Source organism: Coregonus clupeaformis, chromosome 23, assembly GCF_020615455.1.
Source record: "Coregonus clupeaformis isolate EN_2021a chromosome 23, ASM2061545v1, whole genome shotgun sequence".
NCBI classification, from domain to species: Eukaryota; Metazoa; Chordata; class Actinopteri; order Salmoniformes; family Salmonidae; genus Coregonus; species Coregonus clupeaformis.
The window spans coordinates 40920885-41065063 of record NC_059214.1 but is presented as its reverse complement, the minus strand read 5'-3'; the positions used below and the strand labels follow the sequence as shown (position 1 = coordinate 41065063).

General features: G+C 44.0%; 5 protein-coding genes across 9 annotated transcripts; 4 read left to right on the top strand and 1 right to left on the bottom strand.

The window, feature by feature from the left end:
• Positions 1–872: 872 nt before the first annotated feature.
• On the top strand, positions 873–4227 carry LOC121536309 (ankyrin repeat domain-containing protein SOWAHC-like). Its single transcript, XM_041843580.2, has 3 exons — positions 873–1869; positions 2032–2418; positions 2531–4227. Exons 1-3 carry the CDS (start codon positions 1072–1074, stop codon positions 3062–3064), a joined length of 1719 nt encoding a protein of 572 aa, XP_041699514.2. The 5' UTR covers positions 873–1071; the 3' UTR covers positions 3065–4227.
• A 1853-nt stretch (positions 4228–6080) lies between these two features.
• On the top strand, positions 6081–16982 carry LOC121536144 (A-kinase anchor protein 17A). Its single transcript, XM_041843429.1, has 10 exons — positions 6081–6210; positions 6767–6875; positions 7009–7118; positions 7711–7840; positions 8014–8217; positions 8346–8570; positions 9616–9764; positions 13743–13983; positions 14088–15084; positions 16945–16982. Exons 2-10 carry the CDS (start codon positions 6786–6788, stop codon positions 16980–16982), a joined length of 2184 nt encoding a protein of 727 aa, XP_041699363.1. The 5' UTR covers positions 6081–6210; positions 6767–6785.
• Positions 16704–22829, top strand: LOC121536310 (acetylserotonin O-methyltransferase). Of its 2 annotated transcripts, XM_041843581.2 has the most exons (8): positions 16704–17152; positions 17236–17410; positions 17517–17646; positions 17756–17824; positions 19651–19769; positions 20493–20633; positions 20783–20905; positions 22447–22829. In XM_041843581.2, exons 1-8 carry the CDS (start codon positions 17027–17029, stop codon positions 22656–22658), a joined length of 1095 nt encoding a protein of 364 aa, XP_041699515.1. In that variant the 5' UTR covers positions 16704–17026; the 3' UTR covers positions 22659–22829. The 2 variants fall into 2 exon arrangements, with proteins under 2 accessions (XP_041699515.1, XP_041699516.1); XM_041843582.2 differs by lacking the exon at positions 17756–17824.
• A 22505-nt stretch (positions 22830–45334) lies between these two features.
• Positions 45335–101160, bottom strand: LOC121536940 (dehydrogenase/reductase SDR family member on chromosome X). Of its 4 annotated transcripts, none has more exons than XM_041844605.1 (7): positions 100875–101160; positions 62124–62231; positions 61596–61664; positions 49897–49998; positions 49570–49777; positions 47877–48084; positions 45335–46102 (listed from the first exon to the last, which is right to left on the bottom strand). In XM_041844605.1, the coding sequence occupies exons 2-7, from the start codon at positions 62152–62154 to the stop codon at positions 45893–45895; spliced, it is 828 nt and encodes a 275-aa protein (XP_041700539.1). In that variant the 5' UTR covers positions 62155–62231; positions 100875–101160; the 3' UTR covers positions 45335–45892. The 4 variants fall into 4 exon arrangements, with proteins under 4 accessions (XP_041700539.1, XP_045062377.1, XP_041700538.1 ...); XM_045206442.1 differs by lacking the exon at positions 100875–101160 and adding an exon at positions 63142–63331; XM_041844604.1 differs by lacking the exon at positions 100875–101160 and adding an exon at positions 63142–63331 and having other exon boundaries at positions 45335–46084.
• A 3090-nt stretch (positions 101161–104250) lies between these two features.
• On the top strand, positions 104251–133076 carry LOC121536941 (cytochrome c1). Its single transcript, XM_041844606.2, has 10 exons — positions 104251–104483; positions 109550–109924; positions 113312–113344; positions 113907–113957; positions 114120–114206; positions 114776–114796; positions 114889–114906; positions 127545–127661; positions 130618–130671; positions 130768–133076. The coding sequence occupies exons 1-10, from the start codon at positions 104423–104425 to the stop codon at positions 130797–130799; spliced, it is 849 nt and encodes a 282-aa protein (XP_041700540.1). The 5' UTR covers positions 104251–104422; the 3' UTR covers positions 130800–133076.
• The last annotated feature ends 11103 nt before the right edge of the window (positions 133077–144179 follow it).

Genomic DNA, 144179 nt, shown 5'->3' with positions numbered 1-144179 from the left:
TGGGATCTTCATTGAAGAGTCCTATAAGGTTTTAGAGAAACCATTACAATTAACTGTAGATGATATATGTGATTGGCATAACATTATGCGGCAAACCAATACCAATTGTATATACCTTTGTGTGCCTCCTCCACCTGTAGACATAGACACACAAATAAGGGAGCAGTTTAGTCATCTGCGCCCAATGCAGCTATAGCGTTGAACATATTCTTACTTATACCATGCATTGTTGAATACTCCTTTCAGATTGACTTGAAAGGCATTCTAGAGCGTGCATTATTTCCCTATAACGCACGGTATATTTGCATGGAAGAATTCATTTGACATGTTTTGTTTGAGCTTTCGATTTGAAAACAGTATTGGTATTGTTAAATTTGATTTCCATAATAGCAAGCTAGGACTGTTCTTGGAAGAACCTTTTGAGGGCATTTTTCGGTGCCAAGAACCCTAAGGTTCTTCAAGGAACTTTGAGGATCTTAGAAGAACCCTTGTTGAACCCCTACTTTTTAGAGTGTGGGTGACTTATACATTTTACTATGCAATTCACAAAAATAAAATGCCATTTTAGACTAAATTTCGGAATTTTTCACTCTAGTAGACTTATTGTATTTATTTCTTAGTGAACAGCAGCAGTTTTCTTTGCATGTAGATAAGGTTGTGCTTACAGAAATGATTGGTATCCCCCTTCTTTAAGCACATTGGTATCACCCAAATGAAAACCTGCCACTGCTACCATGGTGGCTCTGTTAGGGATGGAACCCCTGTTAATTTCAAATAGAATTTTGGATCCAAAATGGCCATACAAGTATGCCAGTTTCACTGATCTCTAATTACGTTGCTAGGGGAGGGGATGATGTTTTGATGCTACTGCGACCCCTATCTGTCACACACGGTGTGTCTCTAGGAGGAGAGAATCGGAGGGCAGGGATGAGGATGATGATGATAATGAATATGCTGTCATCGGCGTACTTCAGAGACTTGTCAGTGATGCATGGATGAAATGATGCAACGTCGGAAAGAAACATTTTAAATCGTTATTATTGTGTTGGCTATTTCCACTATCTATTCTAAATGGCGACCGATTGCACAGAACAAGCCGTCCTGGAGTTCCTAATGGAGAAAGGAGGGGTGGTCAAACATATGGACCTGCTTGATCATTTTGAATCAGTGTGGAAAAGTGATTCGTCAAAGAAAACACTGTTCAATGAACGGTTGAACCGTCACGTTGACAGCGTTGCTTTCATAAAACTGGAGGATGGAGTGAAATTCGTGTGTTTGAAGGAAAACAGCACAAGCTCTGTGATGCGCACAGACCCTGGCAACGATGGAGAGTGTAACGGCAATGGGGTGTGTGGTAGGGACAGCCCACTATCTGAATCTGGAGAACGGGGTGGGAGCAACAATGTCAGCCGAGATGGGAACAGAAATTCTAGTGATAAATGTGATTCACCTGAAAAAGACTCAAATGCACCCGACGTCCTATCTTGGCTTGATAATGACATGGAATCGAACGGTAATCTTCATCATCCATGCTGCCTAGAGGAAGGTAAAGTTAGTGATGTTACTTCAGGTGGAGTCAGAGAGGTGAAGCTTAGAGAAGTTAGTGATGATTCCTTCTCAGGTGGAGAGGTGAGGCTAAGAGACAGGAGGAGGAGAGAGTCAGCTCCAGCACTGGGGACAGACTCAGGTGTGTTGGCTGGCCAGGTGCAGGTGAGGGGAAGTAGGAGGACCTCCCGGGGCTCCCAGAGGGCTCTGCTGACCAGCGCTCTGTCAGAAGATGGCGGGTGGGAGGGACTGGACGGAGACTGGAACAACCCCAAGAGCAGCCGCAGGAACTTCATAGAGCTGATGATGAGCAGCTCCCCACAGGTAGGCTACACACACATACACTGACTCACACACACACCGTTTTATTTTATTCTATTGTATTTAAAAGATTTTCCACACTGGTATCTGGTCTAAGGTTGTTTAGGCTGCCATTGCTGAGATGTAGCCTACTAATTGTTACTTTCTGTCTTTGCCTGTCTCCAGGTACGTCGGTCTCTGATCAACCGCGGCTCTCGTCTCAGAGACTCTGTCAGGAGCGACAGTGACTCCACCTCTCTGCTGTCGTCTGCAGACGGGGACTGTGTCTCAGTGGCCCTGGACCCCCTGGAGCACGAATGGATGCTGTGTGCCTCGGACGGCCAGTGGGACAGTCTATATCCGCTGCTAATCCTGGACACCAGCCTGCTGACCAAGAGGGACTTTGTGACGGGCTTCTCCTGCCTCCACTGGGCTGCCAAGCAGGGCAACGAGGAGCTGTTGACACAGCTACTGGAGCACGCCAAGCAGAACAATGTTCCTGTGGATGTTAATGTACGCTCTAGTGCTGGGTACACTCCCCTTCACCTGGCCGCTATGCATGGACACACACAGGTAGGTGCTGTCCTCCTGCCCTGCCCTCCACCCTGCCCTGTTCACTGATATTGTTTTCTGTGGCATGCTTGTTAGGTGGTTTAAATAAAGTTGTATATGCTGTGATTGTCAGGTTGTACGTGTGCTGGTAGACCAGTGGTCTGTAGACTCAGAGGCCAGAGACTACAGTGGGAGGAGAGCTGTCCAGTACCTCCCCCCTGGAGTCTCCACTACTGCAGCCCTGGAGCCAGGGAGCGGGACCAGCCCTATAGGAGGAGGAGAATCAGACACAGAAAACACAGACAGCGGGGCACAAGGGGGGCGGTGGAGATTACCCAGAGTTCTCCAGTCCAACCTGAACCAACTGAGGCTGCTGAACGGATCGGGAGAGGGGGGAGGGAGGGGGAGGGGGGTCAGGAAGGAGCAAGGCTGTTCAGAGGAAGTCGTCTCTGAGTCGGATCAACGCACGGCTCCACCGAGGACGCCACAAGACCCAGATCATCCACAGCACCTCCTTCAGAGGGACGGGGGAGGGAGTGGAGGAGGGGGATACGGGGGAGACCAGCCCAACCAGCCCCCTCAAAGGCAGACCAATGTCCAATCTGTTTGGATAAGTCACTGCACTGTTAGAATCGCACGTACAGTAACAGTTCAAAGGCGGCCCTAATATGGCCAGCCTACTGATTCTGATACCATTATGACATGGGAGCTAGTACTAAGGGCCCAGTTTCCCACCAAACACAGATTACATTTAGTCCTGGACTAAAAAACATGGAGATTCCCTTTTGAGCATGCTTTTCCGTCCAGGAGTAGGCTTAACCTGGGTCTGGGAACTGTAGGCCTACGTTAAACTTTAGATTTGGCACTGTTTACTAGTCACTGGGAAATTAATCACAGTTAACCCAGAACTAAAATATTGCATAATTTGGTCAGATGCTCGTACCATTTATGTTTACGTAGTCTGTCCACGAGAGATTACAGGGAAATAGATCTGGGATCATTTTGCTGTAAGAAAAATGTTCACTCACTAGATCTGAATCCTGTGGGGATTTAAGGTGCTGCTTACAGTAATTACCTCTACATAATTATTTAATATATTTAACATAATTATTTAACTTCTAATATTGTTATAAAGACAAGTCAAACTAACCACTGAACTCCTTCAACACGAATCTCGATGTAACTGCACTTGTCACTTTGAAGGTATAACTACAATGAAATAGGTGAGTCTATAACCTACTTATGATCTTAGATGTTCTCCAATGGGTTGTGTAGATGTTTTACCTGCAGTAAAGTTACATTCGCTAGACTGTGTTTAGACCTGAAATGGTCAGGAATAGAAAAAGAAAGGGTCAGAACTCCTAGAATTGAGATGGGAAAAAGAGTTCCCATGTAAAAAATTAAATAAAAAGTAATCACTTGGTTTTCTTTACTTTGTTTATGAATTTACCATAGAATAAATACATGTTTTCATTCTGTGGAACAAATGTCCCTTAATATGTTTACCTATATTTGCTCACAATAAATGACTGTTAATATTTCAAATGTTTTTGGACACACCCTCAAATTCTCCAGCATGATCATCATAGTGTTGGGCTGAAGCTCCTCACTCATATGTTGCAGTTTAGATGTCGTCATTTCCCTTGCATACTATAGATAAATACTACATATTGTACAGACCAGCCTGTTGCTAGACTCTAGCAGTCTGACTGCTGGGCACCTGATGTCACTTTTCCTAATGTTGGATGAATGCAAAGATGCTGTGCACTGCCTGTCTGTCTGTCTGTGTCTGTCTGTGTTTTCTCTCTCTCTCTCTCTCTCTCTCTCTCTCTCTCTCTCTCTCTCTCTCTCTCTCTCTCTCTCTCTCTCTCTCTCTCTCTCTCTCTCCTCTCTCTCTCTCTCTCTCTCTCTCTCTCTCTCTCTCTCTCTCTCTCTCTCTCTCTCTCTCAATTCAATTCAATTCAATTCAATTCAATTCAATGTAAGGGCTTTATTGGCATGGGAAACGTATGTTAACATTGCCAAAGCAAGTGAAGTAGATAGTAAACAAAAGTGAAATAAACAATAAATATTAAAAGTTAATATTACACTCAGAAGTTCCAAAAGAATAAAGACATTTCAAATGTCATATTATGTATTCTCTCTCTCTCTCTCTCTGTCTGTCTGTCTGTCTGTCTGTCTGTCTGTCTCGCTGTCTGTCTGTCTGTCTGTCTGTCTGTCTGTCTCGCTGTCTGTCTGTCTGTCTCTGATACCACTCCAGTTCTGAGCCACTGTATATGTATTATACACTTGAATGTTTCTCCTCTCGTCCCAGATTCCTTTCATAGTGCCCCTTCTTTTCACTTTGAAACTTATTGGGGAAATAAAGCAATAACTGTTTTAATACATCTGACATCTGTGTGTTTTTGTAGTCAAAGCAGAACTATACAATTACTTTACACAGAGGTATTGTTATAGATATTGAATGTCTATATGAGACTAATGCTGAAACGTAGTGATAGGTCCTCTGTGGTGTGGTTGAATTATTGATGCTCTCTGATTGGCTATAGACAGTTGAGGTTAATCTAGTATTCATTACTCTGCAGGTGTACAGGCTGTTGGATGGAACTGCTATGCACCTGTTACTGTTCACAGTCAACTCCCAGTCGGCACCTGTTATGTTCATGATGTGTGTCTCTATTCTCTTTCCTCTCCTCCCTCTTCTCTCTTCTCCGCCCTCGCATCCCTAATCAGTGCTTGACTTGGACTGAAATAGGTTCCGGTACTCATTTTGTGTGCCGGTACTGTTTATATTTAGGTGCAAGAGCTCCACAATACTTTTGAGCTAATATTCTATAAGAGGAACAGGAGCTCAAGCAGTAGAACATTTGAGGTGCCGGTACTCAGCTCCGGTGAGCTCCTGTCCAAGTCAAGCACTGTCCCTAATCTGTACTGAAGGGAGTTTAGTACTGATTTGCCCCCGCAAAGAAGTTTACCAATTTCTCTTCTTGTAAAGAAATGACTGATGTTCAGTTTATCTGTGATGATGACAGGGCAGGGTGCACAGCAGAGCAGAGCAGGGTGAGTGCTGCCAGGGCCTCATGGCTGCCTGCCTGACCTACATACACACTGAGGGGAATAATGCCTATTATGTAAATTCCTCCACATCTTTTCAGGGAAACTGTGCCAACATTACTGCCCGGGGCTCTAGCTCTCTATAGCACCGCTGAATCAATGAGAGGGATGAGAGAGGAAACAGAGAGCTGGGGGCTGCGCACTGTACTTCACTCTATTGGGGTGCTCACTCTACTCACCCTACTCTCATGCCTACTCAAGCTGTAGGTTTCCATTTGCAGAAATCTTAGAAAGACTACAGGAAAAGTGTATTTGCCAATATTATATTTTGTCAAAATGTAATCATGACGGTGGCAAATGTTGACAGTTGCTGCTTTCTAGTGGATACTTTTGATACCATTTTTTGTTGTTGACAATTTGCAATTTATCCGTGCACGATTATGTATTTTTTTTTAATGAAGAAATGTAATATGTTACATATTCAATCAAAATATTTCTTAATTTCGTTAGTAAATCATTAAGGTATGCGCAAATGCGCTTCAGGAATCGTTGCAAGGTGGCGCTAAATGTTTTATTCTACAGGAAAAAGGACCTTCGGATGTCTATGGTAAGTTCAAAGTTCACTCAACTCGAAAGTTTCCGCCTGGAGCTACATTTGTTGTGCAGAACACTGCAGTTAACTGACGTCTTGTGAACATATTCTAGTTTTGACACATGCAAACAACATAAAGTACATATATTTAGCAGCTGGTGAAACAGGTTGGTGTATTTACGTCACTAACTGTAAACTATTTCAGTGTTTGTTTTGAGGATAAAAGTGCTGGGCCGCATTGGTTACCGTTAGCCAGCTACTGTAGCTGCTATGCTAACTATCTGAAACCACTCAGTCGTAACGTTAGCAGCTAGTCGGCTAGCTATCTTTTGGTTTTTAGTTTCAGTGCTTAGCTAGCTACATATCGGAGATTTAGCTAGTTTGCTATCAAATGTGTCACAGTGATGTCTGCTTTCTAGCGACTCGATTAAAGATGCCAATATCATGGCTAATGTTTAAAAATAAATAATATTAACTAACGTTACAGTAGCTAGCAAGATAAATCCATTCATTGGCAGTTTATGCATGAATTATAGTTATTTGGCTGGCCAGCCAGGTATCCAGTGATAGTAGGCTACTAGTATATGAAAGACACAGCACATCTACACATTTACCACACTGATCTCATTGACTATCTCACTATTCCCCCCCCACCCCACTCATACTCCCCACCCTACTCATACTCCCCCCTCTCTCTCACTCCCCTCTCTCTTCATCCCTCAGCTCTCTGTAGTCAGGTGTCATGATGACCACCATCGTCCATGACACCACTGAGGCGGTGTGTCTGTGTCAGGAGTACAACCTGTTCCTGAAACCCATCGCCAAGATGACTGTGAGTGATACACACACACACTGTCACATACACTTGGACCTGAAGTAGTTAAATGAGCATCTCCAACTTAACGTATTTGACTTCCAGGTGAGCATGTAATACAGTGCTATGTATTGTATGATTTCTCTTTCAGGTGAGTGTGGCACTGCCCCAGCTGAAGCTGCCTGGGAAGAGCATCTCTAACTGGGAGGTGATGGAGAGGGTGAAGGCCATGGTAGCTCCTGAACAGTTTTCTGCCCTCAGGTAGGCATGGGCCCTATGGGCAATTCCACAATAAGTGATGCTGAGACTCAAACATAAACCAATGATTGCAAAACAAACCATACAACTCTATGCACAAGGACGTCTTTTAACAATTTCCAATGAAAATGTTACAAAAACACATTTACTTGAAGAACAGTTCAGATGTAACAGAATGACAGTTTGTGCAGTTTGTGCCGTCATTCTGTTACCAAACTTTGCATCTGCACTGTTCTTCAAGGAAACTGTTAAAATTATTAATTGGTCATGGAGTTGTATGGTTTGTTTAACTTTGCAACCATTGGTTTTTATTTGAAATACATTTTAAAGTGAAACATTTTAGTCTCAGCATCACCCTGTTACCATGGAATTGCCCCTATCCATACAAACACATTCATACTGTTATAGTCATAGGTCACATATTTTTTATGTGTGTCGTTATAGCAATAGCCAAGCTAATAACTCTACAATAACCAACAGTAAAACCATGACAATACTGATAATACGGCCAATGGGTTGCCTGGTATCAATATTTTCTGGTACTGATATATGAATTGTATGGAGAGGTAAACGTCCCACCTCTGTCTCTCCCCAGGATCTCTAAGAGCACCATGGACTTCATTCGCTTTGAGGGCGAGGTGGAGAACAGAGGGGTTGTGAAGATCCTGCTGGCCAAACTGGACGGGAAGAGCATCAAACTCAGCGGCTTCACTGACATACTCAAGGTAGCTGAGCTAATGTTATGTAGGCCTGAAAATGTAAGGGGGAAATGTAAAGTGTAACAATCTGTATTTTTTGTGACAGACTGCCTTCCCCAGGTTCTTGCAAAACAGAACTCTCTTTCTCCCAATCAACTGATAATAATGAATAATTTCTCCCTGGTCTGTGGGGTGTCCAGGTGCGTGCGGTAGAGAATAAGATGGACTTCCCAACACGTTACGACTGGGACTCGTTCTTCCGTGACGCCAAGGACATGAACGATACTGTTCCAGGGGAGAGGCCAGACACCATCCACCTGGAGGGCCTGCCCTGCCGCTGGTTTATCCTGCCTGACGGACCCCCCGACCGGCCCTCCGAGACCGCCCTGCAGGCCATCTTCCAGGTAGGGAGGGACGCACCATATACCTAGCAATCAATCACTCAATCCACCATCGATTGGTCAATCAATCACCCTAACACACCCCCACTAACCCTAACACGCACACCCCCTAACCGTACATCTCCTCCCAGGGTTTTGGTCCGGTGCGTCACGTGGACATCCCAATGCTGGACCCGTACAGAGAGGAGACACTGGATAAGAACTTCAACACCTTCACCTTCGGTGGCCATCTTAACTTTGAGGCTTACGTCCAGTACCAGGAGTACGATGGCTTTGCCAAGGCCATGGACACACTGAGAGGCATGAAGCTCATGTACAAAGGAGAGGACGGCAAAGCTGTAGCCTGCAACATCAAGGTATTGAACTACACTCACTATCCACACTACAGGCACACACATACACTGTGTGTACAAAACATTAAGAAGACCTTACTAATATTGCATTGCATCCCCCCTTTTGCCCTCAGAACAGCCTCAATTCTTCAGGGCATGGACTCATGGTGTCGAAAGCATTCTTGATACACACAAACTTTTGAGCGTAAAAAACCCAGCAGCTTTGTAGTTCTTGACACAAACCGGTGTGCCTGGCACCTACTACCATACCTAGTTCAAAGGCACTTAAATAATTTATATTGCCCATTCACCCTCTGAATGGCACACATACAGAGTCCATGTCTCAATTGTCTCAAGGCTTAAAAATCATTATTTAACCTGTCTCCTCCCCTTCATCTACACTGATTGAAGTGGATTTAACAGGTGACATCAATAAGGGATCATAGCTTTCACCTGGTCAGTCTATATCGTGTAAAGAGCAGGTGTTCTTAATGTTTTGTACACTCAGTGTATATAAACACACTAAGAGGGATGAAACCCCAATAGAAGAGAGAGGAGGGTAAGGCTGTGTTAGATTTGGGTTAGGGTTGAGGGGATTGTCCTGTTGTGTGTTAGTTAATGAGAAGGGCTGTTTAGAGAGAGGGTTAGAGTCAGTACAGAAAGGCTTGTGTAGGGCAACAGGTTTAAGGCCTTTTAGTGAAATGAAAGTCAGGGCTGTATTATCATTCCAAGGATCACTGGGCTAAACCAGAGACCTGGTCCCTAATCCAGAACTAAGCCATACTGCCTTAATGAAGAGGGAGAAGAGGATGGAGAGAAAGAGGGAGGGGTGTAGGTAGAAATGAGGAGAGAGAGCTGAGTGTCTAATCCATGGGGGTCAAAGCCTCTCAACCCAAATGAAGAGAATGAAGGGAGGGGATGAGGAGAGAGGGGGTGGAAGGAGGAGAGTAGCATGTCTGTCTGTCTTTTTGTCAGGTGACCAGAGTGTCACTAGTGCACTCTGCAGTCCTACCCCAACTCTAATCAGGTGACCCACTCAGCTAACTGTCTGTCTTTGTCTGTCTGTCAGGTGACCTTTGACACCAGTAAGCACCTGAGTGACGTGGCTCTGAAGAGACGCCAGCAGGAACGACTGAGAATACAGGAGCTGGAGAGACAGAGGGAGGAGCAGAAACGCAGAGAGAAGGAGGAGGAGGAGAAACGCAAGGAGGAGGAAAGGTATGCTGAGAAAAAGAGAAGAAGCAATGTGCTTTGTCTGAAAACAGTGTCCCCTGTCTATCTAATCCTTTCTTCATTACTGGCCCTACCGTTTTCCTAGTCCTTGTTTCTTAAGTGTCTCTACCGTGATCTTCGTCATGGTGATGGGTCCTAGGCCGGGATTCAGTCCGAACCTCGCAATAGCACAGGTCAATATACAGACGACAAAGCGGCTTTCAAAGGCATTTGCCCGACGTTTGCAGGGATTACTTTCATGGTAAACACTGTGTCAGCTCAACCGTAAATTACTTAGTCTTCAAGTGTGTAGAGGGGAGCTTCCACCATATTGCGGTCACCCATCCAGTCCTTCAGATCTACAAACAGAAAGTAGTAGGAACCAGTGGCGGCAGTGACGTTTAAGATGAGGGAGGACGATTCTTTTTTTAACGCGCATTGCCTTATTTCTAGTACAGCATATTGGATTACTGTCATTCATATTCCATTCACGCAGCTCAATGTAACATCGATAGGTTTAGGTTACTACATGATTCTAAAATTTTCCCTATACCCATCATGAGGTTGGTACAACCTAGCCTGTGAATTAAAGTTTACAGCGTAGGTGCACAGGTCGATAGAAATTTGACTAATCAAGGTGACAGACATTGACACATTCAATATCGCCTTGCACAATCTTGCCTGCATCTTGCTGATCTAGGGTGTAATCATTGGTCCAACAGTTACAAACAAGAGTTTCTATTGGACAAATTCAGGTATGTTTATCCCCGTTTCGTTCCATTTGCTTCAGTTTAAGAAAAGTCTTTCAACACAATCGGCGGAATGAATACACCCCTGATCACACGCAAACACAGTTCACTTTCATAGCAGCCACATACAAACAGCATGATCCCTTTGATCATTGGATAATTCCTTCTTGCATCTACACGCTCTCCTCTCACCTTTTCCCTTCGCTTATGGACTTACGTTTACGTCATTTAGCAGACGCTCTTATCCAGAGCGACTTACAAATTGGTGCATTCACCTTATAGCCAGTGGGATAACCACTTTACAATATGTTTTCACCGCCTTGATGTTAGCGGAGAACGACAGGGTGTTGTCCAGGGTCACGCCAAGGCTCTTTGCACTCTGGGAGGAGGACACAACAGAGTTGTCAATCGTGATGGCGAGATCATGGAACAGGCAGTCCTTCCCCGGGAGGAAGAGCAGCTCCGTCTTACCGAGGTTCAGCTTGAGGTGGTGATCCATCATCCACACTGATATGTCTGCCAGACATGCAGAGATGCGATTCGCCACCTGGTTATCAGAAGGGGGAAAGGAGAAGATTAGTTGTGTGTCGTCTGCGTAGCAATGATAGGAGAGGCCATGTGAGGATATGACAGAGCCAAGTGACTTGTACACAACACATCAGCTGTCTGTGATCAGGCGAAAAAAAACTTTCCAAGCCAAACCTTCATATCATAACCGCTAACCACTACACACAGCCTACATCGTTCTCACCATATTAGCTAACGTCAAGTTAACATAGCTACTAGAACTAACGTGTTAGTAAACCCGCTACAATCATGCAGTACAGTTAGCAAGCAGTTTAGCAGTTACACCGGCAGGCCCCGGTGGCAATAAATTAATAAAACCAAAAGGTTACCTTGACTTGGAAGAGTTCCAGTGTTGGATAGCCAGCTAGGTAAGATAGCATCCCTCACTGTTTGAGCCGGGTGTTTGAATAGGCTAAATTAGTTAGCTGCATTCGCTAGCTACAGTGGGGGAAAAAAGTATTTAGTCAGCCACCAATTGTGCAAGTTCTCCCACTTAAAAAGATGAGAGAGGCCTGTAATTTTCATCATAGGTACACATCAACTATGACAGACAAAATGAGGGAAAAAAATCCAGAAAATCACATTGTAGGATTTTTTATGAATTTATTTGCAAATTATGGTGGAAAATAAGTATTTGGTCACCTACAAACAAGCAAGATTTCTGGCTCTCACAGACCTGTAACTTCTTCTTTAAGAGGCTCCTCTGTCCTCCACTCGTTACCTGTATTAATGGCACCTGTTTGAACTTGTTATCAGTATAAAAGACACCTGTCCACAACCTCAAACAGTCACACTATGGCCAAGACCAAAGAGCTGTCAAAGGACACCAGAAACAAAATTGTAGACCTGCACCAGGCTGGGAAGACTGAATCTGCAATAGGTAAGCAGCTTGGTTTGAAGAAATCAACTGTGGGAGCAATTATTAGGAAATGGAAGACATACAAGACCACTGATAATCTCCCTCGATCTGGGGCTCCACGCAAGATCTCACCCCGTGGGGTCAAAATGATCACAAGAACGGTGAGCAAAAATCCCAGAACCACACGGGGGGACCTAGTGAATGACCTGCAGAGAGCTGGGACCAAAGTAACAAAGCCTACCATCAATAACACACTACGCCGCCAGGGACTCAAATACTGCAGTGACAGACGTGTCCCCCTGCTTAAGCCAGTACATGTCCAGGCCCGTCTGAAGTTTGCTAGAGTGCATTTGGATGTTCCAGAAGAGGATTGGGAGAATGTCAGATGAAACCAAAATAGAACTTTTTGGTAAAAACTCAACTCGTCGTGTTTGAAGGACAAAGAATGCTGAGTTGCATCCAAAGAACACCATACCTACTGTGAAGCATGGGGGTGAAAACATCATGCTTTGGGGCTGTTTTTCTGCAAAGGGACCAGGACGACTGATCCGTGTAAAGGAAAGAATGAATGGGGCCATGTATCGTGAGATTTTGAGTGAAAACCTCCTTCCATCAGCAAGGGCATTGAAGATGAAATGTGGCTGGGTCTTTCAGCATGACAATGATCCCAAACACACCGCCCGGGCAACGAAGGAGTGGCTTCGTAAGAAGCATTTCAAGGTCCTGGAGTGGCCTAGCCAGTCTCCAGATCTCAACCCCATAGAAAATCTTTGGAGGGAGTTGAAAGTCCGTGTTGCCCAGCGACAGCCCCAAAACATCACTGCTCTAGGGGAGATCTGCATGGAGGAATGGGCCAAAATACCAGCAACAGTGTGTGAAAACCTTGTGAAGACTTACAGAAAACGTTTGACCTGTGTCATTGCCAACAAAGGGTATATAACAAAGTATTGAGAAACTTTTGTTATTGACCAAATACTTATTTTCCACCATAATTTGCAAATCAATTCATTAAAAATCCTACAATGTGATTTTCTGGATTTTTTTTTCTCATTTTGTCTGTCATAGTTGACGTGTACCTATGATGAAAATTACAGGCCTCTCTCATCTTTTTAAGTGGGAGAACTTGCACAATTGGTGGCTGACTAAATACTTTTTTTCCCCACTGTAAGTGAAAAAAATATGAAATATAGCTCGCTCTCGCTCTCTTGCTTCTTAATTTTTGAAGAAATGAATTTGTTCAAAACTGTTCAACTATTGTCTTTCTCTCTCTTTCAGTAAACTACTCACCACATTTTTTGCACTGCAGTGCTAGCTATCTGTAGCTTATGCTTTCAGTACTAGATTCATTTTCTGATCCTTTGATTGGGTGGACAACATGTCAGTTCATGCTGCTGCAAGAGCTGTGATCGGTTGGATGACGTATAATTACTGTGTAAGTCTATGGAAGGGGGTGAGAGCCACGAGCCTCCTAAGTTTTGTATTGAAGTCATTGCACCTAGAGGAGGACAGTAACTAGTTGTCCTGCGGCTACACCATGGTGCTACCCTACAGAGTGCTGTTGAGGCTACTGTAGACCTTCATTGCAAAACAGTGTGTTTTAATCAATTATTTGGTGCTCTGACTATATTTATAGTTTTATCCAAAAAGGATACCTTTTTAAATGTTTCACTATTTTTATTTGTATGAAATTGGTCCTCCTCTGAAATGCCTCCACTGGTAGGAACTAGGCTACTGGGGCCTGTATTGGTTGACAGTAGCATAACTATGTATTAGACTAGATGATGAACCATGCTTCTGCTGTGGTTGTAGGAAACAGAAGGAGGTGGAGGAGGAGGAAAAGGTGCGGAGAAAAGAGGAGAGGATACGGAAACGAGAGCAGAAGCTGAGAGAGAAGGAGGAGAAGAGGAACATAAAGAAGGTGAAGAGGAGGCAGGAGGCGGAGCAGAAGAAGTTGCAGATGAAGATCGCGGCGGAGGAGAGAAGGCTGTTGTTAGCTCAGAGGAACCTGGAGTCTATACGCCTTATCGCTGAACTACTGAGCAGGGCCAAGGTACACACACGACTACAGACACTTGATACATGGCGCCATTGAACATTCAATACGGAAACATGCTGATAGGAACCACTTAATAATTTCTCTCTCCCTTCCCTCAGGCTCTGAAACAGCAGCAGCAGGAGAAAGAGAGAGCGGAGAGAGAGGAGCGAGAGAAGGAGGAGTTAGCCAGGCAGAAGGAGGAGTTTGCCAGGCAAAAGGAAGAGTTAGCTCGGCAGAAGCAGCTGAAGGCCTGCAGGCGGGAGCAGGAGGCGGAGCTGAGACGTGTGGAGTTAGAGAAGGGGCGTGCCTTGGATCTGCAGCGCAGAGAGAGAGAGCTGAGGGAGAGACTGGTTGGTAATCTGCTGAAGAAGGCTGGAGGAGAGGGAGAGAACCAGACCACCACCCAGCCGTCAGCCCTGACCATGCCCAGGGGAGACAGCTCCGACCTGGGGAAGACGGCCAGGGCCCTGGGTGTGAACGGGGTTAGACCAAGGGGAGAGGAGAGACCCAGAGCTACCGTACGATCACACGTCCACGAGAAACAGATGGGAGAGAGGGGGGAGAGGCGAGGAGAATGGGAGGAGAGGAGAGGAGAATGGGAGGAGAGGAGAGGGGGCAGAAAGGACAGGAAAGGAGGCATGGAGGAGAGGAGCGGTTATGGGTTGAGAAGCAGAGCGGTGAGGGAGAGGAGTCGGTCCCACAGCCGGGGCAGGAGGAGGTACAGCCACAGCTGGAGACGCAGTGGTAGCAGGAGAAGAAGAAGCTCTAGTAGAAAGAGGAGTGATAGTCGGAGGAGGAGAAGCGATAGCAGACGGAGGAGAAGGCGTAATTCTAAGAGGAGAAGCTATAGCAGGAGGAGGAGTGGTAGTCGTATGCACAGGAGACGCAGTCACCATGGACGGGGCCGCAGCAGCAGGAGCACCAGCCGTGATTGGAGCAGAAGCTCTAGTGGGAGGAGCCACAGCAGAGGGAGGAGGAGCCATATACATAGTCGACATAGAGACAGCAGATCTAGTAGCAGCAGCTCTAGGAGTAGAGAGAGGAGCTGGGAGAAAGACAGGAGCAGGGAGAAAGAGAGGAGCAGGGAGAAAGATAGGAGCAGGGAGAAAGAGAGGAGCAGGGAGAAAGACAGGAGCAGGGAGAAAGACAGGAGCAGGGAGAAAGACAGGAGCAGGGAGAAAGAGAGGAGCAGGGAGAAAGAGAGGAGCAGGGAGAAAGACAGGAGCAGGGAGAAAGACAGGAGCAGGGAGAAAGAGAGGAGCAGGGAGAAAGAGAGGAGCAGGGAGAAAGAGAGGAGCAGGGAGAAAGAGAGGAGTAGAGACGGGAGCAGCGATCAAGACAGGGACTCCAGGAAGCGTAGTAGTAGTCGTTCTCATTCCAGACGACACTAAACTGTAAACACAGCCAGAGGAGACAGAAGAGGACCCTATGCCTGGGCCTAGTTCTAGTAATGCACAGTCAGGAGATCTAGTTATGTATGCTGGTATCTGCTGCCCACTGTCTTTGGACCATATCAGCTTCTTACAGTCTACACACACACACCTCTCTTTGTCCCTCCCTCCCCCAATGCTCTTCGTTCATCTGTAGTCTCAGTTTATTATTGACTTCAAGGTTACAGAATGCTATACTGCTATTATGTTCTGTTTGACACATGTAGTGTAGATGCCATATGTACTGTAGATTGATCACGCTGTTAGTATGTGTCTCCTGTGAGCAAAGACACACAGAAGAAGGCCACAGAAAAAATACTTCAACTTTTTAGGGTCACAGTGAATGGCCTGTTTTGTGTTTCAGAAGAACAGTGTTACTGGGTTTCTGGGAACTGTAGTTCAGTATTAGAGCACTTCAGCAGGATGCAGGGATCTGTAGTCCTATGGGCAGACACCACATAGTCTAGTGCAGTAGATAGACAGCTGTAGTCTAAGTCAAGTGTTTTACCCCAGGAAAAAGAGAACAGACTATCAGACTAAAAACAGCTTGACCAGACACACGTTTTCCAGTTCCACGTCTGACCACCAGACTAGACAGTAGTTTAAGTTCTAACTTGATGTCACTATAACATAAAGTGGTTCTGTAAGATTTAAAGATGAGTGTGCAGTGTTCTGGTGAGAGAGAATTTTAGGTGACTCAGTGTTTTAAAGCACCCACCCCAGACAGAAGCCTAGTTTCACCATGTTCATTATTTTAATGGTGCCCCTGCTAGATCAAGCCAGGAGCCTGCCTGTCTGTGTACATGTTTAATTTGCCTTATTGATGAGTGTGTGAACAGAGCAGAGTGAGTGGGTAACGTTGTATATAGGTTGTATAAAGGTTCAGGGTGTCATCAATCTTCTGTATATGCTCATGTTTCTCTGCTCTGCTGGGTGGCTGCATGTCCTCAACACACTGTCATTTTATTTGTTGAATTAAAGAAACAACTGAAAAGATGTGATTTATTTTGGATTAATATTCTGACTGAATGGATGGATAACCTACTAGCCTACTAGAGCATTCCTTCTAAACATATAATTTAATCATTCTAGCTAATCTGTGGTTCTATTACAAACTGAGATTTGTTTTTTTGTGTGTAGTTTTAGTAGTGGTGAGTGTTAAAGCAGGCCCCAGTGTAATGACAGTAGGAAACAGAATGACGTGTGTGTAGTGTTAAACAAGGTCCCAGTGTATTGAGGTCTGAGCCGCTGACTGTAATCTGGGTAATTTGACTAATCTGATTATTCTGCTCTGACTGGGGCTGCACTCTAACACACACACACACACGACCTATGGGCTATCCGATTAAACCTGAGACTGAGGCAGCAGTGGTCATTAACATTACTCCCTCAGTCGGTTGCACTGCTACACATTTACAAGAGCTATCAGCTGTTTCACAACAACACACACGAGGACTAGCAGCAGGAGCAGAACCAGGATTGACTTGGGACCAACTCATTCAGGACACACTCCTAAAGGACTCCTACGGCTCTCCTTTGACAACAGGAGGCCTCGCAGGAACACTCAATCTCATACAGCGATAGACACAAACCTAGGCTGGTCAAGCAGTGGTGTCTAGTGAGAGGCTATGGCTGAGGGACCAAGGAAGAGTTTTCTAATGGAGCCGACTGGTACTACTACTGTTACTACTACTTCTGCTGCTGCCTACCCCCGGAAGATTCTGGACTATATGGAAGGCTTCCTGGTCTCCAAGGTAAAACACACAGACATAGGGTTCAAGTCCCATTCTCAGCCACTGTTTGATGTGTGTGTTTGAGCCTGCCCTCTCTCCCCTAGACCCTGTTCACAGCCTGTGAGCTGGGTGTGTTTGACCTGCTGGCCTCGTCACAGCGCCCCCTGTCTCTAGAGGAGGTAGCGCAGGGCATTAGGGCCAGCCTGGACGGGACTGAGAGGCTACTGGCAGCCTGCACCGGGCTGGACCTACTCAATACACACACACTGGACGGACAGGGTAATGCACACACACACACACTGGACGGATAGGGTAACACTCTCTCTCTCTCTCTCTCTCTCTCTCTCTCTTTCACTCTCTCATATACCCCTCTCTGTGTCTCTAGTGATATACAGTAACACAGAGCAGTCCAGTGTGTATCTGACCCAGTCCAGTCCAGTGTCCCTGACCCAGTCCATCCACTACAGCTCCAAGACCATCTACCTCTGCTGGCACTACCTGACCGACGCTGTGAGGTGAGTCCTCTCACCAGAGTTGTGTTCACCAAGGAGAACATGTTTAGATATGAATTGAAACATGAACCTGAACTTGTCCAGTAAGATTATAAAAAGTTTGTCCCCCCAGGGAGGGCAGTAACCAGTATGAGAAGGCGTTCGGTGTCAAATCTGAAGATCTGTTTGAAGCCCTGTACAGGTGACACACATACACTACCGTTCAAAAGTTTGGGGTCACTTAGAAATGTCCTTGTTTTCGAACGAAAAAAAAATTGTCTATTAAAATAACATCAAATTGATCAGAAATACAGTGTAGACATTGTTAATGTTGTAAATGGCTATTGTAGCTGGAAACGGCTGATTTTTTATGGAATATCTACATAGGCGTACAGATGCCCATTATCAGCAACCAACAGTCCTGTGTTCCAATGGCACGTTGTGTTTTCTAATCCAAGTTTATCATTTTAAAAGGCTAATTTATTATTAGAAAACCCTTTTGCAATTATGTTAGCACAGCTTAAAACTGTTGTGCTCATTAAAGAAGCAATAAAACTGGCTGAGACTAGTTGAGTATCTGGAGCACCAGCAATTGTGGGTTCGATTACAGGATCAAAATGGGCAGAAACAAATAACTTTCTTCTGAAACGTGTTAGTCTATTCTTGTTCTGAGAAATGAAGGCTGTTCCATGCGAGAAATTGCCAAGAAACTGAAGATCTCGTACAACGCGGTGTACTAATCCCTTTACAGAACAGCGCAAACGGGCTCTAACCAGAATAGAAAGAGGAGTGGGAGGCCCCGGTGCACAACTGAGCAAGAGGACAAATACATTATGTCTAGTTTGAGAAACAGACGCCTCACAGGTCCTCAACTGGCAGCTTCATTAAATAGTACCCGCAAAACACCATTCTCAACGTCAACAGTGAAGAGGCGACTCCGGGATGCTGACCTAGGCAGAGTTGCAAAGAATGATCAATTAGCCTTTTAAAATGATAAACTTGGATTTGCAAACACAACGTGCCATTGGAACACAGGACTGATGGTTGCTGATAATGGGTCTCTGTATGCCTATGTAGATATTCCATTACAAATCAGCCGTTTCCAGCTACAATAGCCATTTACAACATTAACATTGTCTACACTGTATTTCTGATCAATTTGATGTTATTTTAATGGACAAAAAAATGAATTTTCTTTTCAAAAACAAGGACATTTCTAAGTGACCCCAAACTTTTGAACGGTAGTGTACGTACACACATGGCTCTTCATCTCTACTCTATCTTTACTCTCTCCCCTCTCTCTCCATATTCTCCTTCTCCTCCACACATTCTCTCCCTCCCTCTGCTTTCCTGCCTGGAGAAAAAGTGTCAGTGAAGTGAGAAAAGTTGTGGAATGGCCTTGAGCTTCACAGTCAATCTAATGAGAATAGTTCCGTTTTATGGTTCAGTGATTTTCTAGTCTGAACTTTTCAAGGATCACATTTATTTCAGAACAAAACACTCTCTTCCTTACTCTCTCTCTCTCTGTCTCTCTCACTCTCTATCTGACTCTATCTGTCAGTCGTTGTTGGCTGTGCGAGAGGCGGGGAAGGAGGAAGAGTAGGGAGATGAGGGAGGAGGAAAAGGAGGAAGAGTAGGGAGATGAGGGAGGAGGAAAAGGAGGAAGAGTAGGGAGATGAGGGAGGAGGAAAAGGAGGAAGAGTAGGGAGATGAGGAAAAGGAGGAAGAGTAGGGAGATGAGGGAGGAGGAAAAGGAGGAAGAGTAGGGAGATGAGGAAAAGGAGGAAGAGTAGGGAGATGAGGGAGGAGGAAAAGGAGGAAGAGTAGGGAGATGAGGGAGGAGGAAAAGGTGGAAGAATATGGAGATGAGGGAGGAGGAAAATGAGGAAGAGGAGGGAAAGGAGGAGAAGGAATCAGAGTTGTGAATCATTCAGAGAGCAGTTTATATTTGCTAGGCACAGTTGTCTGATACTGTATGTGTGAAAAGAGGTTTGTGTGTTGGTCTGTGTGTGTCGTGTACATGTGTAGGTCTGAGGAGGAGATGGTAAAGTTTATGCAGCTGATGAACTCCATCTGGAACATCTGTGGTCGAGACGTCGTGACGGCCTTCAACCTCTCACCTTTCACAACCATCTACGACCTCGGGGGTAAGGAGTTGTGTCTGTGTGTGTGTGCCTGCTAAAGGGGCCATCTTGACATAAGGAGAGAAGGTCACTGTGTAGAGTAGTGCTGTGTGTAATAACTCCAAAGACCACAGGGGGTAGCTGTGCAGCCACAAGCTGAGGCTGAGAGGAGTTGAGCTCTGGCACACACGTTGTTGAAAACGAAAGAGGGAGAGGGAAAGAAAAAGTTCTGTGCGTTTTGTTTCCCTTTCATTCTATTTTGTTATTTTCGCTTCTTTGATTCCTTCTCTCCCCTGTCCTGTACTATTGAACTGTTTGTGCGTGTGTGTCTGTGATATGAGAGTGAGTGTGTTCAGAATGCAGATTCCACTAAACAAAGTACTGATCAAGTACACCCAACCTCAGGGCTAAACAGTCTCCCAGACAGGCCAGGTTTCTATAAGTCTCTCTGTAGACACTGTCTGGGTGTAAACCCACATAGAGATGACACATCACATCACAAACACACACCAGGGCTGGGCGGGCTCTCCTGGGGCTCAGCACCTCATTGGTCAGTTAAGGATTATTGATCTGCCAATTAGTCCTGCCCCCAGGTCTAATGTCCGTCAGTCAGTAATCAGTTTATAGGTTACCATTACAACATGATCACCTGGTTTACCCTCTCTGGAAGTCAAGCTGTTTATTCCTGTGATTATAAATACTATATTACTCATCACTGCATCTCTCTCTCCCTCTCTCTTTCTCTAGGTTGTAGTGGAGCGCTAGCCAAGCAGTGTGTGTTGACGTACCCAGAATGCACTGTGACGATCTTTGACCTCCCTAAGGTGGTGAAGACATCCAGAGAACACTTTGTTACCGACGACAACCAGAGGGTCAGCTTCCATGAAGGTAGACAACGCCTACACCGAGAGACAGCCAATCAATGACCTCAAAAAGAGCGATGGGAGGAGCAGGAACATGTTCTCTCCTAAGTTATCGTTGTCTTTGACTGACAGCATTGTGTATTTGTATTTGTGTGTGTGTGTGTGTGTGTGTAGGAGACTTTTTTAAAGATGCACTGCCAGATGCTGACCTCTATATTCTGGCGAGAATCCTTCATGACTGGACGGACGAGCGCAGCATAGAACTACTGACCAAAGTCTACAGGGCTTGCAGACCAGGTACACACACACACACACACACATCCCCCTCTCCTTTAGTAATTTTCTCTGGTGAGAAAGATCAGATGCATCTTGGCTGTGTCTCTGTGTGTGTGTGTGTGTGTGTGTGTGTGTGTGTCTGTGTGTGTGTTTTCAACGCCCATCCATGTCTGAGGACTTCCTGAGATGACGTGGAAACTGCCCACTAGGGGCAGCAGTGAGCACTCTGATTCCAAAGGTTGCAACTTCCAATCCAGCGATAGAAAGATATTTTAGTTTTAAGCCTATCCCAAACCTTAACCCTTATCTTAACCATTCGGAGTTAATGCCTAACCTCAACCATTCGGAGTTAATGCCAAACCTTACAAATTCGGAGTTAACCCCCTAGAGTCGATGTCCAAACCCCCGCGGAAATCGAAATAGCGTAATAAAATAATAGTCCTAAAAATCTGTCAGTTTAAGGTAAAGATATCTGTTTTTTTGCATTGGATGTGTCTCAATCCACCGCATCGCCTGTGGTGAAAGGTGACAGAGCTAGAGCAGTGTTTGTCAGACCATGAGACATCTCGAAAATCGTCTTCTCACAAAATCGTCTGTAGCGTACGAACGATTGTCTTGGGGCTCGTCTGAAGTCGGTACAGCCAATCTGCCAACTTCTGTCTGTTGCGTTCGGTACCAGTTGAAAAAATGAATGGAAGTACTGTATATTGAGACTGTTTACTGCCCAAAATAAGGGGTTAAACACAAGTAAAGAAATAATATTAATGTTTCCTGATCTTTCTTAGATCTCTCAGATATAGGACACACACTTCAGAACAAACTTCCTTCCTTTTTTTTTTTTATATACTTCAACGGGTCTTAAAATTCAAAATCAAATAGCTAAATGATCCTTGGTATGACCTTCTTAAAACAATTCCATATAGCTTAGTAGAACCCCCCTGGCTTAGACAGGGCTTAGACTGTAATGGGTTAATGCCTGAACTTAACCTTAAACACTTAGAAATTTGACGTTTGGAACAACTTCGAAAATTGACGTTTGAGAAACATGAATTAACGTCTAATTCTGACGTGAGACTGTGAGAGCTGGTGTGTGTGTGTGTGTGTGTGTGTGTGTGTGTCGTTGTCTGTTTGTGTGTGTATGTCCCATAGCTGCACTGTCACAAATACCACCCCTCTCCTTACTCTTCCGCACCCCCCTCGCCTCGGGTGACTGTGTCAACAACAGCATCCTGTCAGACAAGCCCACAAGCAGCCACACACACACGCTCTGGTCTTGGAGAGCTCCGCTGTAGCCAGAGGCTTTTTACATAACACAAACACACTCACACACACTGGCAAGAACATAACACACACACACATTCCGCAGAGCTGCAAATGAGGATATTGTTTTAACCTTCAGCTCAACCTTCTGATAGAAACTAACAGAGTAAGCAGCAGTCTGGGTAGGACAACTGAGGAAGAACACATTGACTAACATCACAGCCAGGCCATCCTAGCCCAGAGCCAAAGAACGCACTCATTATTCATTTGCTGTGTGTATGTGTGTGTGTGTGTGTGTGTAGGAGGAGGTGTGTTGGTGGTAGAGGCGTTGCTGTGTGAAGACGGGTCAGGGCCTCTGACAGCCCAGCTGTACTCTCTGAACATGCTGGTGCAGACGGAGGGGAAAGAGCGGACGGCAGCAGAGTACACTGCCCTGCTGACAGCCTCAGGGTTTCAAAACATACAGGTGGAGAGGACAGGCAAGATCTATGATACTGTCCTGGGACGCAAGTAGAGAAGTCTCTATATCTACTGTTGATGTTTCTGATATACAGATTTGCTATCTTAATTTGATCACTCTGTTGTAGCAGAGAATTTTCAAAATACATTTTGTAGTGTATTCAAGGTTTGAAAAGGCTTCTAAAGTTTGTAATTTCCACTATAAAATGTCAGACTTGATTAACAAAAAATTAATCAACCCCTACAAAATGTAGATTAATTATAATCCACATAATAATTCACATTTCCTGTTGCTGGAGGATTTTTATTAAGCAGGGTCAAATTAAGTAGAAGACTGTTATTATCTCTGTAGACCTGTCCATCTCTGTAGACCTGTCTATCTCTGTCGCCTGGGTAGTAAACCTATCGTCTTTGTAATCTTTATTTGTGTGATAAAACCTTTGTTCTCCTGATATGATATAATATTTACCCATTAAAACTGTGATGGAAGTCAATGTTCTACAGCTTCTCTGTTTCTGATTGGTTCTCTGATTGGTTCTATGGGGAGGTAAAGGGAGGGAGGATGGAAGTAAAGGAGGGGAGGGGAGGGGGTTTCAGACATTCAAGGACGTTCATCCTCCTCTTCTCTTCTCTTCTCTTCCCCTCCTCCTCTTCACTAGACTAATCTGTCCTCAGGCTGGTTCACTTCACACCACACAAACACTCTGTGATGATGTCACTGTTCTTTATCCAGAGGCCTTTGCATAACGCTCCTGTAAGACAACAGCTCCAGGGCATACTGGGGATACACTCACAGCCACTGACCATGTGTGTGCGTGTTTATGTGAGTCTTGGTTATTCTTTATTTTATTTTATTATTATATTTTTTTGGGGGGGGGGGGTTAGATCAGCTTAATATTGCAGATAGATTGTAACTTCCATCAATGTAATTGTCTGCATCACTTCCAATCCCCCATGTTTTTTATATATATATACTCCCCTTTATTACTTTTCAACCCCACCATCCTTTCCCTACTTGGAGTAAATTAGTGAACAACAATGCCCAGGCCTCTACTTCCAGCCTATACTTACTATCTACACCTTATGGACACAGTCAATTTTACAATAATTCTGTTTTATTAGTTTTTTTTGTTTTTGCTCCTGAACTTCTTCTACTCTCAACCTCTCCAATCATTTTTATGATGTCCATCCGGTTTGCTTCTATATGCCATATCTTTCTAACTGTGCTCTTTCCCAAAAGCTCCCAACATACAACCTATATATTTATTATGGACACAGTATGCTTACATTATTAGTTATCTTGTTATTATTTGTTGTTATTTGTTATTAGTCCCATCCTTCAACTCCATTCAATACCTCCCATCTATCTCTTAACACCATTCATATAGGATTTCTATTTGCCATATATATTTCAACCGTACTGTGATGTTTTACAAAAGTTCTGAACCTTTCTATTCTCATTGCTTCTAAAGATTGTGAATTAAAAATAAAAAGTTCTGCTAAAAGTATTATTATATTATTGATCGATTGACTATGACTTTTCAGAGTCTTGGTTATTCTTGGCAAAAATTAACTTTTCTGTAGAGGCTATAGCAAGATTTTTGCTACTGTATATATTGCCATGAAAACCAGATTTTGCTGTAGGCATATTCATTCAAGATTGAACAAGTCCCTCATAGATCTGTATGGTCGGCCCTGGTCAAACAAGGCCTTGTTTGATTAAAAGTATTTAGGTGATAGTGGCCTTGTGGTTGGAGTGTCCTCCCTGAAATTGGAAGGTTGTGAGTTCAATCCCTGGCTGAGTCATACCAAAGACTGTAAGAATGGGACCTGATGCATCTCTACTTGGCACACAGCATTAAGGAGATAGATTGGGGGTAAGGCCCTATGATAGACTAGCATCCTGTCCAGGGGGCATACTTATACATCAACCTGCCTCACGCTACAGAAACAGGAGATAGGCTCCTACCCTATGAGCCGTTCTGGCTCATGCAAGGTTACTTACTTATGTGATACTGCTCCTTGTAGGTGAAAGCAGAGAGAGTTGAGATTTGAGGAGAGAGAGTAGATGAATGGGGAACATGAGAGGAGGAAAGGGTAGATAGGAGGAGGAGATGAGGCACATTTCAGAGGATTTTTCGTTGCAACTGCTTTTTTCCTGCACACACACAGACATACAGTGCATTCTGTGTTTACATGTTGTGTTTATATTTTTGTTCAGTTATTTTAGCAGTCTTGTAGCTTGCAGGTAATATTAATAATTAGGGGGGTGCTTACATTTGTCAGATTTCATACATGTACTATACAGTGCATTTGACTCTTTCCACATTTTGTTATGTTACAGCCTTATTCTAAAATTGATTAAATTGCATTTTTCCCTCATTAATCTGCACACAATACCCCATAATGACAATTTGAATTTGAATACTTATGTAAAATTTGGGAAATTTTTGCAAATGTATTAAAAATAGAAAACTGATATTACATTTACATAAGTATTCAGAGCCTTTACTCAGTACTTTGTTGAAGCACCTTTGGCAGCGATTACAGCCTAGAGTCTCTGGCTGGGCCACTCAAGGACATTCAGAGACTTGTCTCGAAGCCACTTCTGCAATGTCTTGGCAGTGTGCTTAGGGTCATTGTCCTGTTGGAAGGTGAACCTTCACCCCAGTCTGAGGTCCTGAGAGCTCTGGAGCAGGTTTTCATCAAGGATCTCTCTGTACTTTGCTCCGTTCATCTTTCCCTCGATCCTGACTAGTCTCCCAGTCCCTGCCGCTGAAAAACATCCCCACAGCATGATGCTGCCACCACCATGCTTCACCGTAGGGATGGTGCCAGGTTTCTTCCAGACGTGACGCTTGGTATTCAGGCCAAAGAGTTCAATCTTGGTTTCATCAGACCAGAGAATCTTGTTTCTCATGGACTGAGAGTCCTTTAGGTAACTTTTGGCAAACTCCAAGCGGGCTGTCATGTACCTTTTTACTGAGGAGTGGCTTCTGTCTGGCCACTTTATCATAAAGGCCTGATTGGTGGAGTGCTGTAACTTCTTCCATTTAAGAATGATGGAGGCCACTGTGTTCTTGGGGACCTTCAATGCTGCAGAAATGTTTTGGTACCCTTACCCAGATCTGTACCTCGACACAATCCTGTCTCGGAGCTCTACGGACAGTTCCTTCAACCTCATGGTTTGGTTTTTAGCTCAGTTGGTAGAGCATGGCGTTTGCAACGCCAGGGTTGTGGGTTCGATTCCCACGGGGGGCCAGTATAAAAAAATAAAATAATGTATGCACTCACTAATTGTAAGTCGCTCTGGATAAGAGCGTCTGCTAAATGACTGTAATGTAATAATGTAATGTAATGTTTTTTCTCTGACATGCACTGTCAACTGTGGGACTTTATATAGACAGGTGTGTGCCTTTCCAAATCATGTCCAATCAATTGAATTTACCACAGGTGGACTCCAATCATGTTGTAGAAACATCTCAAGGATGAATTTCGAGTCTCATAGCAAAGGGGCTGAATACTTATGTAAATAAGGTAAATCTGTTTTGTAAATTGTTATACATTTGCTAAGAATTCTAAAAACCTGTTTTCGGTTTGTCATTATGGGGTATTGTGTGTAGATTGATGAGGAAAAACATTTATTTAATACATTTTAGAATAAGGCTGTAACGTAACAAAATGTGGAAAAAGGGAAGGGGTCTGAATACTTTCCGAATGCACTGTACACACACTTCTCACATTTCAATAAAAAACAGTCTCTTCTCCTGCTTTTCTCCATATCAACATTCAGTAATTCATGCTGAATCTCGGTGACAGCAGTATTGAGCTGAGGACAAAGCCTGTCTTCCCTGTAGGCTACACACACACACACACATACATTCATTACCAGACACCTGTGGCCAGCAGACATTAACTGCTCTCTGAATGATTGCACAACTCTGATTCCTTCTCCTCCTTTTCCTCCTCCCTCCACTTCCTCCTCACTCATCTCCCTCCTCTTCCTCCTTACTCTTCCTCCTGCCTGTAGTAGACTGGTGGGGGATGGGTTAGGGCTGTGGGGTTGAAGGTTAAAACTGTGTAATGATGCTACTGTGAATCTCAAATGTATTATATCTGTGTTTCTAAGGGCTTCACTTACTAAGTACTAATTCAGGGGTGGGTCTCAGCACGGTGTGTGTCTGTCCATGTGTGTGTAGCTGTCTGTCTCTGAAGACCATCTATCTCAACCCTGATAATCACTTATCCCTCTCCCTCTCTCTCTGAGCCGTACCCTTCATGAGCAGTGAAGTTTATAATAATGAATGTAAAACTAGACAGAGAGACAGGTACTGAGGGGTGAGACAGTGTGCAGTGAGACAGTGATGTTTATAATGTAACAAGACAGTGAGAAAGGAATTGAGCAGTGAGACGGTGATGTTTATAATGCTTAAGGTTAAATGGATGCGGTGGGTGACTGCTGCCAGGGGAAGCTGGCCTTTAAAAACATCCAACCACAGTTCAAATCATTAGCATATTCCCGATAATTGTTTTCATTACAGTAAAAATACAACGGTCCTAGGTCTGTCTCTCACAGCATCAGGCCAGACACACGCACTCAAGCATGCACACATGCACACACACACACACACACACACACACACACACACATACACAAAACAGAACGATTGATCAGTTATGCCACTGTTGATTAAGATCAAGTCTGGCTAAAGTCAGCTGTGTGCAGTCATGTCTGTCAGTGGAGAAAGCTTGGTACTCATTAGATTATGTGGATAATTAGCCAGCTCCACTCTCATTAACTGTACATGGCAATATAATGAGCTGCAGCAAGGATGGCAAACATTACTATTGTCTGTCTGACTGGCTATCTCTGTATGTGACATTACTACTGTCTGTCTGACTGGCTATCTCTGCGTATTACATTACTACTGTCTGTCTGACTGGCTATCTCTGCGTATTACATTACTACTGTCTGTCTGACTGGCTATCTTTGCGTATTACATTACTACTGTCTGTCTGACTGGCTATCTTTGCGTATTACATTACTACTGTCTGTCTGACTGGCTATCTCTGTATGTGACATTACTACTGTCTGTCTGACTGGCTATCTTTGCGTATTACATTTCTACTGTCTGTCTGATTGGCTATCTCTGTATGTGACATTACTACTGTCAGTCTGTCTGTCTGTTCGTCCGTCTCTCAGTGACATTACTACAAACCTCTGAATATCCAAGCATTGCTGTACGTTACTCTACATAAGTATACTGTCATTATAAATGCATAGAGACATTTTATAAATAGATCTTCCTCACATTTTAGGAACCAACTGCAGGCTACATTAAATGTATAAAAATTCAGAAATGCAGGAGCGACTGCAAATGAGAGGAGCAGAGAGAGAGAGTTCAAACAGCTACTAGATTCTCTTCCTCCAAGCTGTCACTGACTCATCCTAACAAGTTTCAAAGTTTAGATTATTTAAATGTATAAAGTTTGGGTTTCGATAATATGAATGTCTAATAGCTATTCATCTCTCCTGTCACCATCAGCCTCTCTGAAGGCGGCAGTTATCACACACTGCCTTTCTCTCTGTAATCACACACACAAATACACATGCGTGCGCGCACACAGACTCACACACACGAAACACTGCCTTTCTGTCTCCATAATCTGCGGCAAATTACCAATACTATCCTTATGCCTTCCACATACAACTATGACGGGTTTTCAGCAACAGAGGCACACACACATATACACACACACCTCCAGTGTCAGAGTAAGATATGAGCAGCTTATTCCCATGCGGCAGCGGCAGGGAAGCCAATCTGATAGGTGTCTGATGCAATACCATAATGATTGGTTCTCTCTGCTACACACAGGAAACAGCTGCTGGAACACACATAATACTACCAGGACTCTCTGGACTGTATTACTGATTTAAAGACTAGGCATTAGCTCAGGGAGCCTTCATGTCTCAGGCAAGGTTCCTTCTCATCCAACCCAAACCATCTCTGTTCTCATGGTCTGAGAGTCTTTAGGTGCCTTTTGGCAAACTCCAAGCGGGTTGTTATGTGCCTTTTACAGAGGAGTGCCTTCCGTCTGGCCACTACCATAAAGGCCTGATTGGTGGAGTGCTGCAGAGATGGTTGTCCTTCTGGAAGGTTCTCCCATCTCCACAGAGGAACTCTAGAGCTCTGTCAGAGTGACCATCGGGTTCTTGGTCACCTCCCTGACCAAGGCCCTTCTCCCCCAATTACTCAGTTTGGCCGGGCGGCCAGCTCTAGGAAGAGTCTTGGTGGTTCCAAACGTTTTCCATTTAAGAATGATGGAGGCCACTGTGTTCTTGGAGACCTTCAATGCTGCAGAAATGTTTGGTACCCTTCCCAAGATCTGTGCCTCGACACAATCCTGTCTCAGAGCTCTACGGACAATTCCTTCGACCTCATGGCTTAGTTTTTGCTCTGACATGCACTGTCGACTGTGGGACCTTATATGGGGCATTGTGTGTAGATTGCTGAGGATGTTTTATTTATTCAATCAATTTTAGAATAAGTCTGTAACGTAACATAATGTGGAAAAAGTCAAGGGGTCTGAATACTTTCTGAAGGCACTGTATAATTGTGAGTGACCGAGTGTGTGTGGCGCAGTGGTCTAAGGCGCCGCATCGCAGTGCAAACTGTGCCACTAGAGATCCTGGTTCGAATCCAGGCTCTGTCGCAGCCGGCCGCGACCGGGAGACCCATTGGGGCGGCGCACAATTGGCCCAGCGTCGTCCAGGGTATGGGGGAGGGAATGGCCGGCAGGGATGTAGGTCAGTTGATAGAGCATGGCGTTTGCAACGCCAGGGTTGTGGGTTTCGATTCCCACGGGGGGCAAGTATAAAAAATAAATATATGTATTCACTAACTGTAAGTCGCTCTGGATAAGAGCGTCTGCTAAATGACTCAAATGTAAATGTAAATGTATTATGCACTGTATGTATTAGGTAAATAACAGAAGCTGAGATCAGCTGAATCCCCACAGCAGCAAGGGGCGGAGAAAGTTAGCAAAAATAGATAAGATCTTACTACCATGGAAAGGAAAATACCTGTCAATTTGTGGAAAAATCACCCTGATTAACTCTTTAGTATTATCCCAGTTTACCTATTTGCTTATGGTCTTGCCTACGCCTAGCAAACAGTTTTTTAAATTATATGAGAAAAAAATATTCAATTTTATTTGGAACGGCAAGCCAGACAAAATTAAAAGAGCATATTTATATAATGAATATGAATTCGGAGGACAGAAATTATTAAATATTAAAGCATTAGACCTATCACTAAAATCTTCAGTCATCCAAAAGTTATACTTAAATCCGAACTGGTTCTCAAGCAAATTAGTAAGATTGTCTCACCCACTGTTCAAGAAAGGCCTTTTTCCCTTTATTCAGATTACAACCTCTCACTTTCAGTTATTTGAAAAGGAAATAATCTCCCAAATGTCACTATTTCTAAAACAAGCCATAGAAAGTTGGTTGCAATTTCAATTTAATCCTCCAGAAACGACAGAACAAATAATGCAACAAATATTGTGGTTAAATTCAAATATACTAATTGACAAAAACCTTTATTTTTTGACAGAATGTTTAAAAAAAGGTATAATCTTCGTAAATGATATCATCGGTAGGACTGGTGGAGTTATGTCGCACATGCAGCTAACAAAAACATATGGAAATGTCTGCTCTACCCAAAATTACAACCAAATAATTGCAGCCTTACACTGCAAAAGTGGAAGAGGAAAGTTGAAGGGGGAGAAAGTAAGGAACTTGTCTGTCGGCCTTGCATTAAAGAACATAATTGGTTAAGGAAAACTGTGATAAATAAAAAAGTATATCAGTTTCACTTAAGGACCAAAGGATTGACAGCCGTCCCATATAGATTGCAAAATAGTTGGGAAGAGATCTTTGACGTACCGATCCCATGGCATAGTGTTTATGAACTGACACGCAAAACGACACCGGATTCAAAAATTAGAATCTTTCAATTTAAATTATTATATAAAATTCTTGCTACCAATAGAATGTTATTTATATGGGGGATACAATCTTCCCAGCTCTGCAGATTTTGCTGTGAAGAGATAGAATCATTAGATCATTTGTTTTGGTTCTGTCCATTTGTAGCTTGTTTTTGGACACAGGTCCAGGAATGGCTAAAGGATTGCAATATTTACCTGGAACTAACCTTGCAGATAGCATTACTGGGTGATCTGAAAAGTCATAGTCAATCAATCAATAATATTATAATACTTTTAGCAAAAATGTTTATTTTTAATTCACAATCTGTAGAAGCAATGAGAATAGAAAGGTTCAGAACTTTTGTAAAACATCACAGTACGGTTGAAATATATATGGCAAATAGAAATCCTATATGGATGGTGTTAAGAGATAGATGGGAGGTATTGAATAGAGTTGAAGGATGGGACTAATAACAAATAACAACAAATAATAACAAAGATAGCTAATAATGTAAGCGTACTGTGTCCATAATAAGTATATAGGTTGTATGTTGGGAGCTTTTGGGAAAGAGCACAGTTAGAAAGATATGGCATTTAGAAGCAAACCGGATGGACATCATGAAAATGATCGGAGAGGTTGAGAGTAGAAGAAGTTCAGGAGCAAAAATAAATAAATAAATATATATATATATATATATATATATATATATATATATATATATATATATATATATATATATAGATATAGAATTATTGTAAAATTAACTCTGTCCATAAGGTGTAGATAGTAAGTATAGACCGGAAGTAGAGGCCTGGGCGTTGTTGTTCACTAATTTACTCCAAGTAGGGAAAGGATGGTGGGGTTGAAAAGTAATAAAGGGGAATATATATATAAAAAATAAAAAAAACATGGGGGATTGGAAGTGATGCAGACAATTACATTGATAGAAGATACAATCTATCTGCAATATTAAGCTGATCCATCCCCCAAAAAAAAAAAAAAAAAAAAGGGGCGGAGATCACAGGACGGAAGACAGCTGCACACCTGAAAGAGAGTTAGAAAAAGACTGGACCCCTGGGTTCACGAGAAACTGACTGAGTGCCCAGAGCTAGTAACTTGGGGCCTGACAGTGCCAGTGACTTGGGGCCTGACTGGGCTACAGACTGTGAGCTAGGGGATGTTAGGCCTATTTGGACAAAAAGTGCTAGGCTTACTGGGATAGGAAACTGGGGACCTTGCATAGCAGGAGACTGTAAAGGCACTAGATGATCAGTGAACTGAGGGCTAAGATGCTCTGGACCTACTGGGGCTATAGGGGCTATGGACTGAGGACCTAATAGTGCAGAGGGCGAGGTTCTCGAGACTGGAGCTAGCAGGGTACTAGCAGGAGTGGCCAGCAGGGACTGACGGGGCCGGGCCAGGCTGAGCACATTGAGTCCATGTGGGGGCAGGAAGAAACCATTGGACGGCGACAGGTTGGACTTGGACGATAGGATGAGGTAAACCCCACCAGACAGGGTCCGACTGACATTCTGATACGTTGGCTGGAGCAGGGTGCTCTCTCAGGTTGAGCTCTGGCACCACTGTGAGGGATTCCACTGCAGGGGTCGGATCTGAGACTGGGGCTGATGGCGACTCTGATGCTGATTGTGAGGGCATCGTCGAGGGCTCATGCTGATGGAGGCGCTGATGATCAGCGACTGGTCAGCCTCCACTTGGTCAGGATGGGCATACCTTTTGGTGACCAATTGTGGTGATCTTCTCCTCGTCGTAGATACTGAGCTGTCCCTTCCCTGCGTCTTCTCACTGGCCGTCCGTGGTGTGCTGGTATGAGCCTGTGACACTGGAGGTTCAGCTGCTTGTGGGCGTGGTTCGGCTAGTGCAGCCATGCTCCATCTGTTTGAGCTCCTGCTTGGCCTCGAGTACCATCAGGACTGAAATGAGAGCTGTGCTGCGGTGGAGGACCTCGGACCACTCCCTGACAGCACCGCGACCAGTGGGACCATTAAGGACCATGAAAAATACTAAGGGGCTGATCCGGGAGGACCATGTAGAACGGGCACTAGTAGAGCGCTATAGGTGCCAGTGGATAAGGTTCAGCCACCAAAGTATCCAGTCCTGAGACCATCGTCAGGCTCTGCAGCTGCGGCCCTGATGTCTCCAGTCCCTGTGTTCTCAGCTGACACCGTGCTGGGGGTCAAGATGACTCCTGCTCCTCCACTGGGGGCCTTACCTGCCCTCACTGCTGAGCTTCTCCCGTTGCCTGTTCCTGGGCAGAGGTGGCGGCCGCCACCGAATCCACCATTGCATCCTGTTTACTCCCCTCTTCCAAAACTGCCACATCACTCACCCTGTTTTGGTGACGCACACCTTCCTGACGGGGTGGCCAGATGCACCAAATAACAAATTCTGCTTGTCCAGATTCCTATGCTCTACGTTTCTCACAACTGGACTTTTCCTTGTCTGGCTCCTTCACAGCTCTGCTTCCCTGTCCAGGTGGATGAACACACACTAGTAAATGTGGGGGTGGCTGTTAAAAGGGCCAGCTCTTATTTAGCAGTTACATCACCCCTAATCTAGTAGTTAGTTGTACTTGCCCAACACCCCTTATTTTCACCATAGTGGTACCTCCAAGTCACCCCACTTGTTCCAGCCAACGATAGTTCACTATTCCCTGTGCACCTCACTGAACCCTGCTCCTGCTGTCAGTGAGATCACAGTCAGAAGAGAATGGACTCGCTGGACTATTCCTCATGTTTATTGTATTTTGGTATTTGACCCGTGTTTAGTGCGTGGATCTAATTGTAAGTACTGTCCGAAATTATTGGGGTTTTAGTTGGGTGTTGCTAAGGCAGTAGAGTCCTTATGATGTTTATAAGGTTTATATAGTTATTCGTTTTCCATGTGCATCATGCTACTTCTAGCCTGCTAGCCAAGATGTTAGCCAGTCATGCTAGCTTGTAATGATGTGTACCACATGCCTCGTTTAGGATAGCCTATATATATATTATGTTCATATTGTCTGTGTATGCATATTGTTATGTTTATGGATATTTACAACCTTTGTGTAGCCTCATGCTACCGTGTACTGTATTTAGCCTTGTGTAGCGTTTGCCTCATTTAGCCTGCCTTCCTCGTGGAGCAGTTACTATCCCAGACCCTGGCTCCAGTACGGTCACGTTTCAGTTGCTAGTCCAAATACCTTTTGAGTCATTCCATTTGTGTAGATCTGGCCTATGCTTATCAGTGTTCATTCTCTGTTGTGTGCATTATTCATATGTATGCTTCATTGTATCTAGTCCTACAAATGTGGTTATACTTTCTGGTCATTAGTGCATGGCAATGTTTAGATATTATGTTATTACTGTATCCTGTATACACTATTTCTAGCATTCATATGTCAGTGTGCAGTATTTGTATATTATATCTAGCCTAGATTGCTATTCCAGAGATGCCTTATTGTTATTTATTCTAGTCTGCCATATAACCACTTTTACTGTGAGCCATCATTACAGAGGAGTGTGGTGTGTTGAACAACTAGCTCTCACAGTGTCACGTCAGAATTAGACGTTCATCCATGTTTCTCAAACGTAACATTTCGAAGTTGTTGCAAACGTCAGATTTCTACGTGTTTAAGGTTAGGTTTAGGCATTAACTCCCAATTTTAAGGTTAGGGTTAAGTTTAGGCTTTAACTCCGGAATATTAAGGTTAGGCATTAACTCTGAATCGTTAAGGTAAGGGTTAAGGTTTGGGATATGCTTAAAACAAAAATCTCAAAAACAACTTTCTATCGCTGGAGTTGAACTTGCAACCTTTGGAATTAGAGGCAGATTCTTACGCCCATCTGCCATCCCCGTCCAAAACCTAATTGAAGGTAACAGCGCTCACTGTTGCCCCTTGTGGCCAGTTTACACGTCATCTCCCGACATCCTCAGACATGGATGGACGTCGAATACTGACTTGTATCACGGGTGACCTGACTGGTGTTGAACCCAATATCTGCAATAAACCTGTTCTATTGACATCTGACTTGTTCTTGCCGTACAGACCTGTGGTGGCTGAACCTTATCCACTGGCACCAATAACTCTCTACTAGTGCCCATTATACATGGTCCTCCCAGATCAGCCCCTTAGTATTTATCACTGTGAGTAGTCAGTCTGCATTTGACACATGCACGCACACACACACACATGCATGTACGCATGCACGCACAAGCACACGCACACACAAACACACACACACACAAATTGAAGGTGTGAATAGCCTGCTGTACTGTATGATGTTTCAGCTCTGTGTTGCCTGCAGGCCAACACTCTCCCTCTTATATCTGACAGGCCTTTTATTCCAACAGTTTGTCTTTGAGAGCCCAAAGTCCACAGATCACTGACAAACAAGCATACAGATTCACGCATTTACATGTGCACATATGCATGCACGTACACACACACTCTCCTCTCTTCTTCCTCTCTTCTTCTCTTCTTGATCCTCGCCTCTCATTCTGCCGTTGTTAATACAGCTCGTTAAGTCACTCATTCTCATTCTCAACAGATGAGTCATTCCAGCCTCCAGTCCAGCCAGAGTCCTAGTAAACACACCTTTATTTCCAGCCTGAAACACAAATACACACACACACACACACACACACACACACACACACACACGGTCCTACCTTTCCTTCTCTGAAGCCTCTGTTAAACCGTTCCTTCCCCAGGGTGCGTCCGTCCGTCCATCCGTCTGTCTGTCTGCTGGATCTGACTCATTACTGCACTACAGGGGGCTGGACACACACACACACACACACACAGCTCTCACATCCATCAGGGTGGCAGCTCTCACATCCATCAGGGTGGCAGCTCATGGCCAGCAGGCTAAAAAGAGCTGAGGCCCGTGGCATAAACAGCCTATGTTTTATCCTGTGCGTATGTGTGTGTGTGTGTGTATGTGTGTATGTGTGTGTATCTGTGTCAGACAGCAGCAGATCCACTGATCAACAGTGACAACAGAGGGACAGTAGAGCCAGCTATAACACGGACTGTCATGATGACACATAGATGCTATCTGTTTAAGCCATCTATAGCTCTATAGAATGACATTCATACATGCGTGTGTGATACATTCCTCTGTCTTGACAGGGTGCAGTCTAGAGAGATACAGTGGGGAGAAGAAGTATTTGATACACTGACGATTTTGCAGGTTTTCCTACTTACAAAGCATGTAGAGGTCTGTAATTTTTATCATAGGTACACTTCAAAAAAAATCCAGAAAATCACATTGTATGATTTTTAAGTAATTAATTTGCATTTTATTGCATGACATAAGTATTTGATCACCTACCAACCAGTAAGAATTCCAGCTCTCACAGACCTGTTAGTTTCTCTTTAAGAAGCCCTCCTGTTCTCCAGTCATTACCTGTATTAACTGCACCTGTTTGAACTCGTTACCTGTATAAAAGACACCTGTCCACACACTCAATCAATCAGACTCCAACCTCTCCACAATGGCCAAGACCAGAGAGCTGTGTAAGGACATCAGGGATAAAATTGTAGACCTGCACAAGGCTGGGGTGGGCTACAGGACAATAGGCAAGCAGCTTGGTGAGAAGGCAACAACTGTTGGCGCAATTATTAGAAAATGGAAGAAGTTCAAGATGACGGTCAATCACCCTCGGTCTGGGGCTCCATGCAAGATCTCACCTCGTGGGGCATCAATGATCATGAGGAAGGTGAGGGATCAGCCCAGAACTACATGGCAGGACCTGGTCAATGACCTGAAGAGAGCTGGGACCACAGTCTCAAATAAAACCATTAGTAACACACTACACCGTCATGGATTAAAATCCTGCAGCGCACGCAAGGTCCCCCTGCTCAAGTCAGCGCATGTCCAGGCCCGTCTGAAGTTTGCCAATGACCATCTGGATGATCCAGAGGAGGAATGGGAGAAGGTCATGTGGTCTGATGAGACAAAAATATAGCTTTTTGGTCTAAACTCCACTCGCCATGTTTGGAGGAAGAAGAAGGATGAGTACAACCCCAAGAACACCATCCCAACCGTGAAGCATGGAGGTGGAAACATCATTCTTTGGGGATGCTTTTCTGCAAAGGGGACAGGACGACTGCACCGTATTGAGGGGAGGATGAATGGGGCCATGTATCGCGAAATCTTGGCCAACAACCTCCTTCCCTCAGTAAGAGCATTGAAGATGGGTCGTGGCTGGGTCTTCCAGCATGACAACGACCTGAAACACACAGCCAGAGCAACTAAGGAGTGGCTCCGTAAGAAGCATCTCAAGGTCCTGGAGTGGCCTAGCCAGTCTCCAGACCTGAACCCAATAGAAAATCTTTGGAGGGAGCTGAAAGTCCGTATTGCCCAGCGACAGCCCCGAAACCTGAAGGATCTGGAGAAGGTCTGTATGGAGGAGTGGGCCAAAATCCCTGCTGCAGTGTGTGCAAACCTGGTCAAGACCTACAGGAAACGTATGATCTCTGTAATTGCAAACAAAGGTTTCTGTACCAAATATTAAGTTCTGCTTTTCTGATGTATCAAATACTTATGTCATGCAATAAAATGCAAATTAATTACTTAAAAATCATACAATGTGATTTTCTGGATTTTAGATTCTGTCTCTCACAGTTGAAGTGTACCTATGATAAAAATTACAGACCTCTACATGCTTTGTAAGTAGGAAAACCTGCAAAATCGGCAGTGTATCAAATACTTGTTCTCCCCACTGTATATGCCTATTGAGTGAGAAAGAGATGATTCCCTCAGTATTACAGGAGAATTAGCAGACATGTAAAGTGATTTACCAGGAAGACTATGGAGTAATGGCGGCCTCAATATTTCTCCCTTTTACTGCTTTCACTGAGATTTACACTAGTGAGAAATAACAGCAGGAATCTGTAACCCAAGCTGTGATAGCAATATGTGTATTGAAACATGATATTGAAAGGATTTTTTTTTAAAGATAAAAACAAAATGTCACTGGAAGCCATCTTGGAAAGGCGTTAAAGTAAAGAAACTAGCAACTATCAACTGCAATCTGAGATTCAGCACCACGGACAGCGGTATCAGAATCCTGTGATCTGACATTTCAGAACCAGAGGACCGTGGACAGCGACCATCGGGTGCAGCCATCCCTGAATCCCTGAAATAGGCTACAGGAAAGCCTAGTAAGCAGCGAGAAGCTTGAAGGGCAAGACTCCCCACAGACTCTGTTTTCATAGACTGTTCACAAACAAAGCAATTTTCCAAGATAGAAACGTTTGATGAATCTTGTGTGGGTGTATATATTGGCCTTCAGCAGTGGGGCTGATAGTGGAAAGTGGTGTATGTGTGTGTGCGCGCACATACATGTGTGTTAATGGAGGACCCCCATCTCCCCTCATCCCCGCACTCCACTACAGCGAACCCATTACATACTGTATCTCTGACCACCCCCCCCCCCCTTTCCCTCTCTCCTCCCCTGTCTCTCAGGAGGACTGTCTCTCCATTCGATCTGAAATGATCTTGATGCTGTCATGGGTGAAACGAAGGAGGCAGGGGCGGTGTGTGTGCATGTGTGTATTTCTGCCTGTGTAGGGAGGATGGTTTTGCTCACTGATGTGTTTTAGAGGCTGTGCCGGTATTTCTCTCTCCCAGCAGTATGAACATAGATAGATGAAGAAGTCTTAACTCTGTAGAAGTGAAGAAGTGGGGAGACTTTCTTCTAGTCTTAACAGTGATCATAACAGAACTGGAGATTGACAGCCTTTAGATCTCTGCCATCTCAGCTAAGCCACTTCTCTAGTGCTTTTCCCATGGTTAGACCATTGCCGCAGGAAGTAGTTTGTTTAAATTTTTTGGGTATTTATGCCAATTTTACAGGGGGTGCTGCAGCACCCTCAGAACCCCTACTTCCTGCAGCTATGGGTAAGACTGTTAAACAGGCAGGTGTGTGTGTGTGCGTGCCTGCATGTCATTGAGAAATATTATTATTAAGAGCTCAGATCAGAAAGAGTCGTTTCAGCGGGTCTTAAAGACGTGCTAAAGCCCAGTTGATGCCTGGCGCACGCACGCACGCACGCACGCACGCACACACACACGAGAGGATGGAGAGAATATAGCGATGTGCGAGTGACAGAGGGTGGAAGGAATGTAGGTTGGAGAAGGTGGAGGAGAAGATGGGGGAATGTAGAGAGGAGTGGTTTACAGAGAGGATGGCAGGAATGAGTGGGCAGAGGGAACCATATGCCCCAGGGGCTGTCGTGTCTGCTTCTGAGAGCGAGAGAGGGGGAGGGAGGGAAAGAGGGGGAGGGAGAGCGAGAGAGAGAGGGAGAGGGAGAGAGAGAGAGAGAGAGAGAGAGAGAGAGAGAGAGAGAGAGAGGGAGAGAGGGATGGAGAGAGAGAGTGATAGAGAGAGGGAGAGAGAGAGTCTGTGTGTGTGTGTGTGAGGCTCTTAAGTAACACAAATTATCTGTCTCCCATTGCCAAGGCGGAATAGCGATGTCTGATATCGTCCCTCCACGCACACGGATATTCTGCTGTAAACCTGAAATTACCTTTTGAAATGTAATCTGTGTTTTGTCTGTCAGTATTGTTAGTGTTTCTAGGAGAGGATCTGGCCTATCCAATATGTTGGAGGCTTTACACCACTGGCTCTGCTGGGACATATACATTAGGATGAATCCGCGAATGAAACGATAAATTACTGAATGAATAATTAGAAATGTGACTTCCTGCTGTTCCTCCACACTGAGTTGTTTCTTTTTCTTGTTTTCTTATTCTCTTCTTCTGTTTTATTCTGTCATTCTTTTAGAACATATTTGTTGTCTAATTGGAGCATTTGGAGGAGGCAGCTTATATGGGAGAGAGATGACTCATAGCAGGAGGGAATGGGATTGTAAGTGTGGCTGCTCTACTACTTTCAGCTTCTTCCCTCTGCTGCCAACACACACCAGCAGTCTGTGTCATTGAGATGGAGCGGCTCTAGTGATTTTGAATGAGGCATTGGGTATTGTTGACGGCAGAGGGGAGATGGTCGTTAATTAGAGGGGAAAGGTAATGACTGTGCATGTGTCTGAGGGCAGGGTAATGACTGCTGCCAATACTCTGGTATGAGAGCCACTCAGGAGACTAACTATGATGAATAGCTAACTAACAGCTCTCAATATGCTAACATCGGTAAGAGATCTCACTATAGTTACCCATTTTAAACCCATTAACCCTCTACACTCATGAAAATTGGGTTATATGGAAAGGGTAAATTATCAAAAATGCATGAACATGGTAGCAATTGAAAAATAACACTTTGGAGATTATGGGAAAAGTATCAAACCAAAGGTGAGGACACAACAGTTCACCTGACACAAGACTGAATCCAAACATTACACTGTTGATTTGTCAATAATTAAATCTGAAAATACTCTGGATACATTCAGTAACATAATACAACTTTTCATGAAAATGTTGGGGTAGGTGTAACATAAGAAAAAACTATTACAAGGGTTTGAGTGAGAGGTCTAACTGGTGTCTCCAAGTGGCTAGGAGTGGGCGATATACCGGTTTGATAGTAAAAACCGGTATTGTGCCGCGCCATGATATGGATTTAGCAATATCATGGATACCGCGATTTATTCAGAATTCATAAATTCGAATTTTGCATCAATATTTTTTTGTTCCAAATTTCAACTGAGTGATAGTACTAAGTAGCTACATCTTTTTTTTATTTTTTTTATCCAACCTTTCTTGGTTCTTACGAATAAAAGAATGTATGTTAATATGTTGACCTATTTTTATGAGCGCACGTCGCATGCACTTGTTGCACGCATGTAGTGCTAGCAACAAAGAAGTGTGCAGGCAGCTGCAGTTAGGAGGCAGGTTAACTATTGGGGGAAAAACTTTACAATCCAGGATGAGCGAAAACACAGAAATTGATGTTGCTCAAGAGCAGGAGGATAAATTGGTTAAGAAGAAAGGGGGCACCTCTGTTGTTTGGAACTGGTTTGGCTTTAAAATCTCCGACCCCGACCAAAACACTACCCTATGCAAGTTGTGTCGTCGTGTTGTCTTAGCAAAAGGTGGAAACACGACCAACCTGTTCAATCACTTAAAAAACATACATGTCCGTGAGTATGAACAATGCACCAGAATGCGTGAGACAGTAAACCCAGGAGCTCGCCCGAAGACAAGCCAGACTCGCACTCAACAATCAATTATATCATCATTTGCTGCCGGTACTTGCTATGAGAAGACGAGCAAAAAATGGATAGACATCACAGCTGCGATTACAAATCACATAGCGAAGGACATGGTACCGATTCAAACTGTGGAGAAAGAGGGGTTCAGAAAGTTGATTCAAACTCTGGACCCAAGATATGAGATCCCGAGCCGCAAATATTTTAGCCAAAAATGCCTGCCACAGCTTTACACAGAATGCTGGGACAGAGTTTACAGTGAGATAAATAACATTCCATTCTTCTCCACTACTGCCGATCTATGGTCAAGTCGTACCACAGAACCTTATATAAGCCTCACAATCCATTACATAGACGGTGACTGGAAACTGAAAAGTAAGTGCCTACAGACGTCTTATTTCCCAGACGACCACACCGGGGAAATAATTGCAGGTGGGCTGAGGGACATACTGTCGTCCTGGGGATTAAAAGAGTCGCGTCAAGTTTGTATGACGACCGACAGCGGATCGAACATGATCAAGGCATTGCAGCTGAACAAGTGGGCAAACCTTGGATGTTTCGGACACAGGCTGCACAATGCTATTGGTAAGTTTCAGGACTGTAGCCTAGGCCTACCCTGTATGATGCTTATTATTAAGAAAAATACAGCTCACATCAGCCATGTACCGTAGGCTAAATCTAAGCACATCAGATTTGTAAAATGTGTAACAGTTGAATGTAAATGCCGTAAATCCTCAAACAAAGATTAAAAGTTATATTGTATTGTGATTTCTATATAAAAATGCATTATTATTAATTATTATTGTATTGTGATTCGATTATTTTTCACCCTATTATTTTGATTTCTTATTCCCAATTTCCAGAGAGGAGTGTCCAAAACGCTCCCGGGCCACAGGGGTGTGCGATTTCCCGGGCCACAGGGGTTTGCAAAAAGGTGGTTAGCACGTTCTCATACAGCTGGAAAAAGCAGAAGGCCCTGATGACAGCACAGAATGAACTAAGCCTGCCCCTGCACAAGCTCATCACAGAATCTCCGACAAGGTGGGGATCTCGTCTGAAAATGATGGAAAGAGTCCTGGAGCAGGAAAAGGCCATTACACAGGTCCTGGCAGGGGACAAAAGACACGGCACCTTGTACCTACCTGGCAAGACATCCAGGTCTTGGAATCAGTCACAGCAGCACTGAAGCCACTCCAGGACTTTACAGATGCCCTGTCAGGAGAAGCGTATGTGAGCGTGTCCTATTTGAAGCCTGTCATCAATCTGTTAAATGCAGAGGTTCTAAATCTGAGCAAGGACGATACAGAACTGACCAAAGAGATCAAGATCAAGGTTCTTGATTACTTGAATAACAAGTACACTGACCCTGCAACAGATGAGCTGCTCTCCATGGCTACCTTTCTAGATCCAAGGTTCAAGACCAGGTACATGTCCGCTGAGAAACTGGAGGACATTAAGGTATTTATTCATTTGTTCTTGTTTTATTGCTTCAAATGTAAAGCACTTTGGGCTGCATTTTATGTATGAAAGGTGCTATACAAATAAAGTTTAATTATTTTCATTTTTTAAGGTGAGAGCTGCCTCAGAGACCGAAGCCCTCCTGGTGGAGAACACAGCCCTGGGAAAATCGTCTCTTGCAGAGGATCACACTGACAGGGAGAAAGAAGCTTCCACTGCTCATCAATCAGGCAAGAAGCCCAAGAAGAGCCTTGGGAGCTTCTTTAAGCAGACCAGCAGTGCACCTGCCTCATGTTCAGAGAGGCAGATCATTGAGCAAGAGCTGAATAGCTACATTCTGGCAACGGCAGCAGACAGCGAGTCTGATCCTTTGGAGTGGTGGCGATTTCACGGATCTAATTTTCCACGTGTGAGTTGTCTGGCAAAGAAATACTTATGCATCCCTGCCACAAGTGCCCCTCTGAGAGGGCATTCAGCACTGGGGGCAATGTGGTGACATGTCACAGGGCAGCACTAAAGCCAGAAACAGTCAACATGCTGGTATTCCTGGCACGGAACTTGTGAAGAAAGTTCTAGTGAAGATTTGTTGATATTGTTGATAATTGATGGTTGAGGCTTGAAAGGTTTAGTTTCAAACGGTTAGTTTTTTACATATCTACGGACCGTAGCCAAAACAAACACACGTATTTGAATTTGTAATTACCTTATTTTCTTTATCTCCTGTTATTTTTTATTTAATTTTACTTAATATCTAATTTATATATATATATATATATATAGGCCTACCTACCTCATGTTTACGGAATGCATGTTTGCACAATACAAATAAAAACTTTTCAGGTCCATACGGTCCAATGCCTCACTCTTTCTGGTTATATAAGGTTCAAATACATATTTTTCCTTAACTAATATAATTTAACCAAGAAGGGATATTAAAATGTGATTCATATTTTTTTACGTCATATATCGTGATATCATATCGATATCGTCTGGACAGTGGAAAATATCGTGATATGAATTTTAGCTCATATCGCCCACCCCTACAAGTGGCCACACAGTAATAATGTTTATTGAGGCTTTGGGTAGTAGAAAAGGAGGTGGAGAACATCACAACCACATAAACACACTGTTCATATTAACACACTGCCCTCCATATTGAAACTAACCACAGTCTCCATATGACAGTCTTCATAGTGAACAGAAGTCTTTCTCCTCCAGAGGTATAAGCGCTAAATGTCTTCATATTGCTCAAACAGCTGACAATGGTTTTTACAGAAACATGACAAGACAAGACAGTTCACAGTTTAACTATAGTTCAACTCTACATGGAAATTCACAGTCAAATTTTACATCTGAGGGAGTTCGGGCACAGCAAAGCAAGAGATGGATTTTCAACCAAAATATATTTAGCACATCGCAAATCAATATTATCTGTATCTTGTCTGTTCTCCTGTAGTCGTCTCTGGATGTCGACATGCTGGAATTCAGTCAAACCCGTCATGGTGATGTTTATATAGTGTCTTTGTTAACTAACTACTTCAGAAACACACACTTTCTATTCTGAAAACGGGATGTGTCTGTGAGGGGAGTCTCACAGACAGCAGTAAAGGTATGTTTTTAGAAACCAAAACCCTACCCATAATAATCAATCCAAACAGCATCCAGTCTGACAGCTACAGTAACACACTCACACACCTCATGTCTGGAAGACATGAACCTTGTGCTCAGTAGCAGAATGGGAGGGTAAACTAAAGGAAGGTTACACACAGAGTCTGTAGTTATACCCCGCCCTGATTTACTAGTCTCTGTGGGAGTATGTGTGTTATATAAATTAAGTTAGTTTGATATAAGCCTGAAAATCTGAGCACTGGTGGTAGATAGATCACAGTGGGTATGGTTTGGCCATACAACCTGGACTCAGGGGTAGACGTAACATAGTAAACAAAGATCCAGGACAATCAAATTAATATGATATATTACGTTTGGTATGGTATGTATTCATTTGTGGATGTCAATCATCCATTTTGTATGATATGCTACGAATTACAATTCTTATAATATGTTATGAATTACAATTCGTATGATATGTTACACATTGCAATTCGTATAATATGTTCAGAATTCCAATTTGTTGTGGCTAATGTTAGCTAGGTGGTTAAAGTTAGCTAGGCTAGGGGTTAGGGGTTAAGGTTAGGAGTTAGGTTAAAGGGTTAAGCTAACTTAGGTTTTTTGCTCAAAATGATAATTATCTGGCTAATAATGGGAGCCTCAAGGAAAAAAATGGGCCGATGTGTGGGCCTCAAGGAAAAAAATGGGCCAGTGTGTTAGAAATACCAGGGCCCATTTTTGGTCACAGTCCGCCTCTGTGTGTGTGCGTGCATGTGACTGTTTGCCTTTGTCTTAATTTCACAGAATTTCACTGAGAAATCTCTCTCCCACAATGAATGTACTGGGAGCAAGGCCAAACCAGGTAGCAGCAGAGAAAGAATATGAAACACCACAGAGGAAAGTCTTTCTCTCCCTCTCCCACTGCCACAAACATCAGTACTGCTTTCAGTTGTGCTGCCTTTTTATGGATGCATACAAACCAATGACTGGAAGAAACACACAAACAGAGCACACATAAAGACACACACACATACTGTGCACAGATACACACACAACGACTGGACTTGGACTTGAGAGAGGTGATATGTGCATATTGATAAACCATCGCTCACCTCGGCTCTAACAGTAAAAGAGACTGACAAACACCATGAAACAGGTGTGTGTGTGACTCAAAGCCCAGGAGGTGGGACACAATCTAAAGTCCTTCTCTCAGATGATTTCTGCTCCCTGGGGAGGAAACCAGCAGCGTTGGGGAGAATTCCAGAAAATACCATTTCCTTTCACAATAACTGAAAATATGAGTTTCAGGCTGTGATTTACTGATGTTACCATGCTGGCTTGTTCCTTGGTCCTGGACCCTCCACTCATGCAGGGGTCAGCATATGTTTCACAGATGGATCAGAACACCGGATGCTCCTGGATGCGTCTACATTTGACATTTTAGTCATTTAGCAGACGCTCTTATCCAGAGCGACTTACAGTTATTGAGTGCATACATTTTTTCATACTGGCCCCCCATGGGAATCGAACCCACAACCCTGGCGTTGCAAGCGCCATGCTCTACCAACTGAGCTACGCATCATAATACGTACACATACACGTGCGCACACACACACACTGACGACAAGTACACACAGACACATACACACACACTGATGACACTTGCTTATGACAAAACAAAGTTCTCCCATGGAGGGAAGGTGCTTTCTGTTCTGGAAGATCTGATCTGTGTACCAACAGTCATAAGGTCACTATTAACACTCATAGTGGTGCTACAGACACTCATAGCAGCACTATGAACACTCTTAACACAGTGTGTGTGTATGTTCACGGTGCCAGAGGGAGAAGGTTGCTTCATTCACATTAGCACATTCATCTGAACAGCATGGGAAGGGACTTAACTCTTCACTAACCAATCACAGTCTGGTGGTGAGGAGATTGTCAAAACAAAGATAACGCCAGTCAGACAGATGAAGTGTTGGGTCTCAGCCATCCAGTCTTAGTCCCATGTTGGGGGTCAGGGTCATGGCGTTAGAGCTCAGGGGTTGAATGTCAGGGGTCATGGTTGGTGCTGCTCCTGCAGGCCAACTAGTCTGCAGCTGGAGTCCCAGAGGCCGAGCTGGAGCTGGGGGTCGTAGGTGTTTGGTGATGTCATCTCTGTGCGCCCGTTGCTCCAGTAGCCTCCTCCCTCCCCCTCCAGAGACGGAGACAGAGCAGTGTAGAGGACCGTGGATGCTCCCTGGGTCGGGCTCTGGGGACACAACACAAACTGTCAGAATGTTATACACACGCATGCACCCAGCCACGCACACACATGGACACACACACACCCAAAGAGGCTGTTATATAAACACACACAACCAGCAGTGCTTCACAGGCATTAAGATACAGCTAGATCTACAGCCTCACAACAAAAGCCTACAGTATTTCTACAACAACATGACTTTTCAACCTATTTCTACATGAGACTATGGTAAACAGTGTGTGTGTGTGTATTAATGTGATAGCGCTGAGGAGCCTGTGATTAATGGTGCATTTGTAGCTGCACGGCAGAGGCTCCCTAAAGGTCATTTACTGAGGCAACTGCCTGTAGTGATTACACTCTCTCTCACACAAACAGCACACACAGGGCTGTCTCCTTCCATCCCAACCTCCAGACATTAACAGTGCCTCCAGGCCAAGGCTTTAAGATATGCAACACATTCTAAAATAACCCCACTGAAATAAACAAGCACTATTTAGTTAGCAAGCAGCAAATGTTTTAACATTTCATTTTCAGATGGAACGTACGTGTGTGTGTGTGTCTGTGTGTGTGTGTTGGTAGAGCGTGGAACTTGCAATGCCAGGGTTGTGGCTTCCATTCCCACGGTGGAGCAGTACCAAAAACTACCAAAATGTATGCACTCACAACTGTAAGTCGCTCTGGATAAGAGCGTCTGCTAAATGACTCAACTGTAAATGTAAATGACTGAGAGTCATGGGAGATTGATTCATGCATATCTTATGGAGATTCTGAACATTCTTATCTTTCTTAAGCCTGGCAAGTTTTCCCACTTCATCTCTCTTTCTCTTCATCTCTGTCTCTTTCTCTCTCTCTGCCTAAATATAGAGTCTGAAGTCAGTATGGTACTGAAATGCCACATGACACATTTTAAGATACTTATTCTGTAATTCACTTCTTGAATAAATCGTTCCGATTTCTTCTGAAAACTTTCACAGTCGTCAGATTCGGGAAATTCAACGGTAACAGAATAATGCTGAGATTTTTCACTTTATAAATTAATGCCAAACAAAAACCAAGTATTGCAAAGTTAAACAAACCATACAACTCTATGCACAAGGATGACTTTTAACAATTCCACAGAACATTTTACAAAAACACATTTCCTTGAAGAACAGTGCAGATGCAAAGTTTGGTAACAGAATGATGGCACCAACAACACAAACCGTCATTCTGTTACCAAACTTTGCATCTGCACTGTTCAGTAAATGTGCATTTGCACAGTAAATGTGTTTATATAAAATGTTCAGTGGAAATTGTTAAAAGTAGTCCTTGTGCATGGAGTTGTATGGTTTGTTTAACTTTACATTTACATTTACATTTACGTCATTTAGCAGACGCTCTTATCCAGAGCGACTTACAGTTAGTGCATACATTATTCTTTTCTTTTTTTTCATACTGGCCCCCCGTGGGAATCGAACCCACAACCCTGGCGTTGCAAACGCCATGCTCTACCAACTGAGCTACCTCCCTGCCGGCCATTCCCTCCCCTACCCTGGACGACGCTGGGCCAATTGTGCGCTGCCCCATTGGTCTCCCGGTTGCGGCCGGCTACAGCAGAGCCTGGATTCGAACCAGGATCTCTAGTGGCACAGCTAGCACTGCGATGCAGTGCCTTAGACCACTGCGCCACTCGGGAGATCCTGGTTTTTGTTTGACATACATTTTAAAGTGAAACATCTGAGTCTCAGCATCATTCTGTTACTGTGGAATTGCCAATACTCGATTAGTACTGTGTGTGTGTGTGTGTGTTTGTGTGTACCCTAAAGAGCAGGCGTGCAATGGCTGTCTGTGCGAGGCGGGCGGGGGGGAAGAGGTGGCGGTAGAGTGACGTGTCGACCATCCCAGGGTCCACTGCACATGAGCTCACTGAAAACCCTCCTCTATCCAGCCTCTGTTGCAGGTGGGACGAAAATAATAGTAGTGCCAGCTTACTCTGGCAGTACGCAGCATGGGCTGAATAACACTGCCTAAAGAGAGGGAAGAGAAAGATGTTGAAAAAGTGTGAGGAAGTTAGGAGAGGAGGGTGTGTGTGTACATGTAGGTTGAGGAGAGGAGGGTGTGTGTGTTAGTGATGCGCGGGTTGACTCATAACCCGTAGTCCCCACGGTTATATCCGCGAGGCGGGCGGGTTTAGGGTCATGAAATATTGTGTGGATGAAGGGCGGGTGGGTTGAATAAAGAGAAAACAATACCTTAAAAAACCCATAAATGTATAATTCTTGTGCAATTTATATCTATAGCCTACATTAAGTTTTTTCTTTCATAATTTTAGGCAATTTGGCATTAATGTGTAAGCCTAAGCTTTAGGGCCTAACTGTACACGCGCCAAATAGTCTACACGCCAATCGCCAAATGCATTTGGGAACGGGCATAAACAGTTAACGTAGGCAAAAAGGACAATGTCAGAGTTTAATTCAATAAGAGAAAAGCTGTGAAATGGAGAGTGGAAAATAAAGAGAAGGGAGGGCCAGAAAAGTCATGTTTGGGAAAGATTTGGTGAAGTGGTAAAAGAGGATGATTGTGAGGCGCTATACAAATTCAACAGTCATAAGACGGGACTTCAAATAGGCCTATGGCACGTCAAGGGAACTGTAGCCTACTGTTCAGATGGGTTAAATGGAAACTGAAATCTGGACACTGACTGTAGGTCTATAACCTCTCACAAAGCCTTAATATTAACTCCTGCAGAATTAAACATTTCTTGCACTAAAATGAAATTTTGACTCGGGGAACAGGAGTGGAGAAATATGATTTATTTATTTCAGCATCTTGAGAGAATGAGAATGTGCAGTTAGATACCGTCTGTAGAGGTGCTATCTTTATCAGCATCATAAAAGCTGATAGTATTTCAACCAAATAAAATATGAATCCAAGCCAAACTGAAATCCTATCAGAAACATGTTGGGTCATTTTCACACCTTTCTATTTCCTTACAACAGGTCAAATCGTTCCCGTTTTTGTTTAGTTATTGCATTTTCTCCCCGGTCCCTAAACGTCTTTGCTCTGCGAAAGAAGCAGAGATGACAGAGAAAACTTTAGCGATGTCAACTAGATTGAAGCATTCATTCTATTAATTTTAATATGCCATTATTCTGGTGGGTTTATTCAGTCTTCTAGGGCAACATAATGACAGAAGAGAAGCTGCATGTAGGTCTATCTAATTATAGACAAGTTTACTGACAAATAGCCTACCAAAACGTCTGAAATTGTAAGCAGAAACATATCTAAAATCAGGCAAAAGGATTGTGAAAAAAAATCATTACGCCTTCTCTGACTGTAGCCTGCAGCGCATTTTCTATATTAGCGGGTTAGGGTCGGGTGCGTGCCTCAGATTTTCACTTTATCACATATAGTCGGGTGATTGCGGATGGGTTATTAGCAATTACGAGTGGGTGCGGGTGAACAAACAGCTGACCCGCGCCCCACTAGTGTGTGTGTGTGTGTGTGTGTACCTGTTTAGCAGGTTGTCTAGTTGTATCTCTCCAGCACCGTGAGCTGACGAGGAGAGGGTGACAACACGTGAGCAGGAACCGCGTTTCCCAGAATGCTTTAACGTGTCTAACAGCAGCAGGGTCAACAGGAAGTGACCTAGGTAGTTGACCCCGAAGTGACGCTCAAAGCCCTCCTCTGTACGACCCTCAGGGACCAACATGACCGCCGCTGCACGTGTGCGCAAACACACACACACACAAATAGTTAGACACAGTTAATTGAATAATTTAAGTCTTATATCAAGTGGTTAAGTCGGCAGGCTGATTGGTTGATTGTGTGTCACTCACCATTGTTGACTAAGATGTGCAGCGGTAGGCACCGTCTCTTGAAGGTCTGGACGAATTGCCTGACCGACTGCAAAGACGCCAGATCCAACTGCTCAAACTCCACTGAAAACACAAAACACACACACACCAGTCATTTAAATACGATACACAGTACAGATGTAGGATCTTAATTTGATTACCCTGTTGCAGGAGAACTTTCCTGCAATACAGAACATTTTAAACGTGTAGTGTATTTGAGGTTTAAAAAGGCTTCTGAAGTTTGTAATTTCCACTTAGAAATTTCAGACTTGGTTTTCCCTTACGAAAATCCACTTAATAATTAACATTTCCCGTTGCTGCAGGATTAATTTCCTGCTGTAGCAAACTGGCTCAAATTCAGATCCTACATCTGTAAATACACACATACGGGTAGAACGTCCTATAGGCAGATAATTTGAGCGCACACAAACAAACAAACACACACACACACAATTATTTCTGCTAGCTGTGTCTGTAGTGGAACATCAAAGCAGCATGAATGTATTAATCTCCTACAGTCGGCTCTGGTCTAATAGAGAACACAAACTGCTGCATGCTTCATACACATTATACTACATGATACCAATACCTCCTCCTAACATCTCATACATTAAGTATTCTGCAGCAGCAGCACTTGGCAGGACCTTGCTGTAGGACCTCAGCTCTGTGTGTGTGTGTCTGTGTGTGTGACTTTCAGAGTCAAAAATAGCTTTTCACACTGGATGTTTTTTAGCCCAGGGCTAAACTTATCCTGGGTTAAAAGTAGCCCAGGGCTACCTTACCCTCATTTCACACTACCATTAGTTTAGCCAGGGTGAAACCAAAATGTACAGCTTGAAAAGCCCTAGAGTCCTCTGGCTGTGTGCGTGTGAGGACTATATGTGTTTGTGTGTGTGTGTGTGTGTGTGTGTGTGTGTGTGTGTGTGTGTGTGTGTGTGTGTGTGTGTGTGTGTTTCATACACAGGCTAAGTCAGGGTTTGATACTGATATGAGAATAATTTAACTAATGCCAAATTCCAGCCCTAACCCTGTGTGTTTATAGCTAGCTTTGCCCCTGTCTGAATGCCTGTCTGCCTGTCTGTCTGTCCTCTCTGTCCCTCTGTCCCCATCCTTTCATCCTGTCTGTCTGAGAATGTGCAGATTTTGCTGTAAACGGGCGGTGCCAGTTCTATATTTTGAACAAGGTGAATCTGTACCGTGTTTTGATTGGCTCTGGCAGAACATAAGAAGCGTTTGGTGTGCATGTGCTCTGCTATTTTCCTCTCAACAATGGGGTATTTAGGGCACACTCCACTCCTTTCCACCCCTCTTATTCATCCCTCCCTTCCACTCCACCTGTTCTACCTATGATATTTACAACGAGGATCTGGGATCCATGCCAGAGAGATAAGCACATTTTACACCTACAAGCTTTTCATTCTGTTAATGTACCCAGCGCTACTCCACTCTGAGCCAATACACTACTGCACCACCGCTACAGTCTATATCAAATGTTAATACACTACTGTCTATCAAATGTAGCCTAGCTACTGCAGTAACACATTTAATATAGTGTCCAGTCATGACTCACAAAAGTAGGTGGGTAAACTCTGAGCACCTATCAAGATGATGAGAAGCAAATAACTCAACTTTTATGCAAAAAATGCTAATAGGTGGATAAACACTTTTCACTATTCAGTGCTGTGTTTACTTACGTTTATCCTCCATTACATCACTGGTTAACACACTGTTCCCTTTCAGTCGGTGACTCTGTATAAAATACTATGGGGAGTTAACGACCCATCAACGGCCCAGTGGATGCCGAGTCCGCCCTCAGAAGCATCCATTTCCTATTTCCTAAATTCTTTGCTTTTCAGCTCGCCTGAAGGAAGAACGTGTCACGCAATTTACGAACTTTTCAAGCACACGAAGACTACGAGATTCGGCACTGACTAAGGTGTCTGTTAGTGGGGAGAGAGTACTCGCCCCCCTAGATGTTGCGAGTTTTGGGTCTTGGTATACGTTTTTGTGTTTGCTAAAAGCTAACTACTTTCTTCTCTGCTTGTGTAGCCAGTGCTTCCTTGCTTGAGTAAGATGGCCAGTGGTAAGAGTAAGTTAAAAAAAGGCTAACCATCTGAGTTTGAACCTCCGACCGTGCCCTAGGGCATGTGGTTTCACAATGAAAACGAAAGATACTCACGAGTGCTGTCCCATTTGCCTGGGGTGGAAACACGTTCAGGAGGCTTTGGCTCGGACCAGTTCTTGTGATCATTGTCTCCGGCTGATCTCAACTTCCATTAGGCATCGGGCTGAATTTGTGAGAAAGATTGGGGCTGCTGGTGAAGGGTCTTCCGGTGAAGCGACCTCGATAATGGGGTTGTCTGAGGCCGGGAGAGAGCGGCAGCGGTAGTCGGAGTTGATAGGGGTGTCATCCCAGCCGAGTGAGGCTCATTCCGGTTTCTATAGGCAGCGTTCAGAGTCCGGATTCCGGGGATGATATACTATCCCTGGTTGGCTCTGGAGGGTTTTCAGAGTGTCAATCGGATGACATCAGTCCGGGGCAGCCTACAGCCCCGGCTTTGGATTTGGTGGGGCAGAGTGAACCATTAGTGGTTAATGCACCTGGTTAAGATCTTATCTGTCGGAAAGATATATTTTCTTCTCTGTGGATGGTTTGTCCTCTGACAAATCAATTGTATGTTTCGATGTTCCTCAAGGTTCCGTTTTAGGACCACAATTGTTTTCACTATATATTTGACTTCTTGGTGATGTCATTCGGAAACACAATGTTAACTTTCATTGACAAACAGCTGTGCATTTCAATGAAACATGGTGAAGCCCCAAAACTGCCTACCCTGGAAGCCTGTGTTTCAGACATAAGGAAGTGGATGGCGGCAACTATTTTACTTTTAAACTCGGACAAAACAGAGATGCTAGTTCTAGGTCCCAAGAAACAGAGATCTTCTCTTGGATCTGACAATTAATCTTGATGGTTGTACAGTCGTCTAATAAAAAAAAACTGAAGGACCTCGGCGTTACTCTGGACCCTGATCTCTCTTTTGACGAACATATCAGCTTTTTTCCATCTTCGTAACATTGCAGAAATCAGAAACTTTTTGTCCAAAAATTATGCAGAAAAGTTAATCCATGCTTTTGTCACTTATAGATTATACTACTGCAATGCTCTACTCTCCGGCTACCCGGATAAAGCACTAAATAAACTTCAGTTAGTGCTAAACACGGCTGCTAGAATCTTGACTAGAACCAAAGGTTGATCATATTACTCCAGTGCTAGCCTCTGGCTTCCTGTTAAGGCTAGGGCTGATTTCAAGATTTTACTGCTAACCTACAACGCATTCCATGGGTTTGCTCCTACCTACAGTGGGGAAAAAAAGTATTTAGTCAGCCACCAATTGTGCAAGTTCTCCCACTTAAAAAGATGAGAGAGGCCTGTAATTTTCATCATAGGTACACATCAACTATGACAGACAAATTGAGAATTTTGTTCTCCAGAAAATCACATTGTAGGATTTTTTATGAATTTATTTGCAAATTATGGTGGAAAATAAGTATTTGGTCACCTACAAACAAGCAAGATTTCTGGCTCTCACAGACCTGTAACTTCTTCTTTAAGAGGCTCCTCTGTCCTCCACTCGTTACCTGTATTAATGGCACCTGTTTGAACTTGTTATCAGTATAAAAGACACCTGTCCACAACCTCAAACAGTCACACTCCAAACTCCACTATGGCCAAGACCAAAGAGCTGTCAAAGGACACCAGAAACAAAATTGTAGACCTGCACCAGGCTGGGAAGACTGAATCTGCAATAGGTAAGCAGCTTGGTTTGAAGAAATCAACTGTGGGAGCAATTATTAGGAAATGGAAGACATACAAGACCACTGATAATCTCCCTCGATCTGGGGCTCCACGCAAGATCTCACCCCGTGGGGTCAAAATGATCACAAGAACGGTGAGCAAAAATCCCAGAACCACACGGGGGGACCTAGTGAATGACCTGCAGAGAGCTGGGACCAAAGTAACAAAGCCTACCATCAGTAACACACTACGCCGCCAGGGACTCAAATCCTGCAGTGCCAAACGTCTCCCCCTGCTTAAGCCAGTACATGTCCAGGCCCGTCTGAAGTTTGCTAGAGTGCATTTGGTCCAGAAGAGGATTGGGAGAATGTCATTTGGTCAGATGAAACCAAAATAGAACTATTTGGTCAAAATTCAACTTGTCGTGTTTGGAGGACAAAGAATGCTGAGTTGCATCCAAAGAACACCATACCTACTGTGAAGCATGGGGGTGGAAACATCATGCTTTGGGGCTGTTTTTCTGCAAAGGGACCAGGACGACTGATCCGTGTAAAGGAAAGAATGAATGGGGCCATGTATCGTGAGATTTTGAGTGAAAACCTCCTTCCATCAGCAAGGGCATTGAAGATGAAACGTGGCTGAGTCTTTCAGCATGACAATGATCCCAAACACACCGCCCGGGCAACGAAGGAGTGGCTTCGTAAGAAGCATTTCAAGGTCCTGGAGTGGCCTAGCCAGTCTCCAGATCTCAACCCCATAGAAAATCTTTGGAGGGAGTTGAAAGTCCGTGTTGCCCAGCGACAGCCCCAAAACATCACTGCTCTAGAGGAGATCTGCATGGAGGAATGGGCCAAAATACCAGCAACAGTGTGTGAAAACCTTGTGAAGACTTACAGAAAACATTTGACCTGTGTCATTGCCAACAAAGGGTATATAACAAAGTATTGAGAAACTTTTGTTATTGACCAAATACTTATTTTCCACCATAATTTGCAAATCAATTCATTAGAAATCCTACAATGTGATTTTCTGGATTTCTTTTCTCATTTTGTCTGTCATAGTTGACGTGTACCTATGATGAAAATTACAGACCTCTCTCATCTTTTTAAGTGGGAGAACTTGCACAATTGGTGGCTGACTAAATACTTTTTTCCCCACTGTATCTCTCCAATTTGGTCCTGCCGTACATACCTACACGTACGCTACGGTCACAAGACACAGGCCTCCTTATCGTCCCTAGAATTTCTAAGCAAACAGCTGGAGGCAGGGCTTTCTCCTATAGAGCTCAATTTTTATGGAATGGTCTGCCTATCCATGTGAGAGACGCAGACTCGGTCTCGACCTTTAACCTCTACGGGATCGGTGTCCCGTATACGGGACGGTTGAGCTAACGTGCGCTAATGTGATTAGCATGACTGTTGTAAGTAACAGCAAACTTTCCAGGACATAGACATGTCTTATATGGGCAGAAAGCTTAAATTCTTGTTAATCTAACTGCAGTGTCCAGTTTACAGTAGCTATTACAGTGAAGAAATACCATGCTATTGTTTGAGGAGAGTGCACAACAACAAAAAACATATCACGGCAACTGGTTTGATACATTCACCTCTGAAGGTAAATAATGTACTTACATTCAGTAATCTTGCTCTGATTTGTCATACTAAGAGTCCCTCAGAGATAAAATGTAGCATAGTTTTGTTTGATAAAATCCATTTTTATATTCAAATTTAGGAAATGGGTTCTACAGTTTGAACCCCTGCTGTCTCTGGCTCCACACCCACCCCGCCCTGCCATCTAGATGCGTGAAAGTTAGTGTATAAGATAATGATCCATCATGTATCAAATGTATGCACACATGACTGTAAGTCGCTTTGGATAAAAGCGTCTGCTAAATGGCATATTATTTATTATTATTATTATGTATGACATTCCTAGGAATGTGTGTAAACTTACATTTTGTATTACCATATTATTTTTGTATGTTCTCTATAGTTATGTACTTGAAAATGTATCAATTGACCAATTCGGCACATTTGGGCAGACTTGATACAAAACAGTCCAATGCTTCACTGGATCAATCTGAAACTTTGCACACACACTGCTGCCATCTAGTGGCCAAAATCTAAATTGCGCATAAACTGCAATCGAGCTCTACAGGAAAAAGCCCTGCCTCCAGCTGTTTGCTTAGAAATTCTAGGGACAATAAGGAGGCCTGCGTCTTGTGACCGTAGCGTACGTGTAGGTATGTATTGTGGCCTTTCGCTTGCAATTCAAAGATGAAAAAATAAAATAAAAAATTAACGCATGTCTTTTTGTTTGTATTATCTTTGACCAGATCTAATGTGTTATATTCTCCTACATTAATTTCAAATTTCCACAAACTTCAAAGTGTTTCCTTTCAAATGGTATCAAGAAGAGTCAATACAGGACTAAGATTGAACCGTACTACACCGGCTCTGACGCTCGTCGGATGTGGCAGGGCTTGAAAACTATTACAGACTACAAAGGGAAGCACAGCCGCGAGCTGCCCAGTGACACAAGACTTCCAGACGAGCTAAACCACTTCTATGCTCGCTTCGAGGCAAGCAACACTGAAGCATGCATGAGAGCACCAGCTGTTCCGGATGACTATGTGATCACGCTCTCCGTAGCCGATGTGAGTAAGACTTTTAAGCAGGTCAACATTCACAAGGCCGCAGGGCCAGACGGATTACCAGGACGTGTACTCCGAGCATGTGCTGACCAACTGGCAAGTGTCTTCACTGACATTTTCAACATGTCCCTGACTGAGTCTGTAATACCAACATGTTTCAAGCAGACCACCATAGTCCCCGTGCCCAAGGACACTAAGATAACCTGCCTTAATGACTACCGACCCGTAGCACTGACGTCTGAACCATGAAGGGCTTTGAAAGGCTGGTCATGGCTCACATCAATACCATTATCCCAGAAACCCTAGACCCACTTCAATTTGCATACCGCCCCAACAAATCCACAGATGATGCAATCTCTATTGCACTCCACACTGCCCTTTCCCACCTGGACAAGAGGAACACCTACGTGAGAATGCTATTCATTGACTACAGCTCAGCATTCAACACCATAGTGCCCTCAAAGCTCATCACTAAGTTAAGGATCCTGGGACTAAACACCTTGCTCTGCAACTGGATCCTGGACTTCCTGACGGGCCGCCCCCAGGTGGTAAGGGTAGGTAACAACACATCTGCCATACTGATCCTCAACACGGGGGCCCCTCAGGGGTGTGTGCTCAGTCCCCTCCTGTACTCCCTGTTCACCCATGACTGCATGGCCAAGCACGACTCCAACACCATCATTAAGTTTGCCGACGACACAACAGTGATAGGCCTGATCACCGACAACGATGAGACAGCCTATAGGGAGGAGGTCAGAGACCTGGCCGTGTGGTGCCAGGATAACAACCTCTCCCTCAACGTGACCAAGACAAAGGAGATGATTGTGGACTACAGGAAAAAAAAGAGGACTGAGCATGCCCCCATTCTCATCGACAGGGCTTTAGTGGAACAGGTTGAGAGCTTCAAGTTCCTTGGTGTCCACATCACCAACGAACTATCATGGTCCAAACACACCAAGACAGTCGTGAAGAGGGCACGACAAAGCCTATTCCCCCTCAGGAGACTGAAAAGATTTGGCATGGGTCCTCAGATCCTCAAAAAATTCTACAGCTGCACCATCGAGAGCATCCTGACTGGTTGCATCACCACCTGGTATGGCAACTGCTTGGCCTCCGACCTCAAGGCACTACAGAGGGTAGTGCGTACGGCCCAGTACATCACTGGGGCCAAGCTTCCTGTCATCCAGGACCTCTATACCAGGCGGTGTCAGAGGAAGGCCCTCAAAATTGTCAAAGACTCCAGCCACCCTAGTCATAGACTGTTCTCTCTGCTACCGCATGGCAAGCGGTACCGGAGTGCCAAGTCTAGGTCCAAAATACTTCTCAACAGCTTCTACCCCCAAGCCATAAGACTCCTGAACAGCTAATCATGGCTACCCAGACTATTTGCACTGCCCCCCACTCCCCACCCCATCTTTTTACGCTGCTGCTGCTACTCCGTTAATTATTTATGCATAGTCACTTTAACTCTACCCACATGTACATATTACTTCAACTACCTCAACTAGCCGGTGCCCCCGCACATTGACTCTGCACCGGTACCCCCCTGTATATATAGCCTCCCTACTGTTATTTTCATTTTCTTGTTGTTTTATTTTACTTTTTTATTAAAAATAAATGCACTGTTGGTTAAGGGCTGTAAGTAAGCATTTCACTGTAATGTCTGCACCTGTTGTATTCGGCGCATGTGGCCAATAAAATTTTATTTGATTTGAAGAATACGCATATCCTTGCTTCAGGTCCTGAGCTACAGGCAGTTAGATTTGGGTATGTCATTTTAGGCAAAAATTGAAAAAAAAACGGTCAGATCCATAAGAGGTTAAGTCTTTACTGAAGACTCATCTCTTCAGTAGGTCCTATGATTGAGTGTAGTCAGGCCCAGGGTTGCGAAGGTGAACGGAAAGGCACTGGAGCGACGAACCACCCTTGCTGTCTCTGCCTGGCCGGTTTCCCGTCTCTCCATTGGGATTCTCTGCCTCTGACCCAATTACGGGGGCTGAGTCACTGGCTTACTGGTGCTTTCCATGCCGTCCCTAGGAGGAGTGCGTCACTTGAGTGGGTTGAGTCACTGACGTGATCTTCCTGTCCGGTTTGTTGCCCCCTCGGGCTTGTGTAGTGGAGGAGATCTTCGTGGGCTATACTCAGGCTTGTCTCAGGGTAGTAGGTTGGTAGTCTGTTGATATCCCTCTGGTGGTGTGGGGGCTGTGTTTTGGCAAAGTGGGTGGGGTAATATCCTGCCTGGTTGGCCCTGTCCAGGGATATCGTCAGACAGGGCCACAGTGTCTCCCGACCCCCCATGTCTCAGCCTCCAGTATCTATGCTGCAATAGTCTATGTGCCCGGGGCTAGGGTCAGTCTGTTATATCTGGTGTTATTCTCCTGTCTTATCCGGTGTCCTGTGTGAATTTAAGTATGCTCCCTCTAATTCTCTCTCTCTCCCTACCCTCCCGGAGGACCTGAGCCCTAAGACCATGTCTCAGAACTACCTGGCCTGATGACTCCTTGCTGTCCCCAGTCCACCTGGTCGTGCTGCTGCTCCAGTTTCAACTCTTTTGCCTGCGGCTATGGAACCCTGACCTGTTTACCGGACGTGCTACCTTGTCCCAGACCTGCTGTTTTCAACTATCTCTCTCTACCGCACCTGCTATTTGAACCTCTAAATGCCTGGCTATGAAAAGCCAAGTGACATTTACTCCTGATGTACTGACCTGTTGTAACCTCTACAACCACTGAGATTATTATTTGACCCTGCTGGTCATCTATGAACGTTTGAACATCTTGGAGAAAAATCTGGCCTTAATGGCCATGTACTGTTATAATCTCCACCCAGCACAGCCAGAAAGGGACTAGCCACCCCTCAGAGCCTGGTTCCTCTCTAGGTTTCTTTCTAGGTTTCTGCCTTTCTAGGGAGTTTTCCTAGCCACCGTGCTTCTACATCTGCATTGCTTGCTTTTTGGGGTTTTAGGCTGGGTTTCTGTATAGCACTTTGTGACATCTGCAGATGTAAAAAGGGCTTTATAATAAAATGTGATTAATTTATTGATTGAACAGAGAGTAAAGGGTCTGAATACTTATGTAAATGTTATATTTCAGTTTTTAATTTTTAATACATTTGCAAAAACGTATAAAAATCTGTTTTTGCTTTGTCATTATGGGGTATTGTGCGTAGATTAATGAGGGGAAAAAACGTTTAAATCCATTTTAGAATAAGGCTGTAACGTATTAAACTGTGGAAAAAGTGAAGGGGTCTGAATACTTTCCGAATGCACTGTATATATACTGTGTGTCTTACAGGTCCCTGGCTTTCGAGCTGTTCCCTGTCTCACCTCCTCCGTTTGCTTCCAGTACACAATGAAGGTTGCATGGCCTGTGTCCGGTGCGCGATTTTTGTCCGGTGTGCGCTTTAGGACAAAGGATATCCGCGTTTGTGACCAGCTTTTTGTCTGTTTTGCTAATCCAGCTCGGGGTAGGTCTTTCTCATTGGATTGCGGAGGCTATGTCCCTGGCATTTGTCAGCAAAGGACAAGGCATTTGCCTAGTGGTGTGCGTGCTCACTCCACTAGGGGTGTGGAGGCTTCTTGGGCATTGTTCAGGGGCATGAAGATTGGTGATGTCTGTGCTGCAGTGAGTTGGGGTTCCCCACATGCCTTTGTGAGGTTTTATCGCTTGGACGTAACTGCTCACAGTGTGGCTCATAGTGTTCTTAGTGCGCAGGTTGCACATTTATCAGGGTTACGATAGTTACCTGTGGGTTTGCGCCTTGGGCTGCCGTGGCAGCACGTGAGTACACAGTTTCCAGGTTACTGCAGGGTTTCTGTGGGTTTGAGACTAGGGCTGTTGTGGTTCATCGACTCTGGTCGATGCTATGTAGTGCGCTCTTGCACTTTACCAGGTCACGACAGGTGTTCTGTTGTTTTGGACTTGCGATTCCTTGTATGAATTCTGACATTTCAGGCTCGCAAGGTAAGTCTTTTTCATGGAACAGGTGGGTCTATGGACATGGGCTGCAGTGAAAACGTGTCAATGTGCATAGCCAAGTTGCAGTACGTTCTGGTTCCCTATATGTGGCTCTCACAGTTCAGGCCTCATGAGGCTCTGACAGTTCAGGCTTCTCAGGTAAGTATTAGGGATAAAGGTGGCTTCTGTAACCTCTTTTTGGAGCAGTGGAACCTGTGTGTGCTTGGGCTGTTGTGGGCCTCCTAGTCTGGTACCCTCTGAGCTGGCATGGGGCGGATTGTATGTCCCCATAGTATGTTATACTGAGTGACCGACTGAAAGGGAATGTACAGTTATGAATTTAACTACTGTTCCCTGAAGGAGGGAACGAGGTCTAACATACTATGGGGAGTCAACGGCCAGTCATATTCAACTGAAGAAAACTAAAATCATGCCCAACATATTTTGGCCCCGCACCATCAGGGGATTTGGGCACGCTGAAGAGCGGCACTGAATTGAGAAAATAGATGCGAGCCCCGGTATTATACCCAGGAAGGCGGGCTCCCGAGGGCGGGCTTGGCATCCATTGGCCCGTTGGGCATGATTTTAGTTTTCTTCAGTTGAATATGACTGGTCGTTGACTCCCCATAGTATGTTAGACCTCGTTCCCTCCTTCAGGGAACAGCAGTTATATTCATAACTGTACGTTCTGTCTCCTCTCCTTTGTACTCCTCTTCCTCCGTACACACAGACAAACACACACATGAAGAGCCAGAGGACATTTGGTGAGAAGCACCTGCCTCACATACTAATGAACCTTCCATTACATTGTCATTCAGACACACGCTCACACGCACCCCTCCCTACCAACAACTCATCGCCCCATCGGCACATTGTCATTCAGAGGACAGAGCTACATGACCCTCACCTCCCCCCACTTCCTTCCTCTCCCAACTCACCCCCGTCATTCAGAGCACTGTCATGCTGCCCTCCCCCGCCCCCGCCCCCGCCCCCACTCCCTAACACCCCTCAACGCTATACCTCTTACTCTTAACGAAGAGAAATCGATCCTGCAACAGTTCCAGACAGGAAAACTTCAATGACGCCCTCTCTACTTCTAACTGACGTGACGCACTAGAGCAGATGTGCACAGCTCCAGTTCTTGCAGTCATTCTGCTTTTTAACTAGGAGCTGATTTCTACCTGGAAAAAGGCGTGTTCACTCACACTCCAATCAGTCATATCAAGAGCCATGGAGGCACAAAACCAAACAGGACTGTGTGGACTGTGTGTGTTACCTTTGGCCTCTCTGTTCTCCTCACAAATCTTCTTCACAGCAGACACACCCTCCAGCTCATTCTGTCCAGCTAGAGAGAGAGAGAGAAGGGAGAAGAGGAGGGGAGGAGAAGAGAGGAGACTGATATATTTAATCTCCTAAGTAAACACACCCAGTAAACACTCAGAGTGAGAGAGAGAGACGCATACCCAAATGCACACCCACAGACAGATACACAAACACAGTTCTATATGCACACATTGCTAAATTCCATAACACACAACTGCCCTCACACACTCCAGGATAAAGCTGCCTATCTGAACAGATTATTAAAAACCTGCCCTGAGGAAATAATTTACCTAATAAATATTTCTGGCTGTGGGTATTAAACATATAATTAAAATATTATATTAACTCAGTATATTAATCATTACATGGTTCTGTTGGACGGCAGAACACACTCAGAACCTGAACTATGACAGGTAGGCCTATAACACATTCACATTGGTAGGCCTATGGTGTACAGTATGATGTCTTTATGTAGGCCTACCTATGATAACGTGTGCCCCGAGGCTGGCCATGTGTCTTGCGGTCTCATAGCCAATTCCCCTGGCTCCTCCTGTCACTATAGCAACTCTGCCATGTTGTAAGGCCAGCTCTGGAGAAAGGAAATTAATAAAATTAAGAATGGAATGGAGTAATAAACATGTTACAAATATTACCCTATTAGGCCAGGAAAAGTGCCCTTCCGGACATGGCCATGCAGTTTATGATGTTTACATGTTTATGACATGTAGCTGGATGTAGTGTATTATTTTCCAGCTGGACAGTATGTTTCTACTGTAGCAATTATCATGCCAACATCAAAGGAGAAATATGTGGTGGTGAGCAGGTTATTGGTAAATGTCATGATGTTTATGGGACGTATTGTTTATAACATGACTGACATCCTCCTGTCCCTCCCCCTCAGCTCATAACTGTGAGGTGTGTGTGTGTGTGTGTGTGTGTGTGTGTGTAAGTACATACGCACGCACGCGTTTTGAGATCATATAAGATAAGAGCGTCTGCTAAATGATGTAAATGTAAATATAATTAGAATGAGTGAACAATGAATAATTCTAATTCTATGGTTGGGCAGTAGTTTACAACACTTTTGACATAGTTTAGTATGTGTGTGACAGGCCTTAACTAACAGGCCTAACCATTCCCTTTACAATATTCTTCCCTCCTGGTCCAGTAGACACCGATGGTGTGCAGGCTTTAGTTCCAGACCAGCTCTAACATAGCCTGCGCCGGCTGATGAGGGGCTGCGCAAGTAGCGCGCTGGGATAACCCTCGTGACTGCGCTGTTTATATGGATGAGCTGATGAGGAAACGAGGGCAACTGAGACTGTCTGCTAAACTTCTGTTTTGTGTTCACTTCAAACGGTTAGAAATGACCGGCAAAGCAATATTTAACAAAGTCAGTCTATGTTCTAGCTGGGGTGAACAGCAGCTCTATCATCACATAGCCTGCAGCTGCTCTTATTCGTAGCGAAACTGGCTAATTAGCCTAGTTTTACACTAACCTGGCAACGTGAAGGGACGGCAGAGCAATTGGTTAATTAGAACTCTCAACCCAAGCAGGTACAGCCTCAGAGCAGGTAAAATACAATCCAGAAACCCCATCGCGAGCATTTTTTGCGAGCACTTCTCTGGTGTCTTTATAATGACAGGCAGACACGCGAATCCCTCACTCCACCATTTCTCCAGCGAGAGGCCCCGTCCCAACACTATGTATCACACGCCTCCTTGTCCCTTCCTCATCTCCTTCCCTCATCACGCTGATATGGTGGTAGACAGCATAACAGAAGTTTAGGCCTACAGTGAGAACCTGGGGTCTGTTCAGTTGGGTGAAACGTTTCAGAACTTTTTTATTTTATTTTTAATATAATGATTTGGTCTTTTTTGGGGGGGTAGAGCAGCTTTAATATTGCAGATAGATTGTAACTTCCATCAATGTAATTGTCTGGATCACTTCCAATCCCCCATATGTTTTTTTCTCTCGCAAATATATATATATATATATATATATATATATATATATATATATATATATATACAGTGGGGAGAAGAAGTATTTGATACACTGCCGATTTTGCAGGTTTTCCTACTTACAAAGCATGTAGAGGTCTGTCATTTTTATCATAGGTACACTTTGAGAGACGGAATCTAACACAAAAATCCAGAAAATCACATTGTATGATTTTTAAGTAATTAATTTGCATTTTATTGCATGACATAAGTATTTGATCACCTACCAACCAGTAAGAATTCCGGCTCTCACAGACCTGTTAGTTTTTCTTTAAGAAGCCCTCCTGTTCTCCACTCATTACCTGTATTAACTGCACCTGTTTGAACTCGTTACCTGTATAAAAGACACCTGTCCACACACTCAATCAAACAGACTCCAACCTCTCCACAATGGCCAAGACCAGATAGCTGTGTAAGGACATCAGGGATAAAATTGTAGACCTGCACAAGGCTGGGATGGGCTACAGGACAATAGGCAAGCAGCTTGGTGAGAAGGCAACAACTGTTGCCGCAATTATTAGAAAATGGAAGAAGTTCAAGATGACTGTCAATCACCCTCGGTCTGGGGCTCCATGCAAGATCTCACCTCGTGGGGCATCAATGATCATGAGGAAGGTGAGGGATCAGACCAGAACTACACGGCAGGACCTGGTCAATGACCTGAAGAGAGCTGGGACCACAGTCTCAAAGAAAACCATTAGTAACACACTATGCCGTCATGGATTAAAATCCTGCAGCGCACGCAAGGTCCCCCAGCTCAAGCCAGCCCATGTCCAGGCCCGTCTGAAGTTTGCCAATGACCATCTGGATGATCCAGAGGAGGAATGGGAGAAGATCATGTGGTCTGATGAGACAAAAATAGAGCTTTTTGGTCTAAACTCCACTCGCCGTGTTTGGAGGAAGAAGAAGGATGAGTACAACCCCAAGAACACCATCCCAACCGTGAAGCATGGAGGTGGAAACATCATTCTTTGGGGATGCTTTTCTGCAAAGGGGACACGACGACTGCACCGTATTGAGGGGAGGATGGATAGGGCCATGTATCGCGAGATCTTGGCCAACAACCTTCTTCCCTCAGTAAGAGCATTGAAGATGGGTCGTGGCTGGGTCTTCCAGCATGACAACGACCCGAAACACACAGCCAGGGCAACTAAGGAGTGGCTCCGTAAGAAGCATCTCAAGGTCCTGGAGTGGCCTAGCCAGTCTCCAGACCTGAACCCAATAGAAAATCTTTGGAGGGAGCTGAAAGTCCGTATTGCCCAGCGACAGCCCCGAAACCTGAAGGATCTGGAGAAGGTCTGTATGGAGGAGTAGGCCAAAATCCCCGCTGCAGTGTGTGCAAACCTGGTCAAGACCTACAGGAAACATATGATCTCTGTAATTGCAAACAAAGGTTTCTGTACCAATTATTAAGTTCTGCTTTTCTGATGTATCAAATACTTATGTCATGCAATAAAATGCAAATTAATTACTTAAAAATCATACAATGTGATTTTCTGGATTTTTGTTTTAGATTCCGTCTCTCACAGTTGAAGTGTACCTATGATAAAAATTACAGACCTCTACATGCTTTGTAAGTAGGAAAACCTGCAAAATCGGCAGTGTATCAAATACTTGTTCTCCCCACTGTATATATAATAATATTATAATAATATAAATATACATATATAATAATAATAATAAATATATATATATATATATACATATACACATACAGTGCTTTGCAAAAGTATTCATCCCCCTTGGCGTTTTTTCCTGTTTTGTTGCATTACAACCTGTAATTTAAATGGATTTTTATTTGGAATTCATGTAATGGACATAAACAAAATAGTCAAAATTGGTGAAGTGAAATGAAAAAAATGTTTTGTTTCAAAAATTCTCAAAAATAAATAACGGAAAAGTGGTGCTATGAATACCCTAAATAAGATCTGGTGCAACCAATTACCTTCAGAAGTCACATAATTAGTTAAATAAAGTCCACCTGTGTGCAATCTAAGTGTCACATGATCTGTCACATGATTTCAGTATATATACACCTGTTCTGAAAGGTCCCAGAGACTGCAACACCACTAAGGAAGGGGCACCACCAAGCAAGCGGCACCATGAAGACCAAGGCGCTCTCCAAACAGGTCAGGGACAAAGTTGTGGAGAAGTACAGATCAGGGTTGGGTTATAAAAAAATATCAGAACATCCCACAGAGCACCATTGAATCCATTATTAAAAAATTAAATAATATGGCACCACAACAAACCTGCCAAGAGAGGGCCGCCCACCAAAACTCACAGACCAGGCAAGAAGGGCATTAATCAGAGAGGCAACAAAGAGACCAAAGATAACCCTGAAGGAGCTGCAAGCTCCACAGCAGAGATTGGAGTATCTGTCCATAGGACCACGTTAAGCCGTACACTCCACAGAGCTGGGCTTTACGGAAGAGTGGCCAGAAAAAAGCCATTGCTTAAAGAATCCTCTAATCGAACCTACAATTGCTGATGCTACAGATACTCAACTAGTCTCAAGAAGGCCAGTTTTATTGCTTCTTTAAATCAGCACAACAGTTTTCAACTGTAATAACATAACACACCAGATGTTTAATCTTCTGTCCCACTTTACCCAGGTCGTCGAGTAAGCTTGGCGCCGGGTAAGTTTGGCTTTATGCATAGCTTGGGCTTTGTCGAGTAAGGCTTAAACTATGTATTTAGATTGTAGTTAGGTATTGTAGGTATGTATCGTGGGTTGTTGTTGGTAGTTGTTGTATGTAATTATTGTAGGTTAGTATTGTATTCGGCGGTGCCGGGTGTAGCACGAAGCTAGCTAGCTAACTCACCACCTGGACTAGCTGACAAGTAGCTATTAGCAACGGTATAGTTGTTTCACGCCTGAGAGTGCCTGTAATTACGCCAGCTGGCTGCCTACAATAATTACATACAATAACTGCCTACCATTCAGCTGTTTTCTAACCTCATTGTCTGAACCGTTAACGTTAGGTAGCAAGTGGCTACTGTGCTTGAAAATTAGCAAGCTTGTTGCAACCTGGATAGCTACTTGTAAACAATAGCTGGAACGACCGAGCGAACAGACGCGAACTGGCTGAGTCAATTCAGTGGCTAGCTTTGCACTTGGCTAGCTAACAGTAGCTGCTAGGGGTAAGTCACAACCTACACTTGTGTTTTGTTTTTTACATATTGATAGCCCGAGTCGCTCAAGGAATTCGGGACATGGGTGACTAGTTAACGTTAGTTTGGCTCTCTCTGTGTGTTCGTGCCGTGAAAGGAGGGGTTCTTCTTTGTCTGAAAGCAATGGCTAGCTAGTTTGCTAACTATTCTAGCTAACTAACTGGCTGAATAAGTTGACGACGGACTCGCTCAAGCTGTCGGGACTAACCCACAACGTTAGACACGGACACGAACGATCTGCTTGTGTGTTGATACACTGGTGGTTGTTGTGGCTGAGTATTGGCGCTAAACCCTGCTGCTGGAGACCGGCATGCTAGCTGGCTGTGGCGTCTTATGACGAGGTGCCCGGACGTTTTTCACGGAATAATACTGCACCTAGTTAGCTAGCTGAATTAACTAGGTTAGTCTATTCCTAGAAAACATTGAACCGCTGTAGTTTACAACAATTATAGTTTCTGAGGTGGAAGTTGGGAGAGTTATATTTGGGAGTTGTGGTGAGGGAGGCCCGCTCTCTCCTTTCCCAGATGTTTAGTTCATTTTATTCCGATCTCCTCTGCATTATTGTAGCCATCTGCTGCAGCCTGTCAACTATGCCTCTGCCTATCCCTGTTCTCTCCCTCTCCGCACAGGCTACACAAACGCCTCACACTGCGTGGCTGCTGCCTCTCTAACCTGGTGGTCCCTGCACGCACGACCCACGTGGAGTTCCAGGTCTCAGGCAGCCTCTGGAACTGCCGTTCTGCTGCCAACAAGGCAGACTTCATTCCAGCCTATGCTACCCTCCAGTCCCTCGACTTCTTGGCGCTGACGGAAACATGGATTACCACTGAAAACACTGCTACTCCTGCTGCTCTCTCCTCGTCTGACCATGTGTTCTCGCATACCCCGAGAGCATCTGGTCAGCGGGGTGGTGGCACAGGAATCCTCATCTCTCCCAAGTGGACATTCTCAATTTTTCCCCTGACCCATCTGTCTATCTCCTCATTTGAATTCCATGCTGTCACAGTCACTAGCCCATTTAAGCTTAATATCCTTGTCATCTATCGCCCTCCAGGTTCCCTTGGAGAGTTCATCAATGAGCTTGACGCCTTGATAAGTTCCTTTCCTGAGGATGGCTCACCCCTCACAGTTCTGGGGAATTTCAACCTCCCTACGTCTACATTTGACTCATTTCTTTCTGCCTCCTTCTTTCCACTCCTCTCCTCTTTTGACCTCACCCTCTCACCGTCCCCCCCTACTCACAAGGCAGGCAATACGCTTGACCTCATCTTTACTAGATGCTGTTCTTCTACTAATCTCACTGCAACTCCCCTCCAAGTCTCCGACCACTACTTTGTATCCTTTTCTCTCTCCCTCTCCTCCAACACTACTCACTCTGCCCCTACACAGATGGTAATGCGCCGTCGCAACCTTCGCTCTCTCTCTCCCGCTACTCTCTCCTCTTCCATCCTATCATCTCTTCCCTCTGCTCAATCCTTCTCCCTCCAATCTCCTGATTCTGCCTCCTCAACCCTCCTCTCCTCCCTTTCTGCATCCTTTGACTCTCTATGTCCCCTATCCTCCCGGCCGGCTCGGTCCTCCCCTCCAGCTCCGTGGCTTGATGACTCATTGCGAGCTCACAGAACAGAGCTCCGGGCAGCTGAGCGGAAATGGAAGAAAACTAGACTCCCTGCAGACCTGGCATCTTTTCACTCCTTCCTCTCTACATTTTCTTCATCTGTTTCTGCTGCTAAGGCCACTTTCTACCACTCTAAATTCCAAGCATCCGCCTTCTAACCCTAAGAAGCTCTTTGCCACATTCTCCTCCCTGCTGAATCCCCCCCCCCCTCCTCCCTCTCTGTGGATGACTTCGTCAACCATTTTGAAAAGAAGGTTGACGACATCCGATCCTTGTTTGTTAAGTCAAATGACACTGCTGGTCCTGCTCACACTGCCCTACCCTATGCTTTGACTTCTTTCTCCCCTCTCTCTCCAGATAAAATCTTGCGACTTGTGACGGCAGGCCGCCCAACAACCTGCCCGCTTGACCCTATCCCCTCCTCTCTTCTCCAGACCATCTCCGGTGACCTTCTCCCTTACCTCACCTCGCTGATCAACTCATCCTTGACCGCTGGCTATGTCCCTTCCATCTTCAAGAGAGCGAGAGTTGCACCCCTTCTCAAAAAACCAACACTCGATCCCTCCGATATCAACAACTACAGACCAGTATCCCTTCTTTATTTTCTCTCCAAAACTATTGAGCGTGCCGTCTTTAGCCAACTCTCTTGCTATCTCTCTCAGAATGACCATCTTGATCCAAACCAGTCAGGTTTCAAGACTGGTCATTCAACTGAGACTGCTCTTCTCTGTGTCACAGAGGCTCTCCGCACTGCTAAAGCTAACTCTCTCTCCTCTGCTCTTGTCCTTCTAGACCTGTCTGCTGCCTTTGATACTGTGAACCATCAGATACTCCTCTCCACCCTCTCCGAGCTGGGCATCTCCGGCGCGGCTCACTCTTGGATTGCGTCCTACCTGACCGGTCGCTCCTACCAAGTGGTGTGGCGAGAAGCTGTCTCCGCACCACGTGCTCTCACCACTGGTGTCCCCCAGGGCTCAGTTCTAGGCCCTCTCCTATTCTCGCTATACACCAAGTCACTTGGCTCTGTCATATCCTCACATGGCCTCTCCTATCATTGCTACGCTGACGACACACAACTAATCTTCTCCTTTCCCCCTTCTGATAACCAGGTGGCGAATCGCATCTCTGCATGTCTGGCAGACATATCAGTATGGATGACGGATCACCACCTCAAGCTGAACCTCGGCAAGACTGAGCTGCTCTTCCTCCCGGGGAAGGACTGCCCGTTCCATGATCTCGCCATCACGGTTGACAACTCCGTTGTGTCCTCCTCCCAGAGTGCGAAGAGCCTTGGCGTGACCCTGGACAACACCCTGTCGTTCTCCGCTAACATCAAGGCGGTGACCCGATCCTGTAGGTTCATGCTCTACAACATTCGGAGTACGACCCTGCCTCACACAGGAAGCGGCACAGGTCCTAATCCAGACACTTGTCATCTCCCGTCTGGATAACTGCAACTCGCTGTTGGCTGGGCTCCCTGCCTGTGCCATTAAACCCATACAACTCATCCAGAATGCCGCAGTCCGTCTGGTGTTCAACCTTCCCAAGTTCTCTCACGTCACCCCGCTCCTCCGCACACTCCACTGGCTTCCAGTTGAAGCTCGCATCTGCTACAAGACCATGGTGCTTGCCTACGGAGCTGTGAGGGGAATGGCACCTCCTTACCTTCAGGCTCTGATCAGTCCCTACACCCAAACGAGGGCATTGCGTTCATCCACCTCTGGCCTCCCTACCTCTGCGGAAGCACAGTTCCCGCTCAGCCCAGTCAAAACTGTTCGCTGCTCTGGCACCCCAATGGTGCTGGGATAGGATAAAGTAATCCTTCTACCCCCTCCCCCCTTTACTCCAACCCCCCCAAAAAAAAACATTTTAAAGTGGTTATCACACTGGCTATAAGGTGAATGCATCTATTTGTAAGTCGCTCTGGATAAGAGCGTCTGCTAAATGACGTAAATGTAAATGTAAATGTAATAATCGCAAAAGGGTTTTCTAATGATCAATTAGCCTTTTAAAATGATAAACTTGGATTAGCAAACACAACGTGCCATTGGAACACAGGACTGATGGTTGCTGATAATGAGCATATGTACGCCTATGTAGATATTCCATAAAAAATCAGCCGTTTCCAGCTACAATAGCCATTTACAACATTATCAATGTCTACACTGTATTTCTGATCAATTTGATGTTATTTTCATGGACAAAAAAACTGCTTTTCTTTCAAAAACAAGGACATTTCTAAGTGACCCCAAACTTTTGAACGGTAGTGTATGTCACGGTTTCGGCCGAGGCTGCTCCTTCTCCTTGTTCGGGCAGGCTTCGGCGGTCGTCGTCTCCGGAGTACTAGCTGCCACCGTTCTTTGTTTTCGATGTTTGTTTGGTTTGGTCTGTTTGGTACACCTGTTCTCATTTAGTGTTGATTATGTGTCCTTTAAGTTCTCGTTGTTTCTGTCATGTGTTTGTGTGTAGTTGTTCTATTGTCAGCTGGAGCAGTCAGTACATTTTTCTCTATTTGTTTTGTTTATAGAGAGTCCGCACTTGTTGTGCGCGTTTGTTGCATTTAGCTCGTTTACGCAGTGTGCGTAATTTTCTCGTGCCTCCGGCTCTGTTTTGTAGCCGTGTCATTTTGTCTTTACTAAAGACTTTTGGACTAAGCCTCTGTGTCCTGCGATTGATTCCTACACCACATCCACGCCTTCTGACAGTGTATATACATATCCTTTAAAAAAATATATTTGTCACGATCGTCGTTAGATGAAGCGGACCAAGGCGCAGCGTGATAGGCGTACATACTTTATTAAATGTACAACACGAACCAAAACAAACGATACGTGAAGTCCTAGGTTAAACAACAAACCTTACGGATCAAGATCCCACAAAACATACATGCCAAAACGCTGCCTAAGTATGGTCCCCAATCAGAGACAACGAGCTACAGCTGTCTCTGATTGGGAACCACCCTGGCCAACATAGAAATAAACGATCTAGAATGAAACCCATAGAAAACTAAACAATAAACCTACACACCCTGGCTCAACATTAAAGAGTCCCCAGAGCCAGGACGTGACAATATTTCCCTTTATTACTTTCCAACCCCACCAAATTTACATTTACGTCATTTAGCAGACGCTCTTATCCACCACCCCTTCTCTAATTTGAGTAAACTAGTGAAAAACAATGCTTAGGCCTCTCCTTCCAGCTTATACAGTGAGGGAAAAAAGTATTTGATCCCCTGCTGATTTTGTACGTTTGCCCACTGACAAAGAAATGATCAGTCTATAATTTTAATGGTAGGTTTGTTTGAACAGTGAGAGACAGAATAACAACAAACAAATCCAGAAAAACGCATGTCAAAAATGTTATAAATTGATTTGCATTTTAATGAGGGAAATAAGTATTTGACCCCCTCTCAATCAGAAAGATTTCTGGCTACCAGGTGTCTTTTATACAGGTAACGAGTTGAGATTAGGAGCACACTCTTAAAGGGAGTGCTCCTAATCTCAGCTTGTTACCTGTATAAAAGACACCTGTCCACAGAAGCAATCAATCAGAGACCAAAGAGCTCTCCAAGGATGTCAGGGACAAGATTGTAGACCTACACAAGGCTGGAATTGGCTACAAGACCATCGCCAAGCAGCTTGGTGAGAAGGTGACAACAGTTGGTGCGATTATTCGCAAATGGAAGAAACACAAAATAACTGTCAATCTCCCTCGGCCTGGGGCTCCATGCAAGATCTCACCTTGTGGAGTTGCAATGATCATGAGAATGGTGAGGAATCAGCCCAGAACTACACGGGAGGATCTTGTCAATGATCTCAAGGCAGCTGGGACCATAGTCACCAAGAAAACAATTGGTAACACACTACGCCGTGAAGGACTGAAATCCTGCAGCGCCCGCAAGGTCCCCCTGCTCAAGAAAGCACATATACAGGGCCGTCTGAAGTTTGCCAATGAACATCTGAATGATTCAGAGGAGAACTGGGTGAAAGTGTTGTGGTCAGATGAGACCAAAATCGAGCTCTTTGGCATCAACTCAACTCGCCGTGTTTGGAGGAGGAGGAATGCTGCCTATGACCCAAAGAACACCATCCCCACCGTCAAACATGGAGGAGGAAACATTATGCTTTGGGGGTGTTTTTCTGCTAAGGGGACAGGACAACTTCACCGCATCAAAGGGATGATGGATGGCGCCATGTACCGTCATATCTTGGGTGAGAACCTCCTTCCCTCAGCCAGGGCATTGAAAATGGGTCGTGGATGGGTATTCCAGCATGACAATGACTCAAAACACATGGCCAAGGCAACAAAAGGAGTGGCTCAAGAAGAAGCACATTAAGGTCCTGGAGTGGCCTAGCCAGTCTCCAGACCTTAATCCCATAGAAAATCTGTGGAGGGAGCTGAAGGTTCGAGTTGCCAAACATCAGCCTCGAAACCTTAATGACTTGGAGAAGATCTGCATAGAGGAGTGGGACAAAATCCCTCCTGAGATGTGTGCAAACCTGGTGGCCAACTACAAGAAACGTCTAACCTCTGTGATTGCCAAAAAGGGTTTTGCCACCAAGTACTAAGTCATGATTTGCAGAGGGGTCAAATACTTATTTCCCTCATTAAAATGCAAATCAATTTATAACATTTTTGACATGCGTTTTTCTGGATTTTTTTGTTGTTATTCTGTCTCTCACTGTTCAAATAAACCTACCATTAAAATTATAGACTGATCATGTCTTTGTCAGTGGGCAAACTTACAAAATCAGCAGTTGATCAAATACTTTTTTCCCTCACTGTACATAATATATAGTCAATTTTACAATAATTATATTTTGTTTGTTTTTACTCCTGAACTTCCTCTACCCTCAACCTCTCCGATCATTTTCATGATGTCCATCCGGTTTGCTTCTATATGCCATATTTTTCCATCTGTGCTCTTTCACAAAAGCTCTCAACCTATAACCTATATACTTATTATGGACACAGTATGCTTTACATTAGTTATCTTGTTGTTATTAGTTGTTGTTAGTTGTTATTAGTCCCATCCTTCAGCTCCATTCAACACCTCCCATCTATCTCTTAACACCATCCATATTGGATTTCTATTTGCCATATATTTTTCAACTGTACTGTGATGTTTCACAAAAGTTCTGAACCCTTCTATTCTCATTTTTTCTACAGACTGTACATTGAAAATATTTTTTTTTTGCTAAAAGTATTCTTATATTATTGATCAATTGACTATGACTTTTCAGATCACCCAGTAGTGCTATCTGCAGGGTTAGCTCCAGGTAAATATTGCAATCCTTCAGCCATTCCTGGACATGTGACCAAAAACAAGCTACAAATGGACATTACCAAAACAAATGATCTAATGATTCTGTCTCTTCGCAGCAAAATCTGCAGAGCTGACCCCCATATAAATAACATTCTATTGGTAGCAAGAATTTTGTATAAGTTTTGAATCCGGCGTCGTTTTGCATATCAGTTCATAAACACTATGCCATGGAATCAGTACGTCAAAAATCTCTTCCCAACTATTTGCAATCTATATGGGACGGCTGTCAATCCTTTGGTCCTTAAATTAAACTGGTATACTTTTTTATTTATCACAATTTTCTTGAACCAATTATGTTCTTTAATGCAGGGCAGACAGACAAGTTCCTTACTTTTTCCCCCTTCCACTTTCCTCTTCCATTTTTGCGGTAATGCTGCAATTATTTGGTTGTAATTTGGAGTAGAGCAGACATTTCCATATGTTTTTGTTAGCTGCATGTGCGACATAACTCCACCAGTCCTACCTATGATATCATTTACGAAGATTATACCTTTTTATTTTTAAGAATTCAAAATATAATGGTTTTTTAACAATTAGTATATTTGAGTTTAACCACAATATTTGTTGCATTATTTGTTCTGTCGTTTCTGGAGGATTAAATTGAACTTTCTATGGCTTGTTTTAGAAATAGTGATATTTGGGAGATTATTTCCTTTTCAAATAACTGAAAGTGAGAGGTTGTAATCTGAATAAAGGGATAAAGGCCATTCTTGAACATTGGGTGAGACAATCTTACTAATTTGCTAGAGAACCAGTTCGGATTTAAGTATAACTTTTGTATGACTGAAGCTTTTAGTGATAGGTCTAATGCTTTAATATTTAATAATTTCTGTCCTCCGAATTCATATTCATTATGTAAATAGGCCCGTTTAATTTTGTCTGGCTTGCTGTTCCAAATAAAATGGAATCTTTTTTCTCATATAAATAAAACAACTTTTCGTTAGGCGTAGGCAATACCATAAGCAAATAGGTAAACTGGGATAATACTAAAGAGTTAATCAGGGTGATTTTTTCCACAAATATACAGGTATTTACCTTTCCCTGGTAGCAAGATCTTATCTATTTTTGCTAACTTTCTATTAAAATGTATTGGAGTGAGATCATTTATTTAATTTGGGATATGTATTCCGAATATATCCACATCACCATTTTATTGGTAAACTACATGGTAATGTACAAATTTTAGTTTTTAGTGATCCAATACATAATATAGGACATTTATCATAATTTGGTTGTAATCCAGAGAGGTCAGAAAATGTATCTAGATCCTCTATGAGGCTGTGGAGGGATTCAAGTTGTGGATTTAAAAGAGAACATGAATCATCAGCGTACAATGACACCTTTGTTTTTAAGCCCTAGATTTCTAATCCCTTGATATTATTGTTGGTTCTGATTTTAATAGCTAACATTTCGATGGCCATAATAAATAGATATGCCGATAGTGGACAACCTTGTTTTACTCCTCTTGACAGTTTAAAACTTTTGGAGAAATAGCCATTATTTACTATTTGTCACGATCGTTGAGAGACGGTTCAGACCAAAGTGCAGCGTGGTATGCGTACATGTTTATTAAGACGAATAAACACTTGACAAAATAACAAAACAACGAAAACGTGAAGTCCTATGGGCTATACACACACAACAAGCCTAACAGGAACACAAACAAGATCCCACAACTAAGGTAGGCAACCAGGCTACCTAAGTATGATCCCCAATCAGAGACAACGAGCGACAGCTGCCTCTGATTGGGAATCACACCCGGCCAAACATAGAAATATAAAACTAGATCTAAACATAGATATACAATCACATAGATCTCAACTGAAACTCACACCCTGACCCAACCAACAAGAGTTCTCTAGATCAGGGCGTGACAGTAACCCCCCAAAGGTGCGTACTCCGGCCGCACCAACCTGACTCATTAGGGGAGGGTCCGGGTGGCCATTCAGCCTCAGAGGCAGCTCCGGCTCCGGCGTGACGACCTCTCCCTTTCTGCCTCCCCGTTGCACCCCTGGTCTGGACCTCGGCGCGATGCTTCCCCTCTCCTTCCTCCCACGATGCACCAAGCCCTGTCTGGACTCTGGTGTGGGAGGCCCCGAACCTGGCGAGGGGCCGACATCTGGGCCTGGACCGGCAATCCCCCCGCGAAGCACCATGCCCTGTCTGGACCCTGGTGTGGGAGGCCCCGACCCTGGAGAGGGGTTGACGTCTGGTTCTGGAGTGGATCCGCTGGCCGGAGCTGAACCCCGGTGGAGCGGACTGCTCTGGCTCTGGACTGGAGCAGCTGACCGGGGATGGACTAGGCATCGGTAGAGCGGATTGCTCTGGCACTGGAGTGGAGCCGCTGACCGGAGCTGAACTGGACCCCGGAGGAGCGGACTACTCTGGCTCTGGACTGGAGCAGCTGACCGGGGATGGACTAGGCATCGGTAGAGCGGATTGCTCTGGCACTGGAGTGGAGCCGCTGACCGGAGCTGAACTGGACCCCGGAGGAGCGGACTGCTCTGGCTCTGGACTGGAGCAGCTGACCAGAGCTGGATTGGGCCCCGGTGGAGCGGACTGCTGTGGCACTGGAGTGGAGCAGCTGACCGGCGCTGGACTGGGCACCGGTGGAGCGGACTGCTCTGGCACCAGCCGTACCGGGCTGGGGACACGCACCACTGGTCTGGTGCGAGGAGCAGGTACGGGCCGTACCAGGCTGGGGAGGCGCACTGATGACACAGTGCGTAGAACCTGAGCAGGATATACTGGACCGTGGAGACGTACTGGAGGTCTGGAGTGTACAGCTGGCACAACTCGTCCTGGCTGGATGCCCATTTTCGCACGGCACGTGCGGGGCGCTGGCACAGGACGCACTGGGCTGTGTATGCGCACTGGCGACACAGTGCGTATCTCTGCATACCTTGGTTCCTCAATGAACACACGTTCCTTTTGTTGCCTGACCAGCTCCTCTCTCTGTGCATCCACTACTTCCTTCTCCCTACGGGCCTCCTGCAGCGCCTCCTCTTGAAGGGAGTTCTCCTGCTCTAACCTCGCCATCAGCCCCCGTAACGTGGTGGCCTCCTCTCTTAAACTGCTGATCCGCAGGTCTTGGAGGACCACTAAAATAGCGGCCTCCTCCTCTACAGTCAGCCCTTTCACGGCCTCCTGCTGCCTCGTCGTCCACCCCGTGTGCCCCCCCAATTTTTTTTCTTGGGGCTGCTTCTCGGGCTTTCTTCGTGACCGAGTCCTTTTAAGTTGCCGTTTCTCCTCCCAAGGAAGGTGATCCATCCCATTCTGGATCTCTTCCCATGTCCATGATCCCTTACCATTTAATATCTCCTCCCAAGTCCATGATTTCTGCTCCTCCTGGGTACGCTTGTTTGGTCCTTGTTTGGTGGGATCTTCTGTCACGATCGTTGAGAGACGGGTCAGACCAAGGTGCAGCGTGGTATGCGTACATGTTTATTAAGACGAATAAACACTTGACAAAATAACAAGAAACCGTGAAGTCCTATGGGCTATACACACAACAAGCCTAACAGGAACACAAACAAGATCCCACAACTAAGGTAGGCAACCAGGCTACCTAAGTATGATCCTCAATCAGAGACAACGAGCGACAGCTGCCTCTGATTGGGAATCACACCCGGCCAAACATAGAAATATAAAACTAGATCTAAACATAGATATACAATCACATAGATCTCAACTGAAACTCACACCCTGACCCAACCAACAAGAGTTCTCTAGATCAGGGCGTGACACTATTTTACACCTAGGGTTACTATAAATGATTTTAACACATTTTATAAGAGATTCTCCAAAATTGAAATGCTCCAGGCATTTATATATAAACACCAGTCGTACTTTATCAAATGCCTTTTCAAAGTCTGCTATGAATAGCAGGCCTGGTTTCCCAGATTATTTCATAGTGTTCTATTGTTTCCAGTACTTGCCTTATATTATATCCAATGTATCGTCCATGTACAAAACCTGTCTGATTAGAATGAATAATGTCCGACAATACCTTTTTAATTCTATGCGCTATACATTTTGCTAGAATTTTTGCATCACAACACTGACGTGTAAGGGGCCTCCAATTTTTTTAATGGACTGGATCTTTATATTTCCCACTTGTATCCTGTTTCAGTAATAATGAAATCAGACCTTCTTCTTGAGTGTCTGATAATCTTCCATTTACATAGGAGTGGTTAAAACATGCTAATAACGGTCCTCTGAGTATTTCAAAAAAGGTTTGTTATACCTCGACTGGTATGCCATCCAACCCTGGAGTTTTCCCGGACTTAAAGTCATTAATTGCATCCAGATGTTCCTCCTTTGTAATTTCACCTTCACATGAGTCTTTCTGTATGGCTGTTAATTTTACATTATCAATAGAAAAAAAATCCCTACAATTAGCTTCAGTTAGAGGAGAAGTACTTTACTTCCTCCTTCTAAATATAATTTGTTGAATCATGGGTGACTCCATCATTTGTAACCAGTTTCAGTAAATTATTTTTGGTAGCATTTCTATGTTGAAGATAAAAAAAATAATTTGGTGCATTTTTCCCCATATTCCATCCAGTTTGCTTTATTTTTATAATATATTACACTTGATCTTTCTTGAATAAGTTTCTCAATTTCTTTTTGTTTTTCCTCTAATTTATTCTGAGCCTCTTTGTTACAGTTTTTATTGCTATCTATCTGTTCTGTTAGACCTATTTCCTTTGTTAGTATGGACTCTTTTGACCTAAATTGCTTTTGTTTTTGAGATGAGTACTGAATTGCATGGCCTCTAAAGGCACATTTAAAAGTGTCCCATACAATAAGGGGATTTGCTGTACCTATGTTATGTCGGAAAAAGTCAGTTATAAATTACTCTGTCCTAGTTAAAAACAAGTTATCATCCAATAGGCTTTGATTAAATGTCCAACATCCTCGCCCACGTTGAAATTCAGTAAGAGTAATGTATATGCCAATTATACGTTTCAGAACTTTTAGTTAAAATTGTGTAGAACAGATATGACTGTTATGTAGAATAGACTAGAGGATCATGTCAGCTCTATTAGAGTGAGTGTTTCTAGCTTGAGGGTCAGTGAGGTGGCCCATCCTTTGTATTGTTTGTGGGAATCGCATCTCACGCATGACTGTGGGATTATTTAGGATGATGGGACAGTATTGTGACAGCTTTGTGCGTGCACACACAGACAAACACATACACATGCATACGTACACAACCATATTCTCACACCTTCACTCAAATGAACACAAACACGCACATCCTTCCTGATTGTGATTGCTATTCAGCAGTGTGTCCAGTAAGATCATAGACTTTGATCACAGCTTTGTTTTGTTGTTGTTGTTGTTGGTGGTGGTGGTGGTGGTGGTGGTGTGTGTGTATGTGTGTGTGCTACATGTTGCATAACTAGAAGATAAATACAGTGGACATAGAATATGACAGGACTCGAGGGTGTGTGTGCTAACCAGAACAGAGAATACATTCAGCCTAACCCAGGGCTAAGAACGTCCCATGGCTAAGCATAGCTGCGATAAGTAGGTTGAATTGAAATAATTTTGCCAAAAATAAAACTATATATATATTTTTCACAAAATTATATTACTCCTGTCTGAACAGACATAATTAAAATCATTCAAAATACTACACCAGAGAGCATAATTTAGCCACAGAGGATCAATAGCTTCAAAAAAATAGCTGTGATTTAAGTTTTATCACAAGCACTTGGGCAGTGTGCGCACCAAATATAGAACAGCTTGTTAAGTTGTGGCCATAGACATATAATCCATAGAAGGATTTTGGAACCTCTAACCCTGTTAAACTCATGGGTACACTAGCAATGACTGCCAGTCCTGACTTGAATGGGAACTGCCATCTATGGATTATATTTCTATGGTTGGTTGCAGCTGTCAGTTTGCCTTTTGCTAATTTTAAAATACAATCACGAGAAACATTTACCGTTTGGAAAGAAAATGCCTACTGCTGAAAATAGAATACTAATCTGTCTGTAGAAGAGCTAAACAACTTTTTTAGCGATTCTGAGCGAACAGCACAGTTTTTTAAGGTAGCCTATCTTGAGATTGCATCGGCCATCACCGGTGAGTAGCCTAGGCTTGGTTTTTGCTCTGACATGCACTGTCAACTGTGGGACCTTAGGAAGGTGTTCAGGGTACATTTATGCCACCACCTTTGATGCATGTAACTCTATGTCAATATGAGCGAGTGTGGAATTGAATCCCCGTCCCGCCACTATTTCCGCATACAACCTTCTCTCTGTATTACAGAAGAAAAAAAACATGTGCTTCAGGGCACAAGTGTGAGACGCCTGGGTTAACGTTTATCCCTGGGTGAACAAATGCCTTTCTGCAAGGAGGGTAAGCTTGCCCTTGGACAGTTTTAGCCTGGGTTATAGAGAGGGCTAAGGAGGTGCAGTCTGAAAAGCCCTAGAGGCAGAGAGCGCGAGAGAGAGAGAACGAGCACAGCAGCAGCCGCCTTGTGCAGCGAGTCTCCTTCAGTAGCCCACTCTGATGAGAAGATGTGTGTGTGTGCATGTAATACCTTTGGTCATGTGTCTTTCTCATTACAGTTCTCAATGATCTGGTGCGTTTCCATTAGTGATGCCAAACAGGAGGAGGAGCACCTCACACACCAATTACCATTGTCAATATACACACAACGTAGTGTGTGTGTGCAGGGGCGGCTCCAGGCATAAGCGGCCTAAGCTTTCGCTTAGGGTCCCAGGCCACTAGGCACCCCCCGACCCAAAATGTTTAATTATTTGTTTATTTCATTTTTTTAGGAACTCTGTCGGGATCTCAACTTACTGTTGAGAGTTAGAATAGTATAATACACAAGGTGCAAGTTCAATATTTGGTTGTGCATCAGCAATGTTTCTCTTGTTATGTCAGTCAATGACAGTCACTCATTTAGCCATGCCAGCTAACAATTTTTAGATTGGTAAATTAGTCTACCGACCGGTCACACAGGACACGTGCCCAGGTGCCCTAACCTCCAGGGGTCCCCCATTGATTTTGTTAGTCACTCTCACTCAGATATCATATGAACATGGCATAAGTCATGGCAAAATGTGTAGAATTGCAGGAAACTTGCTTTAAAACTGCACAAACATTTAATCTCTCCACCCAATGTCAAAATGGCTGGAATTGCAGGAAATCAGATGTAAAACTGCAAATTGATTCTCTCCGCCCCATAGCAAAATGTGTGGAATTGCAGGAAATGTGCTAAAATGTTGTGGAGCCGGCCCTGTGTGTGTGTGTGTGTGTGTGTGTGTGTGTGTGTGTGTACGTGCGTGCGTAATCACAGTATGTCAGTCATTATTGTCTCATCACAGACTCTGGTATCACCTATTTCACAGACATACATTACAGAGAGATCAGAGAGAGAGGGATGGAGGAAGACATTACAGAGAGATCAGAGAGAGCGGGATGGAGGGAGACATTACAGAGAGATCAGAGAGAGAGGGATGGAGGGAGACATTATAGACAGATCAGAGAGAGAGGGGTGGAGGGAGACATTACAGAGAGATCAGAGAGAGAGGGATGGAGGGAGACATTACAGAGAGATCAGAGAGAGAGGGGTGGAGGGAGACATTATAGACAGATCAGAGAGAGCGGGATGGAGGGAGACATTACAGAGAGATCAGAGAGAGAGGGATGGAGGGAGACATTATAGACAGATCAGAGAGAGAGGGGTGGAGGGAGACATTACAGAGAGATCAGAGAGAGAGGATGGAGGGAGACATTACAGAGAGATCAGAGAGAGAGGGATGGAGGGAGACATTACAGAGAGATCAGAGAGAGAGGGATGGAGGGAGACATTACAGAGAGATCAGAGAGAGAGGGGTGGAGGGAGACATTACAGAGAGATCAGAGAGAGAGGGATGGAGGGAGACATTACAGAGAGATCAGAGAGAGAGAGAGGGATGGAGGGAGACATTACAGAGAGATCAGAGAGAGAGGGATGGAGGGAGACATTATAGACAGATCAGAGAGAGAGGGATGGAGGGAGACATTACAGAGAGATCAGAGAGAGAGTGATGGAGGGAGACATTATGGACGGATCAGAGAGAGAGGGGTGGAGGGAGACATTACAGAGAGATCAGAGAGAGAGGGATGGAGGGAGACATTACAGAGAGATCAGAGAGAGAGGGATAGAGGGAGATATTATAGACAGATCAGAGAGAGAGGGATGGAGGGAGACATTACATAGAGATCAGAGAGAGAGGGATGGAGGGAGACATTACAGAGAGATCAGAGAGAGAGGGATGGAGGGAGACATTACAGAGAGATCAGAAAGAGAGAGAGGGATGGAGGGAGACATTACAGAGAGATCAGAGAGCGAGTGATGGAGGGAGACATTACAGAGAGATCAGAGAGAGAGGGATGGAGGGGAGACATTATAGACAGATCAGAGAGAGAGGGATGGAGGGAGACATTACAGAGAGATCAGAGAGAGAGGGATGGAGGGGAGACATTATAGACAGATCAGAGAGAGAGGGTGGAGGGAGACATTACAGAGAGATCAGAGAGAGAGGGGGTGGAGGGAGACATTACAGAGAGATCAGAGAGAGAGGGATGGAGGGAGACATTACAGAGAGATCAGAGAGAGAGGGGTGGAGGGGAGACATTACAGAGAGATCAGAGAGAGAGGGATGGAGGGAGACATTACAGAGAGATCAGAGAGAGAGAGAGGGATGGAGGGAGACATTACAGAGAGATCAGAGAGAGAGGGATGGAGGGAGACATTATAGACAGATCAGAGAGAGAGGGATGGAGGGAGACATTACAGAGAGATCAGAGAGAGAGGGATGGAGGGAGACATTATGGACGGATCAGAGAGAGAGGGGTGGAGGGAGACATTACAGAGAGATCAGAGAGAGAGGGATGGAGGGAGACATTACAGAGAGATCAGAGAGAGAGGGATGGAGGGAGACATTATAGACAGATCAGAGAGAGAGGGATGGAGGGAGACATTACAGAGAGATCAGAGAGCGAGGGATGGAGGGAGACATTACATAGAGATCAGAGAGAGAGGGATGGAGGGAGACATTACAGAGAGATCAGAGAGAGAGGGATGGAGGGAGACATTACAGAGAGATCAGAAAGAGAGAGAGGGATGGAGGGAGACATTACAGAGAGATCAGAGAGCGAGTGATGGAGGGAGACATTACAGAGAGATCAGAGAGAGAGGGATGGAGGGAGACATTATAGACAGATCAGAGAGAGAGGGATGGAGGGAGACATTACAGAGAGATCAGAGAGAGAGGGATGGAGGGAGACATTATAGACAGATCAGAGAGAGAGGGGTGGAGGGAGACATTACAGAGAGATCAGAGAGAGAGGGATGGAGGGAGACATTACAGAGAGATCAGAGAGAGAGGGATGGAGGGAGACATTACATAGAGATCAGAGAGAGAGGGATGGAGGGAGACATTACAGAGAGATCAGAGAGAGAGGGATGGAGGGAGACATTACAGAGAGATCAGAGAGAGAGGGATGGAGGGAGACATTACAGAGAGATCAGAAAGAGAGAGGGATGGAGAGAGACATTACAGAGAGATCAGAGAGAGGGATGGAGGGAGACATTACAGAGAGATCAGAGAGAGGGGGATGGAGGGAGACATTACAGAGAGATCAGAGAGAGAGGGATGGAGGGAGACATTACAGATAGATCAGAAAGAGAGAGAGGGATGGAGGGAGACATTACAGAGAGATCAGAAAGAGAGAGAGGGATGGAGGGAGACATTACAGAGAGATCAGAGAGCGAGGATGGAGGGAGACATTACAGAGAGATCAGAGAGAGAGGGATGGAGGGAGACATTATAGACAGATCAGAGAGAGAGGGATGGAGGGAGACATTACAGAGAGATCAGAGAGAGAGGGATGGAGGGAGACATTATAGACAGATCAGAGAGAGAGGGGTAGAGGGAGACATTACAGAGAGATCAGAGAGAGAGGGATGGAGGGATACATTACAGAGAGATCAGAGAGAGAGGGATGGAGGGAGACATTACAGAGAGATCAGAGAGAAAGGGATGGAGGGAGACATTACAGAGAGATCAGAGAGAGAGGGATGGAGGGAGACATTACAGAGAGATCAGAGAGAGAGGGATGGAGGGAGACATTACAGAGAGATCAGAGAGAGAGGGATGGAGGGAGACATTACAGAGAGATCAGAAAGAGAGAGAGGGATGGAGGGAGACATTACATAGAGATCAGAAAGAGAGAGAGGGATGGAGGGAGACATTACAGAGAGATCAGAGAGAGAGGGATGGAGGGAGACATTACAGAGAGATCAGAGAGAGAGGGATGGAGGGAGACATTATAGACAGATCAGAGAGAGAGGGATGGAGGGAGACATTACAGAGAGATCAGAGAGAGAGGGATGGAGGGAGACATTACAGAGAGATCAGAAAGAGAGAGAGGGATGGAGGGAGACATTACAGAGAGATCAGAAAGAGAGAGAGGGATGGAGGGAGACATTACATAGAGATCAGAAAGAGAGAGAGGGATGGAGGGAGACATTACAGAGAGATCAGAGAGTGAGGGATGGAGGGAGACATTACAGAGAGATCAGAGAGAGAGGGATGGAGGGAGACATTATAGACAGATCAGAGAGAGAGGGATGGAGGGAGACATTATAGACATATCAGAGAGAGAGAGGGGTGGAGGGAGACATTACAGAGAGATCAGAGAGAGAGGGATGGAGGGAGACATTACAGAGAGATCAGAGAGAGAGCGATGGAGGGAGACATTACAGAGAGATCAGAGAGAGAGGGATGGAGGGAGACATTACAGAGAAATCAGAGAGAGAGGGATGGAGGGAGACATTACAGAGAGATCAGAGAGAGAGGGATGGAGGGAGACATTACAGAGAGATCAGAGAGAGAGGGATTGAGGGAGACATTACAGAGAGATCAGAAAGAGAGAGAGGGATGGAGGGAGACATTACATAGAGATCAGAGAGCGAGGGATGGAGACATTACAGAGAGATCAGAGAGAGAGGGATGGAGGGAGACATTATAGACAGATCAGAGAGAGAGGGATGGAGGGAGACATTACAGAGAGATCAGAGAGAGAGGGATGGAGGGAGACATTACAGACAGATCAGAGAGAGAGGGGTGGAGGGAGACATTACAGAGAGATCAGAGAGAGAGGGATGGAGGGAGACATTACAGAGAGATCAGAGAGAGAGGGATGGAGGGAGACATTACATAGAGATCAGAGAGAGAGGGATGGAGGGAGAGATCAGAGAGAGAGGGATGGAGGGAGACATTACAGAGACATCAGAGAGAGAGGGATGGAGGGAGACATTACAGAGATATCAGAGAGCGAGGGATGGAGGGAGACATTACAGAGAGATCAGAGAGAGAGGGATGGAGGGAGACATTATAGACAGATCAGAGAGAGAGGGATGGAGGGAGACATTACAGAGAGATCAGAGAGCGAGGGATGGAGGGAGACATTACAGAGAGATCAGAGAGAGAGGGATGGAGGGAGACATTATAGACAGATCAGAGAGAGAGGGATGGAGGGAGACATTACAGAGAGATCAGAGAGAGAGGGATGGAGGGAGACATTACAGAGAGATCAGAAAGAGAGAGAGGGATGGAGGGAGACATTACAGAGAGATCAGAAAGAGAGAGAGGGATGGAGGGAGACATTACATAGAGATCAGAAAGAGAGAGAGGGATGGAGGGAGACATTACAGAGAGATCAGAGAGCGAGGGATGGAGGGAGACATTACAGAGAGATCAGAGAGAGAGGGATGGAGGGAGACATTATAGACAGATCAGAGAGAGAGGGATGGAGGGAGACATTATAGACAGATCAGAGAGAGAGAGGGGTGGAGGTAGACATTACAGAGAGATCAGAGAGAGAGGGATGGAGGGAGACATTACAGAGAGATCAGAGAGAGAGGGATGGAGGGAGACATTACAGAGAAATCAGAGAGAGAGGGATGGAGGGAGACATTACAGAGAAATCAGAGAGAGAGGGATGGAGGGAGACATTACAGAGAGATCAGAGAGAGAGGGATGGAGGGAGACATTACAGAGAGATCAGAGAGAGAGGGATTGAGGGAGACATTACAGAGAGATCAGAAAGAGAGAGAGGGATGGAGGGAGACCTTACATAGAGATCAGAGAGCGAGGGATGGAGGGAGACATTATAGACAGATCAGAGAGAGAGGGATGGAGGGAGACATTACAGAGAGATCAGAGAGAGAGGGATGGAGGGAGACATTACAGAGAGATCAGAAAGAGAGAGAGGGATGGAGGGAGACCTTACAGAGAGATCAGAGAGAGAGAGATGGAGGGAGACATTATAGACAGATCAGAGAGAGAGGGATGGAGGGAGACATTACAGAGAGATCAGAGAGAGAGGGATGGAGGGAGACATTACAGACAGATCAGAGAGAGAGGGGGTGGAGGGAGACATTACAGAGAGATCAGATAGAGAGGGATGGAGGGAGACATTACAGAGAGATCAGAGAGAGAGGGATGGAGGGAGACATTACATAGAGATCAGAGAGAGAGGGATGGAGGAGACATTACAGAGAAATCAGAGAGAGAGGATGGAGGGAGACATTACAGAGAGATCAGAGAGAGAGGGATGGAGGGAGACATTACAGAGAGATCAGAGAGAGAGGGATTGAGGGAGACATTACAGAGAGATCAGAAAGAGAGAGAGGGATGGAGGGAGACATTACATAGAGATCAGAGAGCGAGGGATGGAGGGAGACATTACAGAGAGATCAGAGAGAGAGGGATGGAGGGAGACATTATAGACAGATCAGAGAGAGAGGGATGGAGGGAGACATTACAGAGAGATCAGAGAGAGAGGGATGGAGGGAGACATTACAGACAGATCAGAGAGAGAGGGGTGGAGGGAGACATTACAGAGAGATCAGAGAGAGAGGGATGGAGGGAGACATTACAGAGAGATCAGAGAGAGAGAGAGGGATGGAGGGAGACATTACATAGAGATCAGAGAGAGAGGGATGGAGGGAGAGATCAGAGAGAGAGGGATGGAGGGAGACATTACAGAGACATCAGAGAGAGAGGGATGGAGGGAGACATTACAGAGAGATCAGAGAGCGAGGGATGGAGGGAGACATTACAGAGAGATCAGAGAGAGAGGGATGGAGGGAGACATTATAGACAGATCAGAGAGAGAGGGATGGAGGGAGACATTACAGAGAGATCAGAGAGCGAGGGATGGAGGGAGACATTACAGAGAGATCAGAGAGAGAGGGATGGAGGGAGACATTATAGACAGATCAGAGAGAGAGGGATGGAGGGAGACATTACAGAGAGATCAGAGAGAGAGGGATGGAGGGAGACATTACAGAGAGATCAGAAAGAGAGAGAGGGATGGAGGGAGACATTACAGAGAGATCAGAAAGAGAGAGAGGGATGGAGGGAGACATTACATAGAGATCAGAAAGAGAGAGAGGGATGGAGGGAGACATTACAGAGAGATCAGAGAGCGAGGGATGGAGGGAGACATTACAGAGAGATCAGAGAGAGAGGGATGGAGGGAGACATTATAGACAGATCAGAGAGAGAGGGATGGAGGGAGACATTATAGACATATCAGAGAGAGAGAGGGGTGGAGGGAGACATTACAGAGAGATCAGAGAGAGAGGGATGGAGGGAGACATTACAGAGAGATCAGAGAGAGAGGGATGGAGGGAGACATTACATTGAAATCAGAGAGAGAGGGATGGAGGGAGACATTACAGAGAGATCAGAGAGAGAGGGATGGAGGGAGACATTACAGAGAGATCAGAGAGAGAGGGATTGAGGGAGACATTACAGAGAGATCAGAAAGAGAGAGAGGGATGGAGGGAGACCTTACATAGAGATCAGAGAGCGAGGGATGGAGGGAGACATTACAGAGAGATCAGAGAGAGAGAGATGGAGGGAGACATTATAGACAGATCAGAGAGAGAGGGATGGAGGGAGACATTACAGAGAGATCAGAGAGAGAGGGATGGAGGGAGACATTACAGACAGATCAGAGAGAGAGGGGTGGAGGGAGACATTACAGAGAGATCAGAGGGAGAGGGATGGAGGGAGACATTACAGAGAGATCAGAGAGAGAGGGATGGAGGGAGACATTACATAGAGATCAGAGAGAGAGGGATGGAGGGAGAGATCAGAGAGAGAGGGATGGAGGGAGACATTACAGAGACATCAGAGAGAGAGGGATGGAGGGAGACATTACAGAGAGATCAGAGAGAGAGGGATGGAGGGAGACATTACAGAGAGATCAGAGAGAGAGGGATGGAGGGAGACATTACAGAGAGATCAGAGAGAGAGGGATGGAGGGAGACATTACAGAGAGATCAGAGAGAGAAGGGTGGAGGGAGAAATGGCAAAGAAGGAGGGAGAGAGAGATGGTGGTGGAAAGGAGGGAGAGGGAGGGAGACAGGGATGGGAGAGAAGAAGGAGGGATGGACAGAAGGAGTGGGAAGAACAGGAGGAGAAGGAGGGAGGGAGGAAGGGAGGGATAATTACACGTCACAACACAGTGACCTTGGGCTCATATCACAGACACAGAGGAAACGGGGGGCACTGTTTACTGACATCAAAAAAAAAAAAAAAAGATCCTTATGACTCACACACAGTACAACACTCTGACTGTACCACTGTGTGTTTGATAAAGAAATGTCTGAATATGAATATGATGAAACAGACAGTGTGTGTGTGTTATAATTACACAAAAATAGTCCCCAAAAATATGACGGTGTTAAGTAAATATTTTATTTACTTTAATTCAGCACCGCTAGAGCAATTCAGCACCACTGGAGCGGACCACGACACAATCGAGAATCCCTGAAGATAAATCCAGGAGAGCCAGAAAGTAAGAAGCCTCCCCTACGAATTTGCTCACTTGCTAGCTTGATTCAGCCATACTGACTTTTTCAAACCAAACTTTAGATTTAAATTGCAACTAAAAGGAAATAGACCTCTCCATTGTTTCTCTGCCACATGTGTAGCATAAGCGCGGACAGAGCAGACACACATCATATCAGCGGTAAGGGTTAGTTCGACAGCAGCGTGGTGTGTGTGTGTGTGTGTGTGTGTGTGTGTCTATCTGGGTTGAACTGACAGTTAGCCTAAGGCAGTCCTATCAGAGATGGACTTTACATAACAGCTGAGTCACACAGGATACATTTTTTATGTTCTGAGGTGTGTGTGTGTGTTTATCTGTGTGTGTGTGTGTGTGTGTGTGCACGTGTGTGTGTGTGTCAATGTCGGTGTCGGTGTGTCGGTGTGTGTGTGTGTGCGTGCACTCTGAGCTGCTCTGTGTGTGTGTAAGATGAGGAGGGAGATGGGATGGATGGCCTGTGTATGTGGCACTGAGTCCCACTGAGCCCTTTCCTGCTCTACTTTCTCGGACTGTCATTCTAGAGCAACACACACACACACACCTGTCTTTCACAAGGCAATCATGGACAAAGATTTGAACAGAAGGCCACAGAGCCATCAGTGTATCATTGGCTGTTCTCTCCTCTCCCTGTCAGACACAGGGGAAATGCTGCTTCAGGAGTGTCTCAGACAAAGTTTTTTGTCTGTCTGAAAGAATACACTATGGACGTTTTGTCTGTCTGAAAAGGTTTGCTAAGGTCCTCCTTCCATTGAAAATGACTGATTTACAGAAGTTCAAAAACGGATACATTTTTCGCATTTGTAATGATGATTCAGTGGAACACATCTCCCAATTTGCAGACTGGATGGATTACCATCCATTATGAGATACATATAGCCAATGCATGACATACCGCTTGATTAGAGTATTGGACACATTTGATACACTACATGACCAAAAGTATGTGGACACCTGCTCGTCGAACATCTCATTTCAAAATCATGGACCTTAATATGGAGTTGCGGGAACTTGCTTCCATTTAGCCACAAGAGCATTAGTGAGGTTGGGCACTGATGTTGGGCGATTAGGCCTGGCTCGCAGTCGGCATTCCAATTAATCCCAAAGGTGTTCAATGGGGTTGAGGTCAGGGCTCTGTGCAGGCCAGTCAAGTTCTTCTACACCGATCTCGACAAACCATTTCTGTATGGACCTCGCTTTGTGCACAGGGGCATTGTCATGCTGAAACAGGAAAGGGCCTTCCCCAAACTGTTGCCACAAAGTTGGAAGCACAGAATCGTCGAGAATATAATTGTATGCTGTAGCGTTAAGATTTCCCTTCACTGGAACTAAGGGGCCTAGCCCAAACAATGAAAAACAGCCCCAGACCATTATTCCTCCTCCACCAAACTTTACAGTTGGCACCATGCATTGGGGCAGGTAGTGTTCTCATGGCATCCGCCAAACCCAAATTCGTCCGTCAGACTGCCAGATGGTGAAGCGTGATTCATCCCTCCAGAGAACACATTTCCACTGCTCCAGAGTCCAATGGCGGCGAGCTTTACACTACTCCAGCCGACGCTTGGCATTGCGAATGGTGATCTTAGCCATTTCATGAAGCTCTCGACAAACAGTTCTCGTGCAGACATTGCTTCCAGAGGCAGTTTGAAACTCGGTAGTGAGTGTTGCATCTGAGGACAGATGATTTTTACTCGCTATACCCTTCAGCACTTGGCGGCCCCGTTCTATGAGCTTGTGTGGCCTACCACTTCGCGGCTGAGCCGTTGTTGCTCCTAGACGTTTCCACTTCACAATAACAGCACTTACAGTTGACCGGGACAGCTCTAGCGGGGCAGAAATTTGACTTGTTGGAAAGGTGGCATCCTATGACGGTGCCACGTTGAAAGTCACTGAGCTCTTCAGTAAGGCCATTCTCCTGCCAATGTTTGTCTATGGAGATTGCATGACTGTGTGCTCGATTTTATACACCTGTCAGTAACGGGTGTGACTGAAATAGCCAAATCCACTAATTTGAAGGGGTGTCCACATACTTTTGTACATATAGTATATATTAGACAGGCTTTGATAATTAAGCTGACATGAATGTCTGAGTAGCCTTCCTCTCTCTTCTCACGAGTACTGTGGAAAATATTCCCAGAGGAGGAAAGGAGGAGTTGCTCGGCAGGAAAAGGAGGAGGAAGACAGAGAACCTTTTAAAACTCCAGAACAGTAGAAGGATTCTTCTTGGGGATGTGTTTGACACGTGTGTCACAGGGGAGTCATTTGGTCTTCAGCTCTGGGACACTTCTCCTGTCAATCTGCTCTCCGTCTGTTTCTCTCTCTCTCTCTCTCTCTCTCTCTCTCTCTCTCTCTCTCTCTCTCTCTCTCTCTCTCTCTCTTGCTGTGTGTGTGTGTGTGTGTGTGTGTGTGTGTAAGATAGTGTGTTTCTAGGTTGATGGTCAGTGAAGCGGTCCATCCTTGTGTATGTGTAGATCATATGGACTAAGGCTAAGTATGTGTCACACAGGTAGATGACATTAGGGAACAGATGTCTCTACATTACTAACACTTTAGGTTATGGTATGTGAGACAGTTTGAAATATGAAGAAAATAAATACACAAAAAACAAAGTTCAACAGGTTCCTTTCCTTTATACAGATGAGCTTCCACATAGACAGTGTTCTGACTGGGCTTCCACATAGACAGTGCTCTGACTGGGCTTCCACATAGACAGTGTTCTGACTGGGCTTACACATAGACAGTGCTCTGACTGGGCTTCCACATAGACAGTGTTCTGACTGGGCTTCCACATAGACAGTGTTCTGACTGGGCTTACACATAGACAGTGTTCTTACTGGGCTTCCACATAGACAGTGTTCTGACTGGGCTTACACATAGACAGTGTTCTTACTGGGCTTCCACATAGACAGTGTTCTGACTGGGCTTCCACATAGACAGTGTTCTGACTGGGCTTCCACATAGACAGTGTTCTGACTGGGCTTACACATAGACAGTGCTCTGACTGGGCTTCCACATAGACAGCGTTCTAACTGGGTTTCCACATAGACAGTGCTCTGACTGGGCTTCCACATAGACAGCGTTCTAACTAGGTTTCCACATAGACAGTGCTCTGACTGGGCTATGAGTGAAGTGATTGATGTTGGGTGTTTAGAAAATGTTCTGGAATCAGGCCAGTCAACCTTTCATTGCCATTGTCTAGATTAGGGTTGAATATTTTCCCGGTATTTTAGAAAATCTTCCATCCCAAGAATAAAAAACTTTTCTCCCAGGTAACCCGGTATTTCCTGCCAAAACCGGAAGTGTCATTCAAAAGCATTATAAAGCATATAAATATGTCAGGAGCATTGATCAGCATGAAAATTCAAACCTGATGCTGCCTGAGTCTGATGAGCCATATATTAAATACATTTTATGAGCCCTACATTAACGACATTTAATGAGCCCAAGCCCAAAAAAGCCCAAATGATTGTTCCTCCAATACATATATGATAGGCTACTGCACATTACGCATGACAGAAAAACATAAAAGCCCATAGATGTAGCTAGCTATATGTTCTCTATGGTAAATAAATGAAACTAGCTCCAGTAGGCTAATCTTTTTTAGTGTGAACTGTATTACTGTACTGTATTATACTGTATTGTATGGACTGGAATTACGCACAACATTCAAACCATGATAAAGCAGAATAGAACATGTGATTCTGGTGCAGCACATGCGGACAACAAAGTTACGAGTATAGGCTAGCGAATTTGATTATTATTTAAAAATATATATAATAGGGCCTATTTGTATAATTAGTAGGCTGACACATATATCTCCCCTACTTTTATTAGCCTATGTCCTCTTTCTCTCTCTATTGTTTCTTTATTCCTTCCTCTCTTTCAACAGTTTAATGAAATAAGTTTAATTGTCCTTATCTTCATCATTCTAATGACATCCTTGAATAATATAGGACTAGAATTAGATGCAGAAGGTTTTCACTTCTCTTCACAGAAGATTGATTGAACGGTTATGGGTCTGAATAACTGCTATAGCCTACCCCCATCCGCATTCGCTCTTCTTTCAAACTACCCGTGAGTTCTACTGGCTGCTGTATTTAACATTCAGCAAAAAAGAGCTTGGGTCCCTCTTTGAATAGTCTATTGGTATAAGAAATGCAACAACAAAAAAAGTAGGCAAGCAAGCTATTTTAGTCTAGCTTTTCCTGCATGGGACTCCAAGAGCTAAGGAGCGTTTTTTAAGGAGCGGCCAGCGAAGAACAGGTGCTTGCATATTGTGCAAGAGACAGATGCTATAAGTTAGAAGCTTATTATGCATAACCCATTAGTAATGAGCTAAATATAAGGCTAATACTGCATTGAATGTATTACCTGAAAGAGAAAGACTGTGAGAGTGCTCACATGTGCACTGATTTAAAGCAACGATATTCGAGTGGTAGGCTGTTTTAATACTCTGCAGCTGCAATTAGAAAAATCATCATCTTTACAATTAACAAACAAGGTGACCCCCGAAAGCGAGATGGAGATGTGTAAATTAGATTACTTTATATTACTGTAGCATAGGCTATGCTGCTGTAACGATCCCGGCTGTCTGAGTCGGGTCCTGTCTGGTGACTAGTGTTCCTGTTCGTAATCGCCAGTTTCCCGAGGGTTCGGGAACGCTCCGGGGAGCGCTCTTGTTTTCCGCACCTGCATCCCATCAGCAATCTGCACACCTGGTCCTGATCATCACCCTTCTTAGGCTCTGGCCGAACATCCAGTTCCTGCCGGATCGTTAGCTATGAACAGTATGTTTGTCAGCGTATCAGCCTCTGAGCCATTAGTGTTAGTTTTGTTGTTTTGCACTTTGTGACTTGCTGTGTACTGACCTCCGTTTTTGTTCTGTCTGCAGTCTCTCACCCGGAACCTTCACCCAACCTCTGCCTGATGGTCGGCGGCTGCCCGAGCCAGTACCGGACCAACCACTGCACCCTCAACAACCCATCCACGCCACCCGCTCTGTTCCCTGGATTATTCAGCCTCACTCGGAATCTATTAAATAAACACTCACCTTTCTCTCAACGTACCTTGTCCTGGTCTGCTTCTGGGTTCTGGCATAGTAAACCGTGACAGAACGATCCGGCCAGTAATGAACCCAGCGGACCTGGACTCTGTTCGCCATGCTATTACCCAGCAGGAGAAGATGTTGGGCCATCATAGCACGGTACTACAGGAGATCGCGTTGTCAGTTCGGAACCTTTCTACCGGTCTGACGGAGGTCCAGAACCAACGTAAGTGTCCGGTGGAGGATCCACTACCGGTTTCACCCATCTCGCCTGCCGCTTCTGAAGCTGTGTCCATCCGTGAGCCCAAGGTTCCGGCGCCGGATAAATATGAGGGGGAGCTGGGAAGATGCCGTTCCTTCCTTATGCAGTGTGGATTAGTGTTCGATCTACAGCCCTACTCTTATGCCACAGACAAGGCTAGGATAGCCTTTGTGATTGAAGTTGCTGCGTGGTCGAGCGCTGGAGTGGGCGTCAGCCGTTTGGGAACGACAGGATCCCTGCATGGCTTCATACCAGGGGTTCACGGCCGAGATGAGGAAGCTCTTCGACCATTCCGTCCGAGGAGGGACGCAGCTAGCGCCTGTTTCGCTTCGCCAAGGAACTCGCAGCGTGGCCGACTTCGTGATCGAGTTCAAGACGTTGGCTGTGGAGAGTGGGTGGAACGAGAGTCTCTGCAAAGCGGCCTTTTACCAGGGTCTGTCGGAGCAGCTCAAGGATGAGTTGATCTCCTATCCGGAGCCTAGTGACCTGGACAGCTTGGTAGCCTTGTCTATTCGGGTGGATAATCGAGTTCGAGAGCGAAGGAGGGAGAAGCAATGGGGTCCGTCCAATCGATCAGCTTCTCAGTTCCCAGTCGGGTCGGGTGGTGGACCAGAACACGTCGATCATTCTCCACCACAATGGATTAGTGGAGAGGTTCTCTCTCCCGATTCTGAACCCATGCAAGTGGGGCGCGCACGGGGTTAACCAAGGAGGAGCGTCAACATAGACGTAAGACCAACTGCTGTCTCTACTGTGGTAGCTCGGGACATTACATCTCCACTTGTTCCCGGCGGTCGTCAAACTGCCCGGCTCGCTAAAGTTGGGAGGACTTTTAGCGAGCCAGTTTCAACCTCTCAGTACCTCTGTCAGACCCCGTTTCCCGGCTACCCTTGTGAACAGGAATCAGAGCTTAGCGCTTAACGCTTTTATCGATTCAGGTGCCGATGGAAGCTTTCTTGATGCCGAGTTGGTGGAACAGCTGGGGCTTTCCAGGAGCAATTGCCGGAAGCCATTGAAGCGACCACTCTGAACGGCAGTAGTCTGGCACGTATCACGATGAGGACTGAACCGGTTAAGATGCGGTTGTCGGGGAATCATTCTGAGATGATTTCATTCTTCATTCTGCCGTCTTCCCATGTTCCTCTGGTCCTTGGATACCCCTGGCTGAAGGAACACAATCCCACGTTCGATTGGGTGACGGGCAAGGTAACGAGTTGGAGCCTTGATTGTCATGCTAACTGTCTCAAGACTGCCTGCCCCCATTCGGTTCCCAGTCAGGTGATTGAGGCTAAACCCCCAGATTTGTCCCTGGTTCCCGAGACATATCACGATTTGGGGAAGTTTTCAGTAAGCAGAAGGCTCTGTCACTCCCTCCCCACCGACCATATGATTGTGCCATCAACCTGGTCCCTGGAGCTGTCTACCCCAAGGGAAGGTTATACAGTATCTCCCGACCTGAACGTGAGGCGTTGGAGACCTACATCAAGGAGTCCCTAGCTGCTGGTCTCGTTCGTCCCTCGTCATCACCCCTGGGGGCAGGATTCTTCTTTGTGGGTAAGAAGGATGGCTCTCTTCGACCGTGTATTGATTATCGGGGTTGAATGACATCACGGTCAAGAACAAGTATCCCCTGCCCTTGATGAGTTCTGCCTTCGACTCCTTACAGGGTGCTACGGTGTTCACCAAGCTAGACCTACGCAATGCGTATCACCTGGTCCGGATCAGAGAGGGGGACGAGTGGTTGGCGGGTTTCAATACACCGATGGGTCACTTGAGTATCAGGTGATGCCGTTTGGACTGACCAATGCTCCAGCGGTATTCCAGAGTATGGTGAAACGACGTCCTGAGAGATATGATCGGTCTCTTTGTGTTTGTTTACCTGGATGACATTCTGATCTTCTCGAAGGAACCTTCCGACCACGTCCAGCATGTCCGGCAGGTTCTGCAGCGATTGTTGGAGAATCGCCTGTTCGTGAAGGCCGAGAAGTGCGAGTTTCACGCCCACACGACATCCTTTCTCGGGTACATCATCTCCAGGGGAGAGATTAGGATGGACCAGGAGAAGGTTAGAGCGGTTCTGGAATGGGCCCAGCCCGGTCCGAGATTGCAACTCCAGAGATTTTTGGGGTTTGCGAATTTCTACCGCAGATTCATCCGGGATTATAGCCGTGTGGCCGCTCCGTTAACTGCCTTGACTTCCAGTATCAGGACCTTCAAGTGGAATCCGGAGGCGGATCGAAGCGTTTCTGGATTTGAAGAGGCGATTCACCAACGCACCGATTCTCTCTCAACCGGACACGGCCCGTCAGTTCGTCGTTGAAGTGGACGCGTCTGATGTGGGAGTTGGCGCCATCCTGTCGCAGCGATGCTCCACGGACAGTAAACTCCATCCCTCGCCTACTACTCTCGTCGCCTTTCGCCTGCGGAGAGGAATTACGATGTGGGTAACCGGGAGCTTCTCGCGGTGAAACTTGCCTTGGAGGAGTGGCGCCACTGGTTGGAGGCGGAGCAACCGTTTGTGTCTGGACTGACCACAAGAATCTTGCTTACGTGCAATCGGCTAACGTCTCAACTCCCGTCAGGCCAGGTGGGCGTTGTTTTTCGGACGATTCAAGTTTGCCCTGACGTTCCGACCTGGATCTAAGAACGGCAAGGCGGACGCCTTGTCCCCGGATGTTCTCCAAGACGGAGGAGAGTGGGTCCAAGACCGAGACAATCCTCCCCCGGAACTGCGTCGTGGGAGCAGTTATGTGGAAGATTGAGGAGGAGGTGCTGGCGGCCCTTCGGACTCAGCCCGGTCCCGTAACGGTCCACCCGGTCGGTTGTTTGTGCCTGAGTCGGTTCGTCCTGCTGTCCTCAAATGGTCCCACGCCAGCAAGATGGCTTGTCACCCTGGCGTGGCTCGGACAATGGCGTTTCTTCGCAGGCGTTTTTGGTGGCCTGCCATGGCCGAGGATACTCGGGGTTTTGTTGCTGCCTGTCCAGTGTGTGCGCAGAATAAGAGTACCAATCGGCCCAGCTCTGGACTACTTCACCCCCTTCCTATTCCCCGGCGACCATGGTCGCATCTGGCCCTGGACTTCGTCACTGGGTTGCCCGCTTCTGAGGGAACACGGTCGTTCTGACTATCGTGGACAGATTCAGCAAGTTCGCCCACTTTGTGCCAATTGCCAAGCTTCCCTCTGCCTCGGAGACGTCCGAGATCCTGGTTAGGGAGGTTTTCAGGGTCCACGGTTTGCCCAGTGATATCGTTTCCGACCGTGGCCCTCAGTTTACCTCTGCTGTCTGGAAGTCCTTCTGTTTGGCCATTGGAGCTACAGTCAGTCTCACATCTGGTTTTCACCCCCAATCCAATGGTCAGGCGGAGAGAGCCAACCAGAAGATGGAATCCACGCTACGCTGTCTGGTCTCTTCCAACCCCACCTCCTGGGTCTCTCAGTTGCCTTGGGTTGAGTATGCCCACAATACTCTTCCTACATCTGCCACTGGGATGTCTCCCTTCCAGTGCTTGTATGGCTACCAACCTCCCCTGTTTCCTTCTCAGGAGAAGGAGCTCTCAGTGCCTTCGGTTCAGGCCCATATTCGTCGTTGCCACCGGACCTGGCATCGGGCCAGAAAGGCACTCCTTGGAGTTTCGGACCGGTATCAGCTCCAGGCGAATCGTCGCCGGATCCCCGCTCCCACCTATACCATCGGAGATAGGGTTTGGTTGGCCACACGGGATCTTCCGTTACGGACTGAGTCTAGGAAGTTGTTACCGAAGTTCATTGGTCCGTTTGTGGTGGAGAAGGTGATCAATCCAGTGGCAGTTCGACTCAAACTACCGAGGACGCTCAGAGTCCATCCCACCTTTCATGTCTCCTGCCTCAAGCCTGTCTTCCTCAGTCCTCTGTTGCCTCCTCCGCCTCCTCCTCCTCCTCCTCGGATGATCGGAGGTGGTCCTGCCTACACGGTGCGGCGCATCATGGATTCCAGACGGCGGGGCCGGGTTTCCAGTATCTCGTGGACTGGGAGGGGTATGGCCCTGAGGAGAGGAGTTGGATTCCGCGGCGACAGGTCCTAGATGCGGACCTCATCAGTGACTTCTACCGCCTCCATCCTGGCGCTCCGGGAGTCCGCCCGGTGGCGTTCGTCGGAGGGGGTACTGTAACGATCCCGGCTGTCTGAGTCGGGTCCTGTCTGGTGACTAGTGTTCCTGTTCGTATCGCCAGTTTCCCGAGGGTTCGGGGAACGCTCCGGGGAGCGCTCTTGTTTTCCGCACCTGCATCCCATCAGCAATCTGCACACCTGGTCCTGATCATCACCCTTCTTAGGCTCTGGCCGAACATCCAGTTCCTGCCGGATCGTTAGCTATGAACAGTATGTTTGTCAGCGTATCAGCCTCTGAGCCATTAGTGTTAGTTTTGTTGTTTTGCACTTTGTGACTTGCTGTGTACTGACCTCCGTTTTTGTTCTGTCTGCAGTCTCTCACCCGGAACCTTCACCCAACCTCTGCCTGATGGTCGGCGGCTGCCGAGCCAGTACCGGACCAACCACTGCACCCTCAACAACCCATCCACGCCACCCGCTCTGTTCCCTGGATTATTCAGCCTCACTCGGAATCTATTAAATAAACACTCACCTTTCTCTCAACGTACCTTGTCCTGGTCTGCTTCTGGGTTCTGGCATAGTAAACCGTGACAGCTGCAGCAAATGTAGGCCTACCTGTCACAAGAAAAAAAGTGACCATGATGAGATGATAGGTCTACATGCATTGTGAACTGCGCTCCATACTGAGATGGGCTGTCTGTCCCCACCCTGAGCGTTGATTCATCTTGCAGAGGCCGTAGAGAAGCCAGATTTAGACATTGCATATAATTTAACAGTTCCATTTCACGCCATGCTGTTCATATAAATAATGTATTATAATTTACCGGTTTCTCGCAGTTATTTATCCCGGGAAAAGGGAGTGGTTTAGGGTGGTAAATCCCGGTAAATCTCGGTAACCGGGTCCCCGACATTAAAACCTAGTCTAGACCACCCCCCTCCTAGTCTAGACCCCCCCAAAAAAAAAAAAACACACACAACACACACGCACACACATACATACGTTGTGTCCTTGATGTATCCTTCAGCCCCTCATGTTGGTATGTGGATGCTTTATTTGTTTCAGCCAGGCAGGAGAGAAGCTGTTATTCTGTCAGTCGGCTTCTACAGGTTCAGCTGGATCAGAACACTGTAGGACTGTTGATCTGTTGATCTATTGATCCTTTATTTAAGTATAGGGACAAATACAATGGATTTTCTACAGTCACATTGATTTAACAACAGTCAGTTGCATTGCACCATCACACTTTATCTTGCGGCTAATCCATCGTTTCCCCTGAACCACAACAGACAACAGTCGGGTTTTCGAGACTATGTCATGGTTACCATTAGGTCAACCACAGTGGGATAGATGTAATTCACTGAAACTCTTTCTCTCATTCTCTCTCTCTCTCTCTCTCTCTCTCTCTCTCTCTCTCTCTCTCTCTCTCTCTCTCTCTCTCTCTCTCTCTCTCTCTCTCTCTATCTCTGTCTGTCTCTGTCTCTCTCTCTCTCTCTCTCTCTCTCTCTCTCTCTCTCTCTCTCTCTCTCTCTCTCTCTCTCTCTCTCTCTCTCTCTCTCTCTCTCTCTGTCTGTCTGTCTGTCTGTCTGTCTGTCTGTCTCTCTCTCTCTCTCTCTCTCTCTCTCTCTCTCTCTCTCTCTCTCTCTCTCTCTCTCTCTCTCTCTCTCTCTCTCTCTCTCTCTCTCATACATTCACGCAAAGAGCGCCAAATGTCAGCTGAAGTCAAGGACGCCTATGCGTAAAAAGCAACATTGACTCGGCATGGCAATGATGATTAGCGGAATAAAGGGTAGAATAAATGGCACGCTCATCGTTATTCTTGATACAAAGTATTTGGCTGCAGTGTTGTAAAAGCATATATGATAGTAAAGATGAATGCCACACTGAAAGACAGTCGTATTTAGATGTTTTAATTGAGCAGCAGCAGAGGTCACAAACGAACGCGTTTCGGCAAAAGTCTAGGGAATACAGTACCAGCGACAAACATCAAATGATTGCTGCATGGCACAAGAAGAAATTGTCTTCTATAGGGGGGAGATTAATCCTGTTTGTTTGATCGTTTTCAATGTTAATGCCATTGCCAATGTCAGACCATAGGCTACCCTTAGAGACGAGATGAACTGAACATGAACTATGAAGCTCACATGCACACCCACGCGCGCACGCACGCACGCACGAGCACACACACACACACACACACACACTGTGATGATAGATCAGTATTGCTAATGCACGTCTTACATCCAAACGCCGGTTCCCGCGCAGCATGTCATCGTGCGCTAGTAACCAGGTAACGATTATAGTAGCCGCTACCTCTCCACAAAGACTGGAGAAGATAACATAACATTCCTGTAGGTGTTGACATTGTGTCACCTTATGTGATGGTGATGACACTGTGGTCACAGCGACACTACTGTTACTGTTATTGGGGGAGATTGCATGAATAAGACCCCAATAAACCAAAATGAAGACAAACTTATGCTCCTCGATTTGTATTGTGATTGGCCTAAAATGCTTTCCCTTCCTGACCTTCTTGCCCGGTCTCTCACAAAAAGAGGTTCTCAGCCTCAAGACATCTCTGGCAAATAAAGGTTAGATAAAAACGACCTTTCATTACGGACTGGAGGCGCCACCGGGAACCAGGTTATGTGCGGCACTGTTTCTGTTTCTGTTTTTGTCATGATACTGTATGTTAGAGAAAACACTTGTTTTGACACTTGAGCCACACACTCACACACACACACACACACACACATACACACACACACACGAGCGCGTAGAGCAGAGGATAAATGCTGACTTACCAGGGTGACCCTCTGTCAGACGGGTCTCTCTCCTCCGTTATTCGGTGGTGTTAATCAGATCAGATGCCGTGGTCGCAGTCCACGTCTCTACAGATGTACCAGAGGATCACATAGAGGATGAGGAGGATGGCGAAGATGAACAGAGCTACTAGAATAGCCTTGTTCACTGGAGAAAGCAACGACTGCATGACAGAGCTCATCGGCAGACAGTGTGTGACAGCACACTGTGTGTGTATGTGCGTGTGTGCGTGTATGTGCGTGTGTGTGTGTGTGTGTTTGTGCGTGCGTAAGGGTTTCTCTCTCTCTCTCTCTGTGTGTGTGTGTGTGTGTGTGTGTGTGTGTGTCTCCGAGTCCGCGCTGAGCGACGCAATGAATGACCACGTCTCAATAATACACTTCTCTGATCTCTGTCAGCATCAACTGTTGAGGATGGACGTGCGGACACACTCACTCACGCACTCACCTAAACACACACACACTCACACACGCAAACAGCTCGGGGCTTCCCTCCAAATGGTCCATCAATACCTGAGGGCTATTAAACCTAACGGTATCTGCATGTATGAAGTCCACAGTCAACAATACTAATAAATCCAATAATGAACATAGTGAAGGAGAAAGCATAAATAATAAATCCACTAAAATCCAGTAGAACCCAGTTGAATCGTTGGATCTCCAAGTTGCGCGCTGTTGCTGCTTTCTGTGAGTCACGAAAGAGAACGGTTGATTATTATTTATCTTGGTGAGGCGTGTGGTCAACTCCGTTAAAGGCGCCCGAAGGCAACCAGCAGGCAGCACACGCTGTGAGAGGCTTGATAATAATGATAATAATAACACGGTCCTGTCACGACTCGAGGCTATACCACATAATTATCTTTGGCTATACATTCTCTCTGTTAGTAGTAAATATAGGGCTGTATATTTACTATATCATATAGTTTTATAATGAATCACACAGTGAGGATACTTTTTGCATGCCAGCAAGAAGATTCGTTCATTTGAACATGATTAAGGTTTATTTCATAGAGCTATGTTATTCATTAGTATAGGCCTATATTTATAGATGTATTTGTATCATCATCGTCATCATCAGTTTGGTCATCAACATTAGCCTATTCAATTCATTGGAACAATTCGGATAAGCCGATAGCCTATCGGTTTGGCTACCATCAATAATTATCCACACTGAACAAAAATATAAATGCAACATGCAACAATTTCAAAGATTTTACTGAGTTACAGTTCATATAAGGAAATCAGTCAATTGAAATAAATTCATTAGGCCCTAATCTATGGATTTCACATGACTGGGAATATAGATTTGCATCTGTTGGTCACTGATACCTTTTAAAAAAAAGGTAGGGCCATGGATCAGTAAAACCAGTCAGTATCTGGGACCACCATTTGCCTCATGCAGCTCGACACATCTCTTTTGCATAGAGTTGATCAGGCTGTTGTATTGTGGCCAGTGGAATGTTGTCCCACTCCTTTTCAATGGCTATGTGAAGTTGCTGGACATTGGCGGGAACTGGAACATGCTGGCCTACATGTCGATCCAGAGCATCCCAAACCTGCTCAATGGGTGACATGTCTGGTGAGTATGCAGGCTATGGAAGAACTGGGACATTTTCAGCTTCCAGGAATTGTGTACAGATCCTTGCAACATGGGGCTGTGCATTATCATGCTGAAACATGAGGTGATGGCGGCGGATGAATAGCACGATAATGGGCCTCAGGATCTTGTTACGGTATCTCTGTGCATTCAAATTTCCAGCGATAAAATGCAATTTTGTTTGTTGTCCGTAGCTTATGCCTGCTCATACCATAACCCCACCTCCACCATGGGGCACTCTGGTCGCAACGTTGACATCAGCCAACCGCTCGCCCACACAACGTCATTCAGTCTGCCATCTGCCCGGTACAGATGAAACTAGGATTCATCCATGAAGAGCACACTTCTCCAGGGTGCCAGTGGCCATCGAAGGTGAACATTTGCCCACTGAAGTCGGTTATGACGCCGAACTGCTGTCAGGTCAAGACCCTGGTGAGGACTGCAAGCACGCAGATGAGCTCCCCTGAGACGGTTTCTGACAGTTTGTGCAGAAATTCTTCGGTTGTGCAAACCCACAGTTTCATCAGCTGTCCGGGTGGCTGGTCTCAGATGATCCCGCAGCTGAAGAAGCTGGATGTGGAGGTCCTGGGCTGGCGTGGTTACACGTGGTCTGCGGTTGTGAGGCTGGTTGGATGTACTGCCAGATTCTCTAAAATGACGTTGGAGGCGGCTTATGGTAGAGAAATTAACATTCAATTCTCTGGCAACAGGTCTGGTGGACATTCCTTCAGTCAGCATGCCAATTGCACTCTACCTCAAAACTTTAGACATCTTTGGCATTTTGTTGTGTGACAAAACTGCACATTTTAGAGTGGCCTTTTATTGTCCCGAGCACAAGGTGCACCTGTGTAATGATATTGCTGTTTAATCAGCTTCTTGATATGCCACACCTGTCCGGTGGATGGATTATCTTGGCAAAGGAGAAATGCTCACTAACATGGATGTAAACAAATTTGTGCCCAAAATTTGAGATAAATAAGCTTTTTGTGCGTATGGAAATTTTCTGGGATCTTTTATTTCAGCTAATGAAACATGGGACCAACCCTTTACATGTTGGGTTTATATTTTTGTTCAATGTAAATAGGATTTCTTATTTGCTATAAATAGAATACATAGAAAATCCATATAAATAAAACACAATGATCAGCATGGTGTCAGTTTGGGCTTCGTGGTGCGAACACATTCATCAGAATGTGACTCTTAATGACCATATTATAAGAGCGCGCACCAATTCAGTGTATTAATTAATCTCAGTACCATTATGAATCACTAGATGGCGACAACAGGCCATCCAGTTGCGCTTGTCTCACTCTCATAGAGGGATCATCACTACACAGATAGGCTACGTAGAGTTGGGCCACTGTGTGTGCGAGTATCTGTCCTGTGTCTATGGTTCAGCTTTATATTGTCTTTTTTTTTTCAAAGGTCACTGTACTGTTACAGTCCGATAATACTTTCTTCCACAAGGGACAAAATGACATATTTCTACTCACAAATAACATGAAATCGTATAAAGATTGCAAAGACAGTTATCAAATCCATAGTATGGTTAGTGCAGGCATATGATGAAAACAGATTTGCAATTACTCTATCACCTTCCATTCAACAGTTGCAACATACGTTCCCCTAGAAGCTCATGAGACGACTTCGCTGCCAGGCACGTGTTTATAGGGCAAGGTGTGGATGGAACAATACAGTTTCTGTTTGGGGCGGGGCTGGGAGAAAGACACGCCCCTTACAGTTGGTTCCATGCAGAGAAAGAGAACGTGTGAGAAGATTGGAGCTGCAGCGGAGGAGGCAACATGAAACTATAATCACATCACACACATAGCCAGTCTATATTACCAGAAAAATAGTCATTACTACTTTTATTATTTTCACTATTCAACAGAGAAGTCTAAAACTCCAGCTTTGTAATTCAGCACACTGTGTTCCCATGATGTCATACCTGTGGATTCTCCTGCTGGGCAGTTTGGTGATCGGAGCCAAGACACAAGGTAAGAACTTTTACATCCACTAATGTACTTTGTTAAACACTTTTACAACTAGTTTTATGGTGCTTTATGTTTCTGTTTCTACTTAGACAAGTTACCCAAGTGCTCGCACACTTTACACCCGCTACTTCTAGTACATACATCCTCAGTCATTCTCAAATCAAATCAAATTGTATTTGCCACATGCGCCGAATACAACAGGTGTAGACAGTACAGTGAAATGCTTACTTACAAGCCCTTAACCAACAATGCAGTTTTTAAGAAAAAAGTAAAATAAAAAAAGTGTTAAGTAAAAATAAAAGCAAATATCTAAAGAACAGCAGTAAAATAAAATAACAATAGGGAGGCTATATACAGGGGGGTACCGGTACAGAGTCAATGTGCGGGGGCACCAGCTAGTCGAGGTAATTGAGGTAATATGTACATGTGGGTAGAGTTAAAGTGACTATGCATAAATAATAAACAGAGTAGCAGCAGCGTAAAAGAGGGGGATGGGGTGGGATGGGGGGGCAGTGCAAATAGTCCGGGTAGTCATGATTAGCTGTTCAGGAGTCTTATGGCTTGGAGGTAGAAGCTGTTGAGAAGCCTTTTGGACCTAGACTTGGTGCCCCGGTACCGCTCTCTGTCTATCTCTACCTGAGGCTGATATGCAGAACAAAAATTATGTTTATAAACCTGCTCTGATTTATCATTATATATACACACTGTAGGCTATGTGCCAGATATCATCATTTATTTATTTAAAACGTTACTTAGCCTGATATGATGCTGGTGTGTAGATATGCATTATACTGTATGTATATATCATCCTATAGGGTGTGGCCTACAGCATGTACAGTATAGTCCTACTGCATGTATCTGTAATGTGTGGACACTGGTAAAAATGGGTTTAATAAAGCATTTTGTGACAACTGCTGATGTAAAAAGGGCTTTATAAAATACATTTCATTGAGTGTCCTATAGGGTGTGTCCTACTGGACATGTAGTCATGTGGGTTGTGGACTATGTGATTGATTCCTTTACTGTCTCTGTCTGTGTCCATGTTCTGTCCGTTTAGGGAGTAAAGCGGAATCGGAAGATCATTTTAGATCTTAGATTGTTGTGGCAATTCTCACATAGAAACAATGGGAGGAAGGATATTTTAAATGCTTTTTACATTTGTATCACAAACCATTATTATTATTATTATTTTTAATCATGATGAAAGTGGCCATTTTAGGCCCATTTTAGACCTATACATACCTCCTGTAAGACCCTATGATCTGTGAACCGTACATGGGACAGACGACATCTTGGTGTCATTATACTCCTTATAGTGTGCACTAAAATATGGAGTGTCTTGATTCTGAAATACAAATTTTCACATTCATTTATTCAACATTAAACATATTAATATTCATATCTGAAATCTACCCTTTTTGATTTAGTTCATTTTAAGACATATTGTTTGGAACAATATACTCTACAAGTACATCACATTTTCAGTGGGCTCTCTGCTAATTCTGAAGGTATGATACATTTTATGAGCACCACCAACACAGTGAATGGGAAAATGGATTCAAAGGGAACTCCCTCTCTGCCCTAATGGAGGGCTGTGATTGGTTAATGACCTATAATGTCAATTTCTCTGTATAAAATGGGTCATATCAATAAAAATCCAGAGAGCCCACTCTGGAAATGTGGTGTGTTTGAAGAGTATATTTTTATAAGAAAAATCCAAATCATTAATATTAATATTTTTTATGTTGTATAAATTAATGTGAACATTTATATTTCAGATACTCCATATTTGAGAGAACACTATAAGGAGTATAATGACACCAAGATGTCGTCTGTACCATGTACGGTTCACAGATCATAGGGTCTTACAGGATGCATGTATAGGTCTAAAAGGGCCTAAAATGGCCACTTCTCAAAAATGGTTTGTGATACAAATGTAGAAAGCATGTCAAACATCCTTCCTCCCAATTAAGTTCCTATGTGAGAATTGACAGAAAAATGTGAGATACCAAACACGTGTCCATGTTCTGTCTCCCTTCCTCTCTTTTCCACATTTTCTCCCTCTTCCCCCACTCCCTCTTTTCTCTCTGTCCGTCTCTCTACACCCCTGTACCCATATATCCTGTACTATCTCTCACCAGTAGGCCTGTGTGTTGTCCTTTGACCAATCTCTAGTCCACAACTAGCAGGGCTACAGGCATCTGGCTTTAAGAATGATTGTGACCTGGTATTAATGTGATATAATAGTTATTACAGTCTCATCTGGCCTAAGTCATGTTGGTGAATGTCGTGAAATAATAGTTTTTGTTTTCCACAGAGAGTCTGAGTCCTGGCTGACACATCTCCCTCCCCTCAGGAGACTCTGATCTGAAGCCAGTTCATTAATGAAAACCTCACATTATACTCAGTGCACCACTTAGAGAAAACAACATATTGCTGGAACACAGCTTTACTGTATATCGCACATGAGATGAGTTCTGGTGTTTAGTCTGTCACTGTGTCATGGTGGTCTGGGCTCTGTTTGGGTGTAGGCTGGTTTGTGTGTACATGATGAATGGACTGGGTTGTGTGTGTGTGTGTGTGTGTGTGTGCGCATGTATGTATGTCAGTACTAAAGGGCTGGGCGCTGCCTCAGTAACCCAATCCAGCCCAGCTGCAGACTACACCCTACACTCAGAACCAGTCTCAGCCTCTCTCATTCCCCTGGGGCTATGTCTATGTGTGTGTGTGTGTGAGTGGGTGGGTGAGTGTGTAGGAGTGTGTGTGTATTAATGAGGGTGTGTATGGGTGTGTGTGTGTGTGAGAGAGAGAGATGATCCCCCGCTGTATGTGTGTTTACACCTTTCAAAAGCACACACAGATGAAACAACACACATACACACACACAAATGCACACATACAGCTCAGCGCCAGACCAGAGGATTCAGTGGCTGTGCCCGAAATCTGTCTTGCCTACTGCCATTTGTTCATTTTGCTACAGTCCGTCCCCTTCTTTGATTATCAGCTGATTATCAGTTGTTGTCAAACACACATGGGTCTGTAAAGACGATTCTCTTCCTCAATAGTGTGCAGATAATTCTACTAGATGAAAGGCCGAAATGAGTATGACATCATTGCATTTAAAGCATACTCAATTTAAACATTTTTTACATCCTGTAAACATTCTATTTTCGCATTCCCAAAATGGCTACTATTTAGAACGCAAGTACGGGTATTCGGACATGGCCTTACACCCAGCTCAGAGCCAGACCAGAGTACTCAGTGTCTACATGTAGAGACAGGAGCAGCAGTAGATGTTCTAGATCAGTGGTTCCGTAGAATGTTCTAGATCAGTGGTTCTGTGCTGTGAGCCACCTGGATTCTACTGTGACCCACCAGATAATCAAAACAACTGGTACATCTGAAATGGTACCCTGTTCCCCACAGTGCACTATACTTTTGTCCATTGGGTTCTGTGTGGCCAAAAGTAGTGCATTTATTCCAAAGGGCCAGCTGAAACAGGGACAAACAACAACAGGGGTCCCTCCACGTCACCACACAATAGAAATTCCCGAGAACACAATGTTCTAACTAACCGGAACATATCACCTGTCAACCACCTCACATTGTACTGGCTGCCTGCTGTTACCAGAGAGGGCAAGGTTACCCACACATACAGGCAGGCACGCACACACTCACGCATGCAGGCACGCGCACACACACACACAATGATTCATTAACCATCACTCAAAGCATAGTGTACAGTATAGATTCCCTGACATTTTAAGCGTCCCAGTGATTAAAAATGTTACAGGTTTTTAGCACAATGCCCGGGCTGCGCTGCGTGTGTGAAATGGTGCCCATGTTTTGTATTCTCTTTAGGTTCCTATGGCAATGATAAGCGTAATCAGTCCTGTACAGTACATGACATAATATTACATTGCATTACAGTATATGTTACAGTATGTTACAGTATGTTGCTGAATGTCAGAGTCAGAGCTGCCCATGTAGTGATTTTCTCTTTTCTGTAGTAAAACTTTCCTTGAGTTGCAGTTTGCCCTGTTTTTATTATAGCACTGTGTGTAAGGGAGTGTAAGTGTGGGTGTGTGCGCACCTCATCTATAGTTCCGATTGATGAGGCCCAGCCCTCGCTCTGTAATGTTGCAGAACTGCCAAATACGAACATTATGTTTTCTTCCCTCCCCTTTGTTCCAAACTTCCTCTTAACATACACATGGAACATAGGGGGGAGGCTGTCTCTATTAAAGATACATATAGACACACACACACACACGGAACATACCATAGAAGGAAGGCTGCTTCACTGGCATGTCATATATACACACACATGGGACTAGGGGAAAGGCATTGGCACTGCGTCAGTCTCGGGGTACGGTCTCTTATGTACATGAGTCATACAGCTTTAGAAAATATCTAATATCACATGAGAACAGCAACACGTTGTATAATTGTTTGTGGATCCCCCACCTACACGTATGTACAGTATGTTTAAGGTAATACAGTCCCTGTATTTCATATCCTGCCGAAACTCACACATACAGTACAGTACACACATAATATGACATGCCAGTCTGTCTGCCTTGGTCATTGTTGATGGATTGTGTTTGACTATTGATTCTGTTCTCTAGAACAGGGATGGGCAACTCCAGTCTCTGAGGGCCGCAGAGTGTGCAGGCTTAAGTTCCATCCCAGCTTGAACACCTTCAACTGATCAGCTATTCAGTGTAGATCAGTTAAATCAGGAGGTGGATCAGGAGCAGGGCTGGAACAAAAGCCTGCACACACTGCGTCCCTCATAGACTGGAGTTGCCCATCCCTGGTTTAGAGAAATTAGAGGTTTGGAGTGAAAAGGTTGGCTGCTGTTTCGCCTATACACTCTATGGCACACTGCTCCACCTTACATACAATAGGGGAATGTCACAGCCCCCTCTGACTGCAACACACACACACACACTCATTAGAGTAGACCTGCCATATTTATCTGTTATGTCATAAAATGTGATGGGGTACACTTAGCGTAGCTACCATACCTGCTGCCTGCTAAAGGAAAAGTATGTTCCTTTCTCCAGAAGACTCTGCTACTGAGCCAGAAACTAAGGAACCAGAGGCAGAAGCAGCAGAGCCCGAGGCCCCTGCAGAGGAAGTAGCTATCGAGGAGGCCCCGGCAGCTGAGGAGGCTCCAGCAGAAGAAGAAGCTCCGGCAGAAGAAGAGGAGGAGGCTGCAGAAGAGGTGGAGGCTCCAGCTGCAGAAGGAGAGGTTATTGCCACAGAGGAAAAGGCTCTGACAGTTGAGGAGGCTCCGGCAGAAGAAGAAGCTCTGGCAGAAGAGGAGGTTCCAGCCACAGAGGAAGAAGAGGCTCCAGCCACAGAGGAAGAGGACACAGAAGTAGTAGAAGAACCAGCAGTAGAAGCAAAGGCGGCCCCTGAAGCTGAGGCTGAACCAGGTGAGCCAGACACACACACACACACACACACACACACAAGCACACACACACATGCACACACAGCAGGTCAAACACCCCATAGGCCTACAGTACATTCATGCTCTTTGCATATAAGTATATAGGACAAGTTTCCATTCATTTAGCTGTATAGCTTTGGGTATGAACGAGTTCTTGGATCCGTTTGTCCTTACTTTTTCGGAATCTGAATTGGAGGGGCTGGAGTTACAGGTGAAGTGGGTGGGGAGGGTCAAGTACAATTTAGTTGGCCTTTTGAGGACTCTGACCGACACAGAGTCAACAGCCAGCCACAGCAACATATTCTGACATTCTAGCCGATTAACTTATCGTAGGACACTGTACAAGTTATATTCTAGACAGACAGAAGACACAGAAGAATTTTAGAATGTGTGTTGGAATGCAAGGCTAGAGAAAGTGTTCTGAAAGCAGTCTTAAACTGTTGAACTCAAACTGTATATCCAAACACTTTGACACTGTGATTCTGCCAGTGTGTAGACCTCAAGGCATTATCCTCTAACGGATTAAATTCAAATGAATCGATACTGGGTGTACCCCTAACAACATACACACCCACACACCCCTCCCCGTCTCTCCACCCTGGCCTCAGACTAGACATAACATGGGAAAAGTAAATCTGTGAAACTCAAATTAGTCTGATATGTTATGTGTGGTATGGTTACATAAGACAGAAGGTTACCTAAGCCAAAAAATCGAAAGGAGGGAGGTTGGTCAGGGAGGATGGGTGGGCGTATAACGCAAATGTCTTGCAACCCAAAGGTTGTGTGTTTGAATAACATCACAGACAACTTTAGCATTTTACCTAATTAGCAACTTTGCAACTATTTACTATTTTTAGCTACTTTGCAACTACTTAGCATATTAGCTAACCCTTCCCCTAACCATAACCATATTTTTTATTTATTTAACGTCAGTTAAGAACAAATTCTTATTTACAATGACGGCCTACACCGGCCAAACCCGGACGACGCTGGGCCAATTGTGCACCGCCCTATGTGACTCCCAATCACGGCCGGTTGTGATACAGCCTGGAATTGAACCAAGAGGTCTGTAGTGACACCTCAAGCACTGAGATGCAGTGCCTTAGACCGCTGCGCCACTCGGGAGCCCAAAACTTAACCCTAACCTTAACCCCAACCCCTAACCTTAACCCTAACCTTAACCCTAACCCTAACCAGCCACATAGCCACAACAAAGTGGAATTCGTAACATATCAGACGAAATTGATGATAATCTATAGGGGCGGTGTAGTAGTGAGTGGAACTGTTGGAAGAGAAAATGTAGATAAAACACAACATCAACACATTCGCACCCCTCCTACCCGTACACCCCTCATCTCTTAACCCTCACCTGCACATACAGTGAGGGGAAAAAAGTATTTGGTCCCCTGCTGATTTTGTACGTTTGCCCACTGACAAAGAAATTATCAGTCTATAATTTTTATGGTAGGTTTATTTGAACAGTGAGAGACAGAATAACAACAAAAAAATCCAGAAAAACGCATGTCAAAAATGTTATCAATTGATTTGCATTTTAATGAGGGAAATAATTTGACCCCTCTGCAAACATGACTTAGTACTTGGTGGCAAAACCCTTGTTGGCAATCACAGAGGTCAGATATTTATTGTAGTTGGCCACCAGGTTTGCACACATCTCAGGAGGGATTTTGTCCCACTCCTCTTTGCAGATCTTCTCCAAGTCATTAAGGTTTCGAGGCTGACGTTTGGCAACTCGAACCTTCAGCTCCCTCCACAGATTTTCTATGGGATTAAGGTCTGGAGACTGGCTAGGCCACTCCAGGACCTTAATGTGCTTCTTCTTGAGCCACTCCTTTGTTGCCTTGGCCGTGTGTTTTGGGTCATTGTCATGCTGGAATACCCATCCACGACCCATTTTCAATGCCCTGGCTGAGGGAAGGAGGTTCTCACCCAAGATTTGACGGTACATGGCCCCGTCCATCGTCCCTTTGATGCGATGAAGTTGTCCTGTCCCCTTAGCAGAAAAACACCCCCAAAGCATAATGTTTCCTCCTCCATGTTTGACGGTGGGGATGGTGTTCTTGGAGTCATAGGCAGCATTCCTCCTCCTCCAAACACGGCGAGTTGAGTTGATGCCAAAGAGCTCGATTTTGGTCTCATCTGACCACAACACTTTCACCCAGTTCTCCTCTGAATCATTCAGATGTTCATTGGCAAACTTCAGACGGGGATGCATATGTGCTTTCTTGAGCAGGGGGACCTTGCGGGCGCTGCAGGATTTCAGTCCTTCACGGCGTAGTGTGTTACCAATAGTTTTCTTGGTGACTATGGTCCCACCTGCCTTGAGATTATTGACAAGATCCTCCCGTGTAGTTCTGGGCTGATTCCTCACCGTTCTCATGATCATTGCAACTCCACGAGGTGAGATCTTGCATGGAGCCCCAGGCCGAGGGAGATTGACAGTTATTTTGTGTTTCTTCCATTTGCGAATAATCGCACCAACTGTTGTCACCTTCTCACCAAGCTGCTTGGCGATGGTCTTGTAGCCCATTCCAGCCTTGTGTAGGTCTACAATCTTGTCCCTGACATCCTTGGAGAGCTCTTTGGTCTTGGCCATGGTGGAGAGTTTGGAATCTGATTGATTGCTTCTGTGGACAGGTGTCTTTTATACAGGTAACAAGCTGAGATTAGGAGCACTCCCTTTAAGAGTGTGCTCCTAATCTCAGCTCGTTACCTGTATAAAAAACACCTGGGAGCTAGAAATCTTTCTGATTGAGAGGGGGTCAAATACCTATTTCCCCCATTAAAATGCAAATCAATTCATACAATATTTGACATGCGTTTTCTGGATTTTGTTGTTGTTATTCTGTCTCTCACTGTTCAAATAAACCTACCATTAAAATTATAGACTGATCATTTCTTTGTCTGTGGGCAAACGTACAAAATCAGCAGGGGATCAAATACTTTTTTCCCTCACTGTATGTGGGTGTCAGCTACCGCAGGTTAACGCTTGATCTTATTGAATCCAGGTCTATCTATGGGTAACAGGGTTAACGTGTTATGCTCGACCCGCCCAGTTTTCCACCACAAAACACCAGAAGATCAAATATCTTTTTCCCTCACTGTATTTACAGTTAGACATTGACATCTGGGTGGTGTTCATTTGGCCCAAAAAAACACAAAATGGAAAAAGTAAAATATAGCTTTCTTTGACAAGTTCAGGTAGTACCTGCTCCTTTTTAAAGAGTTTTCCCCCATTTGCTCCAACTGAACAAACAACTCTGGCCTCTCAGACAGTCATAAATCAGCCTGCAGGTGCTGCTCATATTTCTCTGTGTTTATGTCTGTTTCTATGTGTCTGTTTTCTTTGCAGGTGAACTAGATCTATCTGAAGCTGTTGAACCAGGTAAGAATGGTTTATTTACTTTGGTAAATCGGACTGTCAGTACCAAACATTTCTGCTTTCCCCCCTACATTTAAAAGACAGCAGTTTTCTGATGAACCAGTAAAGATAGTTTACTATAGAAGTATAGACACAGTGTAGAGACACAGTTTACTGTGTTTGAGAAGCTCTGATGTCAGACTTTAGTGTGCTGGTATTTATTCATTCAGTCCAGCTCACCTGCCACTACTGCTCTTACAGCTAGGCCTACAACCCTGGACTCACAGATACCACTAGTCTATACAGTGTGCAGTGCTACTATAGGTCTGTAGTCCTTTAGTCTTCTATGTGTTTGGCCTGTCATCCTGGCCATTAAAGGCACAGTCCTCTCTATATTGACATCCTGTCATTTAAAGGGGTAGTCCTCTATGTTGTAATTCTCAAGGGGCATTCCACATGGTCTCTCCAGTTATGGATGTTGTAAAATGGCTGAGGCTCAACAGAGGCTCTATTCTTCCTGTCTCACCTGCCCTCCCTCCTCCCTGACAACACCTGTCGCACCTCTCCTCCCTCCTTCCTTTTACAGAGGCGGAGCCTGAAACACCAGCAGAGAGCGAGCCCACGGAGGAGAATACAGGTGAGAGTCTCAACGGCCTGTGTGGCTAAACACGTGTGTGTTTTTGTGTGTGTATGTGTATGTGTTTCAGGGGGAAGGGCTTGTTTGGCTTTACACGCCACACTAGAGTTGACACCACATCGTTGATAAATGAAAACTAATTGTTTTAATAAACTGAAACAGGGGGAGATTTGGATCTGGAGGACGCTGTAGTTGAGAGTGACGAAGACACACCCGCGGGTGGGAAGAGCCGCAGAGGGGGCTCAGTTGGTTAGTATCTTATACTGCTGCTGCTGGTGCCTACAACACACGCAGTATGGAACTAGGCTAGAAGAGTTGGCTCCAGCACAGTATAGAACCAGACAAATGGTTGTTAACTGAAACTGACACTTGATATACTCAATGTGAACATTCCTAAATCACTAGATGTTAGATATGGAGTCTCTATGGATGAGTCAGAAAACAGCTTTTAAAATATATTAAATGCTCAGGGCTCATTGTCTTCTATGACCAATAAAATGACTAAAATACACTAATGAGTCACATGCAGGAGGTTTATCATGCTCCAACATGTATGGGAACCAGAGACAGAGAGGCCTTGGAGCCTTCAGGTACTACAGCTTACAGAGAACTCCAGTCATTAATGACTCACATTCACTATGATCCATATGCAAATACACATTTGGTTTAAGTACAGGATGTGTGTGTGAGGGTTTGCATGTAGATTTGTCCTCTCGGACCGGTTAGAGCAGAAACTCTATAGCAGTAATACCATCAGGGCATCAACTACATTACTGACTAGGTTTGAATAACGCCCTCCCCCCCTTCTCTTTTTCCAGCCCATGCATCAGAAGCAGAAGGTAAAGGCCTTGCTTCCCCTAATAATATATTATGTGAATAATCGTGGGTGTGCGCATGTGTTTTATTTGTGTCTGTTTTCTTTTCTGAACAGGCACAGCTGAAACTCAAGGTGAGTCCTGCTCCCTCCCTCTCTGTCTCTCTCTCCACTGTGTGTGTTCTGGATGTTTCCATACTGTGGAATAGTTTCTAGTTTCCATACTGTGGAATAGTTTCTAGTTTCCATACTGTGGAATAGTTTCTAGTTTCCATACTGTGGAATAGTTTCTAGTTTCCATACTGTGGAATAGTTTCTAGTTTCCATACTGTGGAATAGTTTCTAGTTTCCATACTGTGGAATAGTTTCTAGTTACCATACTGTGATATGCGGGGCTCAGTGATAGGGGCTAAGTGTCTTACCTGTCCCTTCTTGTCTCAGAGGGTTCTCTCCCTCACATTCCATTTCCATTGTGTGTGTGTGTGTGTGCATGTGTGTGTCTGCGTGCATGTGTGTAGGTGTGTGTGTGCCCGTATGTGTGTGTGTGTGTGTGCACATGTGTGTTTGCCAAGGTTATTATAGTTTTGTGTTTTTATTTCTATTCGTTTTTTTGAGTTAGTTTTCAGATCTGATTTGCTCGTTTTTATTTTGTTTTTTTGTGTTGTATAGTTTTTGGGGGGATGTCACTTCTTGCAACTTGGGGGCAGTAATACATAAGTTAATGGGTCAGGCTATAGGTTAGGTTAAAAAAACAAAATAGTAGATTTAATATAAAAAAAATATATATATATACTGAACAAAAATATAAATGCAACATGTAAAGTGTTGTTTCATGAGCTGAAATAAAACATCCCAGAAATGTTCCATACGCACAAAAAGCTTATTTCTCAAAAAATGTGTGCACAAAATTGTTTGCATCCCTGTTAGTGAGCATTTCTCCTTTGCCAAGATAATCCATCCACCGGACAGGTGTGGCATATCAAGAAGCTGATTCAACAGCACGATCATTACACAGGTGCCCCTTGTGCTGGGGACAATAAAAGGCTACTAAAAAATATGCCATTTTGTAACACAACACAATGCTACAGATGTCTCCAGTTCTGAGGGAGCGTGCAATTGGCATGCTGACTGCAGGAATGTCCACCAGAATTGAATGTTAATTTTTACCATAAGCCGCCTCCAACGTCGTTTTAGAGAATTTAGCAGTAAGTCCAACCGGCCTCACAACCGCAGACCATGTGTATGGCGTTGTGTGGGGGATAGGTTTCCTGATGTCAACGTTGTGAACAGAGTGCCCCATGGTGGAGGTATGAGCAGGCATAAGCTACGGACAACAAACAAAATCACATTTTATCGCTGGAAATTTGAATGCACAGAGATACCGTAACGAGATCCTGAGGCCCATTATCGTGCTATTCATCCGCCGCCATCACCTCATGTTTCAGCATGATAATGCATGGCCCCATGTCGCAAGGATCTGTACAAAATTCCTGGAAGCTGAAAATGTCCCAGTTTCTCCATGGCCTCCATGTCACCCACTGAGCATGTTTGGGATGCTCTGGATCGACGTGCACGACAGTGTGTTCCAGTTCCCACCAATATCCAACAACTTCGCACAGCCATTGAAGAGGAGAGGGACAACATTCCAGAGGCCACAATCAACAGCCTGATCAACTCTATGCAAAAGAGATGTGTAGCACTGCATGAGGCAAATGCAATCGGATAAACACTCCAAACAGCCTACCCGACCGCTCAGAGGCGTCCGCATAGTCCTAAAGCATACCGTTGCCTCGTTTTGCATCACATTCCAATGATAAAACTGGGGGGGACAAAGATACAATTTACCTTTGTTTGATTGTTCTGTCAATTTTTTTGGACATTGTCATTATGAATTTTGGGAAAAAGAACTCTCTAGGTAATTTATATTTGGGGCAGATGATTAGAAAGTGTTATTCACTTTCTATCTCTCCTGACCCACAGTTATGAAATACTGTAGTCTGTCCTCTCTGGCCAGCCATGTTTTTTGATGGCGTCCTGTTTCAATTGTTTTTCTTTGTTTGGGGTCTTTTACACAGATTAAGTATTCAGCTTAAGTGAAGTCTTTCTCTGACCTGCAACCTCACTCTGCCAATAGTCGATGTATGCATTCTTATTATTCACCTCCAGCTGTCTAAGTTTTGCCCTTGGGGCCAGATTATGGGGATCCATAATAAATACAAATATATGTGTTAATGTCAATCTTCTGTATTTGGGCCAGTTTTTTAAGGGGCCACTCTTTGGGCAGAGACTGTTGACCATAAATGCTCTGTACTTGCATTACCCTTAATTTGATTGGGTTAAATGCTCCCAGAATTTGCATACCCTATTTCCAAAGGGCAGTAAAAGAGGACTCATTCGAAGTTCTGCCCTGCATGCGTGGTTTGCGGAATTTCTTTGTACATTTAGGATGTTTTAGCAAAATTCCAGATGGAGTTTTTCTGTTGGTGTTTTGTCCCTATGTTTCATAGTTTTGATGTCCTCTCTCTCTCTCTCTCTCTCTCTCTCTCTCTCTCTCTCTCTCTCTCTCTCTCTCTCTCTCTCTCTCTCTCTCTCTCTCTCTCTCTCTCTCTCTCTCTCTCTCTCTCTCTCTCTCTCTCTCTCTCTCTCTCTCTCTCTCTCTCTCTCTCTCTCTCTCTCTCTCTCTCTCGCTCTCTCTCTCTCTGTGTGTGTATTACATGGTGATGACTGATACAGCTCCAGGCTCTATATGAACCCTAGTATTAAAAGTCCAATAGAACAGAGAGGCAATTTTCCCACTTAATGATGAAGCTATGTTCATCCATACACAGTCACAAGCCATGTAGATCTATACACACAACACATTAAACCTATCTGAAAGTACACGACAGTGCAGTTTTTGTTGCTGCCCCTTCACATCAAACATAACATGAAAATAAATCTAATAAATAAATAAATAGGATAAATAAACATATTTTTTTTATAACCAACAAAATTACTTAACTCAACCAAATTGTTATTGATTCACTTTATCCTTATCAATGAAAATTAAAACCCTCAACTTTATTACCTATTACAACTGTCAGAATGTACACTTATATTAACATACAGTATAAACATCCATAATTCAATTATGACTTTCCTCATCCTGATAATAAATACAGATCATTATCTCAATGCATTCTTAATACTATTAATTTAGCAGTGTATATACCTAATACCCAAATTAGCAAATTTTGATAAATCCAATTTTATTATCAACACAGCTAAGCAACCCCTCTTTCTCCCGGCACTTAAATCTTCTGGCGTCCCTTCATTATGTTCTTCAGACAGCTTCATATTTCCAAAATGACTTGCCCATAACAATGTCACCACTACAATGTCTCATTCGAAACCTCATTGTCTTGTCCATTTGCCAACCATTATTCCCACAACATAAAAAAATGTTGCATTTGAACATATATCTCTCCATTCTCACTTAATGGTGGACTCCTTTCCCACTCCTTCGAGATAATAACATGAGAAAATCCTTTGATATCTTTGATTGGTTGTTGTAGACCAGTTGCATGTAGAAGTGGTATTTTACAAAAACGTCTTCAACGCCTCTGATATTCATCTTCAGCCGGTTCATAGTTTGTTACTTTTATTTATTTAGCTTCACACCTTATTATTATAATTATACACCATGCTAGGCCAAATTATCCCTACTATGCATCAAGATGCCATCTGTATTTATCTCACTAGAAGACAAACATAACATTTTAATTGATTACATTTCTAATCCAATAAATCCATACAATCATTGACCATATGACAAATTATTATGTTTTAACAATTATTCTTAATACCAATTTCTAATATACTTCCCAATTTCTATTAGATAAACTCTTTAAATACATATATCCGAATGGAATGACAGTCAGTTGATTCCTGAAAATCTGGAAGATCTTGAAATTCTTGGAGGTCTATAGCTCTGTGCCTCCACTGAGGTAATCAGCCATAACCCACAGCTCATCAGTACCATTCCTCTGACATCGTCTTCCATCACCTGATCATTGTCATCAACAGCATCCTCATCTCCCTCATCTCTAAATCGTCGGTTTCCTCGTAACAATCTGTTGCAGTTGTTGGCATGATACCTGGTCAATCTCCCCTCTATCCATACCTCCGTTGGTATAGACTGTGTGATGATGCATGAACCTTCTTCCTTCACTAGTTCTATGATCATGCAGAGTCCTTCTCCATTTATCACCATCTCTCTGTGGAGTGTGTCCTTCTATCAGCTTACCAATAGTCCCTGCTGCAAAAACACACAGACAAAACAAAACAATTCCCCACCGAAGCGGTGCCATCTTCCTCCTCTGCGTTAGACAGTGGTACATATAGATATAGGAATTTGTCTCTGCTACTTGCCCCTCCATCAAGGTAGCCATCAACACCTATTACTAACCTTTCCACTTGGGTTTTGTCCATCTCTGACTTCTTTAATCCTTTACCACCACATATTCTCCAAGTCGCAGAAAATGTCCAGATTCTCCTGATAGGTCTGGCAGAGAAGCCTTCACCTTTTGAAAAAAAATCTTCAGAACATTGTTTAGGTGAGACACAGCATGCTACTTCATCCTGTCTTCTTATCAGTCCTGATAAGCCTTTTAGATTAGGAAGTGCACATCTTGCAGCTTGTTGTAGTCCACTCATGTCATAGAAAGGCCTCCTCTAAATTCTGCCTTATACCACAAATACATTTTCCCCTAAAACATTTAATCTAACCCATAACACATTACTTACTACTGCTCATATTCTTAATACAGTATGCAAATATACCAATACATCCTCTTATCATCATTACTACCCCCTTTTCTGAACACATGAGTCACAACGTGATTCATGCTTTCAAAAACAAAACAACATTGCCTAAATTAAAATGACAACATTTTATAATACCTCAACTCACTTCTATCCCGTAAAGTAATCCAAGATTAGTACAATTAACTAGCAACAGGTATCCCTCATTCAGGGAAAGCTCTCTCTCTCTTTTGATATTTTATGGTTCGAATAACATATATTATTACCAAATTACAAACTTCTTCACAATTTTCAGAGTATTATAAATTACCCTCAACTCGCTAAAATGAACTATCTTAAAATCCTCAGCCCTTGTTTCTAGGATTTCCAGTGTGGATGATCAAATCACACTAGAAAGTCAGAACAGAGTGCAGAGGTCATTGAAATCATTAAACTAATTGTTCCATCAAATAGTATACTAAACATTACCAACATTCAAAACATTTCATAAATATTGTGTACCCCAAGTGTACATTAAGTCCTCATTACATTTCTTCTCATAAGAAATCATGTATACCCAAAACTCAGTCAAAAAATTCCATAAAATTCACTGTGTGCTCCTTTAAGACTTATCACCTTTGACCTGTTGAAAACCGCCTGAAATCAAAATAACAACCCTTTATAAACATCATACTAGGTGTGTTGTGTTTTATTTGAAAAACCCAATTGAAAACAACAAATAAAAAGAGCCAGGCCTTACTTAATTTGGTAGCTCCCTTTTATGACCTAATACTGCCTAACTTCACTAAACTGCTCCCCCTAGCCCTGGGCAACATTCCAATGAGATAAGGAAATCCCCTTTCTCCTGGAAGAGAAATTATACATTTTGTTACAAATTATACATTCATTAGCCAATACAATCACGTACTCCGCTTAAGTAAGACATTATATTTTATCCCAGGCATCTATTAAAAAAATTGTTTGATACGTTGTCTCCTACTTTACCCTTAACATAATACTATAGGAGACTTTCATCAATCCTGGAGAAAAAAAACTCCACTTAGAAGACACTAGATCAGGGGTGTCAAACTCATTTTAGCTCAGGGGCCACATGGAGGAAAATCTATTCCCAAGTGGGCCGGACCGGAAAAATCATGGTATATATAACTTAAAAACAACAACTTCAGATTGTTTTCTTTGTTTTAATACGATCAACATACAACATAAAGCTGGAGCCTGAGGACAGTGTGTCCAAAATAGTACAAGCACAACATCACTATTAATCATAAAACACGTCAAGTTTATTTGAAAGTTCTGAGGACAAAGAACACACAAACACACAATGCCTCAGTGATTAACAGAACTGTTTCACAGATCACAGAACTATATCAGGGTGTCATTTCTCAGGCAGAAATGTAGATAAAATAATGAAATCCTGTTCCCCAAACAAGTGCAAGAACCACAGAGTCAAGAATAGGTTAAATATACAAATAAAATAAAAACAATAAAAAACAATAGCACATCAACATAAAAACATATAAACATAAAGCATCAAACTCCCGTAACAGTCCCGTTATTTTATCTTTGAACCGCTTCATGTCTGCCACATGTTGGGTCGCGCACACATTTTTCAGACAGGGGAAGTGAGCTGCATCACCACCGGCAAGTTGCGTCTCCCACAATGACAGCTTCAACTTGAAAGAACGTATGCTGTCATAATACTGCGTGACAACTTTGTTGCGCCCTTGCAGCTGTTTGTTCAAGTTATTCAGGTGCTCTGTAACATCCACCATAAATGCAAGGTCCTGCATCCATTCTGCGGAATGAAATTCTAACACTGGTTTGCCCTTTTCTTCCATGAACTGTTCAATTTCTTCTCGTAAATCAAAGAAACGCCTCAGCACAGCACCTCGGCTTAACCATCTTACCTCAGTGTGGTATGGCAGGCCATAGATGTGGTCTTTCTCTCTGAGAAGGCTGTCAAACTGATGGTGATTCAGGCTTCTGGATCGGATGAAATTAACAGTTTGGATGACCACCTTCATGACGTTATCCATCTTTAATGACTTGCAACACAAAGCCTCCTGGTGCAAAATACAGTGAAAAGTCAAAAAATCACGTCCTCCATTTGCAGATTGCACTTTCTCTCTGAACTTTGTCACAACGCCTGCTTTTTTTTCCCGATCATTGAGGGCGCACCATCTGTAGCCAGGCTGACAGCGCGGGACCAGTCCACTCCGACCCTGTCCAGCGCGCCGACGAGTGCGGTAAAAATATCAGCTGCTGTCGTTGTATCTGTCATCGGCACCAACTCCACGAACTCCTCGGTGACGGTCAATGTGTCATCAACTCCGCGGATGAAAATGGCCAGTTGTGCAACATCTGTAATGTCCGTGCTTTCATCAATTGCAACCGAAAACGCAATAAATGACTTTACTTTTTGCTTCAACTGGCTGTCCAAATCCACTGAAAGATCGGAAATCCTGTCTGCAACTGTGTTTCTTGTCAGGCTGATATTTGCAAAAGCCTGCCGCTTTTCAGGGCACACAATCTCCGCTGCCTTCATCATGCATGTTTTTACAAATTCACCCTCACTAAATGGTTTTGAAGCCACTGCGATTTCATTAGCAATGAGGTAGCTAGCTTTCACTGCAGCGTCACTGATGTCTCGGCTGTGAGTAAACACAGACTGCTGTTTCTTCAGACCCGCCAACAGTTCATTCACCTTCTCTCATCTCCGCTGTCCTTGAAAGTTGTCATATTTGTCGGCATGAAGACTCACATAGTGGCGACAAAGGTTATATTCTTTCAGCACTGCAACATGCTCTGAACACACCAAACATACAGCTTTCCCATTCAATTCCGTGAATAAATAGGATGACCATTTTTCTTGGAACACTCTGCACTCTGCGTCCACTTTTCTCTTTTTTGACAGAGACATATTGGGGCAATGAGGGTGCCAAAGCACATAATGTTAAAAGTAGAAGCCGTAATAAATATCGCGGGCAAAACAAAGTAGCTCATTGGCTGCACGTGCTTGACCTACTTGCTCTGCCCCGGTATAAACAGTTTGCTTGCTTAACACAATTGCTATTGCGCCATCCAGTGGATGCAATTGGAACAGCAGTTTATTTTATTGAAAAATTGCAGCGCATTTTTATACTTTACAAAATTATTATAATATATATATATATATATATATATATATTTTTAATCATCTCACGGGCCGGATTAAACCCGTTTGCGGGCCTGATCCGGCCCGTGGGCCGGACGTTTGACACCCCTGCACTAGATAATAACACGTTTCATTAAGTACACTACACCTTCTAATATAAACCTATAACCCCTTTCTATTAATTTAATCCTCGCAACCTGTTGCATTGATGTTATAAAATATAAACCTATTGTTTAATAACTTCATAACTTACAAAAAAAAGTGTTTAATCCATCATCCTAATAGTAAAAACTATATCCCATTGTTCAACATACCATAAACAGATTAGCGTTTTTTTTGAATTAATGAACTGTCTGCATAACTCAATGTTGTTTACACAAACTGTATAATGTAATAATAATAATTACCAATGATCAAATAACGTTCCATATTCAACTATCTAGACACGTTCTTCATATCATCACAATGCGTCCTACATATGTCAATACAACCCAACTATCACTACTTCCTATCACCCCTCTTACGAAATCATTTCTTTAGTAAATTGTCTCCACAAACCACTACTACCTAATAACATATTTTCATTCACCTAAATATAAATAATTATTTTAATACCAGTCTTATTAAACAATCCAATTCAACATAAATTCCTTTATTACATCATATTCGCTCCATAATGAGTTTTATTTTGATGGAAACCCTAAATTGGCTCTGTACAATATTATAACTTAAGTCTTTAACCACATTACTCACGGTCAGTTTATTCCTTAAATCTTATCTCGATCACATTATCCAACTACGGTACAAACTTAGAAAACCCATATTAATTACTTCCCCACCCATGACGTACGTCTACGTTTTGGGTGAGAAAGTTCAATACAGACATGGCACTCTAATTATGATTTTCTCATTACTATTTCCACATCGTCAAAACTCCATATAGAAATGTCTAGGTACTCACATCAAAGAATCCCTTCGTGGTGTTTTTAACCAATTCTTAATCGACACAAATCACTTCTTAAAACATTTTACCAGCAGACCAAAGAAATTGACTGTAATTTCCCGGACACTGCCCTGCCTGTCCATAAAATACAGACCTTTCTACTACTCTCTAAAATAACCTCACAATCTCCATACCACTCCTTGATATTCTATGAATTAATTATGTTATATATCGTAACTTCTTATCTAAACTTATATCAAATTATTATACCAATTTTTAGAACTTATTATGCACCCCTCAGATTAAAATTACCTTCTGCTCTTTGTTTATAAAATAGCCCATGTTGTCCTATTCAATTACTTAACTTTACATTACCTTTACAAAATACTTATTCTAACTGCGGATTTGCCTGTAATAATTCCGTCACTTCCTGTCTCTCTCTTCGAGTTAAATGAAGCTCTGCTTTACTCTTAATGGTGACTGTTTTTCCAGATATCGGTCTACTAAGCTGGCCACTCATTACTATTATTAGTTCATGCAATTATTAGTAATTAAATACTTACATTAAAATCTCCACCCTGATCTGTATTAAAATTTAGTTTCTATTTGTCATTTTATGTCATTTTGGTGCTATGATTCAATATGTTACATTGCATTGGCTCCATCTCCTGGTCGTTTTGAGTAATTCACGTCTAATTCTCCTTATTTAATTATGTTTTTACCACATCTAAAAGGTCCGTATCCTATTTCTTTAATTCTCTCTCTTTACCAAGGTATTCAAATCTAATGATGATACAACACATCAAAGAACATTAGAATATATTTTTCATAATGATACAACACATTATAGATCCTATTTCATGATGATACAACACATCTGCGATCCTTTTCATAATGATACAACACATCTCTCTATTTCATGAATTATTCCATGATGATATAACACATCAGAATACTTATTTCATGAATTATTCCATGATGATACAACACATCAGAATACTTATTTCATGAATTATTCCATGATGATACAACACATCTCTCTAAGTTCTACACCCACTCCTGTATTCTCTTTTGTCTTTATACTAATTACTGTTAACACACCCTGTTTTTGAATCATAGCACCATGTTATTGTCTAATTTGATAATTCTCCTTACATCCCACTAAATAACTCAATACCACTCATCGTCCCCCTTTAAAAATATTGAATTTCAAACGTCCGTTACAGCTAAGCCTTACCACAGATAAGCAGAATTTGACATAATAAAAAAAGTGAAAGTCTCCTTCCCTGTTAGTTTGGCTGTGAACTGCATCCTGTTCGTTTAGACGCCAATCTGTTATGATGAGTTTCTGGTATTGAGAAGTTCAAGAGGCAAGAATTCACTTATACATTCTGTGGAGATTTTACCAAGTATTTATTTGATCACGAGCCCGTGGGTTCATCTAACAAACGGACATAGCCTTGCCCCATTGTCAGTTGAACTGCCCACATACACAAATCTCACATCTTTTATACTCTTGGTTACACATTTCTTCAACCACCTCTGGCCATCGTCAATGAGCACTCACATTCTTTGATGTTATTATTCTTTACCCCATGTCAGTATATCCTGTCCATCCATCATGATATCATAAACATCAGTAATCTCCTTTGACATAACGGAATGTAGACTCCGTGGCCCCTAACCAATTATCTCGTAACTCTAACCTGGTCCCCACGATACTATGACATGACATCATAACACTATAAAAACCTAATATCAGCGGTATTCACTTAGTCATCTAGAGGTTGCTTTGCATGTGCATTGGGAGATTCAAAAGAAAATAAACTCCCTCACACTGTAGCCTACTCTCAAAGTATCCCTTGTTTATTGCACTAATGTATTGGGGACACTGACAGTGGTGGAAAGGCAGAAAAGTGAAGTGATACTTAGCAAGTGAAGTGAACTATGGTTGTTATTTATTGTATGTAGTGACTCGGTTGTGATGGTATTCTGTCATGTCGCATTGTTTTATGTGGAAGGAGTCAGATTGACGTGGTGACAGAGTTAAAAGCTGGAGGTGTTGACATAGTGAGTTAATAGCAATATCTGCTGACAGTTGTGTGGTAGGTAACGTACTGTAATTATTGGATGTATGTTCCAGAATAATCTATGCTGTATCTGGTGTTACAGACACACACCTCGCACACACTCATCACACACATTCACCACATTTCACAGGGAACGCCACTGCTCTGGACACAAGCAGAGCCCTACAGTGTATATACAGTACCAGTCAAAAGTTTGGACACACCTACTCATTCTAGGGTTTTTCTTTATTTTTACTATTTTCTACATTGTAGAATAATAGTGAAGACATCAAAACTATGAAATAACACATATGGAATCATGTAGTAACCAAAAAACTGTTAAGCAAATCAAAATATATTTTATATTCTTATATATTCTTCAAATAGCCACCCTTTGCCTTGATGACAGCTTTGCACACTCTTGGCATTCTCTCAACCAGCTTCATGAGGTAGGCATCTGGAATGCATTTCAATTAACAGGTGCCTTCTTAAAAGTTAAAAGAGAAACGACAGTCCATCATTACATTAAGACATGAAGGTCAGTCAATACGGAACATTTCAAGAACTTTGAAAGTTTCTTCAAGTGCAGTCGCAAAAACCATCAACCGCTATGATGAAACTGGCTCTCATGAGGACCGCCATAGGAATGGAAGACCCAGAGTTACCTCTGCTGCAGAGGATAAGTTCATTAGAGTTACCAGCCTCAGAAATTGCAGCCCAAATAAATGCTTCACAGAGTTAAAGTCACAGACACATCTCAACATCAACTCTTCAGATGGGACTGTGTGAATCAGGCCTTCATGGTCGAATTGCTGCAAAGAAACCACTACTAAAGGACACAAATAAGAAGAAGAGACCTGCTTGGGCCAAGAAACACGAGCAATGGACATTAGACCGGTGGAAATGTGTCCTTTGGTCTGGAGTCCAAATTTGAGATTTTGGTTCCAAACTACGTGTCTTTGTGAGACGTGGTGTGGGTGAACGGATTATCTCCGCATGTGCAGTCCCACTGTAATGCATGGAGGAGAAGGTGTAATGGTGTGGGGGTGCTTTGTTGGTGACACTGTCTGTGATTTATTTAGAATTCAAGGCACACTTAACCAGCATGGCTACCAAAGCATTCTGCAGCGATACGCCATCCCGTCTGGTTTGGGCTTAGTGGGACTATCATTTGTTTTTCAACAGGACAATGACCCAACACACCTCAAGGCTGTGTAAGGGCTATTTTACCAAGAAGGAGAGTGATGGAGTGCTGCATCAGATGACCTGGCCTCCACAATCCCCCGACCTCAACCCAATTGAGATGGTTTGGGATGAGTCGGACGGCAGAGTGAAGGAAAAGCAGCCAACAAGTGCTCAGCATATGTGGGAACTCCTTCAAGACTGTTGGAAAAGCATTCCAGGTGAAGCTGGTTGAGAGAATGCCAAGAGTGTGCAAAGCTGTCATCAAGGCAAAGGGTGGCTATTTGAAGAATCTCAAATATAACAATTAATTTGATTTGTTTAACACTTTTTTGGTTACTACATGATTCCATATGTGTTATTTCATAGTTTTGATGACTTCACTATTATTCTACAATGTAGAAAATAGTAAAAATAATGGAAAACCCTTGAATGAGTAGGTGTGTCCAAACTTTTGACTGGTAGTGTACATATGGTTATGGATGCAACAACATCACACTGCATCCTTGTTGCGAAATACAGTATTGCATATCTACTGTGAAAATACTGTATATAACCACCTAACAGAACCTTTCAACAAGCTGCATTATAAACAGTGTTATAACCACTGTTGTCTCTATAGGGGCTAGCTCTGGCTCGGTGGTGGGCATTCTGAGTGCTATTGGCGTGGCGATCGTTGGAGCTGCCACCGGATACTTCGCCTATCAGAAGAAGAAGCTCTGTTTCAAGAACAGTGGAGGTGAGATACCATCAACTACATACTGTACAGTCTGCTGCTGTAGCTGGGTCGTTCCATGGAAAGAGTACCTTTTGCGTCCCTTTGACATTTTAAGTAAAATTGTGCAGCAATATTTATTAAATGAAGAGCCCTTTAATATAGACCACATGGAAAATTCAATAAATCAGATTTTCTATATGAATAAAGACTTGCTAAAATGCATCATTTTGACATAGCCCTCTGTGACTTCTAGAAAGATTTTAACCCACTTAATCCCAACATTTCTCAAATATTTTCACCATTATTGTAAAGCCCTAGTAATTCTGTTGCTTTGACAGAGTCATTTCCGAAGATTATTATTTATATCATGTGATTCGTGATTCATTTAATAGTCTGATTATTCTGTCCCTCATTTTAAGGTCTACCCTGTTACATGAACTGAACTCTCATTTTAATATGGTGAAACTATTCATTTTTTATTTTTTTACATCTAATAGTCAAATCATAGTGTAAAAGCAGGTGAACTGGTTCTACTCTTTTTGGCCATGTTCTGGTGTTTTGTGGTGGAAAACTGGGCGGGTCGAGCATAACACGTTAACCCTGTTACCCATAGATAGACCTGGATTCAATAAGATCAAGCGTTAACCTGCGGTAGCTGACACCCACATACAGTGAGGGAAAAAAGTATTTGATCCCCTGCTGATTTTGTACGTTTGCCCACTGACAAAGAAATGATCAGTCTATAATTTTAATGGTAGGTTTATTTGAACAGTGAGAGACAGAATAACAACAAAAAAATCCAGAAAACGCATGTCAAAAATTTTATGAATTGATTTGCATTTTAATGAGGGAAATAGGTATTTGACCCCCTCTCAATCAGAAAGATTTCTAGCTCCCAGGTGTTTTTTATACAGGTAACGAGCTGAGATTAGGAGCACACTCTTAAAGGGAGTGCTCCTAATCTCAGCTTGTTACCTGTATAAAAGACACCTGTCCACAGAAGCAATCAATCAATCAGATTCCAAACTCTCCACCATGGCAAAGACCAAAGAGCTCTCCAAGGATGTCAGGGACAAGATTGTAGACCTACACAAGGCTGGAATGGGCTACAAGACCATCGCCAAGCAGCTTGGTGAGAAGGTGACAACAGTTGGTGCGATTATTCGCAAATGGAAGAAACACAAAAGAACTGTCAATCTCCCTCGGCCTGGGGCTCCATGCAAGATCTCACCTTGTGGAGTTGCAATGATCATGAGAACGGTGAGGAATCAGCCCAGAACTACACGGGAGGATCTTGTCAATGATCTCAAAGCAGCTGGGACCATAGTCACCAAGAAAACTATTGGTAACACACTACGCCGTGAAGGACTGAAATCCTGCAGCGCCCGCAAGGTCCCCCTGCTCAAGAAAGCACATATACATGCCCGTCTGAAGTTTGCCAATGAACATCTGAATGATTCATAGGAGAACTGGGTGAAAGTGTTGTGGTCAGATGAGACCAAAATGGAGCTCTTTGGCATCAACTCAACTCGCCGTGTTTGGAGGAGGAGGAATGCTGCCTATGACCCAAAGAACACCATCCCCACCGTCAAACATTGAGGTGGAAACATTATGCTTTGGGGGTGTTTTTCTGCTAAGGGGACAGGACAACTTCACTGCATCAAAGGGACGATGGACGGGGCCATGTACCGTCAAATCTTGGGTGAGAACCTCCTTCCCTCAGCCAGGGCATTGAAAATGGGTTGTGGATGGGTATTCCAGCAATGACCCAAAACACACGGCCAAGGCAACAAAGGAGTGGCTCAAGAAGAAGCACATTAAGGTCCTGGAGTGGCCTAGCCAGTCTCCAGACCTTAATCCCATAGAAAATCTGTGGAGGGAGCTGAAGGTTCGAGTTGCCAAACGTCAGCCTCGAAACCTTAATGACTTGGAGAAGATCTGCAAAGAGGAGTGGGACAAAATCCCTCCTGAGATGTGTGCAAACCTGGTGGCCAACTACAAGAAATGTCTGACCTCTGTGATTGCCAACAAGGGTTTTGCAGAGGGGTCATGTTTTGCAGAGGGGTCAAATACTTATTTCCCTCATTAAAATGCAAATCAATTTATAACATTTTTGACATGCGTTTTTCTGGATTTTTTTGTTGTTAGTCTGTCTCTCACTGTTCAAATAAACCTACCATTAAAATTATAGACTGATCATGTCTTTGTCAGTGGGCAAACGTACAAAATCAGCATGGGATCAAATACTTTTTTCTCTCACTGTAACTGATGTTTTGTCATTGTTGGCGGTGGAACTGCGTTGGAGCTGTCAAATTGGTGAGCAGCTGCTCTTGTGATCATTGTCTCGAAGCCACACCCGCCCCACTGGCATTTTAAGTTTAGAACGAGAAAGTGTAGGCTATATAGAAATAATGACGCTCAAATTTAAAATCATTAAACGAAATAATTATGATTTCTTTCAGCCTTCCAGTGTTCAAACTTGTAAACAAGTCTGCATGGGATTTCTATTAATGCGACTCCGTGCAGCCAATGGCAGTGTCCACTTTAGGTATAATGGCGGGAGCCGCTTGTGGATTTGACAGCGCTAATGCAGTTCCACCTCTGACACGTCAAAACATCAGCTATGTAGATTTTGGCTAAAGCGGATCTGATCGAATCGGGCCCTATAAATGTTGGTGAAGCTTGCATTCAATTGCCCCTCCCTGTTGCACACAACAAGCTTCCATTCCCCCTGTCACAAAAAGGGTTTTATGGATGATTTTAGATGAAATTGTCAACCCTGTTACGGCCAACCCTGTTACTTTAATTGGCACTTAATAGACACTTACTATCTTATTTTTTTTTATTTAACCTCTTGAGATGGGAAAATGTTTTTTTCTCTCTCCAAGATGCACTACCTAACGACACAGCTACATTGAGAGAGAGAAAGAGATAGAGAGATAGAGAGAAATAGTAATTAATTCCGTCTCTCCGTCAGGGGACCTAGAGAGTGCCCGTAAGGAGGAGGCTGAGACCCAGTCGGATCCCCAGGGTACGTAGTATCTTAATAAGTCAAACAAATCAACCACTAGTCTGCCGGTGTTGTGTTTGTCCGTTGTTAACCCAGCGTGTCCTTTTCTGGTTGCAGTTCTCAGCAACTTGCTGACTAAATCCTCCTAGATCGTCTGAGATTCCAATGGAGAAGAACCAGGACCAGCGGAAGAGTTTCCCATAACACATACATACACACACACACACACGCACACGTGTGCATGCGTACACACTCATACACAGATCCATCCCAATCTTTAGGGCTTAAACTGATTATAGTTGTAAAACTGTGAGATAGTGGTTTGGGGGTTATGAACCTTCAGCACCACATTAGAGTGAGACCAATCAGTAGTATCTCAGTGTCTTCTAAAGATCACATTTGTAATCTGTTAAAAAAGGGGTGATATTTTCTGTCCATTTAACAGCACCGAAACAATGTAGGCCTATTTCTCTTTATACTAGTACTGGGAAGTTAGTCTGGGTACCAGTCATTTTAGCTAACATTCCACTCCTTGCCACTCCTGTCATTTGCCAAAGAGACTGGCTTATTGGCGATCCTAACGTTCAATATGCAGCCTGATTTACAATAAAATTGTGATTGGAGGATAACTGTGAGGGTTATCGAATCAGGATCAAATCCTGTGATCTTCTCAAGCTCAAGCTCATAATGATAGAATGTTCATATTTGAAGATTGCCGAAAGACAATGAATACAATGAGTGGCATTTAATAGGCTGAACAGCAACCAGGCTACTGGGATGTAGCTTAAAACCTATGTCTATGTTGTCTATGAGAAGGCAGCATAATTTATATGGATCTAATGGAAAAAAGAAAATGTGTACAACCGAAGCATATAATATAATCATGAGCTGCAGTTCCCAGATTCTTTTGGATAAAATGGCCCCTCCTCTATTTGAAATGTTACCATTGTTTAGTTCTTTACAATGATTTAGGGCTTGATTTAATCCATAGCGCTGAAGATCCATGCTATAATGCTGATCTTCAGTGCTACAGATTGAATTAAGCCCTTACTGTATGTGCTGTAGCCAACTCTTCTAGCCTGGTTTCATTCTGTAGCCAAATCTTACATTTTAATCATTTAGCAGATGCTCTTATCCAGAGCAATTAGGGTTATGTGCCTTGCTCAAGGGCAGCAAGAGATTTTTCACCTAGTCAGCTCAGGGATTCGAACCAGCGACCATTCAGTTACTGGCCAAATGCTCCTAACCGCTAGGCTACCTGCCAACTCTGGCTACAACTCTTCTAGTCTGGTTTCATACTGTATGTGCTGTAGCCAACTCTTCTAGCCTTCTACCATAATGAATGTAGCCAACTCCTCTATCATTGTCAAGCCATACATGTTTTGTGTGACAATGAAGGAACTCAGAGAGGAGTTGGCTAAAGCACCAACAGACTGGACCACCAGGCTAGTAGTGTTGTTCACTGTGAAAGCTGGTTAGAGGAAGCTGTGTGAGAGCTGGTACGAGGACAGAATATATCACCCCTGTTGTGTGTTTGCTGGGTATTTGAGGGGCTTGGGGACCTTGTCTAAAATACAACAATGTACGAGAACATTTAGCTCTATTGAAATGTTCAAATAGTCTGTGTTACAATATAATGCTGTACTGCACTGTAAGTGCCTTACATTAAATGGTTCACCTGGTAAGCCTTTTTATGATTCTATCTCACTACTAAGGCCAGTCTGAAATGGAACCCTATTCCCTCTATAGTGCAATACTTTTGAAGCCCTGCTATAAATGGAACAGAGAGCCATTTCAGACACAGCTCTAGACTCAGTCAGTAGTCTCCAACTGCACACCCAGCAGCTATCCAGGACCAGAGTTGGAGAACCCAGTGCCTGCTTCACGCTACAGGGTCCACCCAAACAGTACTGTGCTGGCCAGCATATTTTCTTTCCAACACGGGTCCAGCAACTATGGGAGATGTGTAACCGGGCAAGCCCAGTACCGCTTGGTTTGGCTCAGTAGTGTATACTGGGTATACGTCTGTATGCAGTATAACTCTCGGCAGGAGTCAGCCTGGGAGGAGCTCACCGCTGATCGCAATGTAAGAATGTTCCAGTTCACAGTGAAAGACTAACTCTTGGAGAAGCAATTTCTGATTAGCCTGGTCATATGATCTGTGTGTGCTTTAGCCAATGAACTCCTCTGAATATCATTGTCTTGACAAGACTTCTTTTGGAGAATAACTTTCCTTTCCAAAAGAGTTCATGATAATTGTAATGATGATACAGTGGTATACAGAGTACTCCACTCTTATATTTAATGAATCTGTCTTTGTTATCATGTGTTTGAGAATTGTGTGATTTTAATCTTTTAGCACTTATTTCTTTTTGAATTCTGTAAATAATGCTGGAGATCTAAATAAAATAGCTGTTAAGGGGGAACTATGTGTTGTGTCTGTTGTGTGTGATGGGTGTGACAAACACAGTCTTGTGGCATGCAGGTGATCCGGGTTGAAACCCAGTCAGTAACATATGGATCAGTGCTGTTAGAGACACAGCTGCCTGTATGAATCAGGCATGACCAGAACAGCTTGATATGCCAGGTATTCATTATCATAGGGCGGACACACACACACACTTACACATACACACACAGAGAGAGCAGTGTGAAGACTCGGTAGTGATCGATAGTGACAGGCCCATAAAGCAAGGCCTGGTGCGTCAGGTACATTTCTGCAGATATATGTGGGAACCTGCTGGGAACATCTTCTCAACAAACATATCATCATCATGTCATCCATAAACCATCACTAGCTAATTAGATCAGCAAGTAAGGGCTTGGTTTTGTTGAATATTTGATTGTAAGTTAAAAAGATTGCTTTCACGAGAGACTATTAAACTTTAGTAGTTCAAAGCAAGACAAGTGATAGTAATAAATATTGAAAAGTCTAGGACCTAGGCTATTGTATTGAATTGGGCCAAGACATAAATGTATTAAAGCTGAAATGTCAGAATGCACTGTTGGCTAGACTCACAGGCATTTCAATATATATTATGTGTATTGTACATGGATATTTACAGTCAACTATCCTATCCTAACCTATCCTCAACTCTAATCCATCTGTTGCACCTGGTATTGACCTCGTTGCTGGAGGAAGGTCTTCTCTAGAACTGACAAGATTCCTTATTCTACATAACAAAGAAGTGTGTCTGTGAAGGAATGCCAAACTACATATTCTGTGAAAGGGACCAAACACTTCCCTGGTCTTGATGCTAATGATTCCCTTGGTTTGATCAATCAAGGAGGGCATCTAGTGGCATAGATTTGGTATTACAAGTACTTTGATATTTCTATAGTACCTAGTAGCTGAGCAGCTGCCCCTATAGTTTTATAAGCAATTGAGCACCAACAGTCTCATATTAGCTCATATGCCTGTTACTACGGTAAATGGGGGAAGTAGAGTTGTAAAGTAGTGTTTAGTTTTTGGAACTTGAATCAAACGCGTTATTGTGGTTCAGAATGAGGTAAGATATGGTGATGTGGCGGACAGTATGGCTTGAGCGCATTATTTAAAAAAGGCATTGATTATAACCTATAGAGATATATAAGTGTGTAGAGGGAACTCGATCAACAGTAGTCACATGGCTTGGTTTTGTTTCGAAACGTTCACCCGGTGTTTCTATCAGGTTATTTTTCGGTCCGTGCTATCCGGTATACTTGGGAAGGGCCCCACCCCATTGAAGTTGATATTTCAAATGTTTAAGGTAGGGTTAAGGTTAGGGGTTAAGGTTAGGGTAGGGGTTAGGTTTAAGGTAGGGACGTCCCAATGTTCCCGAATAGCACTGGCTGTTATTGTACTGTGTGGTTTGACCTTCTCGACCAGTGGTCACCAACCGGTCTCCAAACCATTCCTAGTCGATCACCAAACATTCCTGTAAAAAAACTGGATTCAGCAGCGCTAGCGCCGGGAAGGCAAAGTTTTCCCATTTTGAACCATTTCATGTGTCTGAATGTAGAACTCCACCAACCCGGCAGGCCCAGAGAGCAAATCAAGTGCACCTATTGAGTACCACTGGCCAATCGGGTAGCTCAGATCACGGCGTCTGCACAGTTTCCTCGCGCAGTAGACTGTAAAAATAAGCCTCGAACGCACAGCAAAGTTGATCATGTGAGATTTCATTTTTTTCCAACCATGACAAGAGAGAGACTCAATGAACACAGCAAGATCTGCTGTTTTTATTAGTAAGTTCATGTTTAAGTTGTTATTCAGCACTGTCAACACTTCGTTCAACACTTTTATAAGCCATAAAATGCGCATGTTTCGATAAACTTGCTTTGTTATTATTTGCAGCTTGTCTTTTTTAATATCGAGGAATATTTCACTTTCTCTGGTCATAGGAGCAACAACATGAATTGTTGCATGAGAAAGAAATAATTCAGTGTGTGTCAGTGGTGACCTGTCATTCAGGGCAGGTGGTTTAGCATGCCTGTTTTGTATGTTATTTGGCATTGATTCGTCTCACCTATCAGTTTGCAAACAATGTAAAAACAAATTTATTGAGTGAATAAAGCTGCATACAAACATGGTCTCTTTCTTGCTTTCTTGAGTAAGGCAACACCAAAATGCAGGTGTTCCAGCCTAGCTCAGTGCTTTCTGTGGTGGAGGGGCAGCCAGCGGAAAATACAGAGTATAGGCATTGGTAATCTTCTCTAGTTGCGCTGTGATTGGCTCAGTGTTCTGTCACTCATGGGGACACTACATCACCACAGAATCTACAGGGAGAGCTAGGCAGTTCAAGCCCCCTTGGGTGCTGCCATAGATTTACAGTATAAGTGCCCATCCAAGAAGGCTCAAGGTCATTGGCCACAGAAAAAATGACATCAAGTCATGTTATATCTACCATAGTTTTGATTGGACTGATCATGTCAATGTCATACTTTCAAAATCTTAGCTAGCAAGCTAGACAAGCAGTCATCATCATGAATCACGTCGACAATCTACTGGTAAATCCTTTTCAATCCTTTTCAATCCTTGTCATATTAAGATAAATTATAGATAAACCTTTCGGTGCTCATCGGCCATTGGACATTAACATTACACAAGTCGGAAATCGCAAATTCAACAATGAATGGTTTGGAAGGAATCAGTGGCTAACTGAACGCGTTGCAAAGCATTCACTATTTTGCTTTCCCTGCCTGCTATTTGGTGGAGAGGGTGTGTGGTCCAAGTCTGGGTTTAAGGATTTAAAACATCTGTCTGAAATGGTCTCTTTTCCAAGCTTAAAATGATAAACATTCACATGCAACACCATGGGCCAGAAAAGGTTGAATACATTGGCCATGCTGTCCATCCAGCATGACTTCTGCTGCGTTCAAAACAACTTAAAACTCAGAACTGGGAAATCCCTGACCTCAGTGAGTTCAAGACAACTGGGAATTCGGGAAAAAATTAGCTCCGACTGGGAAAAAAAGTTTTGAACGGTCATCCAACTCGGAATTCCAAGTTGGGAACTCGGGCCTCTTTCTAGAGCGCCGACCCGAAGATCACTGACGTCATGATTCGACCTTGTTTTTTCAGAGTTCCTAGTTATCTTGAAAGCACCATAAATCCAGAGAATGACAGACTTTGATGACAAAGTTTGATGACAAAATTTGCCTACAAGAAGGACTGCCGCGCCACCTTCCTGTTCAAGTGTGCACAGCACAACAACAATGAGTCCAAAAATGTATTGTATGCTGCTGCATAAATGATGTAATATGCCAGGGAGATATGTATAGCCTACTGTAGCTAAGAAAGTAATACTAAGTGTATGTTGTGTAGTAAGCTGTTAGTAGCCCATGTGCCTCACCCTAATAATTTGGTCCCTTGCCCCCTCAGAACATAGCCTACTCTTCTGACTTGGTGGTGCACATGTAGCCTATAGCCTGTTTTAGAGAAATGTCATCATTGAGCTTTCTTTGTCTGCTTATATGCCCCCTTTATTTATCCTACTGTTCTGACTTGGTGTACAGGGAGAACACTGTAAGAATGGTCCATGTTCTGAATTCTGTCACTGTACATTTCAAAAGGGCTGAACAAATAATTATATTGACTATGTCCATCTTAGTTTGCTCATTAATGTCTTAACCGAAATTACGTATTGCCTCTTATCCACTCATCGTTCCCTTATGCCATAGTTTTTACATCTCAATTGTTATAGTCCTATAGCTTAAATAGGTCTATCTACAGTGGGGAAAAAAAGTATTTAGTCAGCCAACAATTGTGCAAGTTCTCCCACTTAAAAAGATGAGAGAGGCCTGTAATTTTCATCATAGGTACACGTCAACTATGACAGACAAAATGAGGAAAAAAATTCCAGAAAATCACATTGTAGGATTTTTTATGAATTTATTTGCAAATTATGGTGGAAAATAAGTATTTGGTCAATAACAAAAGTTTCTCAATACTTTGTTATATACCCTTTGTTGGCAATGACACAGGTCAAACGGTTTCTGTAAGTCTTCACTAGGTTTTCACACACTGTTGCTGGTATTTTGGCCCATTCCTCCATGCAGATCTCCTCTAGAGCAGTGATGTTTTGGGGCTGTCGCTGGGCAACACAGACTTTCAACTCCCTCCAAAGATTTTCTATGGGGTTGAGATCTGGAGACTGGCTAGGCCACTCCAGGACCTTGAAATGCTTCTTACGAAGCCACTCCTTCGTTGCCCGGGTGGTGTGTTTGGGATCATTGTCATGCTGAAAGACCCAGCCACGTTTCATCTTCAATGCCCTTGCTGATGGAAGGAGGTTTTCACTCAAAATCTCACGATACATGGAATCCTGGTCCCTTTGCAGAAAAACAGCCCCAAAGCATGATGTTTCCACCCCAATGCTTCACAGTAGGTATGGTGTTCTTTGGATGCAACTCAGCATTCTTTGTCCTCCAAACACGACGAGTTGAGTTTTTACCAAAAAGTTCTATTTTGGTTTCATCTGACCATATGACATTCTCCCAATCCTCTTCTGGATCATCCAAATGCACTCTAGCAAACTTCAGACGGGCCTGGACATGTACTGGCTTAAGCAGGGGGACACGTCTGGCACTGCAGTATTTGAGTCCCTGGCGGCGTAGTGTGTTACTGATGGTAGGCTTTGTTACTTTGGTCCCAGCTCTCTGCAGGTCATTCACTAGGTCCCCCCGTGTGGTTCTGGGATTTTTGCTCACCGTTCTTGTGATCATTTTGACCCCACGGGGTGAGATCTTGCGTGGAGCCCCAGATCGAGGGAGATTATCAGTGGTCTTGTATGTCTTCCATTTCCTAATAATTGCTCCCACAGTTGATTTCTTCAAACCAAGCTGCTTACCCATTGCAGATTCAGTCTTCCCAGCCTGGTGCAGGTCTACAATTTTGTTTCTGGTGTCCTTTGACAGCTCTTTGGTCTTGGCCATAGTGGAGTTTGGAGTGTGACTGTTTGAGGTTGTGGACAGGTGTCTTTTATACTGATAACAAGTTCAAACAGGTGCCATTAATACAGGTAACGAGTGGAGGACAGGAGCCTCTTAAAGAAGAAGTTACAGGTCTGTGAGAGCCAGAAATCTTGCTTGTTTGTAGGTGACCAAATACTTATTTTCCACCATAATTTGCAAATAAATTCATTAAAAATCCTACATTGTGATTTTCTGGATTTTTTTTCTCAATTTGTCTGACATAGTTGACGTGTACCTATGATGGAAATTACAGGCCTCTCTCATCTATTTAAGTGGGAGAACTTGCACAATTGGTGGCTGACTAAATACTTTTTTCCCCCACTGTAATTAGTATCTTATTCTTAATTTTAGGCAATGTTGGAATGATTTCATTGTTTTGCTTACATTGTGTACTATAATTAGCTCATGTGCTTTTGTTGAGGAGGAGGAGGTACTATATATTGTTGTTGGGTCTGTCACCATGTTTGCCAGTGACAGTCTCTTCCCATTCAAATATTTGTTTTCAACAAAAAGTTCAGTAATAGACCCATGTAATTCCAGTTGGTATTGCGAGGGTTGTTTTGTGTGTCGGTATATTGTATATAAAAGTGGATCCTCGTGATTGTATTTTCCTTCCTTTTTAGACCACATAGGCCTAATAATGACCAATGACTGGAACGAACTGCAAAAATCTCTGAAGCTGGAGACTTATCTCCCTCACTAACTTTAAGCATCAGTTGTCAGAGCAGCTTACCGATCACTGTACCTGTACACAGCCCATCTGTAATTAGCCCACCCAACTACCTCATCCCCATATTGTTATTTATTTTGCTCATTTGCACCCCAGTATCTCTATTTGCACATCATCTTCTGCACATCTATCACTCCAGTGTTAATACTAAATTGTAATTATTTTGCACAATGGCCTATTTATTGCCTTACCTCCATAACTTACTACATTTGCACACACTGTATATATATTTTCAATTTTTCTATTGTGTTATTGACTGTACGTTTTTGTTTATCTCTGTGTTGTTGTTGTTTTTATCGCACTGCTTTGCTTTATCTTGGCCAGGTCGCAGTTGTAAATGAGAACTTGTTCTCAATTGGCCTACTTGGTTATTTTTTTTTATACTTCAAATGGTAGGCTGACTGATTCTCTCTCTCTCGCTCTCGCTCTCTGTGTGTTGTGACTTAAAGAAGAGTAAAGTTAAGGCCTCAACATCTTGCTGAATTTATCTGAACTAACATCTACAGTTGAAGTCGGAAGTTTACATACACTTAGGTTGGAGTCATTAAAACTAGTTTTTCAACCACTCCACAAATTTCTTGTTAACAAACTATAGTTTTGGCAAGTCGGTTAGGGCATCTACTTTGTGCATGACACAAGTAATTTTTCCAACAATTGTTTACAAACAGATTATTTCACTTATAATTCACTGTATCACAATTCCAGTGGGTCAGAAGTTGACATACACTAAGTTGACTGTGCCTTTAAACAGCTTGGAAAATTCCAGAAAATGATGTCATGGCTTTAGAAGCTTCTGATAGGCTTGTGGAGGTGTACCTGTGGATGTATTTCAAGGCCTACCTTCAAACTCAGTGCCTCTTTGCTTGACATCATGGGAAAATCAAAATAAATCAGCCAAGACCTCAGAAAAAAACAAGTCTGGTTCATCTTTGGGAGCAATTTCCAAACGCCTGAAGGTACCACGTTCATCTGTACAAACAATAGTACGCAAGTATAAACACCATGTGACCAAGCAGCCGTCATACCGCTCAGGAAGGAGACGCGTTCTGTCTCCTAGAGATGAACGTACTTTGGTGCGAAAAGTGCAAATCAATCCCAGAACAACAGCAAAGGACCTTGTGAAGATGTTGGAGGAAACAGGTACAAAAGTATCTATATCCACAGTAAAACGAGTCCTATATCGACATAACCTGAAAGGCCGCTCAGCAAGGAAGAAGACACTGCTCCAAAACCGCCATAACAAAGCCAGACTACGGTTTGCTACTGCACATGGGGACAAAGATCTTACTTTTTGGAGAAATGTCCTCTGGTCTGATGAAACAAAAATAGAACTGTTTGGCCATAATGACCATCGTTATGTTTGGAGGAAAAAGGGGGTTCTTGCAAGCCGAAGAACACCATCCCAACCGCGAAGCACGGGGGTGGCAGCATCATGCTGTGGGGGTGCTTTGCTGCAGGAGGGACTGGTGCACTTCACAAAATAGATGGCATCATGAGGAAGGAAAATTAAGTGGATATATTGAAGCAACATCTCAAGACATCAGTCAGGAAGTTAAAGCTTGGTCGCAAATGGGTCTTCCGAATGGACAATGATCCCAAGCATACTTCCAAAGTTGTGGCAAAATTGCTTAAGGACAACAAAGTCAAGGTATTGGAGTGGCCATCACAAAGCCCTGACCTCAATCCTATAGAAAAGTTGTGGGCTGAACTGAAAAGGCGTGTGCGAGCAAGGAGGCCTACAAACCTGACTCAGTTACACCTGCTCTGTCAGGAGAAATGGGCCAAAATTTACCCAACTTATTGTGGGAAGCTTGTGGAAGACTACCCGAAACGTTTGACCCAAGTTAAACAATTTAAAGGCAATGCTACCAAATACTAATTGAGTGTATGTAAACTTCTGACCCACTGGGAATGTGATGAAGGAAATAAAAGCTGAAATAAATCATTCTCTCTACTATTATTCTGACATTTCACATTCTTAAAATAAAGTGGTGATCCTAACTGACCTAAGACAGGGAATTTTTACTAGGATTAAATGTCAGGAATTGTGAAAAACTGAGTTTAAATGTATTTGGCTAAGGTGTATGTAAACTTCTGACTTCAACTGTATCTGAATTTCTGTCGGTGTCCATTTTGAAAGTGCCGAACAAATAGGCCTACCTCGTCACAGCTCGTTTGCTTGCACTTGCTTATACTTAGAGCTAAGTGTTAATGATATAGGAATAAACATTATGAATTTACTGAACATAAATGTAATAATGTTTGTGTATGGTTCAAAGGTCAAAACTCATTTTGGCATTCGTTATTATTGAAGGAGAATGCGGTTTGACTTACATAAATCCACAAGGAGTCAGTAGAAACCACATATCAGCTATGGTTTTTAAAAAGGCAGTAAATGAGGCTGAATGAACTGTTTCGCTGCCAGACAAGGCTCCGCTGATAGCCAGGTGTAGCAGTGGTAAGGATTCACTCCATGGTGCTGAAACGAAAGCTCCGCTGTTGGGACAGCTTAATGTAGGTCCTAACAGTTTGTGGGTCCCGTTTGTCACCATTATAGTGCAATTAATGTATTGTTTATTGTTGTGTTGTGTAGTGGCTTTGCTGGCATGCATCTAAAAAATAAATGTTGAGTTTGCCCCACCAAGATGTACATGCTAAAATCGCCACTGGTTAAGTTTTGCCATCAGCACTAAGACTGTGTCCCCTTTTCTCAGCAGAGGGAGGGAGAGAGGAGGGACGGTGAGTCGGGTGAGAGGCAGCCTCACTGCTCCTCCCTCCCTTCCGTCAGACTGACCATCAGATGCAGGCCATCAGTCCAGTAAAAAAAAGCACTGCCTCACAGTAATACAACAAACAATCTATTGCCAGTGTGATCATATACCTAACATGCTTAAATATAATTTCAAAATGGTCTGAGAAGAACAACATTGGCAGGGCAATTCAAGCGTAGCCAATATGCAGTGATAATGTATTGGGCCTATAGCCTACTGCACAAACCTCATTGCTACAGAAGTGTTTTTCATTGGTTAATGTTGCATAGGCTTATGTTTTTTAAGTCATCTTTAAATAAAATATGAGCGGTAGATCTCGGCTTGCGTTTATGTATATTTTCTGCCTATCTTACCTCTTTTGAGCTGTCTGTATCCTCCTGACTGGTGTTTTTTCTTTTTTAAGAAACGAAATATGCTACTCTGCATCTACTAAAATCTGGGTAAAGTATTGAAAGGAATGTGAGTCTTATTCAGTACATTTAGTTATTGCTTGCTTTTCTAAAGTCTACCAACCTTACCAGCAGGAATGCCAGCTAAGATAGTTAGACAAGCTAGCTGCTCTAACTTGATTGACAGCCTAAAATGGCTTCTTGGTAGCTAGTTATGAGGTTGGGAACCTATCTGGACTAGCTAAAGCCAACTTCATAAAATTGCTAGGTGGCTAGTAGTATTACAACAAAAAACATTGTATTTATTTATTATTATTATTATTATTATTTTCAACTGGAGAAATCTGAGGGGGCACGTGCCCCTGGGCCCCATATGGGCATGGAGCTTTCTTCAGTTATCACTCTTTCTTTCACCCCTCTATCCCGTTCATTTTTCCCATAGGGATTTTACCCTATTATAAACAGTGTCAGTATACAACAAGTTATTGCACACTTATACCATTTAATAATATACCATTGGAAAGATTAGATTCACAGCTATCCATCAGACACATTTTCTGAATGTTCATGTCAACAGAACTTTGATTTTTGACCTCTAGGGTACATATCATAATTACCTGTATAAATTGCTTTAAAAAGGAAACCCTGATACATTTAAACTTTGTTTGATGAGTGATTCTGAAAGGTCATGAAATTACCTTTCAAATGATATATAACGTAACCAACTTTGAAAGCACCAGCTACAACTATTGTTTAAAAATCGCCCATATTGTGCCATTGACATTAGAATGTTGGAAGCTTAGCCATAGAATTCCATGTAGTGGCGCAACTATGTTTTTAGATTGTAATTTTGGTGATAGAGACACCAAATTTCACAACACACAGCTAAAACAGTTTTAAAATATATATATTTGTAGATACATGGCTACCACAGGATTCCACATTAACCACACAGAAGCCTTTTTCCAATATGGCCTCAAAACAACTCAATGGGGTCTTATTGGATCCATTTCGCATGACTATAGACCACATTCACTCGGTCACTCTATGCTGGGATCTTTGTTGTTGATGGATCTATGAAGATAGTGACACCTATTCAGTGATAAAGCTATTAATAATTAAATCAATTTGTGTGGTACTGAATGATCAGTAAGACCCGGGTTCGTGCAGATTTAAAGAGCCTATGACTTTCAGAATGAGACTGATATGAGGTAAATGATTAATAAATGACTGTTAAATGAGTTAATTTGGGAAACGGTAACTCGTTAAACAACTTTTCCCGTGGTGGCCCAAATTCCTAATGAGTTAATTGTTAAATGATTAATTTAATCTAGTAACAATTAAACATAGTAGGTAATTATTCGATAAATAATAGTCATCACAATAATGAAAGGCACGTCACGACATATTGGAGCCCCCGTGCGAGGAGTCTAAGATAGAACTAGGTCTTACTGTTGAATTCAGTCTAAAGGAATTGTGTAGCAAGATACTGTGGTGTATTAACATTATGACTGTTTTAGAGGAACCAGAGAGAATGTTGATTTTAGTTTCAAGAGGGAATGTTTTAGTGTAACGCCACATACAACAGACAGGAAGTGTGTTGTAGACAGGGGAGACTGGTGATTGGCCAGAAGAGGGAGCATCTTTTTGCATTGTTTATAAATAGGGGGCTAGACTACAGAAAGGGCAGAGCAGCCATTCTGAGGCGTCGCTCTCCGGGTGTCATGTCACCTGTCACTTATGCTGAAGCTTGTGATCTGAATAAACTTATGATCGAGGATTCAGTATGAGCGGACTCCTTTGTTTATCAGCACTAATTGCCACCACTCACTCGATACGACAAATGGCGCCCAACGTGGGGCTGGTCTGCAATCCTCCTTTGATCATTCGTAGCCGCCAAGCTAACTTCGGTCTGAAGTGCCAGAAAGGGTGAGTTTTCCTCACAGCTTTGGAGATTGTTAGTTTTGGATGCTATGTGATTGTACACTGGAGGAATGTACCATTACGACCGTGCCTCGGGTGGCGTTTTTGCTGATGACTGGGGGGTCTGGCTAATCATTATAAAAATTTTAAAACAGCTTTCAGTGATCAGCCAGCAGGGTGATTAATAGATAGAGGACAAGCAGAACAAGAGGAGTTTGTCCTACAAGGACTGGCACAGAAGAAATAGAAGGAGATATAGAC

Coding starts and splice junctions, on each gene's coding strand:
- LOC121536940 (XM_045206442.1), bottom strand. CDS start 63,250: ATGCTCGCGATGGGGTTTCTGGATTGTATTTTACCTGCTCTGAGGCTG. Junction 49,778..49,896: donor GCACATCTTAGTCAACAATG/GTGAGTGACACA, acceptor GCACACGTGCAG/CGGCGGTCATGTTGGTCCCT. Junction 46,103..47,876: donor TTGCACGCCTGCTCTTTAGG/GTACACACAAAC, acceptor ACATTCTGACAG/TTTGTGTTGTGTCCCCAGAG.
- LOC121536144 (XM_041843429.1), top strand. CDS start 6,786: ATGATGACCACCATCGTCCATGACACCACTGAGGCGGTGTGTCTGTGT. Junction 8,571..9,615: donor CTGTAGCCTGCAACATCAAG/GTATTGAACTAC, acceptor TCTGTCTGTCAG/GTGACCTTTGACACCAGTAA. Junction 13,984..14,087: donor AACTACTGAGCAGGGCCAAG/GTACACACACGA, acceptor CCCTTCCCTCAG/GCTCTGAAACAGCAGCAGCA.
- LOC121536941 (XM_041844606.2), top strand. CDS start 104,423: ATGATGTCATACCTGTGGATTCTCCTGCTGGGCAGTTTGGTGATCGGA. Junction 109,925..113,311: donor TGAAGCTGAGGCTGAACCAG/GTGAGCCAGACA, acceptor TTTTCTTTGCAG/GTGAACTAGATCTATCTGAA. Junction 130,672..130,767: donor GACCCAGTCGGATCCCCAGG/GTACGTAGTATC, acceptor TTCTGGTTGCAG/TTCTCAGCAACTTGCTGACT.
- LOC121536310 (XM_041843581.2), top strand. CDS start 17,027: ATGGCTGAGGGACCAAGGAAGAGTTTTCTAATGGAGCCGACTGGTACT. Junction 17,411..17,516: donor ACACACACTGGACGGACAGG/GTAATGCACACA, acceptor CTGTGTCTCTAG/TGATATACAGTAACACAGAG. Junction 17,647..17,755: donor TACCTGACCGACGCTGTGAG/GTGAGTCCTCTC, acceptor TTGTCCCCCCAG/GGAGGGCAGTAACCAGTATG.
- LOC121536309 (XM_041843580.2), top strand. CDS start 1,072: ATGGCGACCGATTGCACAGAACAAGCCGTCCTGGAGTTCCTAATGGAG. Junction 1,870..2,031: donor TGATGAGCAGCTCCCCACAG/GTAGGCTACACA, acceptor GCCTGTCTCCAG/GTACGTCGGTCTCTGATCAA. Junction 2,419..2,530: donor CTATGCATGGACACACACAG/GTAGGTGCTGTC, acceptor TGTGATTGTCAG/GTTGTACGTGTGCTGGTAGA.